Source organism: Danio rerio, chromosome 6 (genome assembly GCF_052040795.2).
Source record: "Danio rerio strain M-AB ecotype USA chromosome 6, GRCz13ab, whole genome shotgun sequence".
Classification (NCBI taxonomy): Eukaryota; Metazoa; Chordata; class Actinopteri; order Cypriniformes; family Danionidae; genus Danio; species Danio rerio.
In genome coordinates, this window is record NC_141026.1 from 42,667,623 (window position 1) to 42,789,518 (window position 121,896).

The 121,896-nt window shown below is 36.4% G+C and overlaps 9 protein-coding genes and 3 long non-coding RNA genes across 18 annotated transcripts in view; 9 read left to right on the top strand and 3 right to left on the bottom strand.

The window, feature by feature from the left end:
- Positions 1 to 10,236, top strand: part of fgd5b (FYVE, RhoGEF and PH domain containing 5b) — a 24,873-nt gene extending 14,637 nt beyond the window's left edge. The window contains 9 exon segments of the mRNA NM_001365456.2: positions 586 to 669; positions 773 to 852; positions 927 to 1,020; positions 4,116 to 4,253; positions 4,325 to 4,427; positions 4,512 to 4,621; positions 6,351 to 6,473; positions 6,564 to 6,706; positions 8,893 to 10,236. Coding sequence (NP_001352385.1) covers positions 586 to 669; positions 773 to 852; positions 927 to 1,020; positions 4,116 to 4,253; positions 4,325 to 4,427; positions 4,512 to 4,621; positions 6,351 to 6,473; positions 6,564 to 6,706; positions 8,893 to 8,929 — 912 coding nt within the window. The 3' untranslated portion in view covers positions 8,930 to 10,236.
- pfkfb4b (6-phosphofructo-2-kinase/fructose-2,6-biphosphatase 4b) overlaps positions 1 to 13,802 on the bottom strand; it is a 514,755-nt gene extending 500,953 nt beyond the window's left edge. The window contains exon 1 of the mRNA XM_087255194.1: positions 13,717 to 13,802. The gene's annotated coding sequence lies outside the window, so the exon portion shown is untranslated. The remainder of the gene's footprint in view (positions 1 to 13,716) is intronic.
- Positions 13,803 to 26,458: 12,656 nt separating this feature from the next.
- On the top strand, positions 26,459 to 47,276 carry prkcda (protein kinase C, delta a). 4 transcript variants are annotated; one of them, NM_214708.1, is given in 18 exon segments: positions 26,459 to 26,531; positions 35,090 to 35,218; positions 35,671 to 35,870; positions 35,945 to 36,011; positions 39,273 to 39,438; positions 39,525 to 39,556; positions 39,720 to 39,805; positions 39,888 to 40,017; positions 40,466 to 40,566; positions 40,676 to 40,763; positions 40,841 to 40,971; positions 41,061 to 41,234; positions 43,919 to 44,010; positions 44,141 to 44,203; positions 44,639 to 44,777; positions 45,480 to 45,668; positions 46,144 to 46,272; positions 46,358 to 47,276. In NM_214708.1, coding segments are annotated over 17 exon segments (2,055 nt in total). In that variant the 5' UTR covers positions 26,459 to 26,531; positions 35,090 to 35,109; the 3' UTR covers positions 46,517 to 47,276.
- A 2,905-nt stretch (positions 47,277 to 50,181) lies between these two features.
- On the top strand, positions 50,182 to 54,063 carry LOC101884206 (uncharacterized). Its single transcript, XR_015493986.1, has 8 exons — positions 50,182 to 50,354; positions 52,587 to 52,664; positions 52,757 to 52,825; positions 52,904 to 52,971; positions 53,046 to 53,135; positions 53,655 to 53,741; positions 53,827 to 53,888; positions 53,956 to 54,063. It is a non-coding gene; the product is annotated as an uncharacterized LOC101884206 (long non-coding RNA).
- A 295-nt stretch (positions 54,064 to 54,358) lies between these two features.
- Positions 54,359 to 57,259, top strand: LOC147843597 (uncharacterized). Its single transcript, XR_015493987.1, has 3 exons — positions 54,359 to 55,593; positions 55,687 to 55,824; positions 55,909 to 57,259. It is a non-coding gene; the product is annotated as an uncharacterized LOC147843597 (long non-coding RNA).
- Positions 57,260 to 59,938: 2,679 nt separating this feature from the next.
- ddi2 (DNA-damage inducible protein 2) lies at positions 59,939 to 69,149 on the top strand. 3 transcript variants are annotated; one of them, XM_087255193.1, is made up of 10 exons: positions 59,939 to 60,283; positions 60,737 to 60,866; positions 60,952 to 61,218; positions 61,305 to 61,431; positions 63,229 to 63,356; positions 64,124 to 64,252; positions 64,359 to 64,462; positions 65,155 to 65,347; positions 65,963 to 66,014; positions 66,268 to 69,149. In XM_087255193.1, exons 1-9 carry the CDS (start codon positions 60,146 to 60,148, stop codon positions 65,971 to 65,973), a joined length of 1,227 nt encoding a protein of 408 aa, XP_087111319.1. In that variant the 5' UTR covers positions 59,939 to 60,145; the 3' UTR covers positions 65,974 to 66,014; positions 66,268 to 69,149.
- A 116-nt stretch (positions 69,150 to 69,265) lies between these two features.
- Positions 69,266 to 76,695, top strand: si:ch73-15b2.5. The gene is made up of 12 exons (XM_087257737.1): positions 69,266 to 69,540; positions 69,686 to 69,844; positions 70,278 to 70,354; positions 70,586 to 70,836; positions 70,916 to 71,076; positions 74,907 to 75,059; positions 75,144 to 75,273; positions 75,394 to 75,468; positions 75,544 to 75,636; positions 75,709 to 75,860; positions 75,969 to 76,133; positions 76,487 to 76,695. The coding sequence occupies exons 1-12, from the start codon at positions 69,401 to 69,403 to the stop codon at positions 76,527 to 76,529; spliced, it is 1,599 nt and encodes a 532-aa protein (XP_087113863.1). The 5' UTR covers positions 69,266 to 69,400; the 3' UTR covers positions 76,530 to 76,695.
- tomm6 (translocase of outer mitochondrial membrane 6 homolog (yeast)) lies at positions 76,522 to 77,422 on the bottom strand. Its single transcript, NM_001303056.1, is given in 3 exon segments — positions 76,522 to 76,855; positions 76,934 to 77,064; positions 77,176 to 77,422. Coding segments are annotated over 2 exon segments (192 nt in total). The 5' UTR covers positions 77,271 to 77,422; the 3' UTR covers positions 76,522 to 76,855; positions 76,934 to 76,967.
- Positions 77,411 to 81,196, top strand: uqcc2 (ubiquinol-cytochrome c reductase complex assembly factor 2). The gene is given in 4 exon segments (NM_200758.2): positions 77,411 to 77,677; positions 78,125 to 78,199; positions 78,334 to 78,403; positions 80,800 to 81,196. Coding segments are annotated over 4 exon segments (390 nt in total). The 5' UTR covers positions 77,411 to 77,539; the 3' UTR covers positions 80,907 to 81,196.
- Positions 81,197 to 82,296: 1,100 nt separating this feature from the next.
- tspo (translocator protein) lies at positions 82,297 to 87,319 on the bottom strand. The gene is given in 4 exon segments (NM_001006032.2): positions 82,297 to 82,773; positions 85,009 to 85,147; positions 85,275 to 85,448; positions 87,182 to 87,319. Coding segments are annotated over 3 exon segments (489 nt in total). The 5' UTR covers position 85,448; positions 87,182 to 87,319; the 3' UTR covers positions 82,297 to 82,596.
- LOC141386328 (uncharacterized) lies at positions 86,681 to 90,557 on the top strand. Its single transcript, XR_015493990.1, has 3 exons — positions 86,681 to 87,469; positions 88,545 to 88,898; positions 89,354 to 90,557. It is a non-coding gene; the product is annotated as an uncharacterized LOC141386328 (long non-coding RNA).
- A 950-nt stretch (positions 90,558 to 91,507) lies between these two features.
- Positions 91,508 to 114,339, top strand: frs3 (fibroblast growth factor receptor substrate 3). Of its 2 annotated transcripts, none has more exons than XM_087257735.1 (8): positions 91,508 to 92,274; positions 95,052 to 95,176; positions 98,373 to 98,461; positions 98,553 to 98,739; positions 100,238 to 100,399; positions 102,377 to 102,498; positions 104,995 to 105,912; positions 107,397 to 114,339. In XM_087257735.1, the coding sequence occupies exons 3-8, from the start codon at positions 98,396 to 98,398 to the stop codon at positions 107,823 to 107,825; spliced, it is 1,884 nt and encodes a 627-aa protein (XP_087113861.1). In that variant the 5' UTR covers positions 91,508 to 92,274; positions 95,052 to 95,176; positions 98,373 to 98,395; the 3' UTR covers positions 107,826 to 114,339. The 2 variants fall into 2 exon arrangements, with proteins under 2 accessions (XP_087113861.1, XP_087113860.1); XM_087257734.1 differs by having other exon boundaries at positions 91,508 to 91,831.
- The last annotated feature ends 7,557 nt before the right edge of the window (positions 114,340 to 121,896 follow it).

The following is a 121,896-nucleotide window of genomic DNA, read 5'->3' on the forward strand; positions in this document are numbered from 1 at the left end:
TCAAAAGTAAGGTTTTTGAAGGTTTTGACGATTAGATTTCTGTTTTGTGGTGCTCAGTGGTTTACAATTCCATATTGCAGTTTAAATGCTGCTACAAAGGCCTTCGTTTAAATGAACCCAGCTGAGGATTAAGGGTTTTACCTATCAAAACTATCAGTCATTTTCTTGTTGGTGGTTCATTCTGCTGTGGTGACCCCTGATAAATAAGTGACTAAGCTGAAGTAAAATGAATGAATGTATACTTTTTATCCTCAATTTTCCACAAATGACCCATCATTTCCTCAGCTCGGGTTGTATTATAAAGCTGCGTTGAAACTGCAAAGCTTCTGAGCACCATAGACGTCCACTATAAGATAAATCCTGCATGTTTTCCTAAAAAATACCCTTTCTTTTGGACGAAGAAATAAATTAAGGTCTTAGATGACAAGGGGTGAGTAAATTATCTAAAATGTTTATTCTGAAAGTGAACTAATCCTGTTAAAAGTAACAGAACACAATATTATTAATAGTAATTAGATGTGTTTGTATGCTACCTGCATGTTGTGAAGATTATGTATGTCTAAGCTTTATATTTTACATTTTCAGATGAATGACATAATGCTTTACACATATCCCCAGCAAGATGGCAAATACAGACTCATCAACAGATTACCTCTGGCAGGGATGAAAGTAGGACGGCTAACGTTTGTGGATGCTTCAACTGTTGATTACTATTAATTATAATTAGGATGACTATGATTATTAAACCTTTCTCACTCTGCCTGTCTTTCAGGTCAGTAAGCCACCTATGGAGAGTGCTCAGAGTGCAATAAAGATAGAAGTGAAAGATATAAGCATCACTTTGTCTGCAAGGCAAGAGACAAACACATCACATGTACTGTACTGTGTGTGTTCAGTGTGTCTGATGCTTGTGTTTGTGCGCGCAGCTCCTGCATTGAACGAGACGGCTGGTTTGTCACAATGAACCGGACACTGGTGGATCTTGGCTCTGCATCAGGAGATCCAGTGGACAGTTTTGAGGTTAGGATGCTTCAAGGGGTCATGAAACCAACCCCTCTTTCGAATCAAGTCTACCTCAGAATAAATGAAATTGAATAATTAAATAGAATAAATAAAATATGAATAATTTGGACATATGAAGCTGACTCGCTCCCTCTCTTCGAGGATTCCCTCGAAGGAACAAGTGAAGGGAAGTTTGCAAGTGCATGTCTAAAAGTAGATTGGAACGCAGACATAATCCCCTCTCTCCAACTTTATTTCCTGTCAATATCACCTGTCCTATCATAATAAAGGCAAATACGCCAAACAAAAAAAAACTGTTTATTTTAAAATTTAGATTCTCGCATGTCTACTTTTCGTATCTGTTTGCGTTTGAATGCATCTGATGGAAGCATGGTCCATCCGATGTTCCGGTGTCCGTCTGAGCACTCTTGTAAACCAGTGATCATTAGAGTCAATTCCAGTCATATCTGTTGAGTTTGTGAACACAAAAGCTTATCGGCTGTGGTCAGGAATCCACCCAGCAGCACTCAAAATGCAAGCAGGAAATGCTGTAATTGTCACATTTTATACATTTTAGGACAGAATTGTAAAAGTTCTGACAACACTACCATCACCGCGACCCATCATAGACTACACTGTGGTCTTACAGCTTTGCCAAATAATTCAGAAATGTCTTCTAATAAGATAAGAAAACTCAGTCTTATGAATAATAATTAGAAACCTACACATCATTGAAGTACTCACAGACTTATGACACATCAGCAGCAGTGACACCAACCTGATATAGATGTTAAACACTGAAGATAAAAATAGGGGGGAAAAACTTAAGATTAGGGGCGAGGCAGTGGCGCAGTAGGTAGTGCTGTTGCCTCACAGCAAGAAGGTCACTGGGTCGCTGGTTTGAACCTCGGCTCAGTTGGCGTTTCTGTGTGGAGTTTGCATGTCCTCCCTGCCTTGGCGTGGGTTTCCTCCGGGTGCTCCGGTTTCCCCCACAGTCCAAAGACATGCTGTACAGGTGAATTGAGTAGGCTAAATTGTCCGTAGTGTATGAGTCGGTGTGTGAATGTGTGTGTGGATGTTTCCCAGATATGGGTTGCGGCTGGAAGGGCATCCGCTGCGTAAAAACTTGCTAGATAGGTTGCCGGTTCATTCCACTGTGGCAACCCCGGATTAATAAAGGGACTAAGCCGACAAGAAAATGAATGAATGAAAACTTAAGATTAGCCATTTACTCCCTAACCTTAAAACTAACAAATGCTAATCCGTTAACATTTGTTAGCTTTTCATCTTTCTTAAATCAAGAAGCATTTCTTAAAACAAGAAGTAAGAAAAATAATCTTGCTTTAGCTTTGAGATAAGCTTATTTTACTTACTCAACTGGCAGATAGTTTTTAAAGCTACATTAAACAATTAATTTTGACTTATTATTTCTAAAAACAAAACAGTATAACCTGTCTAAAAATGATTCTTGATTTAGAAATTTTGACTAAAACAAGACAATTTTTTGCAGTGTGTTGTCTTAATTGATGTTCAAAACACATAAATCTGATAAAAACTTAGTCCAGGGGTCCGTTCTTCGTACCTCGCTTAAATGATCTAAGATTATTTGGCAGATCCTGGATCTTTTAATCTTGATAACTGATCTCTCGCTAATTTGGTTCTTCAAACAAGTTTGCGAATCAGATTAGAATGTCTGGATGAACTGATCTGAGATCGCTGCGTGTGTTGTGAAGGACAGATCTGTCGATCCTCGAAATCATGATCAGCAATGCAACGATTGGCTGACGGCACAGCAGCGTAATGACATCATCTGATTAATATTCAATTATCCATGTGAGCAAAATTACATCAAATTAGCAGTAAACGGTGCGTTAAATATGACACGCAAGAACTTTCCACATTTGTTGTGAGCTGCAGGCTTTACACTTTCATTTATCAAGACAAGAGTATTCATCATGTATTTCAATGCAAATCAATGTATTTAGTTCTACGTTTAGAAAAGATTTTCTTCATAATAGTAGCCGTTTTTTAATCGGTGTAAAGAATAACTGGTTGTTTACAAAAGCATTTTCATATTGGTAAAGGTGTCTGCAACTTTTGTGAAGCATCAAATCACTGGCATATTAACTATCAAAATATGTTTATGACTGCATAAATGTATTATTGCTTAAAAAAATCACATATTGTGCATTTCTATTATACACAATTTGTTCTAAAGCGATCTAATAAGTTCATTTCAATAAGTTTTCTCTTTGCACCAGATGGCAGTCTTTGTACTTTCATTTCGAGGGTGCAGATTGCATACATTTTATTAATATGTATAACTTTATTTATTTTATTAATGACTATAACTTTATATATATATTTAAAAATTATGTATTATTTTCCCAAGTGTAACTACTACTGTAAGAAAATATCAGAATTCGGTACATACTTTCTGTATTATCTTTGCTTGAACTAAGCCGATCTAATCCTGTTTATATGAATTAAACCTGCTCCCGATCAGGTTTGACCTAGCAGAACTGTTGCCATGACAACAACTCTCGGATCAGCTTTGAAGAACGAAACGATCCTGGATCGTGTCAAATCGTCAATATCCAAATCCAGCTAACTGAGTAATCCACGTACGAAGAACGGACCCCAGGGTTTTATGATCCTTCAAAGGGGGTCATGAGCAGAGAAATCATATGATGAAATGATATGATGAATAACATCCTGTAAGATTCAGATGTCAAACATTTCTGGTTAGTCTAAAACAGCTTATACACATTACAGTCAAGCTGCCAAAATGAAGCAGGTTGCGTATGTGTCACTTTATTTACATAACAGTGTGGCTAAACTCATCCTCCACAGAAGATCAGCTCCTGTTTCTCCACCCACCAATATGTGCTGCAATAGCTAAATAAAGAGAGTGGAAAACACAGATCTAAACAAAACCAAAAACCACAAAGATGCTCCAGAACACTTTAACAGAACTGAACACCTCACAATTCACTACAAAAGAGTTTTTAAAAAGGCAGTTCATTTGCACTTTTAAATGGATGTGTCAAAGTGGCACCTGAAAGAGTTGACATTTTGTTTCTGGTTTTGAAATGATGCCCTTTGTGTATTAGTTGGTAGAAAGCCCAGAGAAGTGCCTTGGAGAAAACGCGCCGCCGCTGTTGTCAGTTTCCCAGGTGACGGTTTGCATGAACTGTCCGTCACATTTCAGCCTCACGAACAGACGGCATCACTGCCATGCCTGTGGCAAGGTACAAACACACACACAGTAATACACACGAGAACCATTCACAAGCTTAATTCTGTTTTTCTCGTCTTATAGGTTGTTTGCAGAGATTGTTGCAGGAACAAATTTCCCCTCAAATACATGAAGAACAGACGTGCCAAAGTGTGTGATCATTGTTACACTGAACTGCGCAAAAATGGTACAAGCGCTACGTCTTTCATGCATTGAGAGTATACAGTAATGATTGCTTGAATCTTATCATGTGTTTGTATTCTCTTGAGAGATGTTGCCACAGTAATAGAGGGCTCCAGCCGTCCGCTTTCTGCTGTCTTTCAAAACATTCATCCATCCAGTCTGTGGAGGAGCCGCAAAGGACAGTTGACTTTCAACCAGGTATCCCATAACCATGTCCTATACCTGAATATAGTGATTTTAAACAGTGTTTCACATTTACAGTATGAATTGCATGGTTAGTAAGTGACTTTGGTAAGGAAGTGTCCTCAAATAACATTGTTTAATGCAGTGCATTTCAAGGTTGGAGCTGAAAGGTCTTATGTCAAGTGCTATTAAAATTAATTTGAACTTATGCCCCTTTTACTTAAATGTGTGGACTTGTTTCATCCCAAAATTAAAAGACATGCAGGACAAACATGTTTACATATTATTAAGTGTATTTGTCTGTTTAAACACATAACCTGATCCCAAAGTGTGCTGGGATCAGTTTATCATACTGAGCGCATCCGTCAGTCAGCGCTTATACATGCATTCATTGGATTCAGAGGTTGCCTATGAAGGCCGATGATCGACGGACAGCTTTGATGAATAGAAAGTGAATGCAGACATTTTTATATTAATTTGATCGTGCTTTCAAGATTAAAAATATTGAAGAAATGTCGGAAAATACTTAGGATGACAGTGGAATCGAATGGTAAACTATGGGAGAATCCCGGCAGAAACTGGAGGGTTGACTTGTATATAGTAAAGAGGAGTTGTTTGTGGAACAACAGTTTTGGGAGGGAACGCAAAAACTTTCAAATCTATATTTTTCTATCGCTGTTTTTTTTTTCTTCCACCCAGTTTTTTTCTTCCATCATTTTTTCCCCACCATCACGTCCCTTCCGGGTCTTCGTAGATTTATCAAAATACATTTAATTAAAATAATTTCCAATCATATTTTATGTATGTTTTTTTAAAATTTGATTAATTGTTAATCAGGTGTAAAAAGTGCAGCATTAGTGTATTATTGTGTATAAATTTAATTTCAAAATAAAAACTAAATCTACTAAATAACAATTTTTATAACGGATTAAAAATGTGATTTAGGGCTGCATGATATTGCAAAAATCTAACAGTGTGATATTTTTTATTCTGTGATATATATTGCGATAAGAGTACAATTTCACTAGATGTGTTGAATAATTTTTTGGAAAGAATTTATAATTTTAGATTGATTGGGATGATTCTGCAGGGCAGTGCACCTGTATGAAATATAATAAACAATCTACAAGCTTAGATACATTCTATGAAGAAAAAGATACAAGTGATATAAACAGCATTTTACAGTTTTTTTGAGGAGTCGAACTGTATTCAGGGATACAGTAATTGAATACTGAAATGTAAATTAATACTGCATAGTTTTCATTTTATAAGCTATTCAATGGAATTTATCATTACTAATTTGTCGTTAAGTCAAAGCCAGTACAATTTCTTAGGCCTGAATGCTTTTAAAACCCTCACACAGTCACAAGCCTCAAAAAACACTTGCGAAATGATCAAATAAATCCAGACTCAACATTGAGTATGCTCGCGATGTTACTATTGTGATTGGTATCGATGCTGAAAATAAATTATAAATATTTAAATGAAGCTTAGAAAAGGAAAAATTTTACAGAATTTTAAACAAATTCTGATATAAAAAAATATTTTGGAAAAAAAATCAGTAACGTTAAAATTATGTTTGAAATGACTTTACAAATATTACTAAATAAGCTAGAAATTTAAAACTGAAGACTTTTTTGAATTGCCACATGTGTGTTATGAGAATAATGAGATACATTTAATATCAAATTAAATAATATGTATTTGTTGGTGTTTAATAGCATTATGGTGTGTTGTTGTTTAGGTGACGGGGTCTGAGGCTGTGATGAGCGGGACCCTGCAGAGGTGTAGAAACAGCAAAAGAAGCTGGAGGAGCCTGTGGTTCCTCCTGAAAGATAAAGTTCTCTACACGTACCCACAGCCTGAAGTAAGGCACACACTCAAACTTTTCACACATTAACCTCAAACGTGCAGTTTCTAATCTCTAGGTGTTTTTTTTGTGTGTGTCTTATATAAGGAAAGGGTCGCGTGTGAGACGCTTCCTCTGCTGGGTTTCTCTGTAAGGTCTGAGGCTGAAGGAGAAAGCAGTGTGTTTCAGCTCTACCATAAAAGCACTCTCTTCTACACTTTCAGAGCCCAGGACAGTCACACTGCACAGAGGTTATTACATCACACTCACACTTGGAGTATTTAGTAGATAGTGGATAGATACACTCAAAAAATGAATTTGTTTTATGTTCAACCCATTTAAATTTGTAAAAAAAATCTATAATAAAGTTAACTTACAGTTTTTCTCAGTCACTTTGGTGCATTTCTCACAACACCATTTACATTTGCACAACAGTTAATGCATTTTTCTAATCAATTAGTCATTTGTGCACATCATAGTAGCAGTTTCTCATTCCTTCCACCAAATTGCAAATGCTTTTGGACATGCATCAATTGCTTCCATACAACTCTCTGCTGTTTATAACATTATCATTTGCTTATGTCATGTCAGTCAAAATTAACTAAACTTGTGAATGCTGAATAGTCAATGCATATAAAACTAATAGTCCTCATTTCATTACTTGAGTCATTACATACAAAAATGTTGAACTAGTTGTCAAATCTTTCAAGCAAATTTCATAAAGATTTTTGGTCTTTTTTTCTTACTGAAAATGTCTTCTAAATTGAACAGTATCATAAATAATTTACAGACAATATGCAATATGGTTTACGGTTGTGCACAGCTCTACTCAAAGGAAGTTTGTGTTTGTTGTAAATAAAGGTTTATTTATTCTTTTGCACAATGCTGTGAATAAATTAGAATTGCAAAGAGCAAATGCAGTAAAAATGTGAAACATACATATTCAGTGTCTTGTACTCAGATACCTCACTAAATGCAGTGATGTCTAACTTTACTGTAGTTTTCAAATGCTTGTGCAAACAGTATATAATGCTGTCTTGAGCATTTTCTGGAAGTGTTAACAAAATCTTAATTTTTTACATTGGAAAAAATGTACAGAGTAAACTGTCATAATGAAAACATGACAGATATTTGACTATCTTGTTCATAAACAATGGTGGCAGGACTTTACATTTTGATGACACTGATACTTTCATTAACATCAATGCTTGCTTTTGAGGAATGAGCTATCCATTTTGAGCTGAGTGTTGTGAGAAATGCACCAAAGCGACTGAGAAAAACTGTAATTCCTTCATGATGTCCCAACACAAATTGATTGTGTGGAACCCAGCAATTTTACTGGATAGATAGATGTATGAATGGAGGGATGGATGGATGGAAGGATGGATGGATGGATAGATAGATGGATGGATGGATGGATGGATGGATGGATGGATGGATGGATGAATGGATGGATGGATAGATAGATAGATAGATAGATAGATAGATAGATAGATAGATAGATAGATAGATAGATAGATAGATAGATAGATAGATAGATAGATAGATAGATAGATAGATAGATGGATGGAGAGATGGATGGATAGAAAGATGGATAGGTAGATGGAGAGATAGTTGGGTAGATAGATAGATAGATAGATAGATAGATAGATAGATAGATAGATAGATAGATAGATAGATAGATAGATAGATAGATAGATAGATAGATAGATAGATAGTTGGAGAGATAGTTGGGTAGATAGATAGATAGATAGATAGATAGATAGATAGATAGATAGATAGATAGATAGATAGATAGATAGATAGATAGATAGATAGATAGATAGATAGATAGATAGATAGATAGATAGATAGATAGATAGATAGATGGATGGATAGAAAGATGGATAGGTAGATGGAGAGATAGTTGGGTAGATAGATAGATAGATAGATAGATAGATAGATAGATAGATAGATAGATAGATAGATAGATAGATAGATAGATAGATAGATAGATAGATAGATAGATAGATAGATAGATAGATAGATAGATAGATAGATAGATAGATAGATAGATGGATGGAGAGATGGATGGATAGAAAGATGGATAGGTAGATGGAGAGATAGTTGGGTAGATAGATAGATAGATAGATAGATAGATAGATAGATAGATAGATAGATAGATAGATAGATAGATAGATAGATAGATAGATAGATAGATAGATAGATAGATAGATGGATGGATGGATGGATGGATGGATGGATGGATGGATGGATGGATGGATGGATGGATGGATGGATGGATGGATGGATGGATGGATAGATAGATATTTTAGATGAATTGATGGATAGATATTATAAAAATAATATATAAACACACACATATACTGTATTTGTACATAACATATATACAGTATGTTTAATACTATTTCAATGTGATCATTCTGTTCTATTCTAGGTGGGTCAATGCCATGGAAGAGGCTACGGTCTTCTAGCATCATCCGTCCTGCTTCTGTCTTCTCACATCTGAAATTAAATCTTCGATTGATCATTGGAGAGCGATGCATTTGCACGTCATACTCGAAAACCCTTCCCAGTGTGAGTGGGAGCATAATCAGCCATCCCTACACTATCATGACGCCACAGGCATATTTTTGGAATGGCAAGGGAACAAAACGCTCACACTCAGACATTTATATAGAGCCAAACGCTTCTTCCAAAGACCTCGCTGAGCCGTGGACACACTTTAAAAGGCTCACTTTAGCACTTCCAGCTGTCATTTTTTAAAACTAATGAGATGTTGCTTTAACTTAACTAAATCATTATACATGGTAATATATTACACAGAGCACTAAAATATAGAAGGACAGATTCTGGATGTGAAGAGCAGCATGTATTTATATGATATTCTTATTAGATTTCTGTTTACTACATATATGGACGAATATTATAAGTCATTTTTGACTTATTTTTGGACTGAGTTAATAACTTGCAACAGAGCTGGTATTCTTGTTGCTATTAATGATGATAATGTAATGTTTAATTTACTTATTTTGTCCAAACTGCCTTTCTGTGCACTTGAAATGTTATCAGTGACTACATTTACATGGACATCAGTAATTGAATTATTGGCCTTAATCTGAATAAGACAATAATATGGTTAAGGTGTTGACATGAATTGCTTGCTGAGTGTTCCATTCATGTTCTTCTTTTACGTGTTATAGCACAAAATTCGATGAACATCATTGCATCATCCACATTTTTTCCGGTATGGGGTTCCATTTGTGCCAAAATTCCCTTGCCTGCTTTCTGTTTTGTACTTCACAATTGTCTTCATCTACTCTCATTGCCCATATGTTCAGCGTCATTCACGTACCTGTTGTCTGTTGATGTCGTCTTAATCTGTTGTTCTGTCGATTTTTCTCTGTTTTGTACGGTCATATTCTATGGAGTATTCTGTCATCTGATTTGCTGTCCTTATTGTTGTCTATTCATCTTTACTGTTATCCTTACCGTTGTATATGTCGTCCTTCTGGTTGTTTATTCTGTCATCCTCACCCTTGTCTTTGCTGACGTTTGTTCTGTCGTCCTTACTGTCGTCTATGCTGTCATTACCATTGTCTTTGCTGTCATCCATGCTGCAGTTTATTCTGTCATCCTTACGCCCCATTCAAACGGGGCTCGGGTGACATCAGGCTTTGGCGAACTGCATTGTGGATCTGTTGGCGCCGCTTCAGAGGCGTTGCTCGCTGCAAAAGTTGGGACTTAAACTTTAAATAAATTTTTTCAAGCGCCGATGGAAGTGTCAGCCAAACAGATCGCTTTATGCAAATACACCAGCTCAGACAGTGGCCTATTGCTGACTAATTTCATTGGCTGACGCTGTTATGACGATCGCGTCAGCCCCAACTTCAGACATGCTGTCTGTCAAGCATTGACGCTAAAGCCCCATGTGATAATAATTACAATTTCTTAGGAGTGATATGGACTTCAACTTTACATACATACTTAAAAAAGATATATATGTTTATTAATCCAGGGACAGTTTACAAATGTACGTTAAAAAGCATATCAGATGACAGAACATGACAGTACAAAACAGAAAAATCAACAGGACAACAGATTAAGACGACATCAACAGACAACATGTACGTGTACGTCAACAATGCAGATTTTTCTGAACATGCAGGAAATGAGAGTAGATGAAGACATGTGAAGTACAAAGCAGAAGGCAGACAAGGGTATTTTGGCGCAAATGGAACTCCATAAATTCAGGCGCTTTATTTTTAATTTGTCGACTTTAACTGCAGTTTGGCACTTTTGTTTTTGTTCGGGAACATTTTATGCATGAACTGCTGGAAGAGTGTAGTTTTCATTGAATTTGATACCATTCGCTGTATGTGGAAAAACCTTCGCATTTTACAGGTATCTGTGGTCCTTCACTGACTCGGTAGGTGCAGAGAATAGTGTCAAACAGCTGTGTATAAACTATACTGAAATCACTGTTTATGGTGGATTCTTAATCAGACTATTGTCTTAATCCTATTAAAATTGGATTATTGGTGTCCATGTAAACGTACTCAATGTCATCTACAAACTGAGGCCTTAAAGGGACCACCCAAAATGTTTCTTGAGCAGAAGATTAAGGAATATATATTTTTAAATGTGTTCCTTGGTGATTCTTGAGTCAGTGGGATAATGAAATTAGTTGAAAAATATTCAAGTTTTTTGACATTTATAATAAAAGGCTGGGATTTTATTGGGAGAGGAGCACAGGCTGTTCCCTCTACATTTTACTTACATTTATGAATCACCAAGGATGACAGTTTTAGCTAAAAAAATAATCTATAATGTTCTGCTGAAGAAATAAATCACACAACTTAGATGGCAAATGTTCATTTTGGGTGAAATATTCCTTTAATCAGTATTTATAATGAAATTTTAAGTAGTTTGTATTAACTCTGTTATACAATTTGAGTAAACATTTGAAAAAATGGAGTACACTTGTGGGTTCTTGAGCCTCATGTCTCAACTTCCCTTTTTGTCTTCCTTTTGCATTACAAGTTGCTTCCTTAATGTGGTTATGCGTATCATACCAATAACCTCAAGCATTGACCACTGCTGCAATCAAACCGTTAAAAATACAGCACTTCAATTCTGCTCTCAAATGTACGCAATGCAAATCATTCCAATGGAAACTTTATACGAATATTTTACGATCAGCTCTATATCTTTGGTCTAAATTGCATTTTCATCTACCACGACAGTTGGTTAAGCCTGCAGAGAGTCAATTTTAGAGATGCGATTCTGTGATTAAGTTTCTTCATGTCAGTAATTAAAGTGTGTATTACAGAATGAGACTGTGTGTGAGGGATATGAAGAAAAGGGGAGGGCTGACGCTGCCCTGCTTCCACGTCCCCAGGAGACGGTGTGACCCAGAACAGAGTGAGAAAGCAGGGATGAGAGGAGTTTGTTTTCTGGAGTACCTGAAAGTTACGGACACCTTGTCCCAAATAAGAGACACATTCATCATTGTAGCTCTCTTTCTCTCAATTTTACTTTCCTCCAGAGTCACTCTGATCTCAGGCTCTATACATTGTTCGTGCAGCCTCACACACTCCATTATTCTGAAAGCTTAAATTCATACTTTATTCGGTACACCTTACTAATACTTGGTCGTGCCCATTTTTGATTTCAGAGTTGCATTTTCTTAATGGCACAGATTCAGCAAGGTGCTGGAATCATTCCTTAGAGATTTGGATCATATAGACCTATAGCATCACATAGTTGCGTGAACTTGTTGAAACCAGTTTAAGATTTAAATTGGTACGTTAGATGCTATCCAACTGGAAGTAGCCATTATAAGTTACATTACGGTTATTGGTTATAAGGTGATGAAAATCGTAATTTTCTCTGCACCATTACGCCAGTCTGAACCATTCAACCAATTCAGGATGGATTCAAGCTTTTATGTTGCTCATGACAAAATTCTGACAATTCTATTTAAATGTTGCAGCAGGAATCTTAACACTTGTTCTTCACTTGTCAGCCTTTTTCAAATTTTCTGTTTTTAATTTATGCTCTTTTGATGCTGTAGCCCTCTATAATAATTCCTTATGTTTATATAGCGCTTTTCTGGACACTCTTTTACACATGGGAGGGAATCTCCTCATCCACAACCAGTGTGCAGTGTCAGCCTGGATGCCAGGGTTAAACCCATACACTTTTTCTGGGTTTTTTTATGAAAGATGGCACTAACTGAGCAATCTAGAGTGCCCATCAATATACTGGGGCATTAGGACTCACACAGACTGCAGGTTGGGCGCCCCTTGCTGGCCAAACTAACACCACTTCTGGCAGCAACCTAGCTTTTCTATGTGGTCTCCCTTCCAGGTACTGACCGGGCGCAGCCCTGCTTAGCTTCATTGGGCGACCATATTAGAGTTGCAGAGTTGCCGGCTAATCATCTACAGGATTCGGAAGCTTTACTGTTCTACTGACTGATAGGCAGGTTAGAGTAATTAAGTTATTGAATAACGATGGGTTGCTCTGTAGGCTATCGAAAAAATATAGCTTAAAGGGGCTAATAATTTTGACCTTAAAATGGTTTTAAAAAAATAAAAACTGCTTTTATTCTAGCCAAAATGAAACAAATAAGACTTTCTCCAGAATAAAAAAAATTATCAGACATACTGTGAAAAATTACTTGCTCTTTTAAACATAAAATAAATAAATTATTCAAAGGGGAGCTAATAATTCTAAATTTAACTATGTGTGTGTGTGTGTGTGTGTGTGTGTGTGTGTGTGTGTGTGTGTGTGTGTGTGTGTGTGTGTTTGTGTATGTATGTATGTATGTATGTATGTATATATATATATATATATATATATATATATATATATATATATATATATATATATATATATATATTAGGGCTGCACAATATTGGAAAAATCTGACATTGCCATATTTTATTTTTCTGTGATACGATATATTTATATAATTTCACCAAATGATTGAATTTCACTATTTGGAAGGAATTTACAGTCATTTATTATTTTAAGGCTCACTACCTGCTATTGGCCTGCTATTAACTATGACTTTTGCTTCAATAAACTCCTAATTTTTTCCTTAAAAATAGATATTAATATTAGGTATTGGGTTAGGTTTTGTAAATGTTAAAATTACGCTGCAAAGTTTATGGTATATGAATAATCCAACATAATTATCCTTTATTAAACTTCTAATTGGGAAACGCAGTGGCATTGTAGGTAGTGCTGTCGCCTCAAAGCAAGAAGGTCACTGATTTGAGCCTCGCCTGGGTCAGTTGGCATTTCTGTGTGGAGTTTGCATGTTTTCGCTGTGTTCGCGTGGGTTTCCTCCGGGAACTCCGGTTTTCACCACAGTCCAAAGACATGCAGTACAGGTGAATTGGGTTGGCTAAATTGTCCCGTAGTGTATGAGTGTGACTGAGTGTGTATGGATGTTTCCCAGAGAAGGGTTGTGGCTGGAAGGGCAACTGCTGCGTAAAACAAGTGTTGGATAAACTGGTGGTTCGTTCCGCTGTGGTGACCCCAGATTAATGAAAAAACTAGCCGAAAAGAAAATTAATGAATTAATAAACTTCTAATTGGTAAAATGTCTTTTGCCTGACGACGTAAAGCTCTCTCAGGCCTTAAAAACATGCAAATGTAACAATTTCACTCTATTGTGGTTAAACTCCGCAATAATTCAACAAATCTCGTGTTCTGACTGTGACTCTTGCTCAGATATAATCCCAACTCAACATTGCATATCTATGCGATGTGACTATTGCGAATACACATTTTGCAATATTGATGCTGAAACGTTATATTGTGCAGTCCTAATATACATATACAGTGCTCAGCATAAATGAGTATACCCCATTTCGAAAATGAATATTTTTATCCATTTCTCAGTGTATTTTGGTGCATTTAAACAAAACAGATTTATTAAACAGATATATTTATTAAGACAACATCTTTAGAAATAGAGAGATAATACAATTTAATTAATGCAACAAAAAAAAAAAATTACAAACTACAACATTTCAACAACATTTTATATTTTTTCTCTTGATTTTTGCTCTTTAAAAATATTATATTTTTCCCCTAACTTATAAATCTGAGCTACTAATTTTTGGACTGTCATTGTAATTTTGTTATCTATTTTGTTAGATCAGCTCCAGATTTGGCTTCAGGACTGACTAAACTAATGTATATGCACAAATATAATATTGTAAAGCACCCTATATAATATTCATTTAATTGAGAGATTTGTGAGGGGTGTACTCATATGCTGAGCACTGTACGTATATATACACACACCTATCCACACTGATTAAAAAACTGGCTGTAATAAAGAACATTTGAGCTCCTTCACCAATGTTCAATGTCTTTTAGCAATTAATTAATCAATGTTCCTATAGTTCCTGCTTGTTAGATGTATTTGCATAATCATAATCTCTAAAATGGTGTAAAGGCCGTCTTAATACCAATAAAATGAGGTTTTGATTAAATGGCACATATGAAATTAATGGAAATGTTAAACGAGCAGCTGATTTTATCTGAAGGAGCATCAGCAGAGAAATTCTGCTCCTGTTTGCACTTTCTTTATTAAGAGAACAAATTATTCTTTTGCAGGAGTTCATGAAGCTGACGCAACTGTAAACTGTCGCCTACACCACGGTTTGTGTTTTAGTTTTGAACAACGTGCTATGATTTATAGTTAACATAAAATATTTTACGACTCATTTGCTACTTCCTTAATGTGACATGATTATGGGGTTAAACAATATATTACATAAACCATGAAAAGAGTCTGCTGAAGATTGTGTACAGTGAAAATAATGCATTTTAAATCACAACAGAACTGACTTCCTGTCAAGGGGACGGGCTTGTTAACTAGATGAAAAAGGACAGTGACTAATGAAATATTACAAACACAGCACTTTTTATTGAACTAACAGGTAAGTCCAGTCAGTTAACAGAGTCGATTATGATTTCATCTCCCTGCACCTGCTCTGCAATGAAATATAAACAGAGAGGGCGACATAGTAGCTCAAAGCTAGAAGGTTACAGGTTCGAGTCCCTGCTGGGCCAGTTAGCATTTCTTTGTGAAATTTGCATGTGCTTCGGGTGGAGCTGGAAGGGCATCCGCTGTGTAAAACATATACCGGATAAGTTGGCGGTTCATTCCGTTGTGGTGACCCCTGATGAATAAAGAGAAGCCTAAAGAAATAATAATAATAAACACAGAGAGAGAGAGGGTGCAGGTGCTGGATGGATCCTTTTCCTTACTCCATTACAGTAAGTGACTATAGGCTAATTCAAAATACTTGACTGTACTAAATTAATGGTAATTATCTGTACTCGGAGATAATTATTGTTAGTCATAACATCTTTCAAAATAACTAATTATGCTGCTTGTTGGCCAACCCATTCCACTTTACTAATTGAGATGTACCAAAAAAGTAGCTTATTTTGCCTACATTGTGCATGGATCCTCTAGATCAGTGGTTCCCAAAGTGGGGGTTGGGAGTCGGGACCCCTCGTGGTGATGCAGGACAATGAATTGGGGCTGCTTTTGATGATTTCCATTTTATTAAACTATTAGAATTACAATATTTTAACAAATAGTAATAGTTATATACAAAAAAAAAACATGCAAAAAAATCCGTCAGCCTTTTGATTTTTTGACGACCCCTTTGGTGATTATGTTTTATTAAAGACAGACCACCAGGTCAGCGCCAATAGCCTAGTGGTTAAGTGTGACGACATATAGCACCATGGTGCTTATTGCAACCTGAGTTTGATTCCTGGCTTGAGGTCCTTTGCTGACTCTTACCCTCTCTCTGCTCCCAATACTTTCCTGTCTGCAACCTCTATTGTCCTTTCCAAATAAAGGTGAAAACCCCCTAAAAAATAAATAAATGAATAAAAAAAAAACAGACCACCAGGTTAAACTTTCTGACACCTTGATGGCACTCACGTACATCAAAGATAAATACAGGCCACAATAAACAGAGAATGGTCTCAGAGTGGCATTATTCAAAACTCAATTATGTGTTTGGGCCTATTGATATGTGTTTGTGCGTCACTGTGTGCAAGATTTATATATTTCTAACCACCTCAAAGGATATTGGGGGTCGCAAGTCATTTGTATTGTAACATTAGGGGGTGCGGACTGAAAAGTTTGGGAAACCCTGATCTAGATAAACAAATTGCTGTTAACTCATTTTTCATGAGCTTCATATTTACTTGAGTTTCATATTTTTTTGTAGCAAAGGTCAAAGGTCAGGCCTATTTTTTATTATTCTTTCATATTTCAACAAGCAAGCAAAAATTACTGAAGATCTAGAAGTACAGAAAATGTGTGAGAGTGTGATTCTGTGGCAGTGTCACAGTGACATTGTCATGACACTTTTAGGTCTTTTAAGTATTATGTTCCTCTGCAATGCAGCAAAGAGATGAAGAGTGGGAGATGAAAACATCCCTCATTATTCTACAATAGATAAAACCACCATGTATAATTAAGTTTTCATTATCTTTTATCAACCCTATTCTGTGGTAATTTACCAAAGCTAATACCAATATACATCCTCTCATTCTTTAATCATGCCAGTTGGCCAGCTATTAATATTCAGGAAATGACCTCATCCCCTAAAAATATGTTTGTTTTTTTCTTTTTTCACATTTCCACTTCCCTTTTAGCTTTGGCTATTTGTCTATCCTTAATGCTATTTATTGGAGGAAGAGGAAGATATGTGGCTTCTGTTTTACTGCTGGAAACTGACATATAAGGCATCTGTTATCTGGCATACAGCTGTTTATAGAGTGTGTGTGTGAGAGAGAGAGTTTATGTAGCACTGTAAACTTCTCTGAGCACTGAAACTAATTCATCCATCTGTGTAGCTGAGCTGTTTTCACAAACAACCAAGACAAAGACGAATGATTAAATAATTAATTAGTACTGTGGTTATTTTACACATACCAATGCGCCATCTGTATCTGTTATCTGTTTTGTAGATCTGCACAATCACATACTCAACCAAGGGGTATCAAAAACAGCCCCCTCACCACCTCCGGTTCTGCACCAGATATCTACACACACATAGGCTCAGCAACATACTGTTGTTTCTTTGCTTTTTTTAAATCTCACCCACACACTTAAATCTAGGACACACACTGCACAGCACTGCGGACCAAGAGGAGAAAAGCAGGACAAGACTACACACACATAAGGATGGAGATTTTCACATTTTGCGTCCTTCACACCCACAGATATGTGACCTTTCAGCGCATGTTTTATAGATAATATTCCATGAGCACAATATAGAAACCAGACACGGGGTCTGTTGCTCATTGCAATTCCTCTGAGTAAACTATCGACAAATCACCAGTCAACACCATCACTGTTTCTCTTCGCAATGAGTGTCCAGCTGTGGCAAGCTGTTTTAACCTTTATTCTTTATAAATAACCAGTATCTATTTTATGTTACTCTTATGCGTAAATAGACGGGTGAACATTTTGAGTTTACTCGCTTCATTTCCGCATCAAATTCACTTTACAATAGATGCAGATTCGAGTCATAAGCAGGGCTTCTGTTTGCCTGGTGACTTTAGCTTTGTTGCTAAATGGCTAACATGGATTTTATTGTAAGAATAGCTTTGTTCATGTGCTTTATGAAGACTGAAAAACAGCATAGATTCGTTCAGCACTGTGTCTGAGTGCACTAGATCAGAGTTGCATCCAGATCTGTAAGTTCATCAACTCCTCCAGAAACTTTCCTTGGATGATGGAGGCTGTCAGCGGTGCTTCAGACTGAGCAGAGCCCAAGAGGACACCAACACCGTCATAATCCCTCATTATTGGTTAACGATGCGGATGTCTGCTGAAGAGCAGATTTTCCAACTTGCGGGATTAGCAAAATATGTACAGTGCATTCGGAAAGTATTCATAGGTGGGGATGTTTTTTCAGCAGCAGGAACTGGAAGACTAGTAAGGATAGAGGGAAAGATGAATGCACCAATGTACAGAATGAAAACCTGCTTCAGAGTGCTCTTGACCTCAGACTGGGGTGACGGTTCATCTTTCAGCAGGACAATGACCCAAAGCACACTGACAAAATATCAATAGAGTGGCTTCACAACAACTCGGTAAATGTCCGTGAATGGCCCAGCAAGAGCCCACACCTAAATCCTATTGAATATCTCTGGAAAGATCTGAAAATGGCTGTACACAGTCACTTCCCATCCAACCTGATAGAGCTTGAGGGGTACTGCAAAGAGGAATAGGCAAAAATTCCTAGAGACAGGTGTGCCAAGCTTGTGGCATCATATTCAAAAACAGTTGAGGCTTTAATTGCTGCCAAAGGTGTATCAACAAAGAATAGAGCAAAGGCTGTAAATACTGATGTACATGTGATTTTTCAGGCTTTTTATTTTAAATAAATTTGCAACAATTTCAAAAAATCTTTTTTCACATTGTCATTATAAAGTATTGGATGTAGAATTTAGAGGAAATAAAAGAATATAATCCATTTTGAAATAAGGCTGTAACATAAAAAATTGCTATGTGCTATGAATACTTTCTAGATGCACTGTTAAGCCGAAGCGTTAAGTTTCATTTGCGTGAGATTCATCATTTGTGTCATTCACGCGAAATGCACCACAGTTTGTCTATTTGCGTCTTTGCATAGACTTAACATGTAAATCGCTCATGCTTGATGCTTTATTCGCATCTGGCTTTAACGCAGCATAAGACCTTCAGTACTTTGTTTTAAAGTATATGTAAAATGTTTATTTTGCTAGGGTACATTGTTACCATTAGTGTAATGGTAACAATCTGTTTATGAATATTTGTAAGCACGCTATTGTTAAAAGAGAGAGCACTGCCCAGTACTCAATATTCGGTTTCAGCTGGAAATACATCAACATGCTGAAGTAAAAGTCTCAACAACTTACAGGTTCACACAAACTTTAATGTAGTAGTGTCAATGTCTTATTCAATATTATTATAACACCTGAGTGAAGTTGTCCCCCCCCCCTTTTTTTCCAAAAAATCTTAATAATTTGTGCTGGAAATAAGTAAATAAGTGCTTCTTTGGTTTTTCAGGTAAAATAAAATGTGTAGGTCAGTATGAGGTGTCTCAACCCCCACAGCTACTGTGGGAGGACCGGTAGACTTGCATAAAGTAGATTGCTGCCCACTCGACTCAAATCCTGTATATTTAAACCAATCAGAGGACCGATCTGAGGATCTGCTGAAGTGTTTCCAGAAAGGTGTGACAGACATTTAGCCTAAGGTTCGTGGGCAGTAACTGTGTGATGTCTGAGGCTGAGACTAGGGGAACGGTGACATCTTTGTTTTTATTTCAATGACCACTATCTTAATTCTAGAAGCAACAAAAAAAACTTTAACCAGCACAAACAAGCAAAACACGTGCAAACTATAGGGTGAATTTGGTGCAGCTGTGGGGCCTGAAAGATCTCAGAATGTTTTTTAATTTCTGAAACACCCAAGGCCAAAGACATTTTGCAGCACAAATGGAACACAGGGCAGGATGGTGGCTCAGTGGTTAGAACAGTCACCTCACAGCAAGATGGTCCCTGGTTCGTGTCTCGGCTCGGCCAATTGGCATTGCTGTGTGGAGTTTGCATGTTCTCCCCATGTTCGCGTGGGTTCCCTCCAGGTGCTCTGGTTTCCACCACAGTCCAAAGACATGTGGTATAGGGGAATTGGATGAACTAAATTGACCGTAGTGTATGAGTGTGTGTGTGCATGTAGGAGTGCATGGTGTTTTCCAGTGATGGGTTGCAGCTGGTAGGGCATGCACTGTGTAAAACATATACCAGATTTGTTTTATGCCACTATGGTGACCTAAGGGGCTAAGCCGAAGGGAAAAAAAATGAATGAAACGGAGCACAAATGATAATAATGATTTGCTGACATTTGAGTTGAGTGGGGGGCAAACTTCATCCAAGAATAGATTATTTTATTACTGGCTAGTGGCTGTGCTATATGGTAACTATTTACTGAATGAGTAACTAAACGCTTGCTCTACTTATGAAATGTAGAAATGTTTTGCGTTGTGATGCAATAACAGTCCCATCCAGTATATATGCAGTGAGATTGTATTTTGCTCAGGTTTTCCTGTGTTTCTATCTCCATAGTATTTACTCACCAAATCAACAGGAAGAGCTAAATTGGCAATGCTGTTGAAGTCAGTGTTCTGCAGAGGTGGTCTTGCATCATTCTGCAGTGCAGCTTGTTTTAAATAAAAGCTGGTTTTGACAAAAGAAATGAGGAAGTGTCGAGTTCTGAAACTCTCAAGATGTTTTTTTATAGAACAATGACGTCTTATGTCAAAACATTAGATAATTTGTTTGCCCTCTTTGAAGGGGTCATGAACTGGGAAATAAAAATTTGCTTCATCTTGAATTTACATAAGCAGCTTATATTGAAGCCATTCTGCCAAAAGGACAGGTTGTGATTGTGCCTTTTTATCCCATAGTATGGTTAAATTAGTTTGTTCAGCATTAAACGTAGGAAATATGTCCTTTTTTCCATATTGTGATATACATCTGAATATTTCTGAAATGGGAAAAATGTGTGCATGATTTCATCCTTCAGTAACTGATCAGAATGTTGGAAGATCTCCATTGCTAACAATATGGAGGAAGATTTGAATGCCAAATTGCAGGCAGTTGTGGAGGATTACTGTCCACTAAAATCCCCCATCTGCATTTTCAGATGCCTGGTTATGACGAGAATGGAGTGCTAAAGTTTACATACAGTGTTGTTACATATTAGTTTGAACCAGGCAGGTTAGAAACACGACCCGCATTGATAGCCCCACCCTAAAGGCATTCCATGTGACCAGAAGAGAAGAAAAGTTGTTTCGAAAGGGGAGGGAGGGTTATGGTATTTGATTAAATATTATGAGAGCAAAATAAAATTTGACAAAATAATAAAGTGCACAGATACATACAACAAGCACTACTATAAACATAAAACTAAGAGTAAAATTGACTTCATTGTCAACTTATAAGAATGCTTGAAATAACTTTATTTTTTATGAAGTTCTAGACCAGGGGTGGCCAACCCTGTTCCTGGAGAGCCACCTTCCTGCAGATTTCAGTTGCAACCCATATCAAACACACCTGCCTGTAATTATCACGTGGTGTTCAGGTCCTAATTAATTAGTTCAGGTTAGTGATGTGCAATAGGCCTTTTTCACACTTCCTGGTTCCGGTAAGCGAAGCAGTGTAACACAACATCTGGTTTCAATGCGACGGAGCAAGAAAGAATGGCAGGGTCATCTCATCGCTGTGATTGCTGCGTTCCCAGCTGCTCCAACTCAAAAACGACACTCTTATGACCACGATCTCCCGAAAGACGAAGGACAGGGAAAATCATGAATGACAATATTAAAGGGGGTTGAATGCCGTTTCAAGTTATATGCGGGAGTACATTCTTACGCTGTATGCACTTTAAAGCGGAGATTATTATGTTTCATTAAAAACTGGTGGTCTATGGTTTATTTTGATGAGTAATTATAATATAGACAAAACTCCAGTTAAGCTATCTGCCTTCCACAAACAAGTGCTCATCATGGTCATTAATCTATAGGCATGATTTATCCCTACATTGTTGTTATTTTGGAATAATAGACAGTTCATACAAATGCCAATCTCTTTTTCTTAATTGGTTTGACAGCAAAATTATTTGTTTAGTCAGTTATATAATAAAGATAGTATACTTTTCTTACAATGAAGTCCTTTATTAGAAAATCTCAATAACCCAGCAAGTTTTCAACTGTTATTGGTTCAATTCCTGCAGAGACATGTTATTCATTCATGTTATTTAGAGGTATTAATAAGACCATCCTTCTGATGCATCGTCTTTTGATATTACTAAATCTTATGTCGGCATATTTTGTTTTACTAAATACCAAGAGTAATGATAGAGCTATTCATACTCTTTTCCAAAAAGAAATCATTACTGTACCTTATATTCAATTTTATTATATGTCTTTATTAAAGGGTGAATTGAAGAAAAGTGTGGCTGTTACCACAGAAATATCATGTTTGAAATAGAATTAAAGAAATGTCCTATAAACTCATCCACAGGTTTTATCCAGCAAAACATTGTTTGCAAAAATTTAAAAGTGGGATTGATGTAAATTGTATTTTTGTAACGAATATGAGGAGACAGTTTTACACTTATTTTGGCATTGTACATAGTCAGCTTATGGGGTGAGTTGCAAAATGTATTAATAACGATTCTTTTGTGTTCAAAACCTCTTTCATTATGGATAAATGTACAATTGGGCTTTACTTGATTATCCTAATCTAGAGGAAAATAGTTTTATTTATTTAACTTATGTTGTTAACAAAATTGTACATTCATAAATGTAAATTTACTAATATGAAACCAGATTTTAAGTTATTGATGACTGAAATATGCTTGTATAATACCAGTATCAACTCTCTAAGCAAGAAACTCGACCCACTTTAAAATGTGTGAACTCTACAATGTATTTCATTATTACATATGTTATATTACATTTTGTATATTTGTATTTTATTTATAATTACCCCCTGGTATGTACTGGTATGTACATTTTTGTATTGTAAAATGTTATTTGCTGTTCTTTAAATAAATAATAAAAATGAATATTATCCACGAGTAGGAGCTAACGTGTTTCCAGACTTGAGAAAACCTCACGAGCATTAAACAACCTGTAATGTATTAACCGATAGCAACTCGCCTGTACAGCTACCTCGCCATTCACTATATCTGACTCTGAATAAAAAGGAAGGAGGGGGTTAGCACAGTTTACAGACGGGACTACTGACATAAAACTCATCCTGCTGGATGTTAAATAGCCAGGTTAATCTAGTTTACGAATGGCTTGAATGAGCAGCTCTTATGCTGTTGGCTGTGCACCTTACTGGAACCTGACGTTGCAAACGCTGTGTAAGACACGTTTTCTGCACAAACTCTGCAAATCGGTATCATCTTTTAAATGCTGTTTTATTAAGGCAGTTTTACACATTCACCGAACAACATCTTCCTGTCCAAATTATGGCAAAGTTGACCATGAGAAAGTCATCCGCTGTCCCGAGGCTGTCATGTCTCTGCGACTCCTAGCGAACCCGGAAATATCGATACACTGCTTCGAAGGGCGCTTCCGGTGTGGAAGGTCTATACCACTGATTTCCTATCCGATCTGATATTAAATCAAATGAAGGCAAGCATCGGCAATATCGATCCGATTCCGTTACTGCCCAAAAATTGACTGTTTGGGAAATTAAAGTAACAAGTAATGTACTTAAAAGTGTCACTTTATACTGAATACGAGCCACATTACGGGTTATTCTTGTTTATTGTTTATTGATGAAGAATTATCATACAAAAAAGCGACCTTACATATTTATTGACAGCATCTGAGCATCTTAAAACGCCTGCCTGAACATCTTAAAACAACATTCACACATCTACATTTAGTGGCATGTTAATCCAGTTCCCATGACATAGACCTTTCGCTAAGCCCCGCCCTCCTTAGTTATTGTTGCTACGCCTGTCAAGCTTTCGTGCCTGGCACGGCTTTTTCGATGTGTGTGTGCCGGTTTCAGACATTGCCAGGGATTTAATGTCATTTTTGGCGAACAGGTGAGATATCCGAGAAAGCCGGAGAAAAAAGGACTGCAGTATGCATTACAGGAGTATATTCACCACATAATAGGCAACCGATTAGAGAATAAATCAATCAAATATGAAGCTAGCTTAGCCTAGCCCCCTCATATGCTAACCATTCAACAGCTTAGCTCATGCTCGGCAGGAGAGGTGACGTTTAAAAATAATCTAATAATAACAAATGAAACCGTAATTTCTCTATTTTTAGCCAAAAAGCCTAATAGATTAATTGGTGTACAATGGAATATAGCCTTACTAACCGACAAGAAAACACGCATGACAGTGCTTTTACATTTCATTCATAGAAAGAACAGCCAGAAAGGGAAACTGACACATAACAATGTACAGTTAGTTACCTATTACTGTCCATATGTTTGTGTGCTCTTTACGAATGACTGAAAAACAGCTGGGGGTAATCGCAGCTGCTCAGTTTGTGATCATATCTCGGCTTTGTTCTGTTGATTTGTAATTTTAAATGTTCGTAGCTTGAAATATATGGAAATATTAAGTTCAGTCAAGTTCGCAACAGATTCGCAGATTTGTATTTTCCGGATCAATAACTCGTGTCATTTTGATCTATTCGCTATTAGTATGACTACGTTACCAACGTTATGGCGAAGGCTTAAACGGAGCATTACTCATAATATCGAGCGAAAAAAAAGGAATAAGACAGCTGTGAAACATAACCTGCTTTGTGTTTTTGTAGGAAACAGTTTAGATCTGTTTAGGGTAAAAGGTTGTGTGTTATTGCCGCCTGTCTATCACTGAATGTGTCAGGAATATCAAAACAAAACCAACTTAGCTCCGCTCCTTTAGCGCTCCTCACACAGTTTGATCCACGCTGGCATTTCTCCTCTTGGGGTTTAGGTTTTGAAAGGGGAAAAAACTTTAAGGAGACCGGGTATCAGATTTGTACTATCCATTTGCACTCACTCGAAAGCTTGACAGAGCCCCTGCGTGTAGCTACAGTTGCTAAGCCACGATTGGTGGATGGCGGTTTTTGGGCGTGGCTTAGCGAAGGCTCAATTGTTTTTAACCTTTTTTCGTTATTTTATCATAGTCACAAAAAAAACCAAGACCCCTAATACAACCACATCGCCGCATTTTCTACCTCTGTACCTCCTCAGTGCCTGCCTGCTGCACTTAAGGACTGTAAAAGCACTGTCTGTCTCGCCTTAGCAGCACCTGTGCCTCTCCTTTCCTCCTCTTCAGTCATATTCTGTCTTGTGATTTCTATGTAGATGTTTGATTAGGTTTGTAGTATTACCACAGTACCTCACTGTCTTAAAAAACATGTGCCAGGTCAGCGGACTGAGTGGCTAGCTAGCGTGGTCTGCAGTTGTATAGTGCCATATTACGCACATGACTTTGCAGGCGGAAGAACAAGTAGTCCGACTAAGTTGGCATTATTCAGAGAAACTAGGGTAATTGTGGGTACTTTCTGCTGTATTTCTACTTCCAATAAAATACATATTTGCTCCAAATTATTGAAATATCGATATTTTGATAAGATAATCAATTCTAGAACATACAAAGCTGGTATCAAAGATATCAATATTTTAGTATCGATCCGCACATCACTAGTTCAGGTGTGTTTGATATGGGTAGCAACTGAAATCTGCAGGAAGGTGGCTCTCCAGTACCAGGGTTGTCCACCCCTGTTCTAGACCACGTTTGCAGTTTTTTTTTTACACTTTTTACCCGCGTTAACAATGTGCAATGTACTGTGGGCAATATCAGCGGTTAGAGTATGGACGGTTCTACACTTCAAACTTTTACCGGAAATAGTAAACCATCCGGGAACCTTTGGCATACCCTTTTCAACATACTATGATTTAGGACACACTAATTATGTTTTTTTTTTTCAAAATATTATTTAGGACGGATAAACTGCAAATCGAGACGCAGCATTGGTCTTTATCAAGTTTATTTTACCACATATTTGTTAAAGAGAGCACCAACATGCATAATATCAAATATCCCCCTCAGTGTTAGTTAAAATGAAGAGAAAAACTATAAATATATAAACGGCTTGCCATATGCATAACCTTGATATTGGGTTATCTGGAGGTACCCTGCCAGTGCACTTCACTTGAGCCTATCGCAAAGAGGTCACTCGCAGACACACTAAAGACAGATACAGATCGTACATACGCACCTGTTCTCTCAGTTCAGCGCAATATTAACAGGCATCCGAAAGCGCGCGACAGGCAGGCACAAAGGGGAGCGCGCGGAGGAAAAAGAGAGCACCTGTGCGACGTCACTCCGCCCTACTTTACTCAGAACTCCACGAGCCGTCTGTACTTCCTCAAACGGCTCAATCACAGAAGAAAGCAGGCGCTGCAGAGAAAAATTCCGTTTCTTCTGAAGTAGAGGTAAGCAGTTACATGGCACTTCTTGATGCCAATGTTTTTTAGTTGTTACAGAACTTTTATAATGTCTAGTTTTAAAGAGTTTGACTCTTTTTCTTCGTCGTTTTTCCCCCGATTGATGCGCTGAACAGATTCGAGCGCAGTGCAAGTACAACGGTTTGTTTGTTTTTCAGAGTTGGACTCTTTCCCTCTTGAAAGTTTTCTATGGATTTGTGTTTTTCAGGATATATTTAGGCTCATAGAATGATATGAAAAGTCAGTGTACACAGCAGACAACACTCGTGTTTAGCTGCTGTCTACTGGACCTTGACAGAGTCAGTTGTTTCTCACGTTATCGTGCTAGACGACACTTCATGGTTGTAAAAGAGAAAAAAGTTGTGTGACTCAAACCCTGGTGACCTACCTAGCAGCATTTTATACATGTCAGACAAGTTCTGTGCTGTTAATATCCTTAAATCATCATCATCATCATCATCATCATCATCATCTGCTCCTGTGATGGATTTTGGCTACAATAACGTTAGCTGGTTTGTAACAAAACGTAAATAGATGTTCAATATTATAAAAAATGTTATATCAAACTAGTCACTTTGTTATAAGGTCAGTTATATGCTGTTGTTTATGGTCTAAGTATCCTCAATTGCTGACATTGAGGGATCTAAAATACCACTGACACGCTCCACAAAATATCAGTGATTATTGATCTATACAAAACAGATGGAGCGTGGTTTACATGACTAAGCGCGCGCTTGTGTGTGTGTAGTGGAGAATGGTCGTCACATTGTGCTGTGATTATGTGCTGTTTTCAGTTGTTGGTGGTTTGAAGGCATATTTTGGTTAATTTTCATCAATATTAAGCCTTTATTATTATTATTACACTAGCGTGTTTAGGCTGATCTGTTGATTGCAGTGGAGACACACATCCTGCTCTGTGGTTGAACAGTTTACACATACCACTCTTTCATTTTGTTCTTGAGTGTCGATAGTTCCTTCCTGCCCTGTACATTAGAGAGTGTATGTGTGACTTTGGACATGAGTGATGAAATCTGCTTCTCAAAGTTGCCTTGAACAAACCGTAGGATCAAATGATTATTTTTTGCACATTTTTTAAACAACTGGTTAAAGTGTGTTTTTGTATTAAGAATTTCTTCAGATAGTAGTGGCAGTTAATACACTTGTGTTTGCGCTAGTGCCCTGTGACAGATCGTTCTATGCCTGTCAGAAAAAAGTAGGTTGCATATGGACAGTGTTCACAAATAGGGCTGGTCCTGTGTTAAACTGTTGTTTATTTTAATGATGACTATTTTTAGAATTTCAATAAAGACATTTATTTTAAAATAATTCTGTAATTGTTTATTTTTAGAAAACGCAAGTATATTTTTGTTTGTGTGCTGTATATTTGCTGTCGATGACAATTCTTCAGAATATTATATTTTATGTTGTATATCATTAGTATGCTATAAAAAAATCGAACATTAGCTTGTATTAAAATATATATCATTATTAGTCAATATGGAAAAGAATTATCGAGATTGTATTTTTGCCATATCCCCCAGCCCTATTCACAAATGTCCATGAACATTTCTGTTGTTGAAAGCTCTGTCACCATCGTAGAATGTGGATGATTAAGCTATACTCCTCACCTAAACTCAGGGTTAATGTCCTTACTTACTTATTTGTTCTATTGTTGTCACTGATTGCATGAGCAGCACTCTAGAGTTGTGCATTCTCATATTATAAACTGCTCTGGACTATATTCCTGAATGTACTTTTTGGGAGTATGAAGTTAAGATTCAATTCATGTTTGTTGCTTTATATAGCGCTTTCACAATGTAGATTATGTCAAAGCAGCTAAACATAGAAGTTCTAGTAAATTAAAACTGTGTGAGTTAGTTTTTAGAGTTGAAGTTCAATTCAGTTTGGTTTAATTTTCACTGCTGAAAGTCTGAACACTGAAGAGCAAATCCATTTCATGTGCAGCTCCACAAGTCCCAAACCATCCAAGCCAGTGGCGACAGTGGTAAAAAACTAACTTTACCAATTGACGAAAGTGAAGAGAAAAAAAAACTGAGCCTGAGAAACCAGGCTCGGTTGGGCATGACAAATTCTCCTCTGGCCAAACTTCTTGTGCAGAACTGCAATCTAGTGCCGGAAGCTGGAGAACAACAAAATCTCTTCACATATCAGGTCTCACACCATGCTTAACTTTTTGTTAAACCCTAGTAAAATTAATGCTTCACATTTTTGCTCTTTTTGTTTTTGTACTCTGCAATTCCTTTTAGTGCTGGGTTGCAACTTAAAGGGCATTTGCCACATAAAATATATGCCAGAATAATAGGTGGTTTATTCCGCTGTGGTGACTCCTGATAAATCAGGGAGTAAGCCAAAGGACAGTGAGTGAATGCTGTACTTCAGTGTCAATCGTGTAAACAAATATATGCATGACTATATGTGGTGTTAGAATGTTAGCTATTTACACCGAAACGAATGTCAATCACTCCACGTTTCTTTTGTTTTATGTTTCAAGAAGGTTTTGTATGTGGTTAATGACTTACACTTGGTTTGTAGATGGTTGTCAAATGAGGCCATCATCTATGATCTAAAATCTTCACTCGAAATTTGTAGAACATATCAGCCTTAGGGTTGTCGATGAGCAAATTTAACCACGGGTTATTCGACATGTAACAACACCGGTAATACCGGTATCACCGTGCAGGTGGGGGGTTCCTCTTTTCTTTCTTTTAAATAGCTTATAAATGCGTGCGTATAATACTTTCACTTTCATTTTTGCTGCAATTGTTTGAATGAACGAATGTGATGAATGTTAGAATGTTTTTAAAATAAATAATAAAATACAATAGAAAGATAAATAATTAAATTGCACAAAGTTTAAATAAGAATAAACGAATGAACAAGAAATAAATATAAAAGAAAAACTTTCAAAGTGACATTACAAAAATGACAGGTCGAAACAGTCTTTAAAAAAAATAAACAAAAACGCTATAAATTGGCATTCATTAACAGTGCAGTTTACATGCTCTTTGCCAGGAATCCTGGCCAATATGTTGACCATCTCTGGCTTAAGATGGGATCTTGTGGGGCTCATTATGTTCCCCATAGTGCTGAACACACTATGATGATCACTCAGATGCGCAGCTTGTTGCGCACACGCAAAGATACTTTTTTGTTACATTTGCCAACAGAGGGAACATATTGGTTTTCTTTTGTTGTGCTACCTGACTTCAATTTCTTACTGTATTAATTAGTCTAATGCATTATATATTAATAGATTAGTCATTATAAACAATCTTTTATAAAATACATTATTAATGAATCTATAGGCTATTGAAGAATAAACTGAATATGAAATATGATCCTTGCATAATGATCACAACTAAACAAGCTAGCACTCATTTTATATATAAACTTTAAATAAAAAAATGAAAGAAATGTTAAGAAATGAAACATTATGTAAAAAATCTAAAGATTACAGGCTCAGTTTACAGCTTTGTAAAGATCAGACAGCCTAAACAGATCACACAATCTCAATTAACAACATGTAAATGTATAAATATTTTGATAAGTATTGTTATGGAATATTTATTACTATATGATCTTGCTTTTTTGGTTATATCGATACCAGCTTTGAGCTCGCTCTTACAAGAGGCAGTTGACAGGCGCTGCATAGGTGTCTTATGCCACTGTCAGTGGCGGATTACACACAGCATACCCTGGCAAGATGTTTTATTTGTTGCCGATTTGCGTGTTGTTCCTTTTATAAAATAGCTTTAAGTTAATGTTGTCTATCGAGTAATATAATCTCCCTCAGAGATATTAGAGTTCAGTAATGTGGTGCGCAATATATAACCGTTAAGGTACGGTTTTTAAAGAGAGCGGCCTCTGTGATAAAAGACGCGCACACAGGTTACACTCTTGTAGGCCTATCCATTTTTTATATATATTTTTTACATAAAACGCATAGTAAAGTGCAAAAAAGAAGAGCTGAACTTCGGAAAAAGTGCTCACTGCGGTTGCCGCGATGGTTGCTTTGTTTCTCTGCAGTTAGCTTGTCAATGGCGCGGCATTGCTAAATCACTCTTGTTTTAATAAAAAATAAAATATTTATTATTAAACATTTGTGAGATGATGGTCGCATGATTTTTAAAATGAAAGTATGCCTTGTGTTCATGTTTTCGTCGCAAGTAAATTATTACGAATTATATTTTCCATTTAATTCAAATAAATATTTAATTAAAAAAATGGTGGGGATGGTGTCACAATGGAAAAATGATGTAACCGGTATCACCATCAACACCATCTATCGTGGCAAGCCTAATCAGCCTTCTTCAAAAAAGCTGCACCATTTGAAGAAAATCAATGTGAGACCAGTTTCAAGCTTTGCTGTAGTCCACTGATGAAAATTGTAGTGTCATCCACTCTTTGTAATGTTTCAAACCTGTATGTATGACTTTATTTTCTTCTGTGGAACAGAACTTTCTTCTGTTGGTAATCAGTTAGTTTCATTTCCCATTGTATGGGCATGAATTTCAATTAATGAGAATGAAAAAGGTTGTATTAACATTAACATGTTGACTTCTGTGGTTGGCAGATGTTCAGTTTGGTTTGAAATAAGGCTGCACAAAATTTGACAAAAACAAAGATTGTAATATATATATATATTTTTTACGATATATATTGCGATTTATTGAGTAAGGGTGTAATGGATCATGGTTGATCTGTAATTTGTATGGATCACAACCCATGGTTCCGAACACATGTGATTAATAATTTTTTCACTGGTAGATTATCCTAAATTTTTAACGATCGCAGAGAGATCGCCTCTTGCATCATTCAAATCACATGTATAAAAGCATTAAGGCGTTCCTGTAATATATAATGATGGAAGCAGTTGTGGTGGATTATTCGGGATGTATTGGGTTTCTTAGAAGGTTATTAATTTGTGGGTTATTAAAGGTGTTTTCTGTGACTACATGTTTAGCCTGCATTAATGCATTCAGTCAAAGTCCCTTCAACGCAAGTTATTTCACTCAGTGACCATCTTTGAAACGCCTCTTGGTCAGTATGCATGGGCATTCCGTTTGAGTGGGGAAACATTAAATTCTTGTCGGCTTAGTTCCTTTACCAATCCGGGGTCGCCACAGCGGAATAAACCGCCAACTCCAGCAAGTTTCCACGCAGCGGATGCCCTTCCAGCCACAACCCATCTCTGGGAAACATACACCCACACACTACAGACAATTTAGCCTACCCGATTCACCTGTACCACATGTCTTTGGACTGTGGGGGAAACTGGAGCACCCAGAGGAAACCCACGCGAATGCAGGGAGAACATGCAAACTCCACAAAGAAACCCCAACTGAGCCGACCTTCTTGCTGTGAGGCGAACGTGCTACCCACTGCGCGACTGCGTCGCCATATTACATATTATGAATAACTAATAAAGTTAAACCACAATTGAAAGTATGTGCCGAATTCTGATATTTTCTTACAGTAGTAGTTATATACTATAGTTTAGTTTCATTTCTAAATGTTTGTATCAAACAAAATTAGCAGAAACTCGCGTCTAGTCCAAGCCCATCCCCCAGAGATTTGTCATTCTATACCGATCGCTGATTGGCTCCTGTACTAGAAAGTGGGTTTTATTTGCCATATAGTAATCCCTGATTGGCTCCTGTACTGGAAGGCGGGGCTTCACTCGCCATATTGACTGTTACACTTTTCCCCGTTAAAAAGCATGTGATAAGTCTTGTGTATTCTGTAGTCTTTGATTCAGTGTAAGCTGTACGATTAATCATTAAAAGATCAGGATCCCAACACCTTGTAACATAAATTATAAATGATGGGGATTTGCATATGTTTATTAATCCTTTGAATTGCTGCATTCAAATCTGTGTTTGAAAACCGCAAAAATCAAGAAAGAGTTTCAGTCTTTAGTTTACAAATAGTCAAATAACACAGACGTACTGGGATAACAGTTCATAGTTTAGATATAACCACTGATGGTTATGGTAATGATTAAATTCACTGTCCTGTGCATTTAACTTGACACTCAAAAATGAAAGTTGTAGGCAGCAAATACATTATGTAACCAATAGGTGGCCACTGAATAATTCTTCAAAAATGATACATCTAGCAATGAAACATGCAGTTTTAAGAGTGAATAATTGAATAATTTATTAAAAATTAGACTACAAACAAATATGGGTTGTACAAATTATATTGTTAGATTTATAAATTTAGCGCTATCAACAATAGTAGTAGTAATATTTAGTAGTTCTGAATATTTTACAATTTATTTTTGATTTAGCTGATTATTTCTTCATTTTATTTTTAATAACATTAGTTTCAAAGTTCAGTTTGTTAAAACCAAAAGTTTCTTCCAGTACTGTTTTTGTAATGAATGGAAAACAAATTACATTTGTCTCCTCCCCTTTTTGGCTGATCCGAAAAATGGTCCGATCCATAATTAAAAAAACGTTATGTGATCCGAACTGTGAAATTTGTGATTGTTACACCATTATTATTTAGTGAAATTTCACCAGATTCAATTAATTTGGATGATTTTACAAGTGAGAGCATCTTATAGCATATTGCAATGCTATAAATATATATTGTGCAACCCTGACATGATAGTGAGTAGATGTAAATATATTTTTAAAATACAGTCTTACCTATCCCATTAAGTTTCATACTTGGGATTAGTGGTTTGCTAAAGTTCCTAGTATGTGCAATAACAGTAGTGATGCTTGCCTAATAAAGCCATGAACACACAAACAAACACTTACGCCCTTATGATTGAGTTTCAGCACCTATTATGAGTTATCATAAGGCTTAAGAGTGCAAAAACACTCTTAACACCTAAAATTTTTATTGTGCAAATTATTTTTAGAAAAGCACATGGAGCTTGTTAACCACACCTGCCTACCCAACATCACACCCTCGATATCTCTCATACAGTAGCTTGTGTTCTCGTTTACACACTTGTACTAACTGGCTAAAGGTAGTTGAAGAATTAGGCATAAACAGGATTGTGTGTTTGTGTGTGTGTGTGTGTGTGTGAGAGATCATCTTTGTAAGTGAGAATCGTGTCATGGATTTTCAAAGTCGATTTTGTACTGTGCTGCAAGCTTGTTATTGACAGATTTCCACACTACTAATTCACTATGGCTCTTACATGCACATATACATAAGAATTAGTTGCAGCAACTTGCTTGAATGTTTCTGTTCTTGTTTCGACATGCGCACTTCGTAATTAAAACCACAGCAGAGAAGTGCATGCATGGGTGTGTTCAAAATGTCTCTCTCCTTGCCTTTCTTCTTCTGCACACTGTGTAGTAATACAGTATAAAGTTCACTGCAGCAACTGGCTGGGTTGCAGTAACAGCCAGAGTCATCTCATTGGCTTTTAACAGAAGTGGGGGTGGAGTCTTGATGTTATACAAGACTGATCAATTTTGGCCTTAATTATTACCATAACCTATAAACCTCATATGGGTCATGTTCCAAATGTTCGGATCAACGATAATAAAGTACAATAATGCTATAAAACACTGATGATTGATGGAAATGTTTTACAGATGATGTTATAGGAGCTCTTTTTTTAACTTAATGCTGTTGCGTGACAGTTAAACCAAGAAACATATACTCACTCTTTATTAGCTGTTTGAAGATAGTATTTCAGATAGCAGTGCTTCACCTTTATTTCTAAAAGGGGTTTTCATAAGTGTGTGCTTAATAGAAACTCAAATTACCTATTCAAAGTAAAGAAAGTAATATACTTTTACTCTTAAATTATGGAGATACTAATGATAAAACTTTAGTTTTGAGGGTCTTCGTTATGCCACTTCTAAAGAATCTGTTAGAAACTTTTTAAATTTTTTTTATTTCAAGGTCACTGTCAGTCTGATCATTATCACACATTGCTTTATGTACCAAAATGAGACCAGTGAAGCGGCAGAAAAGCCACTGCTCTTGAGAAAATGCAGCAAAGCGTTCACTCTCATTTACATCTGAAGGGGGCGTTTACATAGAAACCTTAAAGGCACAGCAGTGAAAACGGCTGCTTTAATGCTACAAGTCAAAATGAGGGTGGATGATTATTTTTGTTTTGGTTTTATTACAAAACTTAAAGGGCTGGTTCACCCAAAAATGTAGTACTTTGGAAGTTGTCTGTGTTTTTTATTAATATAGATACAAATGATAAAATATTTAGCTGGAAAGTTGACATTCATGGATTCATACAGGGTTGGAACAAGTGAGCAAATCATGACAGAAGTTTTAAATATCTTTAAATAGGGATTTATAAAGCTGTTTGATTTAATGATACAACTGACATAGCAGTTCACCAAAATTAATAATGAGACTAATCAGTTTCCTCTGAAAGCTAATTTATAGCCTACTATCTGACTAAATCTAGTTTTGGTATTATGATTTTATTAGTCATAAGCTGAAGCTTTTATATCCTGTAATGATGATGCTCTTGCTTTTTACTCAACATATCTTAAAGTTAAAGATTTTTGGTTGTCTGTGTCTTTTTTTAGGCTCTGCCTGAGGGGTTGCCATGGCCCCTTTCCTGAGAATTGCATTTAATGCCTATGATCTTGGCACATTCTCGCCAATGGCTGAGGCACCATTCTGTGCAGTCAAAATGAAGGAAGCTCTCAGCACTGGTGGGTAAATATGTGTGTGTGTGTGTGTGTATGTGTGTGTCTTTTGTAACGGGGGTTTCAAGTGCATGGCTATGTTTGGAATGGCATATTGCCATGCTTCTTGTGCTGTTTTTGCAGTGTAGTCTATGTACACAGAATAACATGCAAATCCTCCATCTGCATAGAACTGGATTACCTTCTTCGTTTTGCCAGATGAGAAACCGAGGAATGCTGCACGCCATATTCTTTCCCACATTACAGTGCACCCTGATTTGACCTTCATGACCATGTGACTGAAAACGATATCACTTGCAGTGTTTCTTATCATGTTTATGGCTGATTAGTGCAAGAAATAAAGTGTAGTTTTTGGCAGGCTACTTCTCATACTACATTTAGAAAGGACTAGTGTTTTGTTCAGAATATTTTCCAGTAGATCATGCCTGATGATAAAAATCCCTCTGCTTTTTTTTAAGAGAGAGGAAAAACCCTTGTCCAGAAGAAACCCACCATGTATCCTGCTTGGCGATCCAGTTTTGATGCGCATATTTTTGAAGGACGAGTCATACAAATACTACTCATGAGAACTGCAGAGGAACCTTTAGCAGACGTTACTGTTGGCGTATCTGTGTTGGCTGAAAGATGCAAGAAGGCAAACGGGCATGCAGAGTTTTGGGTATGTAATCATATGGTTATATTTGTGAATGTGACTTTTTGCACAGGTAATGTTATAAACTATTCTTTTTTTAGGTTGATTTGCAGCCTTCAGGGAAGGTTATGATGTCTGTACAATTCTTTTTGGAGGATTCAGATACAGGTAAGACATGACTGTACTCGAACTAGCAGTGTTTCTAATAGAGAGTGTGTTTACCAGGGCTAGTTGTGTTTCCGTCAGTGTGTGTTGGTGCACATTTTGAAGCATGAGAAATGAGTGATGAAAATGCCAAATTCTGATTTAAAATATCTTAAATCACACACAAAAAATATTTACAACCCATAAACCCTACAAATACACAAGTCTAACTTTTTCTGACCACTGTGGCAGTCATGTCCAACAAGGTCTACAAGGTGTGGATATTGGTGTATGGTAAAAGCTCCATATTTAAAGTGTAATTCAAGTAGTGAAAGTATAGATATGCTAATAAAATCTTTGAAAATTCTTTAACTAAATCTATAAAAAATCTTTAACTGTTCAGTGTGCTTTTTGTCAACTGATGTAAGAAGTAAGCTCATAAGAATCTCCGTTCAAAAAAAAACTTTTTTTTACTCTTAATTGAGGGGATTTTGCCAAAAGGGTTCATGCAAAAATGGGTTAATGCAAATAACGTCATAATTGTGCCAAGTACAATGCGATCCTGGATTATCATCTATGTTGATAATGGAACATCATTTTGTTGGAAAATTTTATCCATACTTATTCCATAAACCCAACCAAAACTGGAATTGAAAATCAGAGGGGAGTAATAGTTGAATAACAATCATGTAGAAGTGCATAACCCTAACTGTAAGCCTCAACCTAAACTATATAAACAGCAAACATATGCCATAATTCTGATTGGCTGATTGGAATTTTGTTCCAGAATCAACATAGATGTTCATCGAGGAGCATGTCCTACTTGGTGGAATCAGGTTAGGGATGGAAATGCATTTGCTGATTGAATTTGGATGTAGCGAGCCTTACATCTATGTGAATAATCAGCTGTATCAATTGTGCTTGCCTTGTTTACCCTTGGTTACTAGGGTAAAAAGATTTGCCTTATGTTTGGATAAAAACCCTGCTACTGACATGCTTGATCAGGCCTTGTAGTAGCTTTTTCCAGGGCAATGGCCTTTAAGGTTTTTATTGTGCTGCTTACCTTGGTTCAAAGTTTGTTGAGTGGTCATGACCAAAGGTGGAGTTTACTTCAGGGGTTCATGTTTTTTTTTTTTACTTCATGTTTTTTATAGTAGGCAGCTAGTTGACCTCAACATTGACAATTAAAACTGTCAGAAATATGCATTTGCCTAATATGACAGAGTTGCGATCAGATGGGAAACGGTTCTGATTTTCATATGAGGCTGAGATGTTTTTGTAGATTTATCTTTTGCATTTGGGATGATACCCAATATGCTCATCAATGTAGAAGAGGTTGATTGAAGAAATTGGGAAGTCTTGTATGACTTAAATCATGTATTTCTTTGGTTTTATATTTCCTCTGTCTCTTTCTTTTGACTTTAATACATAATTTTGTATTTCCTGATTTATAAATGATATACTTTACTCATATGTTTACTACTATGACACTTATGTCTGAAGTCTGTATGCAAAGACCAAACTTTCACTTCGGTCAGGTTCATTTTGTAATTTAGCTAGTTTTCATTCAGCTTTCCCTTCCTTGGGTTGTATTACTTTGTTCAAAGGAGCAACTGTACAAGGCTACTGGTTTGACAATAGAAATGATGCTTGATTTTGGCCTTGCTGGCAAGACCCATGTTTTTTCATCCTATCCTGCCTGTTGTTATTGTTAGCTTGTTCTATAGCAGTTACACTACAGATGACCTGAGTTTGAGTTTCCTAGTCTGTCTCCTTTCTCTTATACTAGGCTTTCAGTCTTGTCTACACATTCCTGTCACAGTCATTTTAAAACTATTATATAAGTACTAGATATAAAAGGAGTAGTTAAGCATTCAACTTGAGTTAGCATTTCAATAATGGGAGTTTCTCCAGTATCAGCCTTTAGCTCTTCTGAATGTACATTTTCCCATTTTACCTGTTTTAATGATAACCAGTTGCTGATAGTTGAGGGACGCGCCACTCTTATGTTCTTCCTCCTTCCTCTATTTTCCAAATCGTCCAAGCGTTCACCTCTAGTGTCTGTAATTTACCCTTGACTGGGACAGCAGCATCTTTTACTGCAGAGATTAGGTTCTCAGTTTTGGTGATTCGTTTTTTATGGTCATCAAGTTTTTCGTTCTGTTGCTGCAATAGTTGAGAGAGTGGACTCAGCTTTTTATTAATTATTTTGGAAATGTTTCTGTGATTTTTCGTGATAATCTGCTGCATGCCAGGTTCAGGAACACTGGTGTTCGCATCCAAAGTGATAGAAAGTAACCGTCAGAATGATGATAATGCTGTGTCTCATTTGCTTAAGTTTTTTATTTATTCATTTAGTTTTATTAATGTTCCACTGAGGTATGACGATCGGTTGCTTCAAAAAGTATGTGTCTATACTCATGGCAAAGTTTGCTCAACGCAACACAGAAGATAATGCGTTCCTGCATCAAAAATAATGATAATTGAATCTCAAAGCATGCACCGTCTGATAAGCATGAGCCAGTATAAGCTTCAGACAGTATGACAACCTTAGATAAAAATATCACAATATTGTGATGAATGCTGTAAAATATAGCATTTTACACAATATGCTTCCTTTCAGGAAACCTTAATAATATTTTGGAACAGTAAACATGTCAGGCTAAATAATTAAAATAAATCATTGACTGCTATCTTCATTAGTTTCAAAAGCATATATTTCTTTATAACACATTAAAAAAAATCTTACACAATACACATACCTTAGGATTGATATAACAGAAAATTTTAGTGGTTTTAAAACCTTGACTTTTTCAAACCGCGGTATACCTTGAAACCGGTTATCGCCTCATGCCCACCGTCTGATAAATGTAACCATTCTTTAATCCGCCATTTTATATATTTACTCTGGTTATATGTCACTCTTATCTGATCCTGGTGTTTGGGTGTGTGTGAATCCATTTGGACTCGCTTAAATTTCTGTCACAGGAATGTCTGTGTTTAACGTGTCAGAACAGCTCATCCCTGCATTACCCTGTCTTCAAGCATGCTGTGAAGTCATGTTTAGCTTTAAGAATGCATAATGTTCTGCTTTTAACTATTCGATGATATTTACTCCTGCTATTAATTCATATAATGCATTCTTGCTGAATACCAGATAAAATAAACTTTAATTTTGAAAAGTTAAAAATAAAACAAAATCCTCATTGCACTTGTTTCTTTTTTTTTAGTTAAATAGTTAAATTGATTGATTCTGTCCTGCTCTTCTACTTTCTTCTCTTTCAGGCTCAGTGTGTCGTCATTCAGTAGTGGCCAACGAAGAGATACCAACCCTCAACCGCCGTCGTGGAGCGATTAAACAGGCCAAGATTCACTTCATCAAAAACCATGAGTTCATCGCCACCTTCTTCAGACAGCCCACCTTCTGCTCCGTCTGCAGAGATTTTGTTTGGTCTGTCTCAAGTGATCAGTCATAAGTCATAAGTTGTTTACAACCCAGGCGTACTTATAATTTTGTCTTTCTTTTTTGACACTCAGGGGTCTCAACAAGCAAGGATATAAATGTAGACGTAAGTATATTGTGCAGAATTTCACCCACATATAACAATTCATACCTGTTTTAGTAAGTATGTACCCTGAAAGGGCAAATAATTGCTTTCTGTGTTTTAACTTGCAACACACACAATCTCTAAAGGCCCGAAAACACCTAAAAATACTGATTTTCTTCTCCAGAATGCAATGCAGCCATCCACAAGAAGTGTATTGATAAAATTATTGGAAGGTGCACTGGCACTGCAGCCAATAGTCGAGATACAATGGTATGTACTGTTGCATTATTACTTTTGCTATATATATTTTTAGATTTTAAAGACATTATTTGAAGATTGTGTGTGCCTGCAGTTTCAGAAGGAGCGTTTTAAGATTGATATGCCACATCGCTTTAAGACTAACAACTACATGAGTCCGACTTTTTGTGACCACTGCGGCAGTCTGCTGTGGGGTCTTGTCAAACAAGGCCTCAAATGTGAGGGTGAGTCTACCGTCTGTGGATATTTGTGCATGTTAAAAGTGCCATGTTAAAGTGGAACTGGATCATTTTCTGATGGTGTAAAAAATACACAATTCAAGTAGTAAAAATACAAGTATGCTAATAAAATCCAAATGCAGTAGAATTGTTATTGGATTTGGATTTCATCTCTTGAGAACAGTTGCAATTCCCAAACAAAATGGTATGATTTGTGAATTTATGTTAGAGGTTAACTGATAAGAATCAGAGGTGATGATTTTTCCTGCTCAAAACAATGAAGAACAACAGGTTATTATGAAATATGATATTATTCTCTTGGATGTAAACGGTTACTAACTGGCCATTAACTGTTTAAACAGTTGGGTAGCCAAAGCCATTTTTGTCATGTGATGTACAGCAATTTATAATGTTGGATGTCGGCTGATGTTTGTAATGGTTTCTTCTCTTTCAGACTGTTCCATGAATGTCCATCATAAATGCCAGACTAAAGTGGCTAACCTGTGTGGCATCAACCAGAAACTTCTGGCAGAAGCTCTTACTCAAGTCTCAACTGTATGTGTGGTTGTTTGCCCAAGAACAAGTTATGAAAACTTGATTCAAATGCTACAACATGACCACATTAAAATACTGAAATAATGTTTGTATGTTTGTGTTGTCCTAGAAATCATCCACCAAGCGACCTGACAACAACACACAGGATGTTGGTGTTTACCAGGATTTTAATAAAAGCCCAGGACCTGATGTTACTGGTGAGTCTGATTGTGTGTTGTTTAAATGTCAGAATTCAAAACGAGATTCTTAATTGAAAGCAATTTGATATTTTCAGATGGGACTCCTTATGGTCATATATGGGAAGGTTCAAGTCCTCGTCCTCCATCTCGAATCACCCACCAAACACGTATTACTGCTGAGCATTTCATTTTCCATAAAGTCCTGGGGAAGGGAAGCTTTGGCAAGGTTACAAAAATTCTCTCATTTAGTCAAACACAATTAAATCAATGTGTGCTTAAGGTGTCACACGAACACATGGTGTCTCTGTTTGTCAGGTGCTGTTGGCTGAGCTGAAAGGCACTGGTGAATGGTTTGCAGTGAAGGCACTGAAGAAAGATGTGGTGCTGATGGATGATGATGTGGAGTGCACCATGGTGGAGAAACGTGTACTTGCTCTTGCCTGGGACAATCCCTTTCTGACACACCTCTACTCTACATTTCAGACCAAGGTATACCAAATACACAGTTACACAAACGAAACCACCAGAAGAAAAGCAAACTCCAGTCTTTTTACACTTTAAAATCCACATTATAATGACTTTAACAAAATTTCAGTTCATTTACAGCAGGGCTGGCCAATCCTGTTCCTGGAGATCTACCTTCCTGCAGATTTCAGTTGCTACCCATATCAAACACACCTGAACCAATTAATTAGGACCTGAACACCACGTGATAATTACAGGCAGGTGTGTTTGATATGGGTTGCAACTGAAATCTGCAGGAAGGTAGCTCTCCAGGAACAGGATTGGTCATCCCTGCTTTACAACATCTGTATTAAACAGGAAATATTGTGTTGTGTACAGATTAGAGACAGGTGCTTGACATTAACTTTTCTGATCACCAGCCACAGTGGCTAGTAGATTTCCAACATTACTAGCCACTCGCCATTTTCACTAGCCACACTTTTGTTGTTGAGAAAATATATTTTATATCTTTAAATTTGAACAAGATGTTGTGTTGTCAACATGCCTTCTCATTCATTTCACTTTTTGCGTGTGTTGTGCATGAGCAGATTGGTTGTGTCGCATTGCAATTAGTTTTTATTTCACATCACTTTTCAGGGCTCAAAAGGATTTACCAAATTTATCTCTGACCACACTAAAAAATAAATAAATTATTTTTTCTTATCCACAAATTTTAAATGCATCAAAACAAGCAAAAGGTAGCTGTATACTTGCACTTTTAATTCAACAACTGATCTTTAAACAAAATGACATTTAAAAAAAAAAGAACTATTATGTAATTAAAATATGCACAGTGATCTGACCTGCCTAAAAGTCCCAGATAACCAGTTAACTACAAAAAAATGTGGGGTTAATCTCATATTAATATATATGTGTATATGTGTATTAATATATATATATATGTGTGTATGTATGTGTGTGTTTGTGTGTGTGTGTGTGTGTGTGATAATTAAACTATATTAACAAAAAATAACTAAGCAAAAGAAAGCAGATGAATTGAAACGTACCCTGAGTAATAATGAAAAGATGATCACCTGCACATGATTAATGTTAGGCCTGCTAATCTGTTCAAAGAATAATTAAAACGAAAGCAGTGACCGCTGTTGCTTACAAAAGGATATTTTTGAGCTCTTGATAGCAGCAAGACTGTGTGTGCACGATCATTGCTTTTTGTTCAGTCTATTTAAAAAATATTGGGCCATCCTTATTTTCAAATCCTGCTTTTAATAAAACTACAATTTAAACATTATTTTCCACCAGCCGAAGTGGCTAGTGGGAGTGTCTGTCTAACCCGCATGTCTAATATGCTTGCATTTACCTGCATTTGGCAGGTTAGCGGGTGTTAATGTCAAGCCCTGATTAGAGATAACATTTAACAAATTTAAAATGCATAATTGTTTGTACCATAAAGCAGTTTATGCTATATATAAGAGTTTATATATTTACTCATTGATTCTGAACACGGAAAGTAAATATTTCCAAGGCAAAATAGGCAGAGTCCTGAAGTCAGGCCTGCCTATTGTGTTATCAGCGCAGACCAATGGTTGTATAAAGGCGTTTCCCAGCTGAAGCAAGGCAGAATCCTGAAATGAACTTTACTTTGGTCTGCTTTTCTCAAGACAACATGAATGTAGTTTCAAAGCTAAACACAAGTATAGTTAGATTTTAATTGAATAAAAAGGCAAATACATTTGTCAGGAATTTTCTAAGAAAGAGGCTAAAAAAGCTTTTATACCATGGAAATCTCATTAGTTTAACACTTTAAGGGGATAGTTAACCCAAACATGAAAACATACTTCCATTTTACTCCCCCTCACATTTTAAAGAATGTATATATTTTGAAGAATCAGTATCCATTATCTTTAATAGCGCTATGGCTGCCTGTTTCCAAAAATATGCTTTCTTGTTTCATAGAGGTTTGGAATCGCTTGAGCTTGATTAAATGTATGCTCATTTTTGAGTGAACTATCCCTTTAACCACAGCTTTTCATGGTCTACAGGGGGTCTCAATCTTTACAATACCAAACAGCAATGTATATTTGTATATACAGTAGGGATGCTCTGATCAGCATTTTTTCAGCCGAGAAGGAGTACCGATTCCTTGTCATGTTGATTGGCCGATACAGAGTACCGATTCTGATGCTTCAAGCTTTATAATGCATAAAGCACATTTTCCCTCCAAGTATACTTAAGTGGAGATCTCCCCTTACCAAAGAGAATAAATGAAGGATGTTGTATATAATCCCTTAAAATGTTAATTATAACCATTTAGTGTGGACATGTCAGGATCAGAAGCACCTTTACAGAAAATAATAGTTAAAACTGATTTAAAAAATGGTAAGAAAATGACCAACAATGCAATTTAAGAACATTGCAAATATTGGAAGAAATTGTGTGTCAATCAAGAAAAGTTTGGAGCGCATATTTGATGCATAAAAAGTTAAAATGTACACCTATATACATATTTGTTTATTATTAAATATTCAAGTTTTAAAAACAAAATTACGTTTTTGTTTTTTTTAATTCTATTAAAATCGGTTCATGAGACAGGCCAGATTGTCAAGTACTGATTGAGTCATAAAATGTGATCAGAGCATTCCTAATATACAGTGTATATTGTTGTCGTGCACATTTGCTAACTGTTATAATACTTGCTTTATCTTAAACAGGAGCACTTATTCTTTGTGATGGAGTATCTGAATGGAGGTGATCTTATGTTTCACATACAGGAAAAAGGGCGTTTTGATCTGTACAGAGCCACGTATGTAACGCATGCATACAAAATATTTGTAATTACATAATACAAATATAGTTTCATAGCCCTTGATTTTTCTCAGCATATGTGGCAAATATAGCATCTGAATAATTGAATTCAACACTTCTCCTGCCAGGTTCTACGCCGCTGAAATAGTGTGTGGCTTGCAGTTTCTCCATTCCAAAGGCATTATTTACAGGTACAGACAACATTACACCATAGTTCAGTTCTGCGTTCATTAAATATTGCTCTATGGGAGAATTTAAGGTAACTCCTTAAAATAATGGCCCATCAGTTAATGTTAATTACCAAACAATTAATACATTTATTATGGTATTTGTCTTTGTTAACATTAGATAATGTTATTTCAGTTTAATAACGTTAGTCCATGTTAACTGACTGTGCATTAACCAATGTTAACAAGCATGACTTTAGATGTTAATAATGCATTGGTTAATGCTGAACTATGATTCATGCTTTACAAGATTGTTCATACTTTAGTTAATGTTAGTAAATACATGAATTAATTGACCATTATTACAAAGTGTTACAAAATTTAATGAATGATTTTCTAATAGAGAATAAAATGGGTAATTTGAGCTATTGTTTTGTTTTGTTTTTGTTTTTTTGGCAGGGATCTCAAGCTGGATAATGTGATGTTAGATGGAGATGGTCACATAAAAATAGCTGATTTTGGCATGTGCAAGGAGAATGTGTTTGGAGACAATCGGGCCACAACCTTCTGCGGAACTCCTGATTATATTGCTCCTGAGGTATAAATTGCTATTTCACAATAGCTGTGCTTCCATCCAGAGGTGATGGTTTCCAGACCAAAGTCCATATTCTTGCATAAAACATTTGAGAATAAAACACTGTTTCCTTCCCGTGTGTTCAAAACAATAAATTAGTAACTTCCTTGGAAACTAGTGTGATTTATATCTGGTTAATAATGATAGTTTTTGCAAGCAGAGAAGCCACTTTAGCTCAATTTTTGTTCATAGTAAAGAAGCAGCAGACGACACACACTCTGCTATATATCTATATGCTATATAATAAACTCTGTCATGTTATATTATGTTTGGATTCAACACCTGATGTCAAAATGATTGTATAAGACGATATACAAAATCAATTTGGGGATGGAATTTTGCAGATGGTGTTTGCAGAATTCCTAAAACATTTGCTTTACTGGTTATTGTGATTTTGCAGTCACGTCATCTGTTGAGGGAAATTTTACATGACTGTTTTTGAGGCTCATACTGAAATGTATTCAATCATAGTTTATGCATATTTTTTCTTATGAAATAAAACATTTATCCTACTCCGCTGTGCGCAAAAGTATTATGCGCAATCTCTCTGCCAAAACTCCACAATGTACATTAAAGTAGGTGAATAGAAACATTGCTATTGTTTCACACTCAAATCATAGACTGCCTCGTCTTGACTTAATCTGTTTGTGTGTTGAAAACCCCCAGATTCTGCTCGGTCAGCAGTACTCGTTCTCAGTAGACTGGTGGTCTTTTGGTGTGCTCGTCTATGAGATGCTCATTGGTCAATCTCCATTCCACGGCGATGACGAGGACGAGCTGTTTGAATCGATCCGAATGGACACACCTCACTATCCTCGCTGGATCTTACTGGACACCAGAGACATGCTAGAAAGGGTATTTAAAATACATTATATAAATAATTAGAAATTCAAATGGGTGGTGCGGTGGGTCAGTGGTTAGCACTGTCTCCTCACAGCAAGAAGATTTTTGGATCAGTTGGTGTTTCTCTGTGGAGTTGCATATTCTTCCTGTGTTCGTGTGGGTTTCCTCCGGGTGCTCTGGTTTCCCCCACAGTCCAAAGATGTGTTATAGGTGAATTGAATAAACTAAATTGGTCGTAGTGTATGAGTGTGTGTGAATGCGAGAGTGGAGAGTGTATGGTTGTTTCTTAGTACTGGGTTACAGCTGGAAGGGCATCCTCTGCGCAAAACATATGCTGGAACAGTTGGTGGTTCATTCCGCTGTGGCAACCCCTGATAAATAAAGGGCACAAGCCAATGGAAAATGAATGAGAAATTCAAATAAAATGTCTGCAGTTACATTTTATTAATATTATTTATTTATTTTTTTTTTTTACATCTGTTCTCAGCTGTTTGAACGTGACCCATCACGCCGTTTAGGGATTGTGGGTAATATACGAGGCCATTCATTCTTCAAAACTGTCAACTGGGCTGCTCTAGAAGGGCGAGAAGTTGATCCTCCTTTCAAACCAAAAGTGGTATGCATTTTATTTTTTAACCTTTCATCTTGTTTCTCTTTTTTTGTGTCTGGTTGCTAGTTTTTCTGTTTGCTTCTGATTGCAGAAAGCTCCAAATGACTGCAGTAACTTTGACCGGGAGTTTTTGAGTGAGAAACCTCGTCTCTCACACTGTGAGAAAGGCCTGATCGATTCTATGGACCAGTGTGCTTTCGCCGGCTTCTCATTCATTAATCCCAAAATGGAGCATCTTATTACAAAGTGACACTTCTACAATGGGGTCAGAACGGAAACGATCTGTTATTTTCACGTGATCAAAGTACTGAGCCAGTTTATTGCTCACCACCAAACTAACCATGAGCACTCCTCTCTAAAAAAGTATCTATGTCTAAACAGGCTGTCAGAACACCTTTATAACCTAATAAACATTGCAAACTTTCTAATGGTGTGCCAGAAAAAAAACTCAGCCTCGTTTCATTTTAGGATGCCCCAATCTCAGTGCAGTTTTTAACTTGTCCTTGCAAAGTTAGGATGTCTAAAAATAACTCTGCTGGGTTAGTACAAACTTGACAGCTGAATGCAGGGAGTGTGCTGGTAGTTCAGTTTGGGAGAAGAGCAATTAAAAGAGTTGTACAAATACATAATAGGTCAGAGATTATATAAAGGTGTTGTTTAAATCAATATGTGCTTGCTAGTCATGGATTATGTTGTACATTTTTTCGGTGATCTGTGTTTGTGAGTATTAATTACGGTCGTGCAAAGGATTAAGCAGCATTTGTTGAATGTTTACTTTGTGAGTGTCGAATGAAAATATCTGTGTTTTAATTAGTTTGTGTATATCTGGTGCAGAAACATAGCCATCTTAGCTCTGAGAGTGTCACCCGTTTCCATGTTTTAGTGTGTATATTGTTGCATTGTTTTTATAAGATGTACTTATTAAGAGACTACATGAACAAACGTCATACAGGACTCTGTTTTAGGATGAGAAACTTCACAGGGTCTAATAAACATTTGATGGTGAAAAACACTGGACTGTGCTTATTATTATTTATGCACCGTAAAACCCAATGAGTTAGGACAACTCAAACCGTTTGAGGAAACCGATTATAACAAACCATTTAAGTTCAAAAACTAATCCTAATGAGTACTGTGAACTTAATCCATTTGAGTAAACGAAGCAATTTGAGCACAGTAAAACCCAATAAATGAAGAGAACTCAAACCATTGGAGGAAACCGATTGCTACAACCCATTTGAGTTAAACTAATCTATATGAGTACTGTGATCTTACTCCGGTTAGGTTGATGTAATGAGATATTTAACTCTTTACCTTCAACATTGAGTTCAAAACTTTTTTCAAATGAGTAGAATAAACTTTCAGTCAATTTTGAGTTTACTACACTCATTACATTTGATAAAGTTAACTTGGGTTTTACAGTATATATTTACTGGTTTAGTTTTTTAGCATGTCCCCTACTTTCCATATTTCAATTGGTTAATTTTTACAGTTTAGTAAAAAAAAAATTTTGTACATTTTTGTGGGGAAAAACCCCTGAAATATTCAGTTAATATGTAGAAAATAGTCATAATAATCATAGTTTTCTGGTACACAACATAAATGATAAATATTTTATATTTTAGTGTTCAGGGGTTATTATGTATTTAATCAATTATCTAATTAACTCATTAAAATTGTTTTTGCGGAAAGTTTATTATATTGTAATGTTAAAAAAAGAATGAACTGTATTTTCTTTCTCTTTGTATTTTAGACAAGTACAAAATAATCCAAATTATGTGAAATTGGGTTGTAAAAAATCTGACAGAATCAAGTCTTTAACTTAAATATGGGTTATTTCCAACTGAAAATGTCTTCATGTGTTTCTAATCGCAATCAATGGTCTACAAGTTTCAAGTAGGCTAATTTAGATACTGTGTGCAGTCAAGAACAAACTAAAGTCATTAAAGATATAATATTATTAGCATATATATATATATATATATATATATATATATATATATATATATATATATATATATTATTAGCATGTATTTGTGAAAAGAATGAAACGGACATTTAAATGTCAAATTTGTACAAAGACGATCACGTAGTCACACGTTAGATTGTTTATTTATCAACTGCATCTGCTCATCCTTTACTTGTCAGTATTTAATTGAATTTTGTATCACAGAAGCCCACAGTGTGCAATTCTCATGGAAATTCTAAGGACAATCTTTCAGCGTTTTAACTTTACCCCCCAAATTCGTGCTAATTTATTAATCGACAGCAAATTTTTACATTAATTGTAACTGTTCAATTGATCATTGACCAAAATTGGTTTTAAAGGTGATAAATGGTGTCGGAGCACCCTCTACAGATCAATGTTTGCAAATGATGTTTAGTCATAGCAATATGTTATTAGTTGTTTTTAATAGTGATATTTAAGAAAAAGAAAATACATTTACGTGTATGTATGCTTGGTTGTTTAAAAAACAAAGCAAAAGATAAATAAAAAAATAGATAGACAATCAAACATGCAACCTACCACTTTTTTATCAAAAGTATCTTCACATATCTATTGTTTTGTATTTGACCTAATTTATTCACATTATTTCATTGAAATATTGTAATTAATTATCTGGTTCAATTAATCAATTAAATTATCCATGAGAATGTATCATATCAAAATGTGATGTTGCTCTGACCACAGTCACTTATAATGGATAGTTAATATATAATGATTTCGCCTAAACTTTGAGACACAAAGTTGTGGCTACATTGCCCTCTGATGGCTGAAACTGAATTATATTTTATTATTTAGAGATTACATACAGGTTTGAAACACAGACTCATTTACTATAATATTCCTAAAAAAATAAGACGTATATGCAGAATAGAATTTAAACATACAAACTTAGTCAAAGTGAGAATCAAAGTTGCTATTTTTATATATATTTAAAAGAAAGCAATACAGGGACCATCATCCTTTACATAATAATAATAATTATTATTATTATTATCATTATTATTATTTTCTACTCTACAATGCTTCATGGAAATCGCGTTGCTATGGTTACCAAAGTTATTGGCGTTGTAAAAAAGAATGCGTTCGAAAAGCGGCCGATGACGTTGAGCAGCAGTCAGTGTGAGCTGCAGTGAGTGTCTGACCATCGCGGACATCAGCGGTATGTGAAGATCTTTCTAAAAGTCTCATTTTAGCTTATTATATTTGGTTGTTTCGACGTGATTTGGCTAAAGGACACAAAAAAATTAGTATTTCTCTTTGTTTTATCGTTTCAGATCATTATGCTTGTTTTTCCACATCTTTTTTCGGTTAGACTGTTGTACTGAATGTTGTTTAGAATTGTAGATGGCTACAGTATATTGTCAACTTGACAATTTTAGGATTTTGAATATATTTATATATTTTCTACTTTATTTATTGTTATCTTCAATATCTTATTTATAATCGTAGAATGCCATTTGTTATGTTCTCAGGTTGGTAGACTGAGAGATACAATATTTGTTGTTTGTTTGTGTGCTTCATCTATATTGCTATCTTATTTAATATTTGCAGATTGTTTGTTATATTATCAGATAAATTAATTGATCTGTTATAATGTAATTGTATGCTGTCAGCTTTACCACATATTCCATATTACTGTTGTATTATTTATATGTAGTTTATGTTGTTGGCCTGTTCAACATTTGTAGATTTTAATTGTTTTATTGACAGTTTTACTAATTATTGTAACACATTTAACTATTAACTAAGTTTATAGATTGTCATCTTGTAGAGTATTTACTTATAGCTGCAAAATATTACTTATTAGTGTAAGAACAGAACCAGAAAGGAGACAATGGTAGATGAAACATACAGAGAATGGTATTAAGATAAATGAAAGACTTGACATCTTTCTATTGTATTTTGCAGATTTTAATGGACCACATGGAGAAAAAGGGGATCGCATATCTCAGCAACGACTGGAAATTGATGGTCAGGAATTTCTGGGGGGAAAAAACAGATGGTGCATCGATGGACGGCCTTCCAAGATGAAGGGGTGGTGTTTGCTATAGATCAGTGGTTCTCAAACCTTTTTGCCTGAGTAAGAATTTGTCTCTCCAGGTATCACCTAATGACTAGCATTGAAATATAGTAGCGTAGTAGGCCTAATTAATCAGCTACAGCTCTGCACAGATCAAAACAAGGCACATTTATTCCTAAAATAATGCCAGCTACTTAAAACATTATAAATAGTTTAAATATTAAAACTGTACTGTGCTTACATTTATATAAAAATGTCTTTAAGTTCATTCAAATCTGTACTGTTCGTAAAAAGTAAATAATAAATAAATAAAATGCTAAAGGTTAAGTATTAGCAAATAGTAGCCCATATTCATCGAAACCTGGAAATGTAGATCAGACCTCATAAATTAATTCTTCCTCATATTCATATCATATAGAAACCATATGGGGGAGACCGGGGATAGTTGTACTTCTATTTCTCTATATATCTTTGAGATCTTGACTGTCTGCTATTAAATGGAAAATAATTTATTTTTGTGACACAAACAGAAAATGTGAACACTTCTTAGTTTTAAACAGGAGTGAAATGTCACCATTCAGCGCACAGTCTGGGTTAGTTGTAACACACCCCATGGTGAGATGTAAATGATGATTTCCACTAGGGTGAGATGAAACATTATAAAATAAGAATTATGACCAAAAATGATTTGAAGCTTTTAATTCAACATTGAGCTTTCAGTATCATTTGTGTGTGTGTCTGTGGTACAAAGCTGAATAAAATATGCAAATGTGCATCAGCTTCAACTGTTGAACACTATTTGTGTGTGCAGGCTTAATGAGCCCACAGAGGTCAAACACTGAACTCAAACTACTTTGACTTCTTTCTCTTTTCAAGAGCAAGAGGGGTACTGAAATTACATCAGATAAATACAGTTTAAATCTGCTTGGGGTTGGTGGAGACATTTCACTGATGTTACTATCAAGAGTTTTATTTTTACAGCTGACCCAGCGTCTTATACTCATGAATCAATGAAGTATCATGAAACAATGTGGATTAAATATATCCACACACAGACACACACATTACATGAGTTTAACTACAAATCGGGCTATCTCAAAAATAATTAACGTAAGAAATATTAATTTCTTAGCTCAAATGTTGTCTCTGTGTCTGTCCCGGGACGCTACATTTTCATGTGCTATGAAGGCTAAAAAGAGTCTGCGCAATGTGAATCAACCGATTTGTAACTAGTTCATGGTTGTAGAGATTGGAAGTGTTACAACTATCCCCGCTCTCCCCTTGAAATCTAAACATGTACTTGTGTTTTAAATATATGATTCACAATTACAAATTTAAATGAGAGATTAGGTCTGCTTACATCTCGTCATTTACAGTATGTGTGTCAGAAAGTCAGTGAGTGATAATAAATGCACTGTTTGACCAGTTCATTTGCAATTTATCAATTCAATTTGTGCAGCATTTACCTGATTTGGTGGAAGTGAGATCATATCTTCAGTAAACCGTGGAGTTTGCTTAAATCAGACCACTGTTTTCAGGCCGACTCATGTAAGGTTCGCGGGTGCTCTGTCTGTGCACACAGAGACTAACTTTAATTTTTGTGTTTCTCCAAGCTTCAAACATGGCAAATTTGTCTATGTTCTACGGTTCGCACCGTTTTTATTACATCCAGATTCATTTAAATCTGAGATACAAACTAAATCGAAGGCTACACTGTTTGGTTATTTACAAAACAAATGACTTTAGGTTACTGTGTATATTGAGATCACATTATTTTACACTACTACGAACACACGTCAACATGCTAACAATGCAGAGTTTGCAGTAACTGAAATGCCAGCAGGACTGGTCTGCAAAAGCACTTCTCTGTTGCGCGTTTCTGCTAGAGAGCTTCACAGTCTTTTAGATTATTAGCATCTGATGATGTGATGCACTAAACGTACTAATCACAACGGTGTGATCATACAGTACAACGGAGTGATCAAACAATGCTGATCACATCAGTGTTATTGTGCACATCAAAGGGTAACAGAGTGTTTATAAATTTTTAAATATTAATTAGTGATTTCTCCCCTTACCACTAAAAGGAAAGCCCACGTACCACACTTTGAGAACCACTGGTATAGATAGTTAGATAGGTCTAGTCTGTGTCATATTAGAGGTCAGCTTATGGAGAGGCAGTCAGAAGAGGGAGACACACAAGAGCATAGGTGGACATTTATCTAGGAAATGCTGGAGAACAGCAGGTGGGGTTTTGTTGTGGCCGTTTCTGGTTTTTTTTTTTTTTTGCAGACTGAAGTGGAGCAGAAAAAAGAGACTCACAAGGGGAGCAGTGGAGATATACTTGAAGACCTGGAGCTCAGCTAACAGGTAGAACTGATTGAACAGACTGAACAATGGAGTTAATTTCCAAAGAAGTGTATTTAGAATAATTAAAGACTTGACATGTTTCTCTTTGGCAGACTGGCATGGAGCATGTGGAGGAACAGGGAAACAGACCTCAGTAATGATAAATACATGTAATAAATGAGGTACAGACGTATATTTTTTAAGTTGTATCAAGTCAGCTTTATCAAACATTTTATAACTATTCTGGTTAATTTTTACAGAGTGAGTGTCACAGAAGGGACGGAATTCAGGGGAGTAATATACACGATGTTTATTTACAGGATGGCAGGTGAGTATAAGCAGGTGAGTATATTGATGCAGATGAGAAGTTCATGAACATAAACATGATATTTGACTCTGCAGGCTTGGAGACTGGAGACGGATACCACAGATGACAAAAAGGATGAAGACCAGATGAAGAACTAAGAGACATCACACTAGGAAAGACATGAGGTGCGTCCCAAATCGCATACTTCTACACTATTCTTTGCCATTTTGTAGTGAAAATAGTGTAAGTATTGCTTTCACACTGACAACTCTACAAGATTGAGTGCACTTTAAATTCCCGGATGATGCACTTATTTAAGTGTGGACTGTTGGACACTTCACACACACAACAGCCACAGTTTTGATCATGTAGCGGAAGGTGTGGAGATATCAGGCGCTTCAGTTTGATTACTTTATTTTGGATTAGGAAAGCAAAAATCTCCTACGACAGTGATTATGCTGCTTTCTGATGGTGAATGCGGTTATACTCATAACAGATATTATTTGATAGTTTAGTCAATTTTTTTACTAATTTAACAACCGTCAAACATTATCTGGGAAACGGTTTGAATTTGCGGTTAGTAAATAACTGTCAGTGTTCAATTGTGGACGATTCTACATTCATACATTATGCTGTTGAGTGTGTAAGTGCATAAGTACATAGTGTATAAGTTCATAGTGTATAATGTGCCATTTGGGATGCAGCTTTTGTAGGTTATAGTGAAGCAGAAGAAGGAGACTCACAAGGGGAACGGCAGAGATATACTGGAAGACCTGGAGCTCAGGAAGCAGGTAGAACTGCTTGAACAGACTGAACAATGGAGTTAATTTCCAAAGATTAATTAAAGACTTGACATCTTTATGTTGTATTTTTCAGATTTTAATGGACCACATGGAGAAAAGGGAATCACACTCCTCAGCAATGACTGGAAACTGATGGTAAGAAATTTATTTTTTAAAAATGTATTAAGATTAATTAATGACTTCACCTCTTTCTCTTTGGCAGATTGTCATGGAGCATAAGGAGGAACAGGGAAACACATGGATCTGTGCATGAATGGATGTCCTTTCAAGAGAAGGGGGTGGTGGTGGGCAAAGATTGTTAGATAGATGTCTTGTCTGTGGCAGTTATTTACATTGTAGGTAATGAAACCACAACAGACAGAAGCGCAATGGTGAATATTTCTCTGAAGAACACTGGAGAACACTTTGTTTATTGCTGGAGATCAGCCAGTAGAGCTCTGTTAGTCTTGTTTTTGTCTTTTGCAGATTAGACTGGGGCATGTGGAGAAACGAGAATCCCACCTCAGCGATGACTGCAAACTGATGGTCTGGTTAGGTCTTTTTGGATTGATGCATGGATAGAGTATAGATTGGCTGGTCGGATGGTAAATAGATGTCCTTCCAAGAGGAAGGGGGTGGAGGTGGGCATAGATTGTTAGATAGATGTCTTCTTTGTGGTTGTTATTTAAATTGTAGTCAATGAACACACAACAGGTGGAAACTCACAAGAGCCTCAGGAGCAGGAGACTCACCAGGGGTGTCGCTACACCCTATTTACGGGCGCACGTGCCCCAGCAAATGGGGCAATGTAGCAAATAAAGCAATGTAGTTTAATTGAAAACAAACTTGGGCATCTGTGCAGAAAACTATTCCGGTTGTTTAACACGTACGCGGAAAATAATATGCGCCACTCATACATTGTGAAACCGGCGTAACGGCCTTTAATGCAGTGATGTCGGCACTCAGTAAGTTTTGCAAGTCGGCAGAACGAATGTTTAAGTAAAATGATGATCATGTTTTGACTAAACATGGCTCCTGTAAGATGATTTTCTATATGAAGCATAAAGGAGAGACGATGAGTCAGGAAGGTTTTGCTTAATAACATTATTTCTCAGCCATCAGAGTCAGGTCTCAGACAAAAGATAATTCTATACATGTTTGATTTGTGTTATCTAGAATTCTCATATGTTATTAAAATTCACGCAAAAGTTTTTTAGAAGATCTTATATCACTCCAGTTATGGCTCTGCATTGGATTAATTTCTGGTATTTATTTAGAATAATATTTGTATAATCATAATACTTTTATCTATTTGTAAAATAATTAGAATTTTAATTTATAATATTCAGTGTACATATTTATATATGGGTAAAAAAAATTGGGGGGGGGGGGGGGGGGGGGTGGGGGTTGGGGGGTGGTGTGCAGTTGAGAGGGGGCCCGTGCCCCAGTAGAGCTTTATGTCTAGCAACATGACATCTTTCTATTGTTTTTTGCAGATTTTAATGGACCACATGGAGAAAAGCGAGTCACACTCCTCATCAACGTCTGGAAATTGATGGTCAGGAATTATTATTTTTTTTAAAAATCTGATTGACGAGTGCATGGATGGACGTCCTTCTAAGATACAGGAGTGGTGGTTGGTATAGGTAGTAATTCGGCCTTGTCTGTGTCGGGTTTTTCTTTTTCATGTCATGGAGAGAGAGAGCAGGCAGCAGAGGGAGACTCACAAGAGCATCAGTGGAGAACAGCACATAGGGTTTAGTTGAGTCTTTGTCTATTGCAGGTTGGAGTGGAGCAGCAGAAGGAGACTCACAAGGAGAACGGTGGAGATATATTTGGAGACCTGAAGCTCAGGAAGCAGGTAGAACTGCTTGAACAGACTGAACAAAGGAGTTAGTTTCCAAAGAAATGTATTAAGAATAACTAAAGACTTCACATCTTTCTCTTTTGACAGATTGGCATGGAGCATGTGGAGGAACAGGGAAACACAAGATTATGTGCATGAATGGATGTCCTTCCTAGAGGAAGGGGGTGGTGGTGGGCAAAGATTGTTAGATAGATGTCTTATCTGTGGCAGTTATTTACATTCTAGGTAATGGAACCACAACAGACAGAAGTGCAATGGTGAATATTTCTCTTTTAGAGCTCTTTTAGTCTTGTTTTCTTTCTTTTGCAGATTAGACTGGGGCATGTGGAGAAATTACAATCCCACCTCAGCGATGACTGCAAACTGATGGTCTGGTTAGATGTTTCCTAAATAGATGGATGAATGAAATATAGATGTCCTTCCAAGAGGAAGGGGGTGGTGGTGGGCTTAGATAGTTAGCTAGATGTCTTGTCTGTGGCAGGTGTTTCTTTTTCAAGTAATGAACACACAACAGGCAGAAGAAGGAAACTCACACGAGCACCAGTGAAGATTTATCTGAAGGACACTGGAGAACATCGTGTGCATTGCTGCAGCATGTGGAGCTCTGTTAGTGGTGTCTTTGTCTTTTACAGACTGGAGTGTAGGAATAACACACCTCAGCAATGACCGGACACTGATGGTTAGAGGTCAGGTATTTCCTGAAATCCTGAAATATAGATGCCCTTCCAAGAGGAAGGGGGTGGAGGTGGGCATAGATTGTTAGATGTCTTCTCTGTGGCAGTTATTTAGATTGTACACTGTTAACCCTTGCTGTAGATTATGCAGTAAATAACCCTAAAATAGCCAGTGTTTTCCTTTAATAAATAAAAACAGTGTTTACTGTAAAACGAGTAGGATTTGTATGAAATTGTGTTGTGCAAAGAATAAATGATTAATGGTGAATTACTGTTCAACAATTACTGTCCCGTCTACTCTGATGTTTTATGTGGTTATTTGTAGAGAAGTGCGTTATCTTACGACAGAAAACAATGGTTTAGGCACATACACGGGCTGTGTTGCCCCTTTAAGGGAGCCAGGGGTTTGATGTGTTTACTTCTGAGTGTGCTCCATTCTCTGTCTAGTTTAGATGCAGAGTCTGATATTTTTTTAAGCCTTAGTAAGAATCTAAAATAAGTGTGTAAATGTGTTCAAATATGTTTGGGGTTTGTAAAATATTATCTGTGTATTAAATCAAACTGTTGTTATCTTGAACTGTGTACTTGAAAGCTACAGTGTTAGCTAGTTAGCATTTCATCACAACTTCTTACATAACTTTTATTTAAGTACAGTATATTGGACAACTTTTCTTAATTTTGCTATAATGTACAGATGCAAACAATGTAGTGTGCCTTTCTGCCAACTAAGCAGTTTTTATACACAGTAAACATTCGGTTTCAATCTCCTCAGTGTAACTGCACAGAAATCCTCACAGGGAATCACAAAAGATGATGCATACTGTAGACATACTCGCAAACCTTCACTGTCAGGTCTGAAGTTGTGAATTACTTGTTTTTCAGAGCTGTTTCCACATGTGAATTTATATTAGGAACAATAGAAAAGTTTGTTTCCTTGAGCTTTTTAATAGCCTAAATAAAAAAAATGAATTCTTGGTGTTGCTGAATTTATTTTTGTTTTTAAAATTAAACACACACACACACACACACACACACACACACACACACACACACACACACACACACACACACACACACACACACACACACACACACACACACGGTTGAAGTCAGAACTATTAGCCTGCCTGTTTATTTTTTTTCCCATATCTGTTGAAACAGAGAGCAGATTTTTTTTCAACAAATTTCTAAACATAATAGTTTTAATAACTTATTTCTAGTCACTGATTTATTTTATCTTTGCCATGATGACAGTAAATAATATTTGACTAGCTATTTTTCAAGACACTTCTATACAGCTTAAAGTGACATTTTAAGGATTAACTAGGTTAATTAGGTTAACTAGGCAGGTTGGGTTAATTAGGCAAGTTATGGTATAATTATGGTTTGTTCTGAAGACAATCAGAAAAAAATAGCTTAAAAGGGCTAATAATTTTGACCTTAAAATGGTGTTTAAAAATTTAAAAGTGCCTCAAAAAGAATCAAAGGGGGCTAATAAGTCTGACTTCAACTGTACATACATGCATACATACATACATACATATATGCACCTCCGCTGAGATGCCCAACCAAGACAAACCACCTGATTCTGGACAGCAGAAGATTGGCCTGACGCCCAGACTGAAGACATCACCTGAATGACCAGAAGACTCTTCAAATTACTGCCTATGTGGTTACAGATGGACCAATTCAAACTACTGTTCTGTACTCTTTTCTAGCTGAAATAAATATCACACACACACAACAGAATAAATCTTTAAATGACCTTAATTTATTGAATATTTTTAATTTAAAAAAATGTTTTCAGTGATTTGAAATGGTTGAGTGACTTTCACTAAAACACATAATTGAAAGTAATGGATCATTTCATCAAACGTAATACTTACAGCCCTGGGGAAAAATAAATTAAAAATAAATAAATATGCAACCCCTTAAAAGTTATTGGTTATTCAGAATTGAATTAATGTGTGTGATCTATACGTATATTTCAAAGAATAAAGTTTATTGTACTTTATTGCATTTTAATATGAAATTTGATTTTTAAAAATAAAAATAATCCTCAAAATAAGAATCTAAAACTTCCAGTAGGTGGTGGTAAAGTCGAATGAGTGAGACGATTCGTTCAAACAACTGAATCATTCAACAAAGTAAGCTGTCTGGACTGTTTGAAACGTGTGCTGCATCCCAATTCACAAACACGTACAAACTGTTGTAATTCCTACAGAGTTCACCTGATTTGGATGTAAATACCCTCAAATTAAAGCTGACAGTCTGCAGTTAAAGCACATCTTGTTTGTTTCATTTCAAATCCATTGTGTTGATGTAAAGAGCCAAAAATGTTAGACTGACCATTTATGCGTTCCTTTTAGCCAATGGTGTATGCAATGGTGTATTAGTATTCATGCTCGAATTATAGCTATGATTATACACGGTAACACGGCACACACAGTGGCGTAGTGCAACATGTGTGAGCCCACCCACAAGAATTAAGAAGGGGCTTATCTTGCGTGGCCCCCCATCATGCGGGGCATGCCCATCCCCTACGCCAATGAGCACACACTACTTTATATTCTATTTGCTAATATTATTTAATCTTTTCAGATATAGGGGAGAGCGGGGCACAAAGTAACACTTTTTGATTTTGGTCAAATGAACAAAGTAATGGAGTTAGACAAACCATGTTTTTTTTTTTTTTTTTACCAATAACACACAAGCCTCTCCAACAAATAAGCACAAGAATTATGATGCCAGGCCGATGGTTTCTGTGCAGTATTGCCAAAAGTGACAGCTGTATAAATGTTACTATTTACCCCACCTGCGGGGCAAGTTGGGTAAGTTAACACATGCATACAAGGCAGATTACACACCATTAATTTAAATTCAGTTTACTTTAAATATTAGCTATATTTCCTCAGTAATTGACTCATTTCTTTTTTATTCTACTTAACACAGCATGTTTATTTATTTGTTTATTGGATGAACACATTTGAATCTATTTGCATTATTATCCATTTTATACATAGATTTTACATTTATACTTTTACTGATTTTTTCAAATAAAAAACTAAAAAACTTGTGTTACATTTAACTCTGCGTTACTTTTTGCCCTCTGCTCCCCTAATGTATTATTTTAGTCTACGTTATTGTATAGAATTTGTACTATTAATTACTTTTTTTAACTATTTTGTTAACTTTTATAAAACTGTAATAAAAAAGATGACTCCAGCACTATTTTTGGTAAAGGAGATCCATTTATTGATAATACATTCCATAAAATATACATTACAAGTTTAAGCTTTCTTACTTCTAGGTAACTGGAGTTTTTTCACACAATGAACTTATACTCAGTTAATAAATATGAGCGTTATTGTATTGTATATATATATATATATATATATATATATATATATATATATATATATATATATATATATATATATATATATATATATATATATATATATATATATATATATATATATATATATATATATATATATATATATATATATATATATATATATATTAAAACAGGAGCCTCTCCGATCATGATAATATGAAAATGACCGGATTAAGATGGCAGCCACGTTGACGTATCAAAGCAACGGGTGGTTCTGACTTCCTGTTTCAGTAAATTACGACACACGTAATCTACGACAGTTTGCGGCAGTGGCTGGAGACCAGTGGAAAGGAAGTGAACGAATTATTTAGTGAATTGAGGTTGTTCGTTCAGTTGTTTCTCCATGCGCTTAACTTTTTTCAGTATCACATTTTACACTGAGTGTGAACAGGACAGCCTTGGATACATTTCCGACAGAAAACTCTAGAGCAGGGGCAGTTTCTGACAGCGAGAGAGAAGCAGTAACCGGGCAATGCTGCTCACCGTGTTTTGTGCACCGAGAGACCGCTCGGAAACCACTTTCGCCCTGGACGTGTCCCCGGAGCTTGAACTCAGGGATTTCTTGGCTCTTTGCGAACTAGAATCAGGAATACCAGCCGGGGAAATTCAGGTGAACGTCTTCAAAAAGTGTTGCAACAGTTAGCTACTATGCTAAGCGATCTGACTAAACAAATTAGTGTCGACACAGTCCACGCTATTAATAGCATACTGAGCCCATGTCAACACTTTAGGAAAACCCCAAATCTGAACAGATTATCAATCTGTAGCGCCCTTAACGACAAACATTTGACAATAATAGGTTATCCCAAGGAAACGTTGCTGTTTTTGTTAACTTGTCAGGAAACTATAATACGTTGAATTGTGTGTTGTTAAAACAAAACACAACTGAAGCTTCATTGATTGGGGTGTGTCGAGATAGCTGATAGTGTTGTTTGAAAATCGAAAGGGAAACTTGTATGCCTGCTAAATAGTGCATGAAGATATTTGTATGTTGGCTTTCAGAATTAAAAAGTGATTTTAGGTGCTTTGAAACAACAAATAAAATGCAACTTGTGCTATTCAGATCATATATGCAGAGCAGCCTTTACAAGACCCCACCCGGGCCCTGGGGAACTATGGCCTGAAAGATGGAGATGTGCTGGTGTTAAGACAAGCAGAGAGGTTACGAGCACCACCACAGCCCACAGTTCCAGGTGAACCCGCATAGCTTGATCTGTTGTACAACAGTTTAATACTATCTTATCACATCGATAATCAAAATGAACCTTAATGTCTTAGGCCTGCCTCGCATCGACTTCAGTTCCATTGCTGTTCCTGGGACGTCCTCAGGCCAAAACAGAAACAGACCGCAACAAGCCCAGCGTCCCAGTACAACCCAGCCACCACCACCCCAAGCCACCACTTCTCCAGGTTCAGGCATTTCTCCTCAGGGATTGGACAACCCTGCCTTGCTACGAGACATGTTACTGGCAAATCCACATGAGCTGTCGCTTCTGAAGGAGCGCAACCCTCCACTTGCTGAAGCTCTGCTGAGTGGAGATCTTGGTAAATGAAGATGAAGAGGATTAAATGCATCTGTATAGATTGACAATTTTCATGAATGATGATATTATTTTGATACCCTTTTTTAGAGCGCTTCACTAAGGTGCTAATGGAGCAGCAGCAGGACCGGGCACGGAGAGATCAGGAGAGAATCAAACTGCTGACTGCAGATCCTTTTGACTTGGACGCTCAGGCCAAGATTGAGGAGGAAATCAGGTAACAAATAGGGGTGAGATCGCATGCACAGAAAAACGTTGGCTGTTTCTCAATTCCATTAATGCAGAGAACAGACTTGAGTTCTTGTGGAGAGCAGTCTCGCCAAGTTACCTCGGAAGAATAAACTTTGGGAGACTACAGCCCCTTTCACATAGTGATACCGGTAAATATCCGGAAAATTTACGGAACGACTTTACCGGTATATTCAAAAAAGCGCTGTTCACATAGACGAGGACGTTACGGAATTTTTCCAGAAAAGACCGTTCACACATCCATTCCAAAATACCAGTAAATTCTGACACCATTCACCACAAATAAGCCTTAAATGGCTGCGCTTGTATTTGTAAACATTTGACTACATTACAAACTCTGTGGATGATCAGTATTGTGAACAACTTCGATGAAAACATATGGAGAATCACTTTTGCATGTCGAGATGTTCATAATATGTGCTTGTGCTGGCGCAAAGGCACACGCAAAAATTGAAGGTAAACAAACCGGTTTTATCATAAGCATCTTATCGATGATTATTTACACAGTTGGCATTAAAAAGAACATATAAACGTTATTTGACTAACTTCTAGCAGCTAAATGCGTCTGAGAAAATATTCAAAGGCTTTTATTCTCATAAACCGCACGGACGTAAGTGCGTCTGACTGTTATGATTGGCTAAAGCAGACGTCTTACGTCAGCACGTTCTAGATGTGCACACGGTCTTTCCGGCAATCTTCCTTCTGCGTTCACACAGCGCAGCATTCCGGCAAATTACCGGTAATGTTAAAACTTCTCTTTCCGGAAAATAGCCAGAACGAATTTACCGGTATTTTTAAAAAGGGCCTGTTCACACATACAACCTTTCCGGAAAATTGCCGGTAATTTTCCGGAAAGGTCTGCATGTGTGAAAGGGGCCTAGAGAACAGAGAACGCATCCTTTGAGGAATGAGATGCGTTTTTCCTGATGGTTACATAACCTTCAAGCATTTTGAACGGAACATAATTTTAACGTCACAGTGTTCATATACCTTTTTAATCATGATAATGTTTAATTTCACCATCTTATTTAAGAAAGCTCCTGAGATAAAGAGTTATATCTCTGAGCTTTAATAATAAACATGTATAAAATGCTGTGTTTTTCTGCATTTGCTTTATTGGTTGATGATGATGATGATGATGATGATGATGATTGATGTCATGATATCTATTTTTTGACGTATGATTTATTGCACCAAAATATATTGTGATAAACTATATCATTTTTATTTTAAGACTATTTTATGTTACCCAGTGTGAAAAAATAATATCATCATGATGCAAGTACACACTTCAAAAGAACACAATATTTTATTCTTATGAATATTTCATTTAATTTGTCATATTAACAATTTAAAAATAAAGCGTTGATATCAGAATGTGAAACCCATAGCCGAAATAAATAACAAATGTTATTGTTAAACTGCGATATCCATTTTCAGTTGTCAGACATCCACATAAAAAAACATACTATAGTGATTTATAGTAAATGCTATATTTTTTTAACCATACGGACACGTCCAATAGGGGTAGATATGTTGCACAATCAGCTAAATTGTTGCTAGAATTGGTTTTTATGTATGGGCGATACATATTTGCGTCACCAAAAATGGTTTAGGTCATGTGCACATGTAAGTCGATATATTGATTATTGTAACAGGGCTACACAAGCACGCATATTGAGAAACAGCCATAGTCTATGACATGTGGATTAAAACAAAACAAAAGAATGCATTGAAAGGTTAACATGTTTATTTTATTTTCCAGACAGCACAACATTGAGGAGAATATGACCATTGCTATGGAAGAAGCACCTGAAAGTTTTGGCCAGGTTGTGATGCTCTACATCAACTGCAAAGTCAATGGACATCCAGTAAAGGCCTTTGTTGACTCGGGTAAATCACATTTTTAAACTCTTTTCTCAGTAGTATATTGCTATTATATTATGTTAGTATAATGCTGAATGTATTGAGCACAAGTATAAAGCCATTTGAGAATTAAGTTTATAGGGGGTTTACAAAATAAATTATTATTGTAAAATATCAGCCCAGTTTGTACCTTGAAAACCGTGATGGCACTACACTGGGGCAAGGGGAGGCAATGGCCCGCAGGATTTTGAAAAACCTGCTTTACTTCTGGTCACTTGAATTAAGCTGGTCTGTTTTGTTGAATATACTTTTTTTGGGCCAAATAGACAGTAAAACTGCTTCTGTTTAGTGTAGCATGTACATTATCTTAGCTGCTTTTATTACAACATAAGGCAGTTTAATTTTAAATGAAGTAACTTTATGAATATCGGTTATTAGCACATGCACATATTGGTCTGGCTCCCCTTTGGCCACAGTAGAGAAATAAATCTGTATTTTTTTTATTTTTATTATTATAAATACTACGGGATACATGACAAATGCACTAAACAAGACTACTTTAAAACACTGATTGTGTCTTCATCTATCTGTTATTGGATTGTCCAAAACATTTTAATATCAGGTTTATAGAGGGTCATTTATCAAAGTTATGTAATAGTTAATGTCTTTGATTTGTGACACAAAATATTTCACTGAATTTGGTGGCCTATTTTCAGTAATAAACTTTATTTATATCCTTTAAATATTCCAGGGTTCTTCACTTTATATACTAATGTTTTATTATCTTTCTTTAGGTGCCCAGATGACAATAATGAGCCAAGCATGTGCAGAGCGATGTAATATCATGCGCCTAGTGGACAGACGCTGGGCAGGCATTGCCAAAGGTGTTGGCACCCAGAAAATCATTGGCCGAGTTCACTTGGGTGTGCACTTTATTTAAACCTACATTTGTAAATATTCTGTAAGCATGTACTTATTTTAATTATTAAAAGTCATTTAACAAAATGGAAATATATATTTAACATCCAGCCCAGGTGCAGATTGAAGGGGATTTTCTACCGTGCTCCTTCTCCATTTTGGAAGATCAGCCCATGGATATGCTGCTAGGCCTTGATATGCTGAAGAGACACCAGGTGTGGTTGAAAACTTTGGTTTATAGCCAATCAAATAATCTGTTTCCTGTAATGGAATCAGTTTAACTTGACATTAATGTTTTTTTTTAATGGAATGAAACTATCTTGAGGATGCAGACTTTCACTGTATTCCCTAGACACGTAGACTTTAGTAAATAATGTAACACTGACTTTATGCTGTTTGTGTGCTTGGTCCGAATAGCTTGTCTTTTTTCTATAGTACCATGTAAGTAAGAATATTAATAATATACGACAGGCGTTTTGAACATCCAGCTGGTTGTTCTTGCAGAATGTACATTATCCAGAAATGTACTTGCTACAAAGTTAAACAATTAGATCAAACTGTCAATCTGAGCTGAAATATTTACTAGCTCTTAAATGTAAAGCTTGCAGAAAGAAATATGGCTGAAAAGATGGCGTCAAACAGTCAAGAATTGCAAAGTGACAGATATGAATATGTACATTTGTAGTAGACAGATGAACTGATGTTATTGGGGAATAAATAACACACCTGGAATGTCATGATTGAGCAGTCAGAAGTCAAGTGTCTCTTCCAGAAAGTCCTGTAATGATTAACTTTATTAAACAAACAATCTTGGTCTTAGAGAAGAAAACCCCTTGAATGTTTCTTCTTTAAATCTGAGCTTAATTTCTGCTCTGCTCTATTTTCACCTTTATGTGATGTCTTTCAGTGTTCTATCGACCTAAAGAAAAATGTCCTCCTTATTGGGACAACGGGTACAGAGACACGCTTTCTACCTGAGGCAGAGCTGCCTGAATGTGCTCGGCTAGCTTACGGGCCAGAGGGACGAGAAGAGCCCCGGCCTGATGAGATTGCAGATCGAGAACTGGCTGAGGCGATACAAAGATCTGTACAGGACAGCGGTAAGATGCATGATATGTAGATTAAGAAATGGCATGACGTAAGGGTTGAAATTAAAGCTAGTTAGTGTTTAACACAAGGAATGAATACTCATCACAGATGTGTCGCATTGTGAGGGTTTCTTGATTAGAAGAATACAACGTTTTTAAAGTTGTAGAGTTTATTGATCCTTGTTGCAGTGAAGAAACACTCACTCAGTTCACAAGGTGGTGTACAATGTGTGTGTGAAATTCATCAAAGAATTCTAAAAAAAACCCAAAAGATTTCCAGAAACGCATTAAGCAGTAATATCTTTTACAGTGATCACACATTTTAGCATTTTCACACCAATACCCTTTTTACTGTATTTGTTTTAATTAAATAAAAAATAGAGACTATTTCCCAAAAAAGAAATAATATAGACTAGTCTTTTAAATGGTAGTGTGTGCTTGCAGCATGCCTGTGTTCAATTTTACCATGTCACTAAAGCAGAACACTTGTTGAACACCACCTTGTTTAACTTATGTGACTGATAAGTGCATGCCTTTGTTTCTCTTTTTCTCTGGGTGTGTTTTTGCTAATTTTATTCCTCTTATTGCATGAAATGTGTGGCCTTTGTGTGCTTTAACCGTAAGCAGGACAGAACTGATGTCATGTGGACAGACAGCTGGAGAGGGCTCTACCTACCAGGTACTTCAGTCATAAAGGGTACATTTCATTAGCCTAATGCATTATATGTTACTATATATATTGGACCTATGATATACATTGCTACACAATGGGGCAGCCTTCATTGTGTGGGTAATATCTTGCATATCATGAAGTAAGTTCTTCTTTGCCTATCTTAATGCTATTTTATCCTGCATGGTTTGCAGTGTTTGCTGCATTTGCATGGTTTCTTAAGAACTATTTTAGACTTTCAATGTTACTGTATCTCTCATAGATTTTGAAGATGGAAAAACTACCTCACCACAATCCCTGCCCTTTAAACCTCTCAACCAACCCACATCTTCAGCCTCGAGTCATCCCCACAATCTCACACTCCAGTCCAGGTCTGCCCCAGCCTCTATAAACCAAGGAGTGACCCCAATTGAAATTTCCACACCGATTGAATCTTCACCACTTCCACCATTGGCTGCGGGTAAACCCTCTCCAGAATCCCCTGATGACACCATCAGATCTCAGTCCCAAGGACTGGCAGATGCCACATCATCCAGCTTGCAGACAGATGCAGATGCTCCCATCCCAAGCACTCTTCCCTCTCAGGAACCATTCTCTAGTACTGTGCCCGAGGACAATGAAGTGACCGGCATCATAGCTACAGGAGATTACAGCAATCCAATGGACACCGTTTTGGGGAAGTCTATTACTTCCTCAGGGACTGTATCAACAGAAGCTCCTTTTATTGTCTTTAACCCAAGCTCACAGACTCAGACACTGGATCAGGAAATGGACATGGATGTTTCTTACAATGCAAAACCAGAAATTGGCCATGACTTGTCTGATCAGTTTCAGAGTACCCAAGGTGATGTAACTGAAGATGTTTCACAGGCTCAAGTTCCAGATTTGAACCTTGAACCCTGTTCTGTTGAGCCAGCCACTTCTTCTGTCTTTCCAGACCCTGAAAAGAGTGTAATACCCTATGAAAGAGACCAGTCAGAGGTGGATAATGTCCCTCCTCTGGCTCAAGCCCTTAAAGAACTCCATAAACTTCTTATGTCTAGTAGTTGGCCAACGGTTTCTGGAAGGATTCCTCTATCTCACCCTAATGGTACAGCACCAAGTCTAGATGTAGATGAGCTGAATCTGGATCCTGATGCAAGAAACCACACCACTCTGAACCCGACTGCTGACTCGTCTTCTAATACTGCCACAACAGATGACAAAGAGGAGGAAAGTGTTGCCAAAGCTGACTTGACTTCACGATCAGTGAGGGATTCTCCAGATTTACACTCAAGCAATTCATGGCACACAGAGAACCAACTTTCTAGACAGGCGGATCCCATAGTGGAACAAACCATTCAGCACCCTCTTCCTGGTGGAAGTCAGGACCTTAATTTTGAAGAAGGTTCAGTATCGGTGACTTCTTCCCAAGGAGATTGTGAACTCCCTGAGGATCAGCAAGGGAATGACATTATGGGTGAAAAAACCTCAGGCATTGACATCTCAGCTGACCCGTCTCAGCAGCACCCGCTTTCTGTAGCAGCTGGCCCATCAACCAATCTCAGCCTAGGGCCTGTTGCATCTCCTCAAAGTCAAGCCCCTGAGATGGATCCTGTTTTTCTTGGAGACACCATCCAGTCTGCTCCACAGCCCTCGATGGGACAGTTTCCACTAGAGCACATTCATAGGATCCAGGCATCCGGGTTTTCAGCCCATGAGGCTGCTGAGGCACTAGAACAGGCTCAAGGAAGCGTGGAGCTTGCCTTATTGGTGCTGCTTGCACGAAACATCACTGTGCCCACTTAGAAATAACTCCTATGGGTGGCATCGGTTAACACATTAGCCTTTTTTCCATCAGTGGGTTTTCTTTTAGGAGTCCAGGTGTTTTTTTTTTTTTTACTTAATGGTCTTTTTTGGCCAAAATACAAAATGTTTAACAAACAGATTTGTGAGAAGCTGGCTGTATTTCACGTTCAACAGAATGATAATATCTGTGCATTTTTTATTAAGGTTTTGCATGTTGCCTCAATAGTTCGTAATGGATTGTTGATTTTATTGGTTTGGTTTGAATAAATTTGATAAACATTTTACAGGAATGTGAATAGTTTACTTGAGGTGGTGGGGCTCGGTAATACAATTCTTCAAAACTAGACCGGTTTCCTATTATCCAACAACTGCATGGATTTAGATTGCAAAGATTTGTGCCTGATGTTGACTGACCTTAAACAGAAATGATGAAGCATCTTACTAAATACATTTTGTGTAAAAGTAATAGCAGCGGATAGTAAACTGGTAAACCACCCATTTCAGAATCCCTTTCCAAATTTGAGTTGGCAATAATGTTTAAGCTGAGGTAATTTTCTCTTAATTTTGTTTTGATAGTTGCCAATCCTGTATGACTTGACATGTTTTTAATAGGTTGCCTTTGGAAATTATTAGCAGTAGACTTAAATACCATAACCTTTGTGTTCATAGTCCATCTTTGAGCAAGTATGTTCTGTATTATATAAAACAGTTCTGAAGGGGAAGGTATAACATACTTTTATTATCAGTAGTATGTCTTTTACCAGATGTTGTGGTAGTGTTTTATAATGTTTTCATTTAAATTAAATTGACAGGAAAAAGGTGGTGCTAATAAAGTAGTCTACATGAGTTTTTTTTCCCCATCCACCACTACACTTTGTTGGGATGTCTGTTCTGTTTATCTTATTTGTTGTCTCTTGTCTAAACACTCAATTTGGGTGTAAAGTCCTAATGTACCCTTTTCAGCTGTCTGTGCAGTTTTGTCATGTCTACCCTCTTGTTTAGTAATCTCTGGGTCATATATCAGTTGTTCAATCAATTCGAGAAACTGTTTCATCTTGTATACAGTTTAAAAACCAAATAAAATGAAAAAAATGATTCTTATATTTCAAATGTGCCACTGTGTGCTTTATAACGTTAATGATCATTGGATGAATCTCAGACTTAAGTATTAACCAAGGTTCATTTTAGTTTTTAAATGCTAAATATGAATTAGAATGTAATACTATTAATGGTTCATTAAGAAAAGGAAGTTTTAAAAATTATTTTTGTATTTATTGCTTATTATATGTAACCTATGTCTAAAACTTTGTTTTTTATAAGTAAATTGTGTTATAAAACGAGCATTTTTCATAAAAATTGATATGGCGCCGACAATGTTATTTCTTTGTTTCAACCAATAATGAAGCAATCCTCAACGCCCAATCAAATGCAGTGAAATCAGGTGAAAGCGCTCTTCTGAATCGATTAGACTCACAAGTTGTTGCGGTTGTTTAGGAAGTAACCTGCCTCGGTGCCGCTCCAGCATTTGTGAGTAAGAAGAGGGTTTTCACCACGATAAATAATATTCATTTCTGTTCTTGGGCGTGGAAAAAGTTTACCGTATTCACATGGCTCATGTTATGGAGGATGAGAGATTCTGGAATCTGACTGGAACTGAAGTTTTAGACCGCACTGCTCGACCCGCGATGGATGAATATGACCCTCCAACAAAAGAGAAAGACAATGAGGCGTGTGGTGGAAATTACTGGTATGTGATCAAAATAAATTTAAACCGTAGCTCCATGATTTCTAACTTGGCCCAGCCTTGCTAACCTTTAGCAAGCCTAGGTTAAAAGGCTTGTAAAGGAAGCTGACGGGATGTTATTTTGATCGCTTTCTTTTCTTTCTCTTAGTACATCTGAGGGGTTGGCTGAAGCTCTTAGATCTGTTGCAAGCTCACAATTGTGGAGCTTTGTAGGGTATTCTCTGCCCATTGCATCCCTCTTCTCTGCGGAGAGCTCCAGTCATCTGGAATTTTCTGACATGAACAGTGATGACAGTGAGGTGAAAAGGTAAGGCATTGATTTATTAGGCAAACTTTTAAAATCTAAAATCACTTACAGATGAGAAATACAAGTTGTTTTAAAAAGAGTGAAAAGTTACTATAATTAAAAGTGCCTCTAATGCAATGTTTCACATTATTTTGAAAAATATAAGCTAAAATCTTCATGCTGTGCATCACAGACCTGTTTGAATGTGCTAAACTCAAGGTCCTGATCCAACCTGATAGGAATTTGATGTTAATGATGCACAAAATGATAATGTCCTCTTAATCGCCAGTCAAACCAACGCACAGCTGTTTTTTAAAAACATATCATCCTGAACTTCACAGATCCTCACTGCTCCACAGACAGAATCCAGTTCCCTCCAACTTTTTTTTTTTTTGCTGTTTTGCTTTGACATCAATCACAACCTTTGTTTTAATGCCATTTTTCCTTGTTTCAGTATAAGTGAAATGGACGTCAGTGTACAACAAGAGAAAACATATGTTGCCAAGTTTGAATCCGAGTACATCAATAGTTGTAAGTTTACAAATGATTGAAAGAATTGATTGACTTACAAAACTGTCTACCAGATAGTGTAGATGTCACATTCACCAGACATCTAAAGTCATTTAAAATGTATGATTTTTCTTTGAATCTTTGTATTACTGCAGTGGTTTAATGAAACTATACAGTTTGGGAGTTATTAGTCAAAATGTATAGATCTCCCAAAAAAAAAAGACTTCATTCTGCTCCAATTTTATATTCTAGCTGTCCCTTTATATCAGGAGTATTGGATGCGCTCCTTCAAGAAGGACTTAAACCGAGCACAGCTTGCAGGACTTTCAGAATTGGTTGCATCTGTGTGTCTCCCTGGTCTGAAAACTCCCCCATCTTTAAGCCCGACCTCGGTTTTGAGCCCACCAGGGCCTCAGTCCAAACCATATGCTCTATGGCAGGAGTTACCACAAGCAAAGAGTGTGCTGTACTCCCTCAGTGCACAGGACATCCAGCTTCAGGAGGTGCTTATTGTTGTGCATGCTTGAAAGAACCTGATCTTGGTCTGGTGTTACTCATCTTTCTGTTTCATGTTTTTGTTAGGCCATGTTTGAGCTGATTGTGTCCGAGGCCTCGTATCAGAAGAGTCTGATAGTAGCGCTGAATGTGTTTCAGTGCTCAGCAGAACTCAAACACATCCTCACCCGAGTACAGCATCATGTTCTGTTCTCCAACCTAAAAGATGTCTGCAGAGTCAGTGAACGGTAAGGATAGTCACTCGGGTTAGCAGTACCTTCATTTGATATGTATAAATGAAGTAATATCTAGACAGGGGTGCTCAATCCTGTTCCTGGAGATCTACCTTCCTGCAGATTTCAGTTGCTGCCCATATCAAACACACCTGCCTGAAATTATCAAGTGGTGTTCAGGTCCTAATTAATCGGTGTGTTTTGATATGGGTAGCAACTGAAATCTGCAGAAGGGTAGGGCTGCGTCCGAAACCGCCTACTACTCAGTAGGTTCTGCATTTGAATTTAAACGTACTACTCTGCCGTTAAAAAAGTATGTTCTATACAGTATGAATGTGAAAAGTATGAATGGAATTCGGACATACTACACCATTTTGACATAGTCACGTGACGTACCTGCGTAATTTGCGTCGCTTCACTCCCATTCATGAATTCGCTCGCGGGCCATCATGGGATAGCGCAGCATGCATGGGATGTGCACTCCAGAATCTAGAGTAAAGTAGTAAGTCATCCGAGTACTTCTCGCATACTGGTTTTTGAATTTTATGAATTCGGACATACTACTCGGCTCACATACTGATTTTAGCATACTACAGTCTATAGTATGGAAGTATGTGGTTTCGGACGCAGCCATGATCTCCAGGAACAGGATTAATCACCCCTGTTCTAGAAAGCAATTCATAGTACAGGGTGATTTCAAAAAGAAAACCACAACTTTGAAAACCGAGAACTCTGCAGAGTAGAAAACGAGAGCGAAGCTCTTTCTGTCATTGATTTAAGGAAGTTCCGTTTCACATTGAGGAACTAAAAGAAGGAATAACTGCAGCTAGCCAAAATGTTACGCCCGAGATGCTACAGAGAGTATGAAACGAGTTTGACTATCGGGTTGATGTCACCAGAGTATCTTAAAGGGGGTCATAAGGAACATCTATGAACTTGTTTTCTACTTAAAACAAAAACTTAAGTACTCTTCATGTTGATTAATTACCCAATGTTCCTTCATGTTAAGTTAAATAATATAAAATTATATAATTTTAACTGGAGAGGCAGTGGCGCAGTAGGTAGTGCTGTCGCCTCACAGCAAGAAGGTCGCTGGGTCGCTGGTTCGAACCTCGGCTCAGTTGGCGTTTCTGTGTGGAGTTTGCATGTTCTCCCTGCCTTTGCGTGGGTTTCCTCCGGGTGCTCTGGTTTCCCCCACAGTCCAAAGACAGTACAGGTGAATTGGGTAGGCTAAATTATCCGTAGTGTATGAGTGTGTGTGTGAATGTTTCCCAGAGATTGGTTGTGGCTGGAAGGGCATCCGCTGTGTAAAAAAACTTGCTGGATAAGTTGGCGGTTCATTCTGCTGTGGCGACCCCGGATTAATAAAGGGACTAAGCCGACAAGAAAATGAATGAATGAATAATTTTAACTGATTTACAGAAGATGCTCACGAAAATGTAATTGTATTACAGTATTTTATATACAAAAAAAAATTAAAGATATTTCATTAAAGAATATAATTTGATCACAATTCAGCTCCAAAATTCTAAATTAGTGTCATTTTAAATCTTTATACTAAATATAGAGGGGTTGGACTATTAATTTTAAACATGGCTAAATTTGACCAGCCAGGTGACCAATCTTCATTGATTCAGAGTTCATCCAGTAAGGCTGCGGTCACGCTAGACTTTTCTCCCCATAGACATCCATTCATACACACGCAAATGCGTCAGACCGGAAACGCAAGCTCATGTGACAGGTTTCGCAGTTCGCTGCATTGCAAAGTTCAAGCTTGGTGAACTCTGATCTGAGGAATCGCATCACTTGACTGCGTGAGACCAATCAAAGATCAAAACATGACCTCTCTGGACCTAAATTTAAAATATGAACCAATCAATCAATCACTTTTTTTAAATGTCTAATCATCTTGTTTAATCCCGCCCCTTTTTGCAGTGCCATACTACAGATTTTCACAAGCTTAAACTCTAGTGTCCTAGATGTCCTTCCAAGAGGAAGGGGGTGGAGGTGGGCATAGATTGTTAGATAGATGTCTTCTTTGTGGCTGTTGATTTAATTGTAGTTGATGAACACATAACAGGCGGAAAAGGGAAACTCACAAGAGCATCAGAAGCAGGGGATTTTAAAGGTTTATTTTGCAGATTATTATCACAATTATCCAGGTTAAGGTCAGCATACCACAAAGAACAACTAACTACATCCAAAAGAAGTAACCATGGACTCATAAGGAAGCTGTTTGAAATGGATTTCCAGTTACTAAACCGGGATTAAATCCAAAAAATGTAAAACTACAGCTGTCCAACTCACTGCAGAATTAAATGTGCACCTTAACTCTCCTGTTTCCTGTCGGGAGCTCCACAGGGTCAGTATACATGGCCGGGCTGCTATAGCCAAACCTTTGCTCATTCGTGCCAATAGAGTTTCAATAGTGCCAGCAGCAAAAATTTTGGCTGTGGACAATGTGAAATGTATTTTTCTTTGAGTCTGCCTTCACTGTCTGGGGTGCAATATTATGGCATTTACTAGACCTAAAACTTGTGCTAGACTGCCAAGAAATACAGAACCGAATGATGATGCACCAATACACACAGCAAGAATGGTGACAGTGGTTTGATCAAGCAAGTGAAGTTGAATATCTTCCATGGCCTGCACAGTCATCAGATCAAAATATTATTGAGCCGCTTTGGTGTGTTTTGGAGGAATGATTCAGGAAATATTTTCCTTTACCCTACTGATTCTACTAAAATGGCTCAAAATCCCTCTGGCCACTGTGCAGGACTCATATCTGTAACTCCCAAGACAAACTGATGCTGTATTGGCTGCAAAAGGATGCCCTACACCAGGGGTGTCCAAACTCCGTCCTGGAGGTCTGGTGTCCTGGAGAGTTCAGTTCCAAACCTACTCAAATACACCTGAACTAGGTAATCAAGCTCTTACTAGAAACTTCCTGGCAGGTGGTGTTTGAGCTAAACTATGCAGGACACCGGCCCTCCAGGCCCGAGTTTGGACAGCCCTGCCCTACACCATATTAGTAAATTATTGTGGTCTAAAACCAGGCGTTTCAGTTTCATTGTCCAACCGCTGCACTTATAAATATAGTCTTCTTCATTCAAAATCTAATTTTTTTTTTTCTCCAAAAGTATTTTTATTGAACATATTAGATTTGAAACATACATTACAGAATAGCTTTTCAATTTTTTTTTTTTTTTACACAACAAACAAACAAAACCTGCCGCACATACATTTAGGTTCTAGAAAAAAATATAAATAATATTGAGAAAAAATGCAAATAAATAGTAATAATAAGTAAAGCATATGTTACTCTCATTAATAAGGGGAGAAAAAAGAAAATACAAAAAATTGAAGAGAAAAGAAAAAAAAATACAACAAACAAACAAGGAAAGGTTCTACTCTTCTAAAATGACTGAGGGGTCCATCTTTTTTACGTGATCTAAAACAGGTTGCCAGGTGAGAAAAAACATATCAGTACAGCCTCCTAAAGTGTATCGTATTTTTTCTAAGGTCAGGTGGTGTAGAAGTTCCATAAGCCATTGCTTAAAGGTTGGAGGAAGTTTTTCCATTTCAGCAATATTAATCTTCTAGCTAAAAGCGTAGCAAAGGCAATCACATTTATCTTGCTTTTGTTAAAACATAAGGACTGTGGTGTGATTCCAAAAATGAATTAAAATATTAGCTGCCAGAATTTCTTTAATTTTGAACAAGCCCAAAACATATGAGATAAAGTAGCTGGCTCAATGTTACACCGGTCACAGTTAGGGTCTATATTTGGTTTAAATTTTCAAAATCTAATTTAATGCAGGACATGTTGTCTTTGGTTTTTGTAGGTTTCTGCAGGACCTGGAGTCTCATCTCAGGCAGGATGTGGTGATGTCACAGGTTGGTGACGTTGTTTTGAACCACCAAAAATCCTTCCAACAAGTCTATGTGCCGTATATCACCAACATGATGTACCAGGAGGCCCTCGTCACTCAGCTGCTGTTTGTTCCGTTTATATATTTCCACCAAATTCAGCTTCAGTTCATCACAGCATTCTGATCGATATTTTGCACCCCCTCTACCAGACAGGAAAACAGGAAATTTGCACCAATCCTAAAGAAACTAGAGAAGGACCCACAATGCCAGAGACAGACGCTTAAGTCTTTTCTAATTCTTCCCTTTCAGAGGATCACACGAATAACTCTCTTGCTTGAGGTTTGCTTCCCTTTTTAATAGGTCAGGGAGATGTTGGATATTAGTGGTAAATGGCAAATACACCAATTGGTGGAGTAGTGAACGTGATTATTTATTAGTGGTTTGTGTTATCTGGTTTAGAATGTCCTCAAGAGAGTTCGGGGTGTCAGTCTTAATGTCCCTAATGTGAAGGAAGCCATTGAAGCTGTACGGAAGGTATTACAAGTCATAAAATAAAAATAGATTGAGTTCATCTGCTGTTAGGATTCATAATTCAATTTCTGATTGTAGATAGTGGAAGAGTGTGACACAAGAGTCCAGAAAATGAAAAGAACAGAGTTGCTCGTTTCTTTGGACAAGTTAGTGGACTTCGGAAATGTCAAGGTACAAAATATCTTGAGTTCTTTTCTATGCCTCTGTCAAATTTGTAGACATATTTTTCTTTTTTTTCAATAGGCTGTTCCATTAATCACCAGAGGACGTCATTTGGTTCAGGAGGGAACTTTGAAGCAATTAATAATTGGTGGCAATCACAAGGCATCTATAGTCTCTCGCAAAGATTTATACATACACCTTTTCAATGATCTTTTGCTCCTCTCTGTTAGAAGGTATGATCTGCTGCATGATTTCCATTGACTCTTTAATTTAACGTTTTATGTGTAGGTGTGTCTGTGTATGTATAACCAATTTTATTATCTTTTTCTTCCTCTATTCAGCGGACAAAGATTCCTTGTGCAGGACCATGCGTTATTTCCTGATCATGTACGCGCTGAGGAAATCAAAACTACTATTTTGGGATTACCCTCTGAATCCCTCCTGCTTCATCTGACTAAGAAGCATAATAGATCGTCCTCTGCCCTGATACTTGCTGCACGCAACGAGTAATTAGTCTTGCCAATGGTTCATATTGTGTAGAACTAGGGGTTTACAAAATTGGGGGCCACAAGGCAGTGCTTAGGGGGCTGTAAAAAGTAAAGTTAATTATTTTTGAACAAAGCAATAAGTTAATGGATTTAAAACAAAAAAATATATAAGATAAATGTGCTGATTGAGTAAAAATACATTTTAACTTGGATTCAGATTAGAATAATAATATATTTGTACTTAAGTATTGTACTAACGTATACATTGGGACTTTGTATTTAAAAGAAAGCTGATGTATTTCAAGTTTTCTTGAGTGAACATTTTGCTTTTAGTTGTGCAAGTAAATTTTTGTTTTTCTTTCTGTTTTTAGGTTGGAAAAAGAAACCTGGATTAAAGCTCTGTCATCAAAGTAGGAGACTGCCATTATGGGAAAGCTACGAAGGATGTTCTTTAAGGAAAGAATCAAACTGTGGATCATAAAATAGACATTATAATTCATGCTTTTAATTTTTTTGGAATATTGTTTTGATAGTGTGTATATTATATATTTATTATAAATAAATGGCTGTAGGAAACGTTTTAACATGAGGTTTATTTCAACAAAACACAATGCATGTACAGAAGAAATTTACAATTTGTAATTATCCAATTGTTGGGATTTATTCCCTTCGCTGTTGAATAGGCTTGTTCAACAAGACCCACTGTAGAAAACGTCTTTCTTCTCCCATTTCAGCACCACCTGTGTTGAAGAAGAAACCCAAGTTAAGTCTTATGATGAGAGGTGAACCATAATTTTAACAACATTATGCTATTTCACCTGTAAGAGTCCATTTTGTTGTTAATGTGTGTAACTACGTGACCGGCTGAGGAGACATCAAGTCAAAATCCGAAAGGTTTCTCGCGACCCAAACACCCGCAGCAAACAAGCCCAGGTTCACAAGGAGATTCCTGTAAGAACAGCAGACACTTAAAACAGCACATGTAAATCAGATTTTGAGTAACGTTGGTACGTTACAGTCGTCGTTTCGAGCCTTCATAGATTTATAAACCGTGACTAACCTTCTAAAATCATTTCGGTCTGCGGCAAAACGGCAAGCCGAGCTTATCCATCCCGTGACCCCTGCCGATTTCCCTTCCGATTTCTTTCCGCTCATTGTTTTTAAACGTTATAATAAATTATTAGGATTAGCCACACGAAGCATTCAAGCAGAAGGTCTTTGATATTACCTTGGAATTTCTACGGCAAACCACGAGGTTATCGCATTAGTACGGGTGCTCGACGGGGACAACCCGTAGTGAGAGACGGGCGATATCCGCAATGAGGAGTCAATATTGAAACGCCGTACAATTTGTCCCTTCACGGCTTACAGATTTGTACATGAGCGCAGTTGTGAAACACAAATCCTGTAACGTTACTTGAAATATGTCTGCCACTAGATATCGTCGATTTCTGAAGCTGTGCGAGGAATGGCCAAAAGACGAGTCTAAGAAAGGAAGAGATTTAGGGACGTTTTTACGCCAAAGAGTCGCTAGTGCTTTCCGGGAGGGCGAAAATACACAGGTATGTACTGCACCATTTATCCTTGCTGACATTCAAAGTCAAATCTTTCATTGTGTGTGCAGAGATATGTTATGCTATGGAGATAAAGCTGGCTTTATATTCACACATTCGGACTTTCTCATCAATTATTATAAATAGTGACATATCACTGTATGTCAGTGACTATCAAAGTACATTATTCAGAAAAATAAGTCGTGCTAATGTTTTGAATTCGTTCTTGCATGTGATTTGAATTTCACACCCAAAATCTAAAGTACCATGGGGAAAAAAGTTGTCATTGAACGAATGTGCGAATATAAAACCAACTTTACCTCAATTTTGATGCTTTAATTAGACAAGCCTCGGGTTTTTTTGTAGTCTAGTGTTTAATAATCAGTTCTCTTGTACAAACATTGAATTTTATAAATATTACTTTAAGCTATTCGTGCACAATTGTTTTCTATTCAGATTTCAGACCCAGAGAAATGTGATCAGATGTATGAAAGTCTGGCTCGCATCAACAGTAATGTGTACAAAGAGAAGGTGAGTAGTGCTTTTTGGTTTCCTCTAGATGACACTTCTCATTTGGGTTTATTTTGTTAATACATTTATATGGTTTTCATTTGTGTTGACCACATTCTTGAAATGTTACAGTGACTTTTTTTTTCTCTCTCCAGTTTCCACGAGCAAAAGACACCAGTTTTACAGGTGTCACAGTGGAAGAGTGTCGATTGCTGTTGGCCACAGGTGTGGATTTATACATTATATTGTACAAACTGAGATACTCCAGAATTTAAAAGTTGTGAGAAATTTTGCAGAGCTAGATCCATTCCTGCGTCAACATAATTTGCTGATCCTGAAACATGTTACCTGTCAGAAAACTCATTTCAATTCTAATTCTTACACTAAACCCAACCCTACCCATACTGTAAATTATTCCTAAAACCAAAGGGAAATAATAAGTAAATATCAATAAATTGAAAGCACCAAACACTGATTGTAAACCTAAATGTTACATAAACGGTAAACCTTTGTCTCAAATCTGATTGGTTGACTGGAAGTTTGTTCCAGGATGAACAAAGATGCTGATTCAGGAATATGTTGCACTTGGTAAAATCGGGTTCTGCATGTGCAAAAGTAAAACAAACAACAATGGCTATATTGTGAAATATTATTAGTATTAGCTTTTTCTGTTAAAAATGATTAAAAAGGTGTTCTGTATATAATGACTATTTTAGAGGTTTTTGTAGATCAAACTACACAAATTATGTGTCTAATATTTTTTAGGCTACATGCAGATATAAACACATATTTTAGATGAAATGTGTTTTGTGAATACTTGATGTCTATATCGGTGCTATAGATCTGCCAGTTTCAGACTGTTAAATGATATTTTTCCTAGCATGGATTGGCGTGATTATGCATTTACAATGGTATGACCCGTTATGGGTGGACAGTCAAATATATGTTTAAGTTATACATTGTCAATCCTCCCAAACCCCCCTGCAATTCGCACCATCGTTATATATTGTTTAAGACACATTAAACCTTATCGGCATGCAGTATGGACAGCAAGTTAGAATATTATTGTGCAGGGAACCATTACTGTGCATATGGCAATAAACACTGAATCTGGAACCTTTATTGTCACATGATTCTTCAGAAATCAATCTGACATACTGATTTGCTGATCAAGAAAGATTTCTTAAAATTATCATATGTTGATGTTTTGTGCAGACAGTACTGTATAACAACTGATACATTAGAGATTGTTTTGATCAGTAGAAAGCATTAATGCATTATCTTTGCTCTTTTGGTCAATTTAATAGAATGTATTTTTTTTGTTTGCTTTTGTCATGGCAGTAAACATGACCAAATTTAGGTTAATATTATGTGAAATTTAAAAATTCATTATTTTTCCTCCTTTAATGTTAAAAGCAGAGGTACTGCTATACTTATTAGAAAGGATGATAAATTTGTCACTGATAATGTCATTAGTGACATTAATGGTATATATATAAGTGTGACAGGCCGTATGTTTAATAAATAAGTAATACTGATCAATATTTACGCCCCAAACTTTGATGATTGTTCTTTCTTCAGATTCTTCTGTATTGGAAAAAACCTGAGCCCCCAACACATAGTAGATGGATTAAAGACGTTATGTATTTTATTCAGCTTGAAAAAATCTAATTTACTCTCAGAGGTTCAAAAAATATTTTTTTAAAACATCGTCTCCCTTTCTTACACACGTTGACTATTTCAAATTTTTTGAGCAGGAGGATATATAAAATCTCATATAATCCCAAAAGACCCCCCCCCCCCCTCCTTTTTTTTAAAATTAATTAATTAATTTATTTTATTCCTCTTTCACGTCAATGTAACCTTGTAATGGCTTTCACAATTGCAGTGCTTATAAGAAAAGTGTACAGAACCTTCCTTTTATTGCACACTGAACTGTTCACTTTTTATGTGTATCGTATATTTTTTTGCATTTTGTCATTACTGTATTGAAGTTGTGTGTGCACTCTATATGTACATTTACTGTGCATTTGTGTGACGCTCGAGGACTTTGTTTACAGACTGTTAGCTATGTATATCTTCTGATAAAGCCACAAAAGGGAAAGTTGTGTTGGGGATATTTGTTTATATATTTTGTTTTGTTGTTGTTGACTGATTGTCTTTTTCTGTTTTGTGCAAATGTATATATATATATATATATATATATATATATATATATATATATATATATATATATATATATATATATATATAACCTTATAAATAAAGTATTTAAAAAATACATTATTTTAAATTAAGTTTTTTTTTTTTTTTTACATGATGTAGAGTTTCTAAATTATGTTTATGACCTGTTGGTCACTTTTTAAGCACAGACTTGAAATTAAGATGTTTAGTTTAAACTGCCCAGTGTCTTGAGTACAAATGTTTGGTTTCTTAAAGACATTTGCCATTATTTTAGAAGTTTATTAAAGTTTTTGTGGCAAAAGGTATGGTATGAAGACTTGTTTAAAACATTAAATGTGGTGTCATGTAGCATCTTTTTAAATGTCTTTTATTGAGCTATGTATAGTGGACAAAAACATGAAAAATAAGTAGGTAAATGATGTTGTCATTTGTTTCAGGAAGCATGCAGCAGACAGATGAGGAGAAGAAGGGATTGTGGAAGACCCTAATGGAGCGCTTCTCCTCCAAACCTGAAGACGTACCCCCTGAAAAAGCTGAGAAATAACCACCATACTGTATAGTTCTTATTTATTCCCCTTTGCACTTTCACAGATAGACCCAATAAGGTGTGTATGCAGATCTTCACTTTAACAGCTGTAGCTCTCCTAAAGTCGATGGTCGAAACAGAGAGCTCCAACAAGCAAAACCAGTGATTTTTGATGGAAGAGCTGCTGTAGGATTTAAGAAATGTGACAATTCAGGAAACACCGTATTCAGTTTTATAGAATATTACTTGCATATTATTTTTCTTGAACCAGCAGATGCCAATAAATACTTTTTGTATTTCCCTTTAAACAATCCTGTGTATGTTTTGACTTTAAGTGGAAAAACCTGAATCCTTTTACATACACATTTTGTGCTCCTACAGCATGTTTGGTTTACTTCATGCCTTTAATTGCCACAGATGAATGTTCATGGTAGGCAGGGCCACTTAAAGAAATGCTTATTTGAATGCTTGTTTAAAAAAAAAATACTTCATTAGGTGTTGCAGATACAGTTGAAGTCAGAATTATTAGCCCCTATTGGAGTTTCTTTTTTTGATATTTCCTAAATGATGTTTAACAGACCAAAGAATTTTTCACAGTATGTCTGATAATATTTTTTCTTCTGGAGAAAGTCTTATTTGTTTTATTTTGGCTAGATTAAAAGCTGTTTTTAATTTAAAAACATGTTAGGGACAAAATTATTAGCCGCTTTGAGCTAAATTCTTTTTTCGATAGTCTACAGAACAAACAACCATCGTTATACAATAACTTGCCTAATTACCCTAACCTGCCTAATTAACCTAGTTAAGGCTTTAAATGTCACGTTAAGCTGTATAGAAGTGTCTTTAAAAAGATCTAGTTAAATATTTTTTTACTGTCATCATGACAAAAATAAAACAAATCATTTATTAGAAATGAGAATATTTAAACTATCATGTTTATAAATGTGTTGAGAAAAAAAATATTCTCTCCGTTAAACAGAAATTGGGAAAAAAAATTAAACGGGGGTGAATAATTCAGGGGGGCTAATTAATTCTGACTCAAAGTGTACATTACTAATGTATTTTAATGAACATTTAATGGCTAATTGTGTATATACCATGTTAGTTAGATTGGCGGTAGCTAAGGTAAAATAAAATGAAAATAATTTAATTTAGTTTAAATGTGCTTATTCATGATTAGGGTAAAAATAAATGCAGTTGTTCATTAATGGGGCTTACTTAACAATGTGAAATAACTGAATGCATGTTGGGGGATTTTCTGGCTAATATTGATAACATGGCCTAATCTGTGATGAAGCATGTTCCCAAAAGATAGATGGTAAAAGCCTCCTCTGCCTGACCACCACCCTTGTACAGCCACAACACTTCATGACCAGAACTTAATGTTTGTGATAGAAACCACATGCAGTGTGCTTTAAACATGTTTATTTAAGGAAGTTAGCAAACAGTTGATTTGAAGAGCAAATAAACTGATCTAAACATGAGTAAATAGGTGCAGTGTGTTAAAAAATAATTTATGGAAGCATTAGAGTATTATTTTATTGCATCACCTCTTCTACTTAAGACATCCGGTGAATTACCTTGCAAGTGAATATAAAAAAAATTCAAACTCTTAATTAAACATTTTCAGAAATGCCAACAAGTAACAAAACAATCATGAGTGCATTTATTCTTCTTAGTTGTGTTAGCTGGAATAGTGTTGGGCTCTTCAGTCTTCTTTCTTGGGCTCTGGGTTGTCTCTCCAAATACAGTAGTTGAGGCTGGTGGCGACACACAACCAGGCCATGTATGGCACCATGAGAAGTGTTGCAGTGCGGCTGATGGGATACCAGGACACCATTGTGGCTGCCACTGTGCCACTCATCAACAATAGCTCTATCAGTGCCTAGATATAAAAGAAAAACAGAAGAGCACCACAATGTGTTTTTCATTTCAAATTAATGAAGCAAATAAAACTGTCATATTTCAGAAGTATGTTCTAAAAAAAACAAAAAAAAAAAACAGAAAATGACAACAAAAGAAGATATTTTGAAGAATTTTCAAATCTGTTTAGCCTTGGCTTTGTTTGCATCCACCAATTTTTATGTGTACTTTAGGATACCACATAAAAAAAACCTACAAATATAGAATTTTTCAACTTAGATGAGTCAGATGAAAAGAAATTAATCAATAGATAAATGCATATTAACCATGATGGAAACAAAATTTCCAAAGAAGTTTGGCAAAATATAATATGCCAGTATTTATTCTAATTTTACAGATTTCATCAGATAACTAGATAAACCAATGGACTGATCTTGTCTCGCACCGAATGTTTTAACAGTTCTGCAAACACCTGAGGAAAATTATATCCTCAAAATGAATTTATCAATCGATCATTTAGCAAGATAACAATAAAACCTCAGGCATTCACCTCTAAACTGATGTGTGTGCTTGGAATATTTTGGAATATTTGATAAGAAGGGGAAAAAAGTCCTAAAATGGATTGGTTTATTGCAGGGGTGTCCAAACTCAGTCCTGGAGGGCCAGTGTCCTGCAGATTTTTGCTCCAACTTGCCTTTACACACCTCCAGGGTTATTTCTAGAAAGCCTAGTAAGAGCTTGATTAGGTAGCCCAGGTGAGTCTGATTGGAACTAATCTTTACAGAACACCGGCTCTCCAGCACCAAGTTTGGACACCCCTGGCTTATTGCATGAATTATTTTAAATTATAAATGTAAAGAATTTTTATAATTAAAAAAATTGCAATTTTATAATTGAAAAAGTTGCTTTAATAATTGAATGGAGAAAGCTTATGTCATTGCGAATTGAAACAGTCACTGACATTCTTCAAAATATATTATTTTGTGTTGCAGAGAAGAATAATTCTAACTAAACAATGACTGAATTTTCATTTTTAATTGTGACTATCTTTATATTTTTACCATGACAATGTACCTGAAAGATGAATGCTTTTTTGAAAAGCTTTGACTCTATAGTCAAAAGATTCCCTGTCAACACAAAATCGTAATGAGCATTCCAGGCCACTAGTTTATGATGTCACTCCTAAAAGAAACACTACTGGTGCATCTGAAGTTGCACACTTCCCTACTATATAGTATGTGAAAAACAGCATGTGAGCCAACATAGTGTGTCCAAATTCATAGTATTTAAAAAAACAGTACACAAGAAGTATTGATAAATTGTGGATGTAGTACATCTGAATTCCACTGTTCTCGCATTTATACTATATAAAACATACTTTTTGAACAGTCGTGAACATTTGTGATTTCGGACAGCTTTTTATAGTACATGTGCAAGATTGAACACGTAATACACACCCACATGATGTCAACATATTCACAAAATCACTAGTAGTTTGCAGCGATGAAATAAAGTGCACTTTGAACACACATTTTTTGCATTTTCAGGCTTCCAAAATACCATTGTCATGTTAAAAACTGCATAATATTCCCTCCTTTTTTAAGTCTGATAAGATCTCATTAGTACTATATGTGGAGAAACAGGTTCCTGGTTTAACTTTTAAAAAGTTGCTCCATATTTTAACTTGAAATACACTCAAAAAATGGACTTTTGTTGCTTGTTCAAAGTACTTATTTAAGATAAAAAAAAAGTTGAAACAACACCATTCTTATCCAAAATCAAAGAAAAAGTGCTCAGGCGTAGCTTAATTATTGTGTTGGTGCTCTTTGAATAAGGCATTCACAAGGATAAACAGCAAAAGTAAGTTCAAGGCACTCGAAAAATGTGGACAAAGTATTAAAGAGCCTATATTGACATGGCTATTCCTTAAAACTGCGCCTACACCTTTCAGCAAACACTTGCCACCCTGATGATGGCAGGAGTTTGCTGAAACACATAGGTGCAGTTTTAAAGAATAGACATGATAATCAAGGCTCTTTAATACTTTGTCCACATTTTTAGAATACCTTGGGCTTATTTTTGCTGTTAACAATTCTTCTGTTTGTTTTAGGACACTGATTTGTTTTTAAGTTCAATTCACATATATTTGTAAAACTGATTTAAAAACCTAATTAATTTGTGTTGGGACAACATGAAGTAATTGTGTGGAATGCAGCATTTTTTGATACAATTTCGGAGTCTCAGAATAAAGTCTCACCAGTTGAATTTTGTGTGCACCGAAGAAGATGGGGGTCCAGGCCCAGTTAAGTGCCAACTGCAGCCCATAAAGCCCCAATGGCACCATTGCATCCTGGGTGAAGCCTCCAAGCTCTTTCCACACGAGGTATGAGCCGTACCTTTAAAAAAAGATGGAAAACTGTTTACTTAATCTGCAGTAACTAGTCAGTTATTAACTTACCTACAACTTCCTTTAAAGTTTCTAAAGTGTAGCATGCAGAATGAATGCCTACTGTTTGAACGTACCCCATGCCAGTGTAAAGGGTGGTCCACACCACTGGGAAGGCAGCATTCGGTGGTCTCCATGAGGGTTTATTGAGCGTGGAGTACCAGGTCTTCACCTCCCGCCGTGTGATTATACCTCCAAATATCCCACCAACGTGAGGGAGGGCAGTCAGGCTCAGCATAGGAATCCACATCCTTTCAATACAAACAGGTAAATTAAGGATTCTGAGCAACTGCCTGTGTATGTATATTATATACAGTTGAAGTCCCCCTGTTTATTTTTTTCCCTAATTTCTGTTTAACAGAGATTTTTTCAACAAATTTCTAAACATAATAGTTTTGATAACTCATATCTAATAACTGATTTATTTTATTTTTGCCATGATGACAGTACATAATATTTTGCTTGATATTTTTCAACCCACTTCTATACAGCTTAAAGTGACATTGGAAGGCTTAACTAGGTTAATTAGGTTAACTAGGCAGGTTAGGGTAATTAGGCAAGTTATTGTATAATGATGGTTTGTTCTTTACACTATTGAAAACAAAGTAGCTTAAAGGGGGCTAATTTGACCTTTAAATGGGTTTTAAAAAATTAAAAAACTGCTTTTATTCTAGCCGAAATAAAATAAATAAGACTTTCTCCAGAAGAAGAAAATATTATCAGACATACTGTGAAAATTTCCTTGCTCTTTTAGACATAATTTGAGAAATATTTAAAAAAGAAAAGAAAATTCAAAAGGGAGCTAATAATTCTGACTTCAACTGTAACTGGTTTGGAATGGTTGCTCTGCACCTCCCTCTCCATGTAACTTTCAAGTCTGACAGCTTATCTACCCAGCAAGGAGGCCAACAGTAGCTGAGGGTTAATTTCATTTGCAGCACAATAATAAGTACAACTCACTTCTACTTATTAACAATAAATGCTATCATACACTCAAAAAATATATATTTTTGCTCGTTCAAACTACTTAATTATAATAAGCTAAAACAACACTATTTCATTGGGACAACTTTATTTATTTATGTTCAATCCACATAATTTTTTTAAATGTGTTAATTTAACTTAATTTGTGCTGGGACAATATGAAATAATTGTGTGTAACCCTGCATTTTTTTACAGTGTACATTAATTGGGAGATTCTATTGCAGATTATTTCCGAGGACATTTTTATTTAGTTTGACCTAAATCTATAATAACCAAAACTAAAATTAAAACTGAAATCAATAAATAAATAAATGAACATAATTAAACAAAAAACAGCCATTATAAATATTGCCTCATTAAAATAATAAAAAATAACAAAAAAGACAACAACCCTAAAATGGCACCAAAAAACAAAAAATTAAAAACAACAAAACTGTCTTTTTTTTATAATTATCAAAATAAATAAAAATAGATTAATATTTGTAATTAAAATAATAAAAACCGTGATGAACAAAAAGTCCAATATAAATGAACTACAAAACAATAAACTTAAAATAATAACAATCATTTAAAATAGAAATACAAATAGCACAAAAACTACCAAACTACTGCTCACAATCCAATTCGAAACGTTTTATCTTAAATTATCTTGAATGAACTTTTAGCAAACATGAAAAACTTTTGGTTGACAGCCAGTTCAGTTTGTCCCTCAAGTGGGAGCGATTCTGCGCATGTACCCAAAACGTGTAAATGTAAACGAAACCTGTGTGCATGTGTAGAGCTTGACGAGAAATGTTACATATAAACCAATACAGACATTTTATATTTCGTGCAAGGGATATCAAACTGCATGTTGTGGTCGCAAATGTTAGTCACGCGCTTATCGTTACATTACTTAACGCGCGCGACAGACAGCTGGTGGCGTTTTGTTTACAAATACTACGCCTGGCCAGTCGGATAATTCAAATTAATCGATTTTTTCATAGCGTAATCTTTTTACCTGAACTGGAGAGTCGTGAAGCTGCTCGATGTGAAGAAGAGACCGGTTTGGACAGCCTTCTATGACCGGAGTGATCTTGAAATCATGATATAAGTTTGTGTAACAACCAGTGGGCGTGTAGCTCTGTGCTGCTGTAGAAACAATGCTCGGACTCTCTGGCCAATAAGGAGAGGAGCGTAAACATCTGCCGCTTCCTCGTGTTGTGAAACGATCACTCAGCATAGTACGGTACTGTATACTATAGTAATTCATGTTCAAGACGATCAACGCGGCGCAGCGATGGATCAGGTGATATTTTTCACCACTGTAAATGAGCTGAGATATGTGTCAGATGTAACAGCAGGCAATAAAGAGCTGCCAACATGATCACAAACAGAACACTAAAGATATAAATGTTTGTTAACATTTCTTTTGGGTTATGCATGAAGGATTTTTGTATCTTTTACAGTTAGATAATGAGCATAAGGAAACGTACACTATGCACAATGTGCAGCACACTATGAAGATGACTCCCTCTGTAGGCTAACATTCAACTGACAGCTTCTGTAGAAAAACCCTGTATTTATTTCAGGTATCATATAATGTACAGACTGTCACCAACTGGTGTAATAAGAGTAAAATATTAGTGACATGTTATTCAGTGGGGGAAGAGAATGTTTTTGTTCAACAGTAGCAAAATAATTAGTATTTAATAAATAAAATTGGCTAAAATTAGGATAGTGGCAAATAATGAAGATATAAAATGGGGCTGCAATCTGCACTTTTTTAATCCTTTTTTATATTTTACTTTTTTATATTTTACATTACATTTACATTTTATTCATACTTATTAAATTTTAGATTGCAATGTATTTATAAATTGAAATATTTAGTGAATAATTTGTTTAAGAGGATACAGCATTTGGAATCGAACTATAGCTGAAACTGTCAATTTTAAAGGGAACCTATTGTACTTCTTTTTACAAAATGTAAAATATATACATAATTTAATAATTAAAAAAATAATAATTTTAAAATATTTTTTTGTAACTTTTAGAAACTGCCCCTTATAGACTTTGAACCAAATTTGGCCATTTTGGTGACTGTTGCTTTAAATTCAAATGAGATTGGGCTCTTTTCAAAAGGGTGTGGAGCTAAATGCCTGTGTGTCAACATACAGTAGTGGCAGATTCACAATGTAGATATGTAATACCTGAATCATAGGAGAAGAGTATTTCCTGCTTAAGATTTTTTGATAACACATAATAACACTTATTTTTAAGTTTTTTACATTTTCATTTGTTTCTTAGCATTACATGATATGTTTAAATGTTATTTTAAGACTTTCTATGTGTAGTAAGATTTTTTTTTATGTTTTTTTAAGGACGCATCATGACCCCAAATGTCTTACTGGCACCTCCATGCCCAGCTCCATTTCCACGTCGTCCCTCCCAGAATTACTCTGATACAGTGGCCTCTACCAGCCAAAGCTCCTGCCTTCCATGGTCTGAAGCGACTGAGACCCCATGTGGTGTTATTACACCAAAAAGTATTCTCTTTACATAAATGTTGAAGATTGGGATTTTTTTTGCTTGGATCTGGGACCCTCCAAATCTAAAATCTAAAAAACTGGCCCACTGAAACTAGTATAGGTGTTTAACATGCAAGACAATAACATGCTGACTTTATGATGCAAGCTAGTGGAGCTAGTGACGTCACTGTGAGGGGTGGGTATAAGGTGAGCCCATTAAAAAGCACTTCCTGCACCTCACATTGCATCTGCACCAGGTCTGCATCCAGACCCCTCTTCAATAAAAACTTATGTCAAAAACTTAAAACTTATGCAGGAGCTCAAAAAGCGATAGAGGGAAATTGCTGCTGAAAGCTCTGCTATGCCTGATTTTTTTTTAAACTCTATGACTCGCTACATGCAATGCCTCGCCAGGACTACAGAGTTTAAGAAAAAAGTAGGAAAAGTATTCCTTACTCTCCATGGTCAAGTTGACTCTCAGAAGGGATGCTGTATATCTACTACTCAGTATATGTTCACTGACAGCTTCCAAAAATACTAATCGCGCCTAGTATTGTTGCTGAATAAGTCCGCTTCTTGATGAAAACATTGTACCAATCTTGGCGTCTTCCTTCAGATTAATGTAAGTTGAATCATTCATTCATTTTCTGCCGCTTTTCCAGGGCCAGGTCGCGGGGGCAGTAGTCTTAGGAGAGAACCCCAGACTTCCCTCTCCCCAGATACTTCCTTCAGCTCCTCCGGGGGGATCCCGAGGCGTTCTCAGGCTAGCCGGGAGACATAGTCTCTCCAGAGTTTCCTGGGTCTTCCCAGAGGCCTCCTCCCGGTGGGACATGCCTGGAACACCTCCCTAGGTAGGCGTCCAGGAGGCATCTGAAACAGATGCCCGAGCCACCTCAGCTGACTTCACTCGATGTGGAGGAGCAGCGGCTCTACTCCGAGCTCCTCCCGGGTGTCAGAGCTCCTCACCCTATCCATAAGAGTGCACCCTGCCACCCTGCGAAGGAAACTCATTTCGGCCGCTTGTATCCGAGATCTTGTCCTTTCAGTCATGACCCAAAGCTCATGACCATAGGTGAGAGTAGGAACGTAGATTGACCGATAAATCGAGAGCTTTGCCTTTCAACTCAGCTCGTTCTTCACCACAATGGACCGGTACATCGACCGCATTACTGCTGCCGCTGCACCAATCCGCCTGTCAATCTCACGTGAACAAAACCCCGAGATACTTAAACTCCTCCCCCTGGGGTAAGGACTTTCCTCCAACCTGGAGATGGTAAACCACCATGGACTTGGAGGTGGTGATTCTCATCCCAGCCGCGTCACACTGGGCAGCCAACCAACCCAGTGCATGCTGAAGGTCCATGTTCGATGAAGCCAGCAGAACAACATCGTCTGCGAATAACAGAGATGAAATGTTGTGTTGCCGAACCGGACCCCCTTCAGCCCAAGGCTGCGCCTTAAAATTCATAACAAACTAATTTATTTAACAAGACAATAAGTTAACTAAGCTTAAATGTCTCTGTATGTGTTTAGATCTCAACCCAACTGAGCACATTTGGGATGTGCTGGAATGAAGCATTCATGACATGGATGTATAGCTGACAAACACTGTAAAAAAAATCATGTTAATATTTATTTAAGGCAGTTCTAAAGGCAATGCAGTTCTAGAAGACAAGTGGTCCAAGGTGTTAAAGAAAATCCTTCACATCATATTATATATGATATGAAGAAGGGGGGTTGGGGTGGTTGGGAAGACCCACCCCTCACTGACAAAGGTCCAAAATTTGTCCCACACATGAGCTTATTCATCCTATATTGACTGCTATGCCATCATGGTGAAAATAACCCATTAAAAGATTTTAAGACCAAGCAGCTGAATGAGATCCAATTTTTTTTTTGTTCATTTTATTATTAATCACCTGTTTTTAAATGGTCTGTCTCTAAAAGTGAGGGATACTGTTCTCAGTTGACAGAAGTTGCACTGGTTTTATTTTCTATATTTTGTTTTGGTTAAATACACAGTTAAAACATATTCTGGCTGCTTGTTCAAAATACTTATTTAAAATGAGCTGAATCAACAAAAATCTTATGTTTTGTGGGGGACAACTTAACTGTTTTATGTTCAATCCATTAAATTTTAAATACAATTAAGTTAACTTAATCAACTCGTGTTGGGACAACTTTTGTTGGAGTTGTGTGGAACGCAGCATCATTCTTCATTACAGTGCTCAACACAACAAAATTTAATTTTGGGATGTTGTGCACTGTAATGGAGAATGATATTTATTAATAACTAATAATAATTTATGGCGTAAAGGAAATATTTCCCTTTTTACTTTGTATCATTAATGTACCAATAGGTTAAACAGAAATATGTAAACTCTAAAAAGGTGATAAATGTCACCTACATATATATATATATATATATATATATATATATATATATATATATATATATATATATATATATATATATATATGCAATATTCTCCTTTCTTTATTAAGTTGTTATTTCACACTGACTCCCAACTAAATGACCATTAAATGGACAGTTTTTTTTTTTTTACATTTATGAACATAAATATCCCCTTCAATAAACTCTTGACATTTATTTACATGGCCTAAACCCTACCGTGGCATAGTTAAAAACAATTAAGAATTAAAAGTTTGAACAATTTCTCAACCCCTTAAACACCTGTTTGACAACATGCGGAGCGTATAAAAGCAGCAGGAATTAGTTTGGTCTGCCATAAATGACAACAAGCTGGATTTGAATAGGGATGCTGCCAACACGTCATCGTGTGATGCTCAAACACATTCACACCTCATCTTCTGGTCCTCCAGCAGACTCTACCTTCTTGTCGCTCCAGCAGCCCTCGTTGTCTGCCTGAACTCTCACCCTGGTGGTCGGGAAATGTCAAAGAGAGGCCCGTGCCGCAGCAAGGGGGCGTTACGGGGGAAAAACAATTGCCTTTATTGTTATATTTTCATGCAATTCGCCTTTTCTTAGTCTCGCCGCTGGAATAAGCCTGAAAAACGTGCCGCGCGCGCGCCGAGCGACCGCCGGTGTAGCATCCGCCGTGGACTGCTGTTCGCATCCTTCATCTGTCTCGCCTCGTATTGCAATCATTGCCAAACATGTGAGTAGCAAAACCGCAGCCGAATTGTTCTGCAGTAACCCAAACGCGTTTCGATGCTGCTGCTGGTACATCGCGGGCTCGGTCGCAGCCTGCTCTCATTCATCTCATTAGTTTGCGTGAATGTGCTGTGCTTGATGCACAATAGTTACTAGCATCCAGCTGCAAACGGTTAGTGGTAGTGCAACAGCAGCGTCGATACAAAGGCTGGAGCATATAGCGAGCCATCATCTCCTTCAGTGCCGCAAGTGTTGCTTTTACGGGCTCCACTTGTGCTCCGCTTTACTGTCTTAGCATTAGAAAAGGTAGTCCTGCAGATTTTGTGTAGCATTTCTTCGCTTTTTATGGCTGAATCTTGGCGACGAGGTGCTGTGAGACGTTCAAGTTGCATCTGTTTGTCAGTCTGTGTCTATTCGGAAGACCTGCTGCACGAGATTGGGATGGATGTAAGATTTATTGCGTAAAATACAAACAAAAGCACATTTTTTAGGTGTTTGATAGTGCTTGACAGACTTCAGAGATTCGGATGTGGATTTTAGGTTTACTGTACAAACTGCTATGTGGTACGATACATGATGTGGCCTGATGTTATGAACTGACATACTCGTGTTGATATTGAATTGAATACCCAAATGAGATCAAGCATTGAACGAATTATATTCTGTTTTGCATTGTAGCTTTATTTTTCTTGTCTACATGGCCCTGCTATGTTGTGTGTATCAGTTTGTGGGCTTGTTGAAAGCAACTTCATGAGTGGGCCTTCATGTGCATGACAAACTTTATGAATGCATTGCACATCAGTGGAAATTAAGCTGGCACACATTTAAAAATGTTATTTTGTGCCATTATTATTATTATTGCACAACTAATCATGTCTGTTTTTTTAATGAAACAATCATTCTTAATTTAATATTTAGCATTACTTTTTAGTTTATATTAATAATTGTATATTATCATTCTATTATGTATATATGAATTACATTAGGCTACTTGGGCATTCATAAACGTTTGAATCTGTCCATCTGTGATATTTGTAATTTAGAATTTGATTTAAGTTGACATTTTTGTTGAAATAGTTATTATAAAACCTGCTGTTTAAAGATTAGACAACACAATGATTTGTATGAAATAAACTAATCATATGCTTATCATTATTATTATTATATTTAATCTTTATAATTTTATGCTCATCCTTGTTATTAATTAAAAATAGGATGTTCTTGTTTTTAAAACAAGTGCTCAGAAAGCTAGATTAAAATGAGAAAAACATTTCAAAATGTGTGCATGTTTCAGATATTCGTTAATCATTGACTTGTGTTTAGTAATGTGGAGTAGTATTATCCAATGTGTTTCTGATGTGGTCTGTCATTTTCTTGAGAGAAATTTTAATTAATCTGTGACTAATTTTTCTGATGAAATGATCAGTGCTTTTAAACGTCAACTGCTTCGTATTTGTCTGTATTTTTTAACGTATAGACACAAACATTTACAGTTTTATATGGTTTCATTTAATTCAGTGTCTGTGTTTGAAAACTTCTTTCATTATGCATAAATAACATGCTTTTTTAATAACATGCTTTAGTATGTAACTTTTGCCAGTCTGTCTGCTTGTAAATAAAGCTGCATGCATCTTGTGTAAGAGCATTTTAGCCAGAGCTACTTCTCTGTTTATAACAGATGTAAAATCAGTGAAACACATACAGTATGAACCACTTGGAGTGATTTAGGATAAAACAAAAACATGGTTTGATATAGGGTTGCATGGTTTAACAGTACTATGGTAGTATCGTGATACTATAGCTCCAAAATACTGGCGTTGCCACTGTAGTTTGTAAACATTAGCATTGCCATTAAAGGTCTATCTACAATAGATAATGTTGCATGTGGAAAAGTCGCTAAAATGCTCACACGCTTGTGCAACAATAGACCATTTTAATAGTCTGTTAAAGTTGCATGTTTTCTGATGTTTGCTGACATTTCAAATGCACACCTGAATCGGTTCATTTCTGTTCCTGTCAATATGGTTTAGTAGCTATAACAACTGCAACAAAAAAGAAAGACTCACAAAGTGAAATTTTGAATTACTTTGGATTGTTACCTGATAAGACTAAAAAAGAAAAACAATAGATGAAAAACCCAAAATAGCAACAGGAAACATTGAAACCACCTCATATAGTCAAATATGTTTTTGGAGAAATGCTTTTTTTGTAACAAATTTCATTTGATATAATTTGTATCTTTTATTTTAATGCATTTTTTGTTGGTCAGTATCTATAAAATAAACAAAAATAATGAATAAATTTCAGGTGACGTGACGTGCAAATAATGCTTTTTTCAATATTAAGGGAATTATGAATTAAATTCAAGTAGACCTATTATACTGTAAAATATTTAGTATTTCTGACAATTTTTCCTAATAATTTAAGCTATAAATTACAGTATCGCAGTACTATTTGGTATTGTGATACTTCAGCTGGTATAGTATTGTAAAATGAATTATTTGTATTGACTAATTAAAAAGTTCACTTTAAGAACAGGCTTAATGTATTTCCTGTAGACCTATTAGAAATAAACCACAGATTTGTATCCATGAATGGTTCTAAATTCATGTATAGGAATCAAAAACGAAACAAAGCTGATGGTCATTCAGCACCTAAAAATAAAGTAATAATGACACCTGTTGTCACAGTAACACAGCAGTGTACAAATATGTTGGTCTGTCTTCTGTGCTTATAGAGGTGTTTGAGTAATTTAGGTTCAGATGGACTCAAAACATCCAAAATCTCCTAGCAATTTTTCACTTGATTTTTTAATTATGCAAATGCAAAATGTGAACTTCTTTTGTGGTGGGATCATTTACACACACAAGTCACATTTACGTTATTTTTATGGCATTACGTTAAACATGAATGAACCAGACCTAAAAGCAAATTTCCTTTGGATATTTAAAGACACTTAAAATATAAGTTATCAGTTATTAGACAATCTTCAATAGCTGAATCTGTGCTCATCTTACAGTCTGAGGGCGACACCATAAGCTCTTTTCTGCTTTTCACATGAGAATACGATTCCCAGTATAAAGTAATTACATATTATTTATCCCGTGGGAGTCAGAGAAGAGCAACTTCATTCTCTGTGTTTTAATCACTGTCGTTTTTGAAAAGGAGGACAGTATACTCAGAGGATTGTTCATCAACTCCTGTTCCCTTTCTCTCTTTTATAGGAGAAATGAAACGTTTGTGCACTGGGACTGGATGCTTTCACCAGCACAACCCACTTCCGCCATGACACCCAGCAGAGGATTCTGGGATTGACACAAGCATCACTCCCACTGATGGCCTGGACCAGGTGAGCTGGTCTTTATGCACTATTTATAAGACAGTTATAAATGTCTTGCTTAATTAAGGCATAGTTGACATAACACTGGAATTTCTGTCATGATTTACTTGCCCATCACTTGTAAAAAAAAAAAAAAGCAGTTGATCTGTTGACAGTTCTGTTGAGCACAAAAGAATACAGGAAAACAGATGGAAGTGGAACGCAAACCTTGGGAGAAACCAGGGTCAGTCAGGGCGTCCAATTCTTTTGAGAATGATGAGAGTCCATCATGGAGAAGGTGCATGTCTAAGACACTGTTTACACCAGGGGTGCACAATCCTGTTCCTGGAGATCTACCTTACTGCAGATTTCAGTTGCTACCCAAATCAAACACACCTGCCTGTAATTATCAAGTGGTGTTCAGGGGTCCGTTCTTCGTACCTCGCTTAAATGATCTAAGATGATTTGGCAGATGCTGGATCTTTTAATCTTGATAACTGACCTCTCTTTAATTTGGTTCTTCAAGCAAGTTCGCGAATCAGATTAGAATGTCTGGATGAACTGATCTGAGATCGCTGCGTGTGTTGTGAAGGACAGATCTGTCGATCCTCGAAATCATGATCAGCAATGCCATGGTTGGCTGACGGCACAGCAGCGTAATGACATCATCTGATTAATATTCAATTATCCATGTGAGCATAATTACATCAAATTAGCAGTAAACCGTTTGTTAAATATGACACGCAATAACTTTCCACATTTGTTGTGAACTGCAGGCTTTACACTTGTGTCAAAAGTTTTCATCATGTATTTCAATGCATATCAATGTATTTAGTTCTACATTTAGAAAATATTTTCTTTATTATAGTAGCCGGTTTATTAATCACTTTATGGAATAACTGGATGTTTACAAAAGCATTTTGATTTTGTGAAAGGCGTCTGCAACTTTTGTGAAGCATCAAATCACTGGCATATTAACTGCCAAAACATGTTTACGACTGCATTAATGTATTATTTATTGTTTTAAAAGTCCCATATTGTGCATTTCTATTATACACAATTTGTACTAAAGCGATCTAAAAAGTTCATATCAATAAGTTTTCTCTTTGCACCACCAGGTGGCAGTCTTTGTACTTTTATTTCGGGGGTGCAGATTGCATAAGTTTTATTAATATATATAACTTTATTTATTTTATTAATAACTATAACTTTATATATATAGTTAAAATATATTTACTATTTTCCCAAGTGTATATAACTACTACTGTAAGAAAATATCAGAACTCGGTACATACTTTCTCTATTATCTTTGCATGCACTGAGCCGATCTAATCCTGTTTATATGATTTGAACCTGCTTCCGATCAGGTTTGAGCTAGCAGAACTGTTGCTATGACAACAACTCTCGGATCAGCTTTGAAGAACGAAACGATCCTGGATCATGTCAAATCGTCAATATCCAAATCCAGCTAACTGAGTAATCCACGTACGAAGAACGGACCCCAGGTCCTAATTAATTGGTTCAGGTGTGTTTGATATGGGTAGCAACTGAAAATCAGCAGGAAGGTAGATCTCCAGGAACAGGATTGAGCACCCCTGGTTTACACTAATATGTTTTAGTTTTAAAATGGTGTTTTAGAATGAAAACGATGCACGTCCACACTGGCATTTCACCTAGCGTTTCTGAAAAGCTCTCCGTCCACACTACACCACTGTAAACACACATCAAGTGACCACGCACACACACTGGCATGCGCTACAGCTTATGACGTGTCTGAGGTACAGGCAGTCAGCGGGTACTTTGAGCACACCTCGCTAGATGAGAGCAACGCACATCGGACAGTTCATCAAGAATCTTCTGCTAGATTTCATCTCACTATAGTTGTTAAACGTGATATTTACTTCATCAGGTCTCTGTCTAATGGTCTTTTGAATCTATTACTTGTTTTTTAGGTGACGTGTTTTGGCTGAGCGCAAAGATAAGTTAATATATTCATTTATGTAGCCGCTCACACTGATTCTGCACATTTGACTGATTGCTTGCCTTTATTTACTATATTGTATAAACTTTTTTACTTTATACTTATAATACTTTATACTTTTATAATGGCCATTATTGATTATTAAAACATAATTACTGAAAGAGACTGGGTTGTGTTTCATATTTTTTGTCTCTGTTTTGTTATAAATATCCATACAGTGAAGATGATGGTCATATAAATATGTAGCTACATGACGCCTCAACATTTTATGGTCTGTTAAGTTAATATCAAAATTAAAATAGGCAGTTCCTTACATCCTGTTTTCATTTTATTGTTGATAGTGAAACAACTAAGCCAGGGTGATGTGAATGAGGTTATAAAGTAGCCTACACGGTTCCCTTTGAATATTTATCTGACGTGACCTCGGCAGTTTGTTTGACTTGCATAGTCTGAACTTAAGGAAAGGGTCCAAGACTGAACTCTGTGCACTTAATATTGAAGAAAAAGCCCCAGGCGAATGTCTGGAGCCCCGCCTTTGTTTTCAGATGTCTCCGTTTTCCCCCATCCACACTGATACAGAGCAGCAACGAACCAACAAAAACCAAAATGGCGTTTTCTAAACGCTCTATTTCAGAGCTCAAAAACTCCAGGGTAGTGTGGACGGAAGGTGTAACCGTAGCAAAACATAATAGTGTAAACTGGGCCTATGTATGTCACTGGGCAAGTGTTTAGACTAGCTGACAGGATAATGCAGAGCCTTATCTGTCACTGAAGTCTTTGCAGAAATCAGTCTTGTACTCTTGATTCATCGATAACCATGACAACCATCTGCTCTGGATAAGTGCCGGATCCAAGATTATGTGAACCTCGGAATAAGGAGAAACTGACAGACTAACATAAGCATTTATGCTGTTCAAATTACAGAGTGTTCTTGGAAAGTGTTCAAGCTCAGTTTTAATTTCAGTTTGTCATCCTGACCATATTTCATGCGTAATTCACCAATACATTTTAAGGAAAGCTGGAAGTCTGTAACCACTGACTCACAGTATTTGCTTTTACTATGAAAGTCAATGGTTATAGGTTTCCATCTTTCCTCAAAGTTTATTTTTTTGTTCTTCAGCAGAAAAAAGAAACTCAAACTTTTTTTTTTATAAGTGAAGGGTGAGTAAATGATGACAGAATTTCCAGCTTTGGGTAAACTATCCCTTCAATTCTCAACTGACCCCTGTTTGTCGCCCGTTTAAGGTTTCAGCTGTCCTGCTGAAGCTATGGGGAGCTGCTGGAGCTGTCTATACAGAGACGCCATCCAAGACAACCATCTTAACAAATTCAAGGTGAATTTAATCTGTTCAGTCTTAGTATTTGTAAAAACAAACCTTTCTGTGGCATAAATGTAGGATCCTTGTTACCGGTTTTGTTTGACAGGTGACTAATGTGGACGATGAGGGAAATGAGTTGGGCTCAGGAACAATGGAGCTCACGCAGACTGAGCTCATTCTGCACACACGCAAACGGGACGCCATCCGGTGGCCGTACCTGTGCCTGCGTCGATACGGCTATGATTCCAACCTCTTCTCTTTCGAGAGCGGCCGCCGTTGTCAGACAGGACAAGGTGAGATGATACTTAATTCTGAATTGAATGTAAAACAAATACCAACATAGGCTCATTCTGAAAACGTAGCCCTATATACATTTCTGGAGATTGCGAATTATGTAGCCAGAAGTATGTATGGCTGCATTTTGTTTTTAAAACAAACACTACAGGACAGTATGACGCCATTCCTTTTTGCGCATACCAGCTAACCGCTTACCTCCGTATGGACGGCTTTCCCCGCTGTTACCAGTTTGTTCAAATAGCTCGTCATGTATGTTGGCGGATTTGAGACCACAATGACAGTGTTCGAGTTCAGTAAGGAACGGTTCCAGAAAGCATATAAGACAAAAACAAAAGCCAAAAAAACAAACAAACAAATAACTGGATGAGAATGTGGTAAAATCTAAAACATAGTAAAAATCAGGTGAGGGCTTTTTCTTTTTCTGGATTGCTTTTAGGTATGTTGGGTTTAGGTAAGTGGGTGTGCGGGTCAATCTGTGCTTTTGAAAACACTATTGGTTGGGTTTAGGGAATAAGGACGGTACATTTTCAGAATGAGCCTAGGTTGACAAATGCTCATGTAAATGTTGTGCGTTTGCTCAGAGATGTTTGCCTTGATTTTTGTCACAGTTTTTGTCACACTTGATTTTTATACAAAGTACACAGTGGATCCAAATCAACTTTTCATCAAAGTTGTCCAAAATCTGTTGATCAACACCCATTCTTGTCTTATGACGATTTTAAGAATCTTGTAGTTTTTAAATTTAGATGTTCACATCCAAAATTTGTAACAGTGTCTCCATATTTGGTTTAAAACCAACTGCTCAAAGACAGCATTGGAGTCTCTGATATTGAATAGTCATTGAGAAGTATAAGGGTTTACCAGTTGCGTTAAAAGGTCAGTTCATCCAAAAATGAAATTTCTGTTATTAATTACTCAATCCCATGTCATTACAATTTCCAGACACCTACATTCATCTTCACAACACATTTTAAGTTAATTTAGTTGTTTTGATGAAATCTGAATCTCTGACATCAACGGTCCTGAGGCATTAGAGGTCCAGAAAAAGAACCAAAAACATTCCATGTGACTAGTGGTTCAGCTGGAGTTATATGAAGCTTCAAGAACACATTTATGTTGCAAAAACCTAAAAAAAAAGTCTTCTGCATTAACTTCTGCACATTTACTATGGTCAATACACACATATTTATAACACATATTTTATAAGAAGATATATAAATATAATATAAATAATTTTTTATATAATATAATATATAATAAATATAATATAATATATAAAAAATATATACCGTATCTATTTAAAAAATCATTTTAAAAATCTGTAAATTACAAATCTAATTTAATTTAGAATTTGTTTATTATACGGTACCTACAAGAGCACTTTTTTGTGCAACATATTAATATACATACATATTTCAGTGTTCTGAGAATGAAAAAATAAATTGTTCATAATGCTTCATTGTAGTGTCTGTTGCTTCTCTTTATGTTCGACAGGGATCTTTGCATTCAAGTGCTCTCGTGCAGAAGAGATCTTCAACCTGCTGCAGGAGTTGATGCAGTGTAACAGCATCAACGTGGTGGAAGAGCCCATGATCATGACCCGACCCGGCCACGCACCAGAGATGGACATGCCTCGAACTCCACAGACACCCAATAGTGAGCTGAAATATCTACCAACATAAATGGATAGGGTTTCATTTCTACTAGGCATCTGACAGGATGAGATTTCCATGACAATTACAATATTCAGTATTACAATATAAGCTCCAAAAAGGGTTATATACACAGGTTCAGTATCTTAACAAACATGAATACATTTTTGTGTATTAGTTTATTGTGCATAAATGTTTAAAGTAAATACATGTTTCAAACCAATTCAACATCAAAAAGCCTTTAAGGTAAATTAGATAACACTTTACAATAAGGTCTCATTAGTAAGTGGTACCTAATGCATTAACTAACATTAACAGTGTTAGGTATTTTATTAGATATTAGCTAAGAAATGAACAATCAATTTATATTTATTAGTTTAAATGAACTACTGTTAACAAATTAAATCTTATTGTGAAGCATTAATGAACAACAGACCTATAAAGAATATGAAAACTCTTCCATTAATATCTCTGGCATGTCATGGGCCAGATCAATTGCGATATATGGATGAGCAGGTCATTTTGATGTGCACGAGTGGTTCATTTTAATGTCTCATCAATGTATTTTCTTTATTTTAGCAGCAGAAATAATGCACACATAAGCACATTAAACACCTAGTCATTCGTATTTACATATTTTCACTCCCCATTCATTAAATGGCTTTCACAAATTTATTTTTGACTTTTTAGTGTTTCTGTAAATGTAGACGGCCACTTTATTAGGTACACCTGTCCAACTGCCTGTTAACTTAAATTTCTAATCAGGCAATCACATGGCAGCAACTCAATGCATTTAGGCATGTAGACCTGTTTAAGACGATCTTCTGCAGTTAATCCAAGCTTTAGAATGGGAAAGAAAGGTGATTTAAGTGTCTTTGAACGTGGCATGGTTGTTAGTGCCAGATGGGCTGGTGTATTTCAGAAACTGTTGATCTAGTGGGATTACGCACAACCATCTCTAGAGTTTACAGAGTAAAAGAGAAAATATCCAGACTGGTTTGAGCTGATAACCAGTAACTCAAATAACCACTTATTACAACCAAGGTATGCAGAAGAGCATCTCTGAACACACAACATGTCGAACCTTGAGGTGGATGGGCTACAGCAGCAGAAGACCACACCGGGTGCACTCCTGACAGCTAGGAACAGGAAACTGAGGCTACAATTCTCACAAGCTCAACAAAATTGGACAATAGAAGATTGGAAAAATGTTGCAGAATTCAGAATTTGGCGCCTTGTATCAACGGTTCAGGCTGCTGGTGGTTGTGTAATGGTGTGGGAGATATTTTCTTGGCACACTTTGGGCCCATTAGTACGAATTGGGCATTGTGTCAATGCAGCAGGCTACCTGATTATTGTTGCTGACCATGTCCTTCCCTTTATGACCACAGTGCATCCATCTTCTGATGGCTACTTCCAGCAGGATAACCCACCATGTCATAAAGTGCAAATCATCTCAGACTGGTTTCTTGAACATGACAGTGAGCTCACTGTACTCAAATGGCATCCACAGTCACCATTTCTAAATCCAATAGAGCACCTTTGGCATGTGGCGTAACGGGAGATTCACATCATGAATGTGCAGCAGACAAATCTGTAGCAACTGCGTGATGCTATCGTGTCAAAATGGACCGAAATCTCTGAGGAATATTTCCAGTACCTTGTTGAATCTATGCCACAAAGGATTAAGACAGTTCTAAAGGCAAAAAGGGTCCAACCCATTACTTGTAAGGTGTAGCTAATTACGTAGCTGGTGAGTGTATAACTTTGTCTAAATATATCATAACCACAGATATTGTACGTATAGACTAAATACATTTTTTTAAAATTTGAAATGCGCAGGTTTGTCATCATCCGGATCAAAAATATTAATGACTCATCTTGCACATGACACACATATACAACAGCACGTATTAGCTGATGGGAGGATGACCTCATTGTCACCTGCTTATGTGTGTTGTGCTCTGGTCTGTTTGTGTAGCCCCTGCCTTCCCGATGCAGGGTTTTCCTAATGGATACCCAGGATACCCAATCAGTGCAGACTCATCGCAGCCCTCTCTCACCAACGACCACAGACACAGCCTCATGGGACTCGATGACCAAGTGAGATCACACACCTGCCTGTGCACACACACACACTCGCCTCCTGAAGTGAACCAAATGCTCAAGCAGGATTGTATTGGCAGACACAAAATATCAAAACAAATAAAATATTGACAGACAAATATACCTTTTTAGACAATTTTGCAATAGAAATGTTCTCCCAATAATGAGAAGTCTGTCATAAACATTCCTTTGTAATTTACTTTTTCATAAACTGCTAATTATAAAATATGAATTAAATATTAATGTGAACAATACAACGTGTATCCAATATATTAGAACATGCATTTTATACTGTTATATAAAATAATAACAATAAAATAAATAGATTTAGATGTGTTTGATGCACATATAGTATTATGCTAGTGAAAAAATATTTATGGCCTGTAAATTTTCTGAACTCACCAGCCACTATGACTACACTGTGACCTGTAAACTATAATGAAGATGACCATGATAATAGCAAATAGTTATATGGAGCTCTTGCAGCTGTAATTCACTTTGTGTTGTTTACATTCAAAGGAGCCTCAACATTTTATCAAAGTCCTTTTAAGGCAAGTCATTTCACTCTGTGGCCATCTTTGAAACGCCTCTCAGGCATTCTGTTTGAATAGGGAAACATCAAATTCTCCAAAATTGCTTGCCAAGCTTACGATTGAATTTCATATTAGGAATCACTAATAAAATTAAACAACAACTGTCTATTTAGTTTCATTTCTAAACATCCAAATCGTACAAAACCTGCAGAAACTCACGACTGGTCTAAGCCCCTTCTCCAGAGTATCGTCAGTCTATAGTGATTGATGATTGGCTCCTGAACTAGAAGGCAGGATTTATTCGCCATATAGTGATAGATGATTGGCTCCTGTACTAGAAGGCGGGGCTTTGTTCACTATATTGTCCGTTACACTTTTCCTCACTCAAAAAGATATGAGTGACATGTCTTGTGTGTTCTGTAGTATTTGATTATATGTCTGGCTGTTCTGAAAGCTGCTGCTCAACCAGTCAGTGACTCTAGAGGCAGCGTCTAAACAAAAGGGATTTTAGACAGACTTTTCCTGCGACGGAATAATGATTAATAGATTAGTCAGTGCCAAAGCCATAACTGGAACTAGTCTAGGAAAAAAAACTTAATATCACAGTACAAAATTGTTACACCCAAATCAATATGATTCCATATAATTTTAATAAACAGGAAAGATTAAGAGAAACGAAACATTTAGTTGAAGATTTGTAGTTTGCAATTTGTTTTTGCAACAACTCATTTCAATTTTAATGTATTATCTTTCTATTCCTAAAGATGTTTTGTGACCAAACGTTTATCAAAACCATTTGATCTTTATTTATTTATTCCAAAATGGCACCCTACAGCCGGGTAACTTCTACCTTCCTGTTGCATGTCCAGAAGTTCTACATTTTGTGTGATGGTTAGCATCTTCTGCTGCCTTTTGGGTGCTCCCCCAGGTGCCTTTGACAGTGCAGAACCTTTCTTTGACATTGTGGGGAGAAAACTTGCAAACATACAGTACAGCACTTTAGAGTCACACTGCTAGCGATCAGAGATTTGTGTACATTTGGCAAGCTGAAAGCATTCTGAACTGTACAGGAAACAAGGCACGGAGGAGATTGATTGGCAGTGGTCTACAGCCAATCAGGGCGCAAAACAAAATCCATTGTATAAAAAAAGTATTTCAAATTACACAAACAAATGATCGAAACTGCGAGCCTGCGAATAGTGAGGGACTACTGTAATACTGTTCACATCAGTGTGCATTAAATTTATATGCATCAAATATTATTGGCTGTATCAAAGTTTCTTTAAGCCAAGTCATTTCACTCATTGGCCATCTTTGAAACACCTCTCAGGCTGTATGCTCGGGCATTCTGTTTGAATAAGGAAACAACAAATTCTCCAAAATTGCTTGCCAAGCTTATAATTGAATTTCATATTAGGAATCATTTATAAAAATAAACAATAACTGTCTTATTAGTTTCATTTCTAAACATCCAAATCACATAAAATCAGCAGAAACTCACGTCTGGTCCGAGCCCCTCCCCCACACTATCATCAGTCTTTAGAGATCGATGACTGGCTCTTGTACTAGTAGGCGAAGCTTCTTTTTTTTACCATAAAGCGATCGATGATTGGCTCCTGTACTAGTAGGCGGAGTTTTTCATCACATAGCGATCGATGATTGGCAACAGTACTAGTAGGCGGAGCTATATTCACCATATTATTCACATATAAAAAGAATGACATGTCTTGTGTATTCTATAATCTTTGGTATATTCACTGAGAAATGGACATAGAGAAAATGAGCATTGGCAGTATGATCTAATAAATGGCATGTGACGCATTCGGAGGTTACCTGAGAAGATTACTGTATCACATCTTGTAAGCAGAGGCGCAGTAGAATCCCTTTAAAGCTAAAGACTTGTATCATGACTCAACACTAGAATGCGAAGACTAACAGTTACCTCTGCTTTTTTTGCCAGACCCATACATACGTGAATACGGTCGGGATGGAAACTGACCTGTCAAGCCGCCACTGTGTTCACTCCCTGCCCGAAGTGCGGCCTGCCACCTACCCAGAAGCCACAACCACCACCACCACCATACGTGGGGGCCCGATCCCAGGCCAGCCCGGCATGCACTGCTGCCCGCTGGACGACCCTCACAAAGACCCTCAGGTCTTCCTCCAGCCCGGAGCCCAGGAGGTGAAGTTCATGCTGGGCCCGACCCCAGCACAGCGCCACCTAATGGAAAGAGACAGAGAGCGCCACGTCCCTCACCCGCTCCGAGCGCCAGACGGCAGCTCTGAAACCGAAGGGGAGGAGACTCCTCCCGTACACATGTGCAACACGCACTCCTACCACCATTGCCATCACCTGATGCACAGACACCCCAGCATGGAGCCGTGTCCGGAGAGCCAGCTGACCTATGAGAACATCAACGGACTCAGAGGGGCACGGAGGCAAAGGCTCAGTCCTAGCACCGTGTCTCAGTCTCAGTCTTTGGGCTCCAGTAGCAGCAGCAGCACCACGGGCGACTCACGCACACACACGCATCCACACTCACTCCCACTCACACACACACACACTTCCTCACTGCCTCCGCAGGGATACGGCTGTGACCGAGGAATGGTGGCCGCCGGTCATCGGCGCACAGCATTGCTCAACTACGAAAACCTTCCGTCGCTCCCTCCAGTTTGGGAATACCGTGCACTCCAGCGGGAGGAAGAAGAGGATCAGGATGAGGACGAGGATGAGGACGAATATGAGGAGGAAGAGGAAGAAGAGTATGATGAGTATGAGTATTCAGAAGGGCCCGCTACCCCTAACGGATATCATCAGGAGAGCGGCGGTGGCGGGATTCATCGAGACGCTCTGCAGAACTACGTCAACACTGAACAGGTGTGTTAATGACAGTACAGGCTAATGCATGGAGTCCGTTTGATAAATGTAAGTCAGTGTGTAAAATAGTGATTTCAGGAGTGAATTACTCAAATTTTATACATGGTAGGTTTAATTTAATTAGTGTATTTTTATTGTAAATATTTTGATGTAGTAATAATAATAATAATATATAGAAAAAAGACAACTCATTTTCTTGAGAGAATATTTATGTTATGCTTTCATCAAAAATATGTATCATTGTAATCTTCAAGAGTTTCAGCTCTATTAATTAATTCAGGGGTTCCCAAACTTTCCAAATCGCAACCCCCAAAATAACAATTTCAGTGACTCTTATTAGACAATTATTACAGTACATGAAAAGTAAGTGAAATTAAACATTTTTATGTTTAAAGATACAAAAATAATTGGAATTCCTAGGGTTAATATAAACATATATACATAAATATATTTATATGTATGTATATATATATATATATATATATATATATATATATATAAAAATATATATATAATATCAAATATTTCCCAAGTGATGTGTAATTGAGCAAGGACTTTTTCTTTTTCTTTTTTTTGTAATATTTTGTTTTATTTAACATTTTTATGATATTTAGAAAAATAGTACAAAACCAGTAAAAGGAAGAAAAAAATAGTACAGAACAATTGACATTAAACCCCCCAAAAACGAAAAAAGAAGGATCGTCTCAGTTACCAAATATAAATACATGTATATACATAAGTAGCATAAACATATAAAGAAAAGATGACAATATTCACATTTTTACAAAGCTAGTGTCATTATTTTATAGGCTAGAGATGAAAATTTACAAACTTAAAATGCTAATTTCCCAAGAGTTTTAAGATAGGTCCCCATGTGGTTTCAGCTTTTTTCTGTAAAGTTTCAAGACGTAGTTGTTCCATTTGAATGAAATAAAGCAGCTCGTTCAATTATCTCTTATAACAGGGAACCTTTGGAGATTTCCAATTAAGTAAGATCATCTTTTTAGCTGTAATCTTGCCAACCATCAGGGCTTGCTGTTGGGTTAATGGAAAGATGTCCATTATATAAGAATATCCAAAAAGAGCCAAATTGTAGTCAGGTTGGATATTGGTCCCACAAGCACTGGAAAACAATTTAAAAATGCTGGACCAAAACTCATAAAGAACAGGACAAAATCCAAATAAATGTGCCAAAGTCCCTTTTGCCCCACTACATCTGCCAAATTTAGGAGATACAAAGGGAAATATCTACTTAATCTAGTTTTTCTTCTTCTTTGAAGTTCAGTATTATTAGATCCTTAACACCTTTTTTGCTACAGGACAAACTACTGTTGTCCAATTACTTGCCAAATAACCCAAACTTGCCTAGTTCACATCATTAACCTATTAAATCCTATTAATTGCACTTTAGGTCATTGGTCAAAGCATGTAGGAACCATGTGATTAGTAAATACTAACACAGAAATGTACGCAATCTCCAACAGCTACCACCTCCTACACGTCTCCGTCATGCTTGCCCTCCTCACCCTCACCCACCTGAGAGGGCCAACCGAGTTTTCAACTTTGACTTCAGACGTCAGCGAGCAGGACGTGGCAGCAGCATCTGCGAGCAGCACAGTCGTCACCCGCCTCCACCTCCCTCTCGACAGCTCAACTACATCCAGGTGGACCTGGAGGGGGAACCCTCCGGATGTTCGGGACACAGCGGCGGCGCTCCGGTACCACAGAGACCTCCACCCCTCAAACGGGGCATGGCAGCCGCCGCAGCGCCTCCATCATCCCGCAGAGGAGAGTGTTATGCAGTGATTGACCTAAAGAAAACTGCAGCCATGTCCAACCTCCAGAAGGCTCTCCCTCGGGATGACGGCACCTCGCGGAAAACACGCCACAACAGCACCGACTTGCCTCTGTGAGAGGGAAAAACAGGGACAGAGAGAGCTACAGGTACGCCAGGAATTTAAAAAAAAAATGAGGGAAAATATGTTCACGAAAGAGAGTTCTGGTGGTATTTTCCTCCCACCATTATAGTGAAGCCTCTATTTTCTCATTTTCTACACTCATACCAACTGCTGCTTGATGAAATAGTAACTCGATTGATCTGAGCACTGAGCATTTTATTTTATTTTTTCTCACTTTTTGCGTGGGAAGGTCGGGAGATAATAGTTAAGTACTTATTATCAACATGGTTTTTGGCTGCTGACTGGGATTAGGGCCAAAGAATTGGGTTCGGGACAAAAATACTTCATTCAGGAAACAATCAACAGTGTCTTATGCTTGATTTTAGATTTGATTCCTTTATGGTTTGTTGATTATTTAAAGGGATAGTTCACTCGAAAATAAAAATAGCAATCTGCGAGATGATGGAAAACAAAATCTATTTTAAATGAAGAGCATGAGTAGAGGGTTTTTTCAGATTTAGGCTGTTCCTTTACATTCCAGGATATCAGCATAATATTTCGACACTTGAGCAGAACAGACTTGAATCCACCATAAGTGTTTCATAATTATCAAAAGTTTTCATCTAACTGAAGACAAAGTCCTCAACGTGATGAAGAAGCTGCAGCGGTTTCTCTCATGTTGTTAGTTTGAGTTTTCATATGTAGCTATGTAGAGGTTGCGATAAAGGTGAAGAGAGCTGTGCTTGTTCAGTTTTTGAATGCCTCTTGATTCTCCAACGCTCAGGAATTGATTCGGTCAATTCATTTTGCACTTACCTTTCTCTAATTGTAACTGAGCCTCCCCTAATTTCATGATTCCCATATAAAGCATGGCAAAGTTTACATTATTAAAAGTAATTCAAAATGCCATCCATAACATCTTTATGGGTTTGCGGTGGTTTTTGGATGAATAATTTGATGTTTTTGAATCTAAGAACAAGACTTTGACCCGGACTAAGTATTATTCTGAAATGTGCTTATTTTGTTCAGTATCTGCTCAAGCACCATTGCCTTTTTTTGCTTATTCCATCTCTTTTCAGTTATAATTTCCCATCGTCCCAAAAAATTGAGTACTAAAGGGTCAAAAGGAGAGAAGTTTAAAACTCTTTCATTGACATAAATATCAATTATTTTCATTGAAAAAATATAAACAATTTATTTGTAGGCTGTTCAAGTGGTACGTAAATAAAAATATGTTATTCTCACATCCCTAAAGTCATAATATACCCGAGAGTGACAATTCTCTGTGAATCCAAGAGTGTATTTATGTACATCTATGTTTTGTAAAGCTTCGTAAAGCACCATATGCATATTATTCAGAGGTGAGAATGTTAATTATTTTTTTATATCGTGAAAAAAATCATGCCAGGAATCATGAGGCAAAACATATTTATATTTAATTTAGAATTATTTATTTATGTAGCTGTCTGTCTGTTACTTAATTTATTTATTGTTTTGTATTCCAATCATTTGTAGTAGATAATATGTCGTCACTTGTTTTAGAGATACCAAAGGTGAGACCACAGAATCTACCTTGGTATAATTTATCGTCTTTTTTGAACTGCGGTTCATGTTGAATAATAACTGTATTTAAACATATTGTGCCAAAAATTATAATGATATTGAACTATGTGCCATTGGTAAATGTTGAATTTTAGGGCTAACAATCAGCAAAATGTAAAACACACACATAAATGCAGCTGTTCTTTACAATTTCATCACAATCGGTTCAGGGCTTGAAAATATTTTGTCTACAAGTACACAGAAAACCAGACAAGTCAATGCATTACCAGTGAAATCCCACTGTGTTTAGTTCAATTAGTTATTTTGTATTGTTGTCTTCATCAGAATTTCATAAATCAGCTATTTTTATAACACAGATAGTGTTCTAAAATGATTATACATCTATTTTGTTTTTCAGTCTTAACGTTTGCGTCTTACGCACGTTAACACAGCCCTAAAAATGAATTTATTTCTCAGCAATGATACTGATGTAGCTATATTAAGTTTCTTAAGTTGTTTAAAATTTTGCTAGGAACCTCAACTCTTATGAAAATTTACCATGGTTTTATTATAGTAAAGTGTGGTCACCATGTTTTTGTTGCCATTCATGTGACCATTTGGTATTTGCATGCAAATACTATTGTTAAACTTTTCCAGCAGGCACAGGACACTAACATGATGTCAGATTCACGTTGTACCCCAACGTCGTGGGTTGTTTTTTTTTATTTTATTCGGAAATGAAAATCCAGTTGACGTCAGAACCCAACATCAGGCCGATGTCAATGTCCAACGTTAGACAGAGGCTGCAATCTAAAACCAACAAAATATCAACGTCTAATGATGCCACAGCTTGACATTGTGTGGACGTTACCACTATGACATCTATTAGACCTTGGATTTTGGTTGTTATACCTGAAGAATAAACGTCAGCATGTTGGTTTAAGATGTTGGCTTGACATTGGATTTTGGTCACTTTCCAACACAACCTAAAATCAACAAAATGTTAACGTTATTTCATTTAGTTATTGGACGTCAAAATAACATTGTCCTTAGATGCTGGTGACCTAAATCTAACCTTATATTAACGTCTTATGATGTTGTGTGTCTGTTGGGATGATTTGTGTTGCTTGATTGATTTGCAGTGACCATGGTTTAACTACAGTAACCATTTTTTTTAGCTTTATTTATATTAAAACGATGGTTCATTCTCAGGGAAGAGCTGAGGTTTTTTATCTTGCTGGTTTTTACTAAATCTCACAGGCAGCCATATTGTTCTGAGCGCAGGGCTTTGTGAGTCTGAACAAAAAGTTGATCATAACTAGCATGTAACGCAAGATACGCTATACATAGTATTTTAATTCCAAGCATAGATCATTAAAAGAAATCACAGTAGATTTTAATGTTCTTCAAGAAGCCATATTTGAAAGAAAATATTCAAATACACATCTAGATTTATATATGAAAAAGTGTAGAATAATAGATGTGATTAACTTTTATTTGTCACCAATATTTTTAAAATTTAAAACTTTTAAAAAAATCGACTACATTTCGAGAGCCTTGCAGTTCAACACAGTATCGCTGCCAAATAGTAAGTCCAAATAAAATCAACATATTACACTCACAATCACAATTACACATGCTTATTGTACTTTAAAGAATGCGATGATGAACTATTTGGACACTTTTCGACACTTTTCAGAGGATCGATCTAGTTTTTAACATCTATATTTTGGTATTGTGGTATGATAAACATTTTGCAATAACAGCTAATGGAGTCATATCAGAATTTGTTGAGTTGTTCAAGAACATTTTCTGTGATACGAGTCGTGTGTGCATTCAGAAAGGACTGGATCAGTCTTTCTCAGGCCTCATCTTGATAAACATGCGCTATATGTGTATTTAAACCAGGCTTGAGGAAAAAAAAAAAAAATCTAATCATCTTGTCTGTAGGTGTGGGATCATAGAGAACTTGATTGTGCCATAAGTGATTTTTCGTCCACTTGTTTTTAAATAACGTGTAGCTATAGAGGTATTTTAAAGTAGCACATACTAACTAGAGTCCTGTGTTGATCACGTGGGGCCGATTTGAAGTGTAATTGCCAACGCAATCTCACAATTCGTAACTTTTTATAATTTAGTGGCTGGTTTGTACGATCTCATTCGTACATTTTAGCACGATTTGCTCATCCCCCAATGGGGTTTTTAAAAATTTTACGTTTTCATGTGAATTAAATCGTATAGATTAATATTTCAGACAATTCGTATAACAGCTTTGTGAGATCGGACTGTGTTTGTTTTGTTGGTTGGTTTGTTTTATGTTTTTATACCTTTCAATCACATTATTTAGTTTCATTCATATTCAGGAGTTAGACCCAGGTTAACTGCACTGAAATTGTAATATGGGATGAGCGATCATCTGAAAGTACTGTAAAAAAAATCCCTCTGTGAAATCAAACGTGACCAAGAAATAGAATATCTGACTGTATGGAGCCAGATCAGTCTCAAAACATAATACATTTATAAAATAAAATTCATACATGCACAGGACAATTCACATTTACAAAAAAACTATTTGTAAGGTCTACAAAACTACACAAAACCAATTCGTAAATCTAAAACATGATTTCATAAATATACAAATCTAATTCTGAAAATCCAAACGCAAATCATAAATACACGCATCCAATTTGGAAATTCAAAACGCAAGTGATAAACTAGGGATGCAACGATAATAAATTATAGGTGTGCGATTTATAGTCTAAGAAATAATCACGGTTTCATGGTTATCACGATTATTTGCATTCATTGATTTCAAAATCCTACTAGTTTAAAACTAAAATTATTTTAAATTTGGTTTTGTAGTTCAGGCCTGAATACATATTTGTTGCTGTTTTAAAAGTTAATTTGATTGACTATATAAAAGTCACTGGATATTACTGATGCATTTATTGGGTAAAATTGCTACTTTTTACCTTCATTCAATGTGTTTTTGGTCATTATCAATGCATTGTCACTTTTAATTGAGCATGAGCAGCGCAGCAAAATTAGATCCAGTGCCAAAACTATAATGACACTGCTGCTTCAGTGATGCTCACGCCTCACGCTGATATGCTGCTTCTGTGTGCATTATGAAATCTAATCTGTTAACATGGACGCCAAAAAACACGTGCTGCTCACGCTTGCGGTGTGAAACAGGCTTGAGGCTTTCAGCACTCTCTTTGAAAACACTCGATTGATCTCGGCTGGCGGATCAACACTCGCCACATGATCGCTCTCATCATTGCCATTATTTGTAAGTGGGTTAAAGTGGGTTTGCAAACCTGTGTACTTTTCATTGCTTCTTCCTCAAACTTTAGCCGTATGCAGTTCCCCCGGTCACAAAAGCCCCGTCTTCTCCACTAGGTGTGCCTGAAAAGCATGAACGCGTTTCGTTGCGTACACATGGCTCCATTGGAAATAACAAACTTGAACAAGCTTGCCTTTATAGCCTCAGTCATAGTCAGTCCAGTGTGCTAGGTTATTAGTCTTGTTGTACAAACTAGCTCACTGTTGGCATAACTTTGTTTAGTTTTGTTCCATGCAACTTTCTGCAGTTTTGTTCAATGCAAAAACACGATGTTGAGAAGCCTTTACGATTAATTAACCGTGACAAAGTAAATCGCGGTTAATAGTGAAAGCGGTTGCATCACTATCATAAACACACAAATCCAATTCGGAAATTCAGAACGCAAATCATAAACACACAAATCCAATGTAGAAATTCAAAACTCAATTTATAAATACACATATCAAATTTGTAAATTTAAAACGTGATTCAAATATACACAAATCCAATTCATAAATTGAAAACGCAACTCATAAATACACAAATCTAATTTGTAAATTCGAAATGCCATTCATTAATACACAAATCCAATTATTTGCCAAAAATATTTGTTGTATATGTAGTTGTATTTATGAATTGTGTTTTGAATTTACAAATTGGATTTTGTAAAGGTGAATTGTGCTGTGCATATTTGAGTTTTATTTTGTAAATATATTATTTTGAGACTGATCTGGCTCTATAATAAATGTGCTTATTGACCTTAAATGGGAACTAGTTTAACCTCTCATTTTTTTGTTTTCATGTAAGCAACATTAAACCTCTTAGTTCTGGAGCGATTCGAATTCAGTTTCTCATGTAAATCTGGGATGGTTTTCCACTTGAAGAAGGTTTCGTAGTGACCTTATCGAATGACCTGTCCTATTGGCGGTAGACTTACATTGTCATAATAAAGCTTAGACAAAGCTCAATGACTGTGATGTACTGTACATTAATGTGAATGTGTCTCAAATGTGTCAAGAGAATAAGAGAAGCCGGCCGTGCATGGACTCTTTACCCAGAGACTGCATTTCTTGAGCTCCTCAAAACTGTCTCGCTCTCAAACCGTCTTACTCTCTGTATGAATGTACCACACAGAGATGGACTTGTAAAATGCTCCAATGAGGTGATTTACACTCAATGTTTCTATCCTCCCTGATGAAAAAAAAAAGATGTGTTAATGTTCAAGTTTCGTCTCAAGAATTCCGATTTCGATTCGATTTTTTTGATTCCGTTTCTTTATATACAGTATTTACATTTTCTTGTATGTAATTCTGTGTATGTACATAACATATATGGGTATGCAGTTGCAGTCAGCTTCTCCTGTGTTTGTTTGTGTTGGCGAAACAGACACTATACTTTTTGCCACAACCCATTTGTAGAAAGAGCAACGCCTCGACGGTCATTCCATTAGATGGACATTGCAGTCTCTATAAAACAGATGAACAGAAATCTCCTGTAGTCTGTTGATGTTGCGGTCGCAACCCTTCCCTGTTCTTACAATGCAAAGCAGGCATGCCCCATGTTGAATGTTATTTTCAGTCATATAAACTTTTGAAGAGAAAGGCTTGTATAATAAAATGAATGTGATTAAATGTAATGTCAACATTAAAACTGGAAATGTCATCAAGCGTTTGCTTTGGTGCGTGTTTGAATGGCTGAGAACAAGATTGAGGAGGCTTGAAAGAAGTGAACATTGTGTACTGTACATTTCCTTTGGCAGCTGTCTACTTAGTCCACTAGATGGTAGCAAAGCATACGCTTGTAAAAAAAAGATCTTTTGGAGATTCTGTCTTGCACAGCATTCTTCATTAAGTTAAGATTAATATGCTTATTTGCAAAATAATAAAAAATATGTAAACAAAAAAAAACTGTGAAACAGCATAAATTCTGTATTAGGAAATATGAACTTATCAGAAATAAATCTTAATGCATAAAGTTTTTATAAAGTATTTGATTGTTTTAGTATTAAATGTACAAATCTTTAGAAAAAAGCTCTATTTTCATGGTATAATATTGAAAGACCAGAGAAAACCTGTGCAGTAAGATTGGAAGTGGACAAAAGATTGTTTATGTTTAGCATTTGTTTGGCATGTTTTTGAACTGGAATGTGTCTCTCTTGTTTACCTGTGATCCGAACAAGCAAAATTATTCCCAGCAGCTTCATTCAGGTTAAATTCGCTGACTTCGTTTGTCTCATCTTTTGGCCTTTCTCATATAATCTTCATAAACTAGCCAATGACAAGAAATAATATAAGTCGCGCCTCCAAACACATGAAAACGAAACTAACAAGCCTGATTTAAAAATGTAAGGAGTAGAAAGTAAAAACTTGTCAAAAAAATAAGTAGTGGAGTAAAGTACTAATACCAGAAAAATCTACTTAAAGGGATGGTCCACTACGATATCATATTTTTAAACTTTAGTTGGTGTGTAATGTAGCTGTGTGAACATAAACAGCATCTCTGAGTGTAAAAAGCCCAAAGTTCAATGCAAAGGGAAACCTTGGTTTTTACAGTGTTAGGTTAGCAAAGCCTACACTGAACGAATTTTGGGGACCACAAAAAAAAATACTACTGGGCCTTGTGAGATCACAAATGTACTTTTACCGCGCGCACACACTGCACAGCTAAGGGCCGTGGCTAGAGGCGCTGTAATGTTATAGTAGAGGGAGAAATGCCGTCCTGCTATTTCCACAGAGCTTCGTCTGTTTCTGTATTTGGGCTTTTTAAGGACGCGACACAAAAGAGAAGTGCTTACAGTTCAATATTAATTATGTTCCAGAGAATTATAAAATACACAGCAAGCATGATTTGACAAAACACAGCTCCAGAATCTCTCCCAGTTCAGTGCTGGATTCGGCTAAAATCTCCTCAAAGCAGAAGCTGTGAACTACAACCTGTGAGTGTTTTTATTTGTTAAAATTGATCATGACATGTACAGTGTCTAGCGTTAATAGTATGCTGTAGCAACGATGTAAACAACAGGAAATGCTGTTTTGCACAGCAAATGATTTAGCTACTAATTCATATTTATCAGTCAAACTGTTGTAAACACACACACTTCATCGGCACGTGCAGCATCTCTCTATGTGTGTGACTGCATTGATTTTCTTTATGCAGCTTTTCCATGCGTTTTACATCGCAGATAATGAAGTCGCAAACGATATGTGGATGATTCATATTGCTTACACCTGCATATTCCGGATATATGTGAAAGAGGTTGTGTAATGCGTTGAGTTTAAAAAAATACAGGATAGCTCACCTAACTTGTGTAGAAGCAGAAAAATAAATCAAGTCTCACACAGGTCTCATCCCACATCTTGTGCTTTATTCTTCTGTCAATAGTGTCACGATATATTACAGAAAATAACTTAATCCGAGCATCAGAGCAAAAAGAAAACGAATGGCCCGTGCACATGTGCTTGTTACACACGTCTACAGAAAGTTCACACATTCACACACACATAGACACACGCAATAGCGATGTCTCTTAAAGGAGACGCACCACATTTTCACTCGTTACAGACACTTGTCCAATTTTATTTTAGAGAGCGGGCATGAGGTTGACTGACTGTTTACACAGCAGGAAAGCGCGTGCTTGTACGGGCGTGATGTGGAGCCGATCAGGGATCCACTTTATGACGATGACCAATCAGAGTCATTTAAGGGCGGGCCTTGCAGAGGAACTAGGAGATATATCAGTCGTTTTCATGTTAGCTGAGTAGCTGTATATAATCAAAGTGAGATTTATAAAAAATAACGTGATTTCCTTCAAGTAAAACATGAGCACACATTGCTTTGCATTCTATTAACACAACCTAGCCTTAAAATTACATTCTGAACCACCCCTTTAAGTACAGTAACTAAGAATTTGAACTGGGGGAATGACACTCACAACTGGAGGTAAGATCCACAATGCAGGTTTATTCAGCGTCAGGCAAGCAATGGTCAAATCAGGTGCAAACGGGTATAAACAGGCAGTCCAGAATCGTAGTCGTATAAACAGGCTATTGGTCATAAGGCAGGCGGCTAAAACAGGAGAACGAGGATAAACAAGACTGGGTCCAAACACGGAGAAACAGACAGGTAGAAACACATTGTAATGTCATCAACAGATTAACAAGACTCTGCAAACTGGATGGGTGAATGAGTGGCTTAAGTAGTGAGAGCAATCAGTCTCTGACAAGGCTCAGGTAGTGAGAATGTAGTCAGTCTAGATGAGTGAGTAAGGGTGTCTGGGCGAAGTGCATGTCTGAATATGTAGTCCAGAATAAGGCGGAAGTGTAGTCCATGGTTTGTTGTGAGTGAGAACCAGCGATCTAACTGAATACGATCGCTGGTGATCGTGACACTTCCCATCTCTGCATACAGTAAAGTTTATACACAAGCACAATTAGCTGTTTATCAGAAATAGTTGCTAAGTTTGAGCAGTGGTTCTCAAAGTGGGGGTCAGGACCCCCAGCATTTCCAAGGACAATGAGGGGGGTCGCTTAGTGATTTCCAAAAATCAAATTCATTTTAATAAACCATATCCATAACCTACAGAAGAAGAAGAATATAGTAGTTAATAGTTACATTAAAAAAACAATAAACAAATAAAAAGCCATCAGCCTTTTTATTTTTGTATTTTTTTAATCCCTGGGGTAATTATGTTACTTTAAAGATACAGCAAATTGATTTTATGGCCTTTACGGCCCTCACATACATCAAAAACAAAAACAGGCTACAACTGAACATAAAGGATGGTCACTGATTGGCGCTCTTCAAAGTTAAATGATGAATACACTTGAGCCTATTGGTGTGTGTGCCGTTGTGTGCAAGGTTTACAGTTGAAGTCAGAATTATTAGCCGCCATTTGTTTTTTTTGTTTTTTTTTTCTCTCTTTTTTAAATATTTTCCATATGATGTTTAACAGAGAACGGAAATATTCACAGTATGTCTGATAATATTTCTTCTGAAGAAGAAAATCTGTTTGTATATTTGTTTTATTTCTGCTAGAATAGAAGCAGTTTTTAATTTTTTGAATTCATTTTAATTTCAAAATTATCAGCCACCTTAAGCTAATTTTTTTTTCGATTGTCTACAGAACAAACCATCGTCATAAAATAACTTGACTAATTATCCCAACCAGCATAGTTAACCTAACCTAGTTAAGCCTTTAAATGTACCTTTAAGCTGTTTAGAAGTGTCTCAAAAAACATCTAGTCAAATATTATTTTCTGTCATCATGGCAAAGATAAAATAAATCCGTTATTAGAGATGAGTTATTAAAACTATTATAATTAGAAATGTGCTGAGAAAATCTTCTCTCCGTTAAACAAGAGTGGGGACAAAAGTAGCATTGATTTTCTCTAACCCCTGGCAACATTTGCTTTCCAGGCTGTAGCAGCACATTTAGTATTCAACCCTTGATGGAGCTGCCAAATATAACCAGATTTTGGGACCATGTCCGTATTTTAGTTTTTAAGTGCAAAAAATAGATAGTTTTAGCTTTTGACAAATTGTGTTTCTCTTTTTATGCATCACACTGATGATCAATCCACAGGTTTAAAAAAACATCCTTGAGTTTCCGATGTGTGAGTTTTTCAGTTTAAAAGTAAATCAGGTATAAATGTCAAGAGTAACACTGTTATTAATGTCCCACACAGTATTGTGTATGTATCACAGTATTGTGTTTACTCAGGGTTTCTGCAGGTTTAATCAAGTTTAAGACCCTTTTAAGACCATAAAGAATGAAATTTTAGACTTGTATTATAAGGTTAACATTTTTTTTCTTGTGGCCTTGTATTATAATGAGGAATCCAATTGTTTTTAGTTTTTTTTCCTGCTGATTAGGGAATTTATTTGGGGAATTTGCTGTAAAAATGTCCAACAGTTGTTGTGAACTATATCTGTTTGCAATAAAATACTTAAATATGAAAAATAAGGTTTTATTGAGATGTGTTGTTGGTCATTAGATGGATATCGGCCCAAATTAACTAGCTTTAATTGGACAAAGCAAAATTAAGACCCATTTAAAACAATTTAAGACCTACAACACAATATGTCAGTGAATTTAAGGCTTTTTAAAGCCTAAAATTTTGTTTTTTTTAGACATTTTAAGGCCCCACGGAAACCCTGTTACTGCTGTAAAATAATTTCTTTTTAAATGTCTAAGTAAAAAAACAACATCTGTTTTTCCCTATGTAACACAATAGATTACATTTATATAAACAATTATAAAATTTTGGAAAAGTAAACATGTCACAATTAAAATAAACCATTGAAACTATTTTTATTAGCTTCAAAAACAGATTTCCTTACAACACATAAAAAACTACTTTTAAAAACCTTTTACATATACCTTAGGAACAGTATAACAAAACATTTTTGTGGTTTTAATACCTTGACTTTTCAAACCACGTTAAACTTTGAAACTATAATAAATAATCAAAAATATTCAAAAATTGTGTGAATATTTTACTTCACTTTGTTGGGTTGCTTTGAAACCTTTGATGAAACTGAAATTTTAAATGAAAATGCAGTTTAGCTTTTTGCAAAAATAAAGGACAAAATATGTTTGCAGTTAACATTAACAAGGTCATAGTAAGATATATTTAAAATAAACAAGATTAAGCCAGTAAATCTAGCAAATATTGTTGTGTTACTTTCGACCCACCCGTGTGTTACTTTCGTCCCTGCTGATGAGGTCAGAAGTAACAATGCAACTTCTGTTTAAGTTTAAATTCATTTAAAGTTGTTCTACACTTGTTCAAAATACCACCCGATGTTAACAGAGCACACTCATGAGTTCGTAACCACAGCAAAAATGTATTTCTGTCTAAAAGAATATCTTTTAAAAATAGTTTTTATGAAAAATGGTACTTTCGTCCTCGCTCTCATCAATATAGGCCTAAATTTGACACTCTCAGCTATAATTTGAGGACATCCAAATAGGAGGTAGTGTTTACAACTCTATAAAATGTAGCCCAGGTAGGAGATATACTTTTGAAATAACTAAGCAGGTGTTACTAATTGCTCTCCAAATAAAGTCAAACATTACTATTGCTTCAGAAACAAAGAAGATCCAACAGAGATACGTTACGGGAGGCCAAATCAACAGTTTGGTGCTAAGAAAGTGAATCGCACTGGTGGTCTCTGTAACATAAATTATTATTTTTTTAAATCCAACAGTAATGTAGTGAAAACAGGAGTCAGGGGAAGACTTTACCACAGCAGACAAAGAGGCTTCACCACACAGTGCTAATGGTGCAAAAGAACGAACATTATAATTAGCCAAAAATCTTGCTCTGGCTTGTTTTCTTTGAAGGATGAATTTAAGATCACCCTGTACCAGAATGATTTATAAAGGCTTGGAACAGCTCAGGATAACACAAATACTTCTGTTAAATATTTTACCACAAATGTACTGAATTTAAAGACTAGTCTTGTGTTGCCAAACCGTTCAGAAGGTACAATCATAGCTATTTTTCATAACGTCTGACAGCTAAAAAGGCACAAACCTGTGCAGGTAACCTCAGGTCATGCTTGTCACGAGATCGCTTGGTCATGTCTGCTTTGGTCGGCTCTTTGTCAAATCTTTGCTATTTAATAATGGCTCAACTTATCAAATTGAGCTGGTGATCAAGTTTGATATTCATACTCTGTCGAGAAAGTAGGTTTTGCAGTGAATTCAAAAAAACAGAAAAGTTCTCATGACGTCTTCAAAGGTTCTAGTGTAGAAATATAAGCTTACATTCTTCAGATTTTTTCTTTTGTTGAGAATGGAACTGCCAAATTCTTAACCAAAAACAGGTCCTGGTGTAAATTGTATTAGCGCATGGCCAGTAAACAATGTTGGAACACTTTTGTTTTTTCAACAACAATAAAATAAAAATGATTAAATGCAATCTTCATTTAGTCACAAATTCATAACAATAGGGTATATTTGGAGATAGTGTTTCTTCCCATACAGATAAACTTCCGGTGAACGGTAATGTGACCTTTGGTAATGTGATCAGCATTGATGTTGTAATTTAATTAAAGTAACAATCAGTTAAATAGACTTTGGCATTCATTACTTGCTCAAGCGTAAAAGCTCCATTGAATATACTGGGGTATAATAAATGTCTATATGTTAAAGACATGGCGGGGAAAAATGAAATTTAATGGAGTGCTTCTTGTACAATCTGAGACCCACTTTATATCGGAAACGCTTAACCCAGGTTACTGACAAATTAAAAGTTCTTTAGCATACTTTGGCATATACCTTATTGGTTCTATGTCATTTTCCATTTTAGTATGATTTTCTCATCCCCCAATGACGTTTGGATTTAGAGGTGGCCTTTGGGGCCATGCCTCCTTTAACAAATAACATACAAATTTTAAAAAACTGTTGGAATTAACCACTTTTCCAATAATTCATACAATAATTTCATTTCCTTGTGAGATTCAGCTGAAAAAAATACGGCTGCTGGTTTCAGCTGGTTCTTATTGGTCATGTGCTGCTCAGGACCAGATTAGAACCATTAGCAAAGAAGCAGCTTAAATTAATTACCCTAGTTAACCTAGTTAAGCCTTTAAATGTCACTTTAAGCTGTATAGAAAATATCAGTAACACTTTATAATAACTACTAACTATGAACCAATATTAGGCAATACCAAAAGTGACTTCGTAATCTGTTAAGCATTCACTTTACATTAATAAATGTTAGTAAGCAGTTTGTAACTGCAGCTACAAATGCTGTATTCTTGACTTATAAGCACATTTATAATGTGCTTAATAATTGTACTTTTATACTTTGTTAATGATTTATTTTTCATTACTAAATTAAGTATCGCATTATTTACAAACCATTTATTTAAGCATAGTTGGTGGTTTTTTAAGATCATTCAGAATGAGTTAGCAAATGATTAATAAAGTAATGAAATTAACATTTATAATTCTTGTTATTCAGGCATGTACCAATAGTTAACTTGTATGTTATTAAATGCTTTATTAACTCAACTTCATCCAGTTTTGTGACTTAATCTAAAGTGAGGACTATTTATGCTTTATAAAGGCCTTATAAATGACAATTGAAGAGTCAGTTAAATTCTAAAAAGGAAAAAAGTACATAAACAACATTATTCATTTCTATTTATTTGAAGAGACACAAATCAAACTGTAACAAATAAAAGGAAAATCTGTGCAACATGATCTAA

What these genes read in the sequence shown, in the direction of transcription:
- prkcda (XM_087255090.1), top strand. Translation starts at nt 35,110, where the DNA reads ATGGCCCCTTTCCTGAGAATTGCATTTAATGCCTATGATCTTGGCACA. An exon ending in ACGGGCATGCAGAGTTTTGG is followed by an intron (nt 35,871 to 35,944) that starts GTATGTAATCAT and finishes TTCTTTTTTTAG; the next exon opens with GTTGATTTGCAGCCTTCAGG. An exon ending in GTCTGCAGAGATTTTGTTTG is followed by an intron (nt 39,439 to 39,524) that starts GTCTGTCTCAAG and finishes TTTGACACTCAG; the next exon opens with GGGTCTCAACAAGCAAGGAT.
- ddi2 (XM_087255192.1), top strand. Translation starts at nt 60,146, where the DNA reads ATGCTGCTCACCGTGTTTTGTGCACCGAGAGACCGCTCGGAAACCACT. An exon ending in AAAGGCCTTTGTTGACTCGG is followed by an intron (nt 63,357 to 64,123) that starts GTAAATCACATT and finishes ATCTTTCTTTAG; the next exon opens with GTGCCCAGATGACAATAATG. An exon ending in CATTGGCCGAGTTCACTTGG is followed by an intron (nt 64,253 to 64,358) that starts GTGTGCACTTTA and finishes TTTAACATCCAG; the next exon opens with CCCAGGTGCAGATTGAAGGG.
- si:ch73-15b2.5 (XM_087257737.1), top strand. Translation starts at nt 69,401, where the DNA reads ATGGCTCATGTTATGGAGGATGAGAGATTCTGGAATCTGACTGGAACT. An exon ending in AGGACATCCAGCTTCAGGAG is followed by an intron (nt 70,837 to 70,915) that starts GTGCTTATTGTT and finishes TGTTTTTGTTAG; the next exon opens with GCCATGTTTGAGCTGATTGT. An exon ending in GAATAACTCTCTTGCTTGAG is followed by an intron (nt 75,274 to 75,393) that starts GTTTGCTTCCCT and finishes TATCTGGTTTAG; the next exon opens with AATGTCCTCAAGAGAGTTCG.
- frs3 (XM_087257735.1), top strand. Translation starts at nt 98,396, where the DNA reads ATGGGGAGCTGCTGGAGCTGTCTATACAGAGACGCCATCCAAGACAAC. An exon ending in ACCATCTTAACAAATTCAAG is followed by an intron (nt 98,462 to 98,552) that starts GTGAATTTAATC and finishes TTTGTTTGACAG; the next exon opens with GTGACTAATGTGGACGATGA. An exon ending in TCATGGGACTCGATGACCAA is followed by an intron (nt 102,499 to 104,994) that starts GTGAGATCACAC and finishes TTTTTTTGCCAG; the next exon opens with ACCCATACATACGTGAATAC.